A 104,373-nucleotide genomic window follows, 5' to 3' on the forward strand; every position below is an offset into this window, starting at 1 on the left:
CAAATTTTTTGAAAATGTGTATGATCCTTTCTCCGTGGATATGAATCTAATGGATACTGTTTCCCCAAAAACAGAGTAGTGATGGTGATGTTTTTGTTAAGTTTGTAGTCATCCAATTCCAAAATCGGCAATGAGTGGAGAGGACCTATACATTATATTTTCGGTTGCTAGTTACCCTTTCTTCCATGTGAGATTACTCTCACACGTCCCCTCACGTGTAGCGTGGTTAGCCTAACACTTGTTTTTTTTCGGGTGACGTAGCCTATCACGTGTGGGCCTAGCTTTGATACCATGTTAAGTTTGTGGTCATCCAACTCAAAATCAATTGACAATGAGTGGGGAGGACCTATACATTATATTCTTGGTTGCTAGTTACTCTTTCTCTCGTGTGGGATTATTCTCATAGAATTTATTTTTACATCCTATCTCCATGTAAGTCCTATGGCGATATTTTTGTTTCCACATAAGAGCACCTCCAATGGGGCACTCTAAAAAAAACTCTAAAGTCTAGTCGTCAAATGTCAAATAAAGATGTCCACCGGCCTTTGATGCAGTGGTTAGACACTCCTCTTTAGTCCATGAGGTCGTGGGATCGAGTCTCGGTGGAGCTGTTTGCCATCAGAATTTATCCTATGTAATTTAGGCTATCAATAATGTAATACTTTGTCAGGCTTTAGGCCTCTTTCATTGTTGGTTTAAATTTGGCAGTTATCGTGTTTATTCCATCTTCATGATGTATCAATGCCTTGTAACAACTAACGTAGATCGTAGTCGAATTTTCAAAAAAAAAGTGTCAAATAAAATTTTTATTTCCCAAGTGGCATAGAGACACTAATTTTTTGGTCTCCAATGAGGATCTCTAAAATCTCTCTACTTAATACACATGTCACTCTTAAATTGAATAAAGGAAAAATAGTTAAAAAGAAAATGTTTCTATTGGTTTAAACTTTAAAGTGCCACTTAGAGAGTCTCAAGGAGACACTCTAATTTTAGAGTCTCCCTTGAGTGTCTCTATAATAAATGCTCCCACATCATTATGGAGTGTCAAATAGAATGTTCCATTCCAGAAGTTTTTTAACAAAATCTCTATAAATTCTAAGTGACACTCTAAGAATTAGAGTTTGAGTGTCCTATTGGAGATGCTCTACAATAGGTCTTACCTCTGTGTATGGCTCACTTGAGGAATTTTAAGATTTTGTTGGGTGTGTCTTGAATTTGTGATACAAAATCTATAGAATATTCCAAGTTGTGGACTGTCTTTGGAGAGACTACACAAGACCCCAAATAGATCATACATATACATGTTCTAATAACCAAAAACAAAAATACTTCTACATGTTTTTCTTACCACTAATGGTTCACCAACAATTTTTCCCCAAAAGGAATAATATATCTAGTAGCTCTAAACTTGCTCAAGTTGACACAGGTCTATGTTTTGGAGAAAATCCATATAAGTTGTCCAATATTCAATATTTTGGATAGGAAATTTTGGGACGTCCCTAAAAAGAGAGGGAAAAAGAGTTACAAAGTTTGAGCGGAGAGAGAAAAATAGGAGAATGAGAGAAAAAAGACAGACGAATGATGGTGGTGGTGATGGTTGGGCAATATAGCAGTGACAAGAGATGAGAAATAAAAAGAAAATTTGTTTTCTTTGAAAGGTTGCGGACATCGACCCTCCACATGTGAGGAAAAGTAATGGCATGAGTTGGGAATATCAAGATTTCTTTTTTTTTTTTTTTTTTTGTTGCAAAAGGGCATATCAAGACTTTTTCTTTTTTGTTGAAACATAAGGGGATATCAAGACTTGGTAACAAAAGAATTTTTCAGGCAAGTCTAGAGTCTTGCATGCCCCTGGCAAAATGAGATTACAAAATTATTCAGCATTAACTTATGGGAAGTTTTATAAGGCCTCCCCAGTTTTGTTAAAAGGCCTCCCCATGAACCATTTTACTTGCTAAATTATCACTGAGGGGAGGCCTTTTAACAAAAATGAGGGGCCCCTATAAAATCTCCCTGAACTTATTAGCTAATTAGATTTTAGCAAGTTTATAAGCTCTAATTTTGCCACATGGAATATGGAGATGGTCCAAATATAATTCAAGTGGCATTTAAATTTGCACAGGGACGAGGTCTGGACAATATTTCCAGGTAATTTTTCTTTTAACCAATTTACAACTAGGAAATTATAACGCCAGGCTGTCTAATATATTCATATTAGCGTGGACATTAATGCGTTTAAACAATCCAGCCTGGCATTCAAAGATTCATAAAATTGCTTATTGTTGCATTTGACCCAATTATTAAGGTTAATTTCATTTTTGGCCTCCTAATGATTACCAGTTCACCATAATAGCACTCTAAGATGATAAACTTTTAAAATAGTCTATCTTTTTGTGCAAATTTCTCGTGACCGTAATTTCATTTCCAAATTTATCCTTGTATTTTTTTCTTTAGTATGATTTTCTTTTATTTTGTCATACAAAGGAGAGATATATTAGAGAGAGAGTGAATCATATTTCTGTCAGACTCCCGTTCCAATGAGAGAGTCGTCCTTCATCTTCACCTCTTCATCATCATCGTCATCTTCAACTCCACCACCATCTCTTCTTCATCTCCACCACCATCTCTTCTTCACCTCACCATCATCTCTTCGTCATCTCTACCACCATATTTTTTCTTTCTTAATTTTTCTCTAAATTGTTTTATTAAATTCCAAAACTTCTCTTCCATTTTCTTAACAATCTTTCTTCCTTTTTTTTCCAACTTAAAGTTTGCTTTTAAATGTTCCATTTAACTTAATCTCTATTCTCATCCTCCAAAATTCCACTTTTGCTTGAGAAAGGTTTGCAGCTTAAAGAAGGTGACGAATGATAAGGAGTTTTTGGCTTCAAAGTTGCAGGTCATGGTTTTTGCAACTGCATGGCTAACTTAACCTTACCTGCAACCAATAATGGAAGTAGAAGAACTCTTAATAGAAAACTTCAAATAGTCGAGAGAAGGCACAATTATCACGAAATGATCTTCCTTCTTGGATCCGTTTGTTTTAAAAAATTTTTTGCCCAAATCAGACAAATATTGTTTGCGGAAGAAAACCCCTAAAAACAATTTATTTGGTGTGGGTGCATTATTCATTTGGGAGTTCCCAACTCATACTTGAGTAAAAAAAAAAGAAAGAGAAATGGAGAGAAATGAAGAAGATATGGTAGTGGAGTCGTGGAGATGTAAGGTGATCTCTCTACTCTGAACAAGAGTGTGGCGGAAATTTTCTCTTTCTTCTAATATTTCTCTCTTCTCTTTATGATAAATAAATAAATAAATAAATCTAACAAAAACAAATAAAAGGGCAAACCTGGAATTGAAATACATTTTATCAAAAAATTTGATAAAAGGGGGTCATTTTGAAAGTTGATCATCTTCGAGAGGTCATTTTGGTGAGTTGATCATCTTCAGAGAGGCCATGATGGAATTACACCTGGTAATAATAATAAATTAAAAAACCGACGTGGTTATTTGTAAAATATTACTATAAAATTTCAGTTTCTTAAGGAATATTAAAGTAATTAAAAATTGAAAAAGAAACGGGAGTCTCTTGAAAAGGAAGCCTCTTTGCTGATTAAGCAAAAAAGAAAGAGATAAAAAGTAAGTTAGAGAGAGAGAGAGAAAAAAAGAAGAGAGGGAGAGAGAGAAAGAACTTGTTCACGAGTTCAACCTCTCTTTTTTTTTTTACCTCCACCAGGTTCCAGATATTTGGATGATTTATTTTGGTTCCTGTGTTGTTTAAGGGTTTACAGATCTGGTTACCCATTTTGTGAGATTCTCTTTGCTTAAGGGTTGGCGGATTTCTCCTTCTTCTTCTTCCATCAAGTTGTGTTGCTATTCAAAGCTTGTGGGAATTTTCTTGGATTCTGATGGGTTTTTTTCTTTAACCTGGTAATCCTTTTTTCTTGACTTCGAATTTTCTTTAATGGGGGGTTAGGAATTTTCTTGAAAGTTTACATGTTTGGGTTTTTTTTATTTCTTCCCATTATGTTTTGTTGATCTCCTATTTTGATATGAGTAGGATTAATTTTGTTGATTTTCAATTTTGCAATTTTCCTGGTTTATAATGTTTTGAGATCTATTCTTGTGTCGGTTTGATTTTTTTCCTTTCAGTTTCAAAAACAATGAGAAAACATTTGAAGTTGAAATTTTTATCATTTTTTCCTATGTCTGTTAACTCCCTTCTTGGGATACACTTTGTTGTAATTTTGGCTATTTTTTAAGTAGTTGTGAAAGTTTCAAAATTTCTAGTGTTTTGAAAAAAATAACATGCTTTCATTAACCCAATTATCATGTTAGAATTATTATTCAAAATCTAAACTGAAGAAGTTTGAGAGATACAAATGTGGAATTCTTAGGTAGGTATAAAAAACCTTGAAATTTTCGTTTTATATATGTTGGACCTAACAGGATTTTATAATCACAGCCATTTAATCCCGGGGTGGGTTGCGTGATACAACGGTAATCGGTGAATTCAGATTAGGGTATGGATTTGTGTGTTGGGTTGTTAATAGTCTAGTAGATATGAGGATGGATGATCTTCGATTTTGCTCTTGCAGTTCTTTACTACTATTAGTAGTAGTTAGATATTTAGCCTTGATTTAATCATTTGCAAAGAACTTGATAGCTTTTCAACTTTCTCATAATTTGAGTAAGTGGGGCGAGGAGAATTTTCTTTGAAACTGACCGTTATGTTGTTGTTTGTTGATTGGCCATTGAAAACAACTACTACGTGGATTTCATGTGCATTATGTAGTGTCTAAATTGTTGACTAATGTTAGTCAATTTTATCAAAGTAGAAAGCGGAATTGTTTGTGCCTGGATGATTATGTTGTCGATTCTTCTTAAATTTTCATGTGATAGATCGAAACATCAAAACAAGTTTATTCCCGAGTTACAGATTTTTACCTTATGTTCTTCCCTGTTTTGAATTTTACTCTTATCTTATTTTTCGAATTTTACTCTTATCTTGGTTAGTGTTAAAGATAAAGAAGTATTACATGGGATCAAAGAAGCGAGGCGGCTCCTTGTCACCTCCTCATTCAAGATGCAAACCAGTCACACGTTTCTGTTTGTTTCCTAAAGTGCGTTCGGCAAGCTTTGGTCCAGGGAACACTCCAATCTATCTCAATGTCTATGACTTAACACCGATGAATGGCTATCTTTATTGGACGGGACTTGGCATCTTCCACTCTGGTGTTGAAGGTGCAATAGCAATTTACATTAATTCTATCACTTGAATTCTGCTGATGTGTGTGTGTGTCTGGTTTTGGAGATGAGTTATATCTTTGTTCCGTTCTGGATAAACATGAATCCATCTGTTCTTTTCAATCCTCTGTGTCAACATGGAGACTTTTAACTTGTAAGTTTTCCCAAAGTGGGGATGAAGGGAATTATAGTTAACCTCTTCAGTGTTGTTATTTCGCTGCAAAATTTGATTAGACCCTCATTGTGTCTTTAATCTTGCATACTGATTCTTGTCGAACGTAAGTGGGTATTTCTCTTTTCGGGTGACTCCCGATCTGATTCGCCGAAGTCAGACTTATTTGCGTCTAAGTTTGACTTGTTTTGACCAGGGGGACAATAATCATTTCGGGAGATTTCGAACAATACGCTCTTAATTCATACTTATTTATGTCTTAGTCAAATGGACCCATAATTAGCCTGCATCAGCTATTTGGATGAGGCTGGTGCATTACTCAAATGGAAACACTGAAATCTAACTCGAACCATATCAGATCTCGAGTCAGGTTTAATATCTGAATTTGGAGAAAAATCACCACCTTGGTCCCTGTTTTTTTACATGTCCGAAATTTTGGTCAATAAATATCAATATTTCCTAATTGGTTTGTCCATCTTTTGCAGTTCATGGTGTAGAGTATGCTTTTGGAGCCCATGATTTTGCAACTAGTGGCGTCTTTGAAGTTGAGCCGAGGCAATGCCCCGGCTTCAAGTTTAGAAAATCTATATTCATGGGGACTACAACCATGGACCCTGTTCAGGTTAGAGAATTTATGGAGCGCCAATCTGCAAATTACAACGGTGATACATATCACTTGATTGTGAAAAACTGCAACCATTTCTGCAAGGATATATGTTACAAGCTCACTGGAAACACAATTCCTAAATGGGTAAATCGATTAGCAAAGATAGGTACATATGACATATTTTTAGTTTCTGAATTATAGTTAATTATATTTATCTGGCTGAATGTTCTGATTGGTAGGAGTTTTCTCATGTGAAAATTATTTCCGCAATATATTGGAGAGTCGTCATTATGAATAATCTGTATGACACTTGAAAACAGAAAAGTAGACAAACTTCTGTTTTCATGGTGGAATGGACAAGGATGACCGAATGGGCGCCCGTCTTAATACTTCCGTGAGCATATGGCGGGCTGAAGTAGTAGCCCATGTTACTCTTCTTATGTGTTGTGAAAAAAGATTTTGCTCCCTTAGGATTGACTAGTCCTCCCAATTTTAGATAAAACCTAAACGAATCTTTCCCTTGATCATTTGGGTACACGTGCTTCAATAGTAATTCATTTTGCCCCAGTTACTTTTGATTGTGTAACTTGTATCATTGTATGTGTTTTTATTGGATATTTCCATGACGCAATATTGCTTGCTTTACGTCATAATCGTGCGACAACCTAGGAACATAACTCTGCTTAAACTTTATAATGGATTTTGTGTTGCAGTCTTCAACACAACATTTCCTTTGAATCTCTTAGCATTTCTAACATTTCTCCTGAAATTCTATATATGTCATTTTGATTGAAATTGTGCCTTTCCTTATAGGGTCACTCTGCAACTGCATACTTCCTGAGGCTCTAAAGGTAGCTCCAGTTCGAGACGACTCAAACGACCAAAGCCTAGAAAGCGAGAAGAGGAGGCTAAGAAGTTCTTTCAGTTGCTTATCGTCAATCTCAATGCGACAGAAACAATTATCAACATCTTCAATGTTTCTAAATTCACCCTTGAAAGAATGTCAACCACCAAAAAGTTTGAGTAAATCAAGATCATCGAAAGAAATATAAGAAAGGGAAGAAAGAGGAAAATCCAACCCATTATCTTCATCAAGTAGTAGCTTTTGAAAGACTTCTTGTGGTCACTCCCACTGTTATCATAGTGTGATAATTAGGGTTTCTTTGGCTTTAGGAAGAGAGGAAGAAGAAATCTTTGTAGAGATGTTGTTTGTAAATCAGCATTCAAAAGAATGTTTTATTGGTTTCTCTTTTTCACTTTCACCTTTGCCTCCATATGAATGAAATTTGTTGTTCTATGTCACTATGATGTATCTGTGATTGTTCTCTAATTCACCCAAATGTTGACTAAAAGAAGTTATACTATGAACTTAATGAAACAATGCTTCTTCTCTTTATTGTTCCTGGTCTTTTTGGGGGTTGGAAGCTCTTACAAACCTAAGTTTGCACTATTTAGTAGATAATTTGTTTGGCCATGAACGTATTAATATATCTAATATCTATTCTACAACTTCTAACTTAACGTAATCTACCGTCTCTTTGTTTTATTTAATTTCTTTATTTTTTTTCAATTAGTTTCTTTATTTTCTCTTTCCTCCATGAAGTTTAGACATGCAATTTGTGGAATGCTACTTTCATTTTTGTTCACCTTTTTTCCTTTCTTTTTTATTCAGATATGAACAGTGTACTTTTCCCTTTCATTTACCCACAAAGAAAAACGAAAATTACAGAGAACATAATACATTTTCCATTTTTTTAAAGAATTTTTGTTTTCTTAGATCTTTATTGTACATATTCAGTCTCCCAATATGGCTTATGTTACAACTTCTTCTCATATATTTTGGGAACAATTCTTTTTCCGGGTATTAGGTGATCCTGGTCGCATGGCTATGATATTTCTTGCACTAACTATTCTTTTCAATTAATCTTCTTTTTGCACTATCGATTGTGGTGCTTTGAACTATGTCTGTTTTTCCTCACAAAGTTCCAGTTGAAATTGTTCTTCTGTTAGTTTTTTATTAAATCTCTGACGAAAGCTATTTTTTTGTTAAATATGTCGGTGGAGTAATTTTTTTTCTAACTCTTTGCATATCAACAATGTTTATGATAGTCTGAGCTTCAAAAATTTACTTTGACTTTTGTAAGATAGTTAAGTAAATCCTAACATCGTCTAGCGATTTTCTCATTTTCTCAATGAGTCTAACGCTTTGACGACCTGTTTGATTTGTCAGGCTGATGAGGTCGACGAACTATTTAGTTTACGCTAAAAGTTTCTTACTTCGTTTGACATTTGACACCAACGATTGGGGCATCCCAGTTTGCGTAATCTCAAACACTCATCTAAGGTTTTTTTTTATTTCATTTTCCTTAGACCAATTCACTACAAGAGCAAATACCCCATGCATTAAGACTCTCCCTATATGGGGTAATGCTCTTCTTATACCAAAACCATAAAGAATTACCTTTGATCATCAATTCTTGTTTTTTTTTTGTTGAACTATCATCAATTCTTGTTGTTTCAATAATATTTATTTCACATCTAGTTTCTTGATTGAGTGGTAGAATGCACTTGTGGATTATGAAAAGAATCAATAATTGAGCTCCACTAAAACAGAAATAAAAACATATCCGGTAGACAAAAATCATAGACTTAAAAATAGAAAGAGAAACCATGAAAGAAAGATCCAATTTAGTAGAAATCCAATATGATTAATATAATTACAACCTAAATAAGAGAACACAACTACTATAATTTACATATTAGTTGATTATTTACATAGTAAAATAGTAATAACCACTACTCAAATTCCATACAAATTCCCCCAATTAATTTCAGGTAAATAGAACAGATTTTCGATTCCTCCCCCCATGTAATCTCCAAGAAAATGTTGGCAATTTTCCACATCCATAGAAAAAGAGGGACTCGGACTACTACTCGACACTGCATCGAGACGCTCCCATTGCATTCCTAATTCTTTCTCCTTTTCAGAGAGCTCCTCTTTCAATTTGAGAACCTATAACAAATAATTATATGTTCATTAGATAAACAAAAGTCATGTTAAAGAAAAATATGAATTTCGATACTATTCTAGCCTAAGTTGTGCTAGAAGAAGTCCAAATTGAGCATATTTATACGGAAAACGAATATTTGGGTTGGAGACCGAAGTCTCAATTTCAAGCAAATTCCCAAATATGCAGGGAAAACGTAAACAAGAATTTAGTTTCTTGTCGGGTCGGAGCCCTCTCTCAGTGTACCTCAGCTTCGAGATGGCACTTCTCAAGGATGACATTTTCATGAGAAGCTTTGAGTTTTGAGTATTCATCTTCAAGCTTCTTGTTTTTCCACCTTGCTCTTCTATTTTGAAACCAAACTGCAACTTGTCTAGGATCTAAACCCAATTCTAAAGCAATTTTATCCTTTCTCTCCGATTCCAACTTGTGTTCATTCTCAAAGTTCATCTCAAGTAAATTCACTTGTTTTTCACTTAACTTTCTCTTTTTAAACATACCCATGTTGTGTTCATGATCACTATTACTACTTGCTTCACATCCTCTTCTATTCTTCCTTCTCCTTCGTTTCGGTTTTGATGTTACCTCTACAGAAACAAAAAATGTGTAAGAATTTGAAGTGGGTAGAGACCAAAACGCCAAAAAACAGTCAAATACTCGAATTTTTTCGAAATATTACATATTATACTAATGATAATAAAAAGAAGAGTCATACTAACTGAAATTACCTTCTTCACATGGAACAAGATTGGATAGGAAATTAGGATGGAGTTGAGAGATGAACAAGAGCTCATCATTTTGAACTACTTCATTTACACTAGTAATGGTATTGGTTATGGTCTGAATTTTGTCCTCCATTCTTGATTTCTTGGTATTTTTTTCTTTTGCTTGGAGAACGGGGAACAAGGGAATGCTCATTATATATAGATTTGAATTGGATTGGTTTTACCAGACTGTCCTTTATGAGCCGTGTTGGAGATATGACCTCATTGTTTTTTTTTTTTTTGAAAATCAATGTTTGGGGGAAACAAAAAATAATAATTAAGGATACAAATATTTTGGCTCAATATTTGAGTTTTCCTCCAAGTCTTTCACATTTCTCTTCAGGACAGTTTGGTTATCACAGGCTGCTATTGCAAGCGACTCTTTTAAAAAATTTTGATCTTCTTATTCTTCATTTTCTCCTCCCGACTCCCGCCACCATCACCAACCCGACTCTCCCTGTCTCGCTCTCTCCCACACACTCTCCCTCTCCCTCTCACTCACTCCCTCTCTCTCACTCACTCACTCACTCTCTCTCTCACTCACTCTCACTCTCTGCTCAATTTTTCTCTATTTGTGCTCAATCTTTCTCTCTCCCTTTCCCACTTTTCGTCTCTCTCTAGCTCTCTCTCTCTCTGTTGCGGCAAAGGGGATCACCCCTTTAGTCGAAACTCGCACTTATTTTGGGGGGAACCCCAAACCAAATCGTAGTTTGGTTTGCAGAAAACCTCCCAGACCAAAACGCTTTTGGTACCGGGGGAATCCCCAAATCAGTTCTTGTTTGGAGAAATGAATCCCCAAGCAAGAACACGAGTTTCGACGAAGAGGGTTATCTCCTTCGCGGAAATGCGGAAAAAAAGAATTGTGGTGGTGGTGGTGGTCGGAGGTGGTGGTCAGAGGTGCCAGTGGTCTGGGTAGTGGTGTCGTGGTGACGTTGGTGTTGGTAGTATGAGGAGAAAAAGAATATGTGAATTTTTTTAAAAGGTGGTCGACGAATGTAGTATGCGGGAAATGATAGCGTTCCCAGCTAGAATGCCCACTAAAATGCCTAAATTTCCTCATTTAGAAATAAAAGTGGTCCCCACCGTAGTCAAACTTTGAAAAAACCTTGTCTTTGAATGAATTCCACGTCAGTTGGACATTTTAGTGGGCACCGAGTTGGGCACTCTAGCATCTCCTTGTAGTCTGCTGGCCTAAAGTGGGACTTGAGGACGACAAAAAAGAAACAATTTTTTTTACCCAAAATTTTGAAACCTAAATTTCTTTTTTGCTTCTTCAAAACAAGTGGCATTTTTGGAAAGGCAACGACTTTGGGAAATAAAGAAAAATCTCGAGGGCATAAAGAATTGGCCAATAAAAATTGATTTAGAAAGCATATTCTTCTTTTAATCTAAAAATTGACTTGATTAAACATTGTCCTCTCTTCGTCATCTTCTCTCTCCCTCTTTCTCTCTCGTTTTTTTTTTCTCTCTCTCTCTCCCCCTCTCTTTCTTTCTTTCTCTCATTCTCTCTCTCTCTCTCCCTCTCTCTTTCGCTCTCACTGACTATCTCTTTGTTGTTCTCACCATATATTTGAAGGATTTATCCGTTCGGTCTGAAGGGGATGTCCTTCCGAAGGAGTGTCCTTCGACCAAGGTGGCAATGCGATCAATTTGTCAGTTAGGATAACGATGACCACACGTAAAGATCATCCAGTCCGGTCCAATTAGGGGTCGTAATGCTTTGCTAGAAGCCAACTACGATCGTCGGATCAAGGAGTTGATTCGAGGCTAACATAGACCGGATCCTACAACGGGTTACACATAAGAGTGGTAACTTGATCGGAGAGATTTGACTAGACGGGAACTGGCTAAAGTTGGATGGGATTCAACTGGAAAGGCCGAAAGGGTCCGAATGGAGATTCGGGACAAGATAGAGGAAGGCTCTTTGGGCCGGCCATGAGATGGCCGACCAGAGTAAGTGGGCCGGCCATATAAGGCCCATAGTGGGCTGCCCTGGCCGGCCACACTTAAGGGGATTATCAAAATACCCCAAAAAGGGTATTTTGGTAATTATCTTTTCTGTGACCCAGAAAATAGAAAACCTAATCTGAATGAGATTCTAATTAGGGTTTGTCTATATATTGGGTCAGTTGAGAACAGAAAAGGTGTGGATTTTTCTCTAAGGAAAAATATACAACTCTCTCTCTCTCTGAATATACAGCTATTGGAGAGAGAGAAATATAGAGAGAAAGTTCCCATTCTATCAATCTAGTCAAGAAGAAGAGTTCTTCTCAACCTTCTACTAAGTCCTAGCAGTCTGAAAGGAAGGGAGATCAAGTCTATTCACTCGGTGTCTCAAGTAGAGGAGCTACAGTTGGAGCTCTCGATCTTTGCATGCGATTGGAATGGTTCGAGGGAAAAACGCGTTAAGGTATTTATCCCTCTCTAGTTCATTGATTAGTTTATGCATATAGGTCCTGGGCAATCTAGTGTTAAACATGAGATGTTTGAGATTCCGCTTACAACACTAGGTAGTGTATAGGATACACCAAAACCCTACAATATTTCTCTCTCTTTCATTGTAGTTCACTCTCATCTCTCTCGTTGTACAATTATCTCTATGTAGATTAGTTTCTCTTTTTCTCTCTCACGATTTTTATCTCTCTTTCTCGCAGTCTCTATCTCACCCTCTCTCTCTTGCGGCATGTGTATAAATCTCTTTGTGGAGATCACAAAGTTTGTTCCCACGAAATATTTTGTAGCCACGAAACGTCTTGTGGCCACTAAATGGTCAGGGTCACAAAACATTTTGTGGCCACGAAATCCTCAAAGGGTTTCGCCAAAAACTCTCCTCGAAGTTCGGTTATTGCGAAGGGAACACTTCCCTTCGCCGGAACAGTGTTTGTGTGTGTGAGAGAGAAAAAAAATGAGAGGTTAATCAAGAAATAATGAGAGATTGAGAGAGATCGAGAGACATAGATAATGAGAATAATAAAGGGAGATAGATGAGAGTAATAAAGGGAGATAGATGAGAGTAATAAAGGGAGATAGTGAGAGAGTGATGGAGAGACTGAGGGAGAGGGTAAAATTAAGTGAGGGAGGAGAAGAGAAGAGAGAGAAGAGGAGGTAATGGTAGTGGTGGGAAGTTGTGGTGGTAATGATGATAGAGAAGATGAAGATTGTGGGACAATGTTTGATCAATTTAATTTTTGGGTAAAAAAATAATATTTCTCTGAGAATGTACATAAAAACATGGATTCCCCTAAGAATTTATTCCCCGGAGATTATTTTTTATGTCTCAAAGTCGCGGCCTTTGAAAACTATCCCAACACATATACTATAAGTCTATTTCTTTCAAGACAAAGATTGTGTTTGTAGACATAACGAGGTTTTATTGACATCAAATGAAATGGGCATGGGAGATGGATTGAAGGTGGGGCTTGGGCCATAAAGAAAAATCTTTAGAGCGTAAAGACTTAGTCAATCGAAAATGGCTTAGGGGCACAATTGTTTTTTGGTCCAAAACTTACTAAGTTGTTTCTTACCCATAATCTCCATCTCCATCTTGCCCTCACCTCAACACATAAATTCTGGCCAAATGGCCAATACAAATTCTGGTCACCTAATAATTTCGTCCACCATTTTCATCCTCATCTTTTTACTCTCTTTCCCTCCCTCTCTTTCTTCTTCTTTCTTCCTTCTTTTCCCTTTCTTTCTCTCTCTAAAAACCATCTTCTTCAACTTAGATTTTATGAGGTGAACAAGATGAAAGAGAAATCCCCTTCGTCATGGCTACAGCAGGGCAACAAATTCTAATCTCGATGTAGGGAGCCCCTTTGTCTTCCACGAATAGGACATTCAAATTCTAATCCCACCCTTTTGAAAAATTAATAAAACTTCGGTTGACTGCAGCTAGAGGTGGTCTGTTAATGCCTCCCTGGTCGAACGTGACATTCAAATTTTAACATCTAGAATGTCACATAGGGCACTCCATTAACATAGATTGATCTTTCCTAGATGGACCTTTAGACACATTCTAATGAAAAGGATTTGTTCAAAATTATTAACCTAACTTGGTTTTCTCCTTCTATATCCCAATGGGAAATGGTAAGAAAAGGAAAGTGTGATAAATAGGAGCTGCTGACTGAAGACATATAAAACAGAGTAGGCGCACATGGGATGCCAACCTGCTACTATTACACGTATCGCCAACCCAAAGTCTCCCGGATGAAGGACCACTTTTTCCATGACGTGTCAAGTATTTGTTAAGAAGATAATAAGATCATTGTCAATTTTGCTGACAATTGAGAATTTGTTTAGTGGCATTACCAAATTAACTTTTGCAATTGAGATAGGGTAAAAGGAATCCACCTGAAATTGGAATGAATTCTAAAATTAAAAATATTATTCAAAATCTTATCGGATTTGATGCAGATTTTAATTTTTCTTTCTTATTTTCTCCTTTGGTCCTCTGGATTCTAATATTATTGGTCAATTTACTGTAAATGTACAAGCTTATCTCTTCTACATTTATTTTTGGGATGTTTTATCTCTTTAGGCATTTTATGTCCTAAGTTTGAAATAATTTTCTCTTTATCGAACATAAACTCAAATGGATATCCGTTTTTGAATATCCATTGACATATTTATGTGCACCCTTAAAACTTTGAATTTTGTACAAAGAAATTACTAACAATAACAAGTGTATAAACAAACTCCCCCACTTATTGATACTCCCCCTATCCCTTCTACAATTTCTCTCTCACATATTGATTCTGTCACGGTGTCACCAGTGTTGGATGGTTTTGGGCCTTTAGCACCTGAGAAGTTGGCTCTAGAGGTAAGACTTCCCCCACACTTATTAACACACATCCTGCCCCTTCCACAATTAATGAGGATTATCCTAACAAGTAAGATATCGACAAAGCTATAAACTATTCACGCTAATCATCACGAAATGAGAGAATCATGGCCAACCCAAACATTTAAAAATTGACTCTACATGTCCACCAACATTTGGTGTAGCTGTAGGGCATCCCTCTCAAACCCATGAGGTTTTGAGATCGAGTCTCGGTGGAAGCAGTTTATCCCCAAGATTTATCCCATGTAATTTAGACACTAAATAAAGTAGTTGTTGTCGGGCTTTAGGCCTCTTTGTTGTCGGGTTTCAAGTCTCTTTAATCATTTGTGTAATTTAGGTGGTTGTCGTGCTTATCACATCTTGATGATGTATCAATGTCTTGTAACGACTAACATAGATCGTAGTCAATTTTTCAAAAAAAAAAAATTGGGACTCTACACATGTCAAAAAAATTCATAATGGTTATTATGGGAAGGTTTAAACTTTTTTCCTCTGAGGTCTAAACACTTAATCGTTGAAATACAACTTAAATCACTTTAGAAATTTTTTTGTAGTATAACTATTATTTCAAAAATGACATACAAAATTCAATAAATGAAGAACTTCATTTTGTTGGAACTCAAAGAGGCTATTTGGTTGTTTTGGGTCCAAACCACCCCCAAAGAGAATCGCCCTCCAACCTAAGGGTGATTTAACATATCACAAGTATCTCCAATTAAAAAAACAAAATAAAATGTATTGTTAAACCCCAACAATCCCCGCACTTGTTTCCCACTTCCCAACTTAGAAACGATGTATTTTCAACAAAAACAAAAGAACTTAGAATCGATGTCTTTCTCAATAAACACTTTGTTTTATATTTTTTTATTGATAATTAATTTTAAATGTCAAATTACATTAAACTAATGTAATATTTTTTACTTTATTATCGTGTCAAAGTGTCATCCCATTTCCCACTATCCAATATAATAGGTTTGCACTTCTTTTTGTCGAAATAAAAAATGGGTTTACCTATGAGGATCTCATTTCCCCACAAAAATAAGCATAATTAAAGTTAGGTTACATATATATCTTTTTTTTGAATTGTTAAACGTGTGCCTCGAAACCTTGACCTCTAGGTGTAAGATTATACCTCTTACCACTCCAATCAAGGGTTGTTGGTCGGTTACATATATATCTTTACATCTAAGAATGCATAAAAACCTTGTTGTGAGGGTAAATCTTTAATTATATATTACTATTCAATTATCTTCTTTACCTAAAATCGATAGATTGTCAAGTAAAGGTGAATTTGGTTTTCCAAGTTAGAAAAACAAGTGAAAATAAAGAAAGAAGGACCCTATAAAACAGCTAAGTGGTTGGATTGAGAAATGAAAGATTCTATATTTAAAGTGAACTAATATTAGTATATAAAGATAAGGTGTCTTTTACATGTACGGACAGATTAAATAGAAAGCATTGGTCCATGCCCCTCCCTCATTGGGTGATCCATCAAAGGAATGACCCACCAATTTTGTGCTCATCTAATACAGATAGTGTGCCTAGGGGACTAGGGTTAGTAATATGAATGGATATCATTAGCCTTTTTTGTTTGTGGGAACCATTTCATTCATTTTGTGATATGACATTCATACATCATACATTAGACGATAGAATAATAACTTCTTAAGTTAAAGAAGGTAGTTGTCAACAACAAAAAAAAAAAGTTAAAGAAGGTAATGGAATACAAATTTCCTACGTAGTAATCTCTGTTTGTGTCTTTGTGTATGTTGCTTTCAGTTCTAGGGCGCAGGGACTAGGTCGACACAAATGGGGGTTATAAAGGGAACGATAATAATATCAGCTAGAGGCGGATGTGGAGTGGGAATTGGGCCGATCGGGTAGATTTATTCTTTTGGCTTGGTTGGGCTCTGGTATATTTTGTCCATTAAAATTATCAAGCGGACTCGCCAGATAATCTATGAAAAAAAAAAAATGGGTGTCCAAACCCCGTCCAAGCTTGCTTGCTCTTTAGGATTTCCGGATTATCTATGTCTTGGACAAAACTAGCTAATAGGTAATGTGCAGCACTTGTACTCTCATTCAAGAGACACATTAGCCTACAATATACAAAATGAACGACAAGAACAAACAAGACGCCGTGTAAGAGAGCTAGCCGAGACGACAAGGTATCAATTGCCCTTGTGTCTTCTTTGTATACAGAATCTCCCCTCTAATGGCACCTACCCTCTCCCCTACAAATATGCAAAATTGTCCCTTCACCTATTTCCAAAAAGAAGCATCATCATGTTAATCAAACATGCTTCACAAGGTGGCCGTGCCGTGCCACTAGTTTGGTTGCTCAGATGATTCAGTCATTCGAAATGGAATATAACAACCACCTTCATACACCACGGAGTGGTCGTTTAGCTGATAAATGACACTTAAAACATGGGTATGTCGGCCCTTTAGTCCAGAAAACACGAAATTCGCAAAAACTAAACAAAATAATAGAACAATAGGGCAACTTGTGACAGCCATTTTCTATTCTTTTACTAATGTTTCTGACTGAACAAACACCACTCACAGACAAACAATGTTGGAAACTTAAAATTTCGACAGACAACAAGTATAACTGAAGCAGAGGCTAATGACACAACAAAGACGTGGAAATATTTGACACTAACACTCCGAGAGCATTTCCAGTGAAGAAAAAAAAAAAGAAAAACATGCTCATTTCTAGGGTTACAAAAAAAAGAAAGAAATGAATGCTTTTCTGAACAAATATTTCGAATTCCGGATGAATGAATGGTACAAACTTATAGTATACAAATCTTCGTTAGCTTTGGCATAAGAAACCTGCATGACACCATACAGATGCTTCAGTTTTACATATGACACCGATATCTTTCCTACGAGTCTACGGGATTTAGTATTTTTCGGCCAAACGTATATCGATAGACTATGCCTTAAACAACACTACAATCAAGCAGTTATTGTTCGATATTTCATTAAATAAGATACCCAAAAACCAGTCCTCAAACTATAATAACTTGTTATTAATATTGTATGAAATATAAGGAGTCAAATTTAAACTATCATGGGTTATTAGTACAAGATACATATCATTAAAAGCATACCCATGGTAAACCAAATTCTATCGAGTCAAATTCTTTAAGTAAACCAAGCAACCCAACTTGAGTATATGAGTAATTTGGGAGCAAGGTAGTCAACTTATCAATCATGCTTCTGATGTAAAACACTGGGTACTTTATTATTACCATTAAGAGCAGCATGATAGACTCTCTTCTCGGCCAGTCCAATATCCGTTAGCTCTAAATTACCCTGAAAACCAGCAAAATCACAAATTCGTGTAAAATTGACGGAGCTCATATCAGGAACAAAACGAGAATTATTAGAGATTAAGAGCTCTGCTCCAAACTTCCACGAAAAGCAACTCTTGTTTGTTTATGTATGAACACTATTTATCTACATGCAGAAAGGATATCTTAGTTTTTAGTAAACAAACACAGTTACATAACTCAAATCAGTGACAGGTAAACCACATAATCTGGGCTTAGGATCATCATAGGACGAGTGGAAGACATAAATCAGTTACTTCAATTTGAGAATCATTGAAGCTTTTGGTACAGAGAGAACCTTTCATGTGATAATAAAGGGCGAAAGATTGGACAAGGCTCTCATGCATTTCATTTACTTGATATCCACAAACCTGAAGGAAGAGAACAAATACCTCAGCAGCCAGTAACTTTCGGACGTTATTAGCATAAAGTTTTGGTTCTTCCTTTTCTTGCTCTGAAGGATAATAGACAGGCAAGCGAACAACCTCAATATGGTTGACAAACTGACAGAAGAGCAATATTACATGGCGTACCTACAGATACATGTAAGGATGGAAATAAAGGAATTAGAGATACCTAGCTAAGCAAACAAACTAGTTAATCTCATCAAACGTTTTGTGCCTGAGTTAAAAGTATTGAGTAATTTGAAGCATTTATTAATAACAGAATCCTGAAGAACTGAATACTACCAAGTTAAATTGTTTCTGCTCACAAATGGTTGAAGTGTTCTAGGTTAAGTACGATAGAATTTAAGAGTTGCTTATCAAATCTATAAAGACAAGAATTGACTTGGGATACTCACCCCAGAAATGGAATCCCATGCTGGACTAAATCTCCGATAAGGATATCTTAATATTACTGGAAGGACTGGTACTCTTGCTAAGAATGCACCTGTCTTGAATGGAAGGAGGTAATCTCCATTTGTAGTAGTGCCCTCTGATGAATTTAAAATAAGATAACCATAAGATTTTCATAAAGTATTTCCATAAAATTATCAAGAAACCAGAAAAATATGTAATTAAGCACAGATCCAATGAGATATTCATCCTTAATATTAAAACAATTGTGTCGCTGCGCACCCAAGAACATGGGCTCGCTTTAACTTTCACAGAATAGCTACATTTCATACACTAACCAAAATATGATTAGAGCAGAACAAATGTTAAACTGGAACTCCAAAGAGTATGATAACTACATGACTCACATGCTATTCTGCATATTATTCGGAAGTCCGCACTTCCAAAGAAGAGATTGTCAAGAAATTAAGGAAAAAAGCAAAGAAATGGTTCCATTGTTCAGTTGTCAACAATTTATCTGTCTGAAACCTAGAGATTTTCAAATAATGGCCTGGCAGAAACTTAAGGTCAATCACCAGAAGTTCTAACTTCTAAGGATATTACAATATTAGGTGAACAGATCTGCTAAAAACTCAGAGCAATGGGTTTAAATATATTATGCAGATCAACCATAATTAACATATTTATTTTTTTCACCTCCAAGTTGCTAGTTATGCAAGTGAGAATCTAATGCGCAAGTAATTGAAGTCTTCCAGTACAAATGCAATGACTGATATACAGAGAAAGAAGCAAACTCGTACTGGTAGTCTGGTAGATGACCTTACTAAACTACTGATAGCCTTGGTGACATTTCACTCCGGAATTAACTCCGTAATAGGTTAAAACTCTCCAAATTGCTGAGTAGGATAAAAGCATCGCATTAATAGGCCATTAAGATGATAGAACGGTAACCTGGAAAAATCAACATTGGTGGAGCATCTTTATTCTGATGGGCTTCTAGAATTCTTTCTGTCACAACCCCTGCAGATAAGAGAGGCGGTTAAGCATATGATAGTTGGCTCCATGTGACGGACAAATAAGATACACTTCCATGTCTCATATATATAGAAAACACACAAACATTAATAACAAATGAATTACTAGGGTGTCTAATGGTTACAGGAAAGGGATGCTGAAGTAATCTAATTGCATCACATTCTTCATCTATTGTATTCCATATCTAGTATAATTCAGAACTTCTATTTTTGTTTTAGTAAGTTATTCATCTATCGTTCCCATTAAAGATTGTGATTAAGTATGCAATAGAGTGAGAGTCATGTACATATACTTGTGGATTTGGGATAAATTTGAAGACTCCCAATGCCCAAGCTGAGGGTGCCTTAGCATTTGATCCTAATCGCATAAGTTTGATGAGGTGTCGTCTCCTCAGGATAAATTTACAGGTTTACAAACAAAATATATGAAAGACATAAAAATATGCCAAGTTTTACTAGCTATGGACAAGATACTATTACTTGCCTATGATAAGGTACAAACATCCCATAATACAAATTCTGGATTTAAAAAACATGTACCTGAAACACCCTTGAAATCAGCTGATTTTGACTCCCGCTGTACATAAACACAGCCCAGGCATTTGCTGTGAAAAACATAAGCATTTGAAATACATATTATCAGAATCTAATTTAAAAAGGCAAGCTTTAGATAAAAAGCTATACTCAAATATCCATATTGCATCTTATAAGGACCTCTAGGCGTCTAATAGGGGTTTTACTCGATTGGGAGGATTAGATTTCAATCTTGTAATGTCCCCTAAAATTCTCAGTTATTGTGAACGAACCTGATGAGACCAACGAGAGGAAGTTTAGCTACCGATCTCTTCAGCAATTGAGTTCCAATAGACAAAAGAAGTCAGTAAACATGTCAGTCACTGAACGAAAAGTAAGCAAAGAAAAACAGAAATCACATCAAGTTTCTTTCCATAGAAAATTGTTACATGTGCTTTTAGAATGTAGTTGGCTAACCCACCTTGGCAACAAAGCTCGGAAAGGATGCGGACATGTGATACAAGATATCCAAATAAGAAACATGGTTTGATATGATTGCTCCAGGTCTTTCCGATTCTTCAGACTGTTCTCCGCTGTCACTCTGACGAATAGAACCGTGCAAAAGAAGTCAGGTAAGATGACAGAAAAGTTCTTATTTCTTAACAAATAAATTTAAATCTTTGTCTTTCTTTTACTCTTTTAAGCAACAAAAATATTTGTACTATTAAGCATAATAATTCCACATGAGTATAATATTCATGCATTTGAGAAAACAACCAACTCCATCTTTTTGTTCCTCTTTAGTTTTTGGAATTGGATAGAATTATCAGTTGGTTGATTAATTGATAAATTTTAATCCAATATACTAGACTCCAGTCGCTTTTCTCATTAATTTGGCAATTACTTATTATGAGATATATATATGTGTATAGAATTGTTCATCTGATATCCTAAATGTTGCAGCTAGTCCTCAACTACTCTCTCCTAGTCACTACTCCTGGATCGAGCGACTAGTACCCAACTCCAACAGCCTCGATGTTATACTCCCTATTCTAACCTTCTTACGCTTTCTACAATAACAAAATAACAAATGGAGTTCTACATTTTCCTATCTAGGGTTTCTCCAACTGTTTAGCTCAAATTATTTCCTACTTCAAAATTCTAATGCTTGTTCTATTCCAATACAACAAATTTCCAAGACTCTATTTTAGTTCCTACAAATTCAACGACCTAACATAGACTCAGAAAAAGTGAAATGAGTTAAGAATTGATCATCAATTTTATACCTGATTCACCAATTTATCCACAGCATCTGAGTTTCGATAAGTTTCATTGATCCAATAAAACCCTAAGGTGAACAAAATTGCCCTAGAAAGAAACCTTCCACAAGCAACAATAACATTTCTTCTCCACCCAACCAAGTGAGCATAATCTTCTTGTTCATCTTCTTTATTCGGAACCGATAAAAAAGTACAGAATCGGCAAATAAAGTAATAGAGAATCAATATAGTAAAAGTAATAATTAATCGAATCGGTAATAAGATAATCAAACCAAATCCAATCATAAATTTTTCTTTCAATGGTAATTCTCCTCTTCCCATTGTTCCATAAACATCATTACGAACATAAGCAGCACACTTCTTCTCGAGTTCTGGTAAATTCTCAGTAACAGTAGAAGAATTAGTTGTTGTTGTTGTTGAAGAATCTGATTTTAGTAATGGTTGTTCATCTTTCTCTATTAGTCTGGTGGTTTGATTTTCTTCTACTGGTTTCATATTTTGATTCTTTGAAAAATTGAATCCTCCTTTCAGTTCTGAATCCATCAAAACCCTAATTTGAAACCTACCCTTTTATTGTATTGGACACCATTACTAGAAGAAGGGTGAAAAAAAAGGAGCTATTTTCGCCTCTACTGGATCATGGATTTAAGGAGAGAATCTTACAGATTTGATGAAGTTCAGGAAGTTGCAAGGGCAACAAAAGATCCTGTACTTCTCGTTGTGGAATATATCGTACCCCTAATACAGAGATCAAGAGACGTGGTTAATTTTAATCCGTTGATTGCTTAACCTCTTCCTAAGGGTCTATAGGCACCAGCGGTTCCACAAAGGGTACTGCTAAAAGCACCATCCAAACTGCTATTGGCACCCGACCAAAGCACAAACTGGGAGATGTCCCATGCCATGGTCCGGGTGCCAAGAGCACTTTGGGAGGTGCGTTTAGCCCCTCCCTTCTACAAACCCTACTCTCTAACCTACTTGACTTTGACCTAAGTCAATTGTTCAGACCGAGGAAAACCATGGGGGGGCGTTAATAGGCGTGCTCCACCTTCTCTTTTGGTGGACTAAGCAAGTCTTGAGGGCTCTCGAACTGGACCTAATTCGCTTGGACTTTGAGGCCCATGAGGAATGCCAAGAAGGGGGGTCTGTGCAAAAACATGTGTCGTCTTTAGAGGCACTGAAACATAAACGACAGAAGAAGATTACACCTTGTAGTTAGAGACCTTAATCAACGTGTTGCTTTTCATGCACAAAAAATTATTATTTGAGCCGAAATGTTATAATAACCAGAATATCTTTAGGAAATGACTAAAAATGTCTTGTTTATTATGTGAATTTTATTAATAAAATTTCAGTATTTCTCTATTTTGTGAATTTCTTCAATATGCCGAGTAGGTTGTTTTTTTTTTGTTAAAAGGCCAAGTGGGTTGTTAAAAGCAAAATAGTCAACAGTTGGTAGCCCAAGTGGTTCCAAGGTGTTGACATTGTAAGGATTTACACCCTTCTACTAGTGTTTATAGCGGAAATATGACATCTAATGTCTACACTAGTATTCCCAGGATCACATGCAAAACTAGTAATTAATCTAATGGAGATAGTGGATTACCTTAATCGCTTTTCCCTCAAACTAGTTGAATTGATTGAAGAAGACCAAGAGCTTCAAGTGTAGCTCCTCTACTTGGGACACGAGCAATCAATTTGATCTCCCACCTTGTTGTATAGCTAGCACACCAATGGTGGTTGGATAATAAGAAGACCTTCTTCTTGCTTGACTAGATAGATAGTTAATGGGAATTAGCTCACTTTCTCCTCTCTACTTGATGTGGTAGAGTAAGAAAGCTTAGAGAGAAATTCCACACCTTATTCTCTGCCCTAAGAGTGTTTATATAGAACCCTAATAAGAATCCACCTCCTTTTAGGTTTCCCAAAACACCCTTTAGAATAAGATTTAGGGAAATAGTCGAAAATAGCAACTATTGGTATTTTCTCAATTCCCTAAGGAGATGACGTCCAAACCCAGCCAAAATTGGCAGATTTAATGTTCATAACATAAGGAAACGTCCCTCCAAAAATCAGCCCAATCCGAGCCCTAAAAGTGCCCGAATCGGCCTAGGCCCAAAAACCCTGCTTTTGGCCTTTTTGTACTATCTTTGCCTAATTCCTTTTTAGGCCTATGAGATATGTTTATGGGACACTCCCATGATTATATCTCACTCCCACTAGTCATATCCTAGATCAATTTGTCACTCTTATGTGTAACCCGTTGTAGGATCCGATCGAAGTTAGCCGCGAATTACTTCGTAATTCGACGATCGTAGTTGGTCTCTAGCTACAACTCTACGATCCCTAAATCAATCGGACTTGATGATCTTCCACATCAATTGTCCTATCCGACAAATTGTTCGCATTGTCACCTTGGTCGAAGGACATCTCCTTCAACTCCTTCAGACTCCCACTTGGACTTAGAACAAGTGCAATGCCTCGATTCCCGTGTCAATTTAGTATCCCATCTGATACGTCACGTCATTCAGACTTTCTTGATATCCGAGTACAACTGTAAAAGACAAACGATTAACTTTTAATCCGTTTGAGCGCGGCCACGCATTTTCAGTTGCTACTCATCAAGTGGCCTTGAGACACTTTGTACCTAATGTGATTAGGGTGACACAATCCATTCTTGCGCTCCCACTTAACTTCATGTCTATCTTGTCCTTCCCAGTATCCGTCTTTATAACCTCCTTTTACGGCGCGGCGTTTAACGGAACCAAAGTCGGGCATTCCTTACATAAGATGAGTGGAGCACTCATGTTTTGAGGAATCTCTCCAATTGTCTTTATGAGAAGTATTGACGTTCATCACGAATGATGTACTTCTCATTTGAGGGTTATCCAGTGTATAAACCTTTTACACACTCACGTAGTCGAATAGAATATACTATTCCTATAGCCCATGAAACTGCGCTATCCCATCGACTCCCGTGCTAGTCTTCGTGAGTCATTGTTGTCCATGCAATGACCTGGACCAGGGATTCGATAATAAATATTCCAAGTTCACTTAATAGGGTTTCATTCATCAGATCACGTATCTGACAAACCTATTCGGAATGTTTTATCATCAATGGACTGTCGTTTAAATACTAAACCAAATTTAGACGACTTGTGAAATAACTCTATTATTTCTGATAACGAGAGTTGTAAATCTGAGCCTCTTCCGTAAAACTCTTTTTACCCACTCAGTTTTACTCGTCGAGGTTTAAAATTATACCTCATGCCTTAGACTGTGTATGAATCTCATACTATGTCTTAGGTGACAGTTCAGTTTGACTACCGTGGTAGTCGGTTTTAAACTTTGCTAATTATCAATTAATTTGAAGACGGTTATCTTCAACCTTGATAATTTCTAATAACTTTTACTAGAGTTAAGGCTTTTAATTCTTTATGTAGTATTTGCAACAGTTCCCGGCTTAAACACTTTTAGCCTACTTTCCTTCCATGTCTGGAAGTTTGCTACGATGACATGTTCAACTTTGTACTACTTCATCCTTTAGCCTTCTAGGATGTACTAAGTAGTGTTTCGGTTTTCCAATCCGAATTCGGATGTTTAAATGCTAATCATGTCCAACATGATTGACTTTATGTTTTCGAACATAAATGTCTCTCTCATGCGTGCTAGCTCATCGGTGTCTTTTCAGACTCCGATTTTTGCAACGCCCTCTGTCATGAGTTTTTGGGTCGAAATTCTTTTAGACTTTCCGAGTCTTAGATTTTCTGTTTCGGATCTCAAGCATCTCAGCGTACTGAGTCTCTCTAATCCTATCATCCTTTTGATCTATGCTTATAGATCTTCAGATGCCCAAAATGGCATTTTATCCTTTTGTGTGTGGTCCTTTATTGAGTCAGTTCGTTACTGTTATACAACACCTTATGTCGTACTCAATCTTTTGTATGTACTCTGCATACGGACCCGGAAGGTTTGTTTACTCCCACTAACCTTCTTGAAACTCGTGATTCAAGATTTTCTTCATTCTCCAGGAATCAAATTTCTCTGATTGCCTTTTGAATCGAAGATTCTAACTCTTGCGTGCTTTTAATCCGTCGATAGATTTCTGAAGCATGCTTGTGGACATAACTTGATTGAAAGAATCTTATTCTTCTTGTCTAGTTTCGGGAAACATGAATGTTTCCATCCTTCTCAGTTTTCTACTTTGGAAAACCAATTTAGGTCTTCTGTTGACTTAAATTATCAAGCTTCATGTCTTGACGAGATATGGATTCCACGATGATTTTGGCTTCTAGCCAAAATCTAGAGTCAGTTTCCGTTTCTGCGCAGGTCTTTTATCTCTTCAGAAAAAACCTTTATTTTCTGTGTCTTTGAGATTTGACCTTTTAGGGCTTTTGAACAACAATTTGGAATTTTCTCAACTACTTTGAGATATTCCTTTAGAGACACTTTCACTTGTTTTGAGAGTTCTCCGGCGAATGACATTCGCTTTTGTGCGGTGGGTTTATAAGATCATGTCTTTAACCTTTCCTTTTCCGAGGAGCCGCAGTTTGTTGCTCTTGGTCGACTTTAATCGTCTTGTACAAGTTTCATGATTGTTCTTCATGACCCTCCATGATTTTTCTCATGATCGAATTAAATCGACTTGTACTTTTCTCCCACTTATTCTTGTAATAATTAGTGTTTTCTCCCAGACTACTAGGTGTGCTAATTATTAGAAGAATACTATCATGAGCAACAAACACTTTGTTCTCTTGATTGGTTATGGAAGAAGCCCAAATTTCTTTCAAAAAGAAATTGCGTCAGATATTAGCTAGTTTTGTAATGCTTTTACAAGCTTAGCTGTTAGACGGACTTTGGTAAGTGTGAAAACAATCGTTTATAGAATATGTCCCAAAATATTCGGAAGACTGGCTTAAACCCATCTTTGATCGAATTATGCATAGCAATGTTCGATTACTCCCACTGAATCCACCATCCCTCAGATGTGTTCCATGGAGCGAGTTGGGAAACGTTTTCTCAACTCCTTTGATGGTTATTTAGTATTTGACTCAAGTTTTTATCACTCCAATATAATCGGATGACTTAAACTCTCTTGTCAAAATGATTCTTTTACTTCGGTTTGTACTTTGTTTGAACCTTTCAAACATTCCGACTTATACTTTATGATTTGTACGTTTCCATACTTCATGAAGTTGTCAGAGTACGTATTTGAAGTTTCTCTTGTTAGCTTCTGCAAGTAAACTTATAGGTCTGCATAACACTGTATGAGTCCTGATAGATTACCAGTCTCTATGCCTTTTGAAAAGGGTGACTTTGTCAATTCAGTCCTTAAGACCCAATTGACAATGCTGAAGTTTAATGAGTTTGAATCTCTTGATTTTAGCCATTATCAATGTTAACCTTCAGTTAATTTTACCACTGGTTTAAAACATCATATGTTTCTAGAAGAACAAAATAATCACTATTAAGTTCTAAGCTAGATCAGTGTCTAAAAGAAGACTTTGATCCCTTTCAGCATCCCTAGCATTACTGCTTCTGCTCCCTCTTGGATCTTTACTTCTTTTAGTCAAGTATGTAATTCCCTTCAGCTCCCACTGAGCCGCTCATCTGGTCTTAAATACCTGATGAAGGAATTTTACGATACTTGTTTTTAACTTTGTTAGCAAGGATACGGAACCGGAATTCATAATTCCATTCCTTTTGTCCTCCAGGTGCTAAAGGTAGTTTCCTTTTAAATGGTCTAGCCATTGTTCAGAAACATTCACAGTAATGAGAAATACTCTTGACCATGTACTCGGTAGCTGCTTTTCTTTGATCAAATGTTTGTCTCACTTGACTGATCCTTTTGCCCTTTTGAATCTGTTTCTTAGATTCTTTGTACCAAATCTCAAGAACCTTTCTTAGACTGGATATTCCCGTATGTTCTGCTCAGTTTGTTTGTAACAACCTGAGTGACTCATCTAAGGTCTTATCTATCTTTGTTCAATCAATATTGAATTGGGTGATAGATGTATTCTGTTGTCTTCCGTTAGGATGACTTTCAGATTGCCTTGGAGGTCTCGTACCTCTCCATTTATGACTTCTGTGGGAAATTCTTCCTCAGTTTGTCTTAATGGTTATGCTAGCATTCATTATTCTTCCAAAGAGAATGTTATACGATTGCTTGCAAATGGCTTTTGACCTTCTCTTGTATGAGTCAACATTGGGATTGGGTATTCTAGTGACCTTCCTTTTGAATCTGAGAATTATTCTCGGATTCATTCTTCCATTCTAGGAAGTGGATCAACACCTCCCTTAGGTGTGATTCAATGTTGAAATCGTTTGTGTCATCTTAAAACTACATAAAGAAATGGCAAAGTTTTAAAACTCGTTATCGTTTTTGAAAAACATTAGTTTTCCCACATTATTCAATAAAAATCGTCCCCGATTGAATAAGTGATTCCAAGACCCCAGTTCTTCGAAGTAAAGCGGACGAAGGCCCTACCCTTTGACTCCGTCGTTCCGGGTAAGTGAATTCCTTCACTGATCATACCTTATGACTCTTGGTTAATAGATTTCATTAATGAATGACTAATCTATCCTTTTGCCTCGAGTATCCAAGACTCTCTTGCTGATCTCGTTGAGTAGAACCATTTAGACGTGTAGGCCTCTTCTATAGACCTACCCGCATTGTCCCAAGGTAGAGGAGGTACTCTGCGAAGGCCGACCCACCTTCCTCGAACAAGGGCGCAACGAGTGTCTTAATCTGGATAGGCGATTACTCAAGATTACTTTTGGGGACTTTTACGCTAGTCTGGCGTTTGTTATAGTGAACTATTTAGCCTAACTAACATCCACGACATAAAGCGTAAATAAGTAAGTAAATGCGCGCGAGAAAGTAAATCAAGCAGACATGGATCCTAGTATGGCCCCTAACCTAGAAGATCTAATCTCCTTTGGTTTTCTTCTTGTTTCGCCTTTTGGTTCGTCTAGATCTCCATCCTTGAACCTCCATTGATTTCTCCCACTCGCCTTTGGATTCCATCCTTGAGTTTTCTTCAATGGACTCATTGACCCTAAACTCTAATTACAAGACTCTAACGATTCGCAGATCGTATAAACTTGAAATTAAAATTAATTACAAAGCATGCACCCATCCGTGCTTAAAACAAGAATAAAGATATAAATCTATGGCCATACTAGTTTCCCGCATTCACATCACATGCAATCATATAATATATCAAGGCTAAGAATTATATATGCATGATTATCTTGGGAGATACTTTTGTTGACATCACATGTCACATTACGGACCTTAAGTCTAAATTCGAAGAATTCAACTAGTGGTGCGTTCCGGTTTTATCTTTTATGATTTCTAAAATCATCTTTAAGAAAAACTCCGTTTCGGGTTTTGAAAGCCCGGGTCAATTTCGGAAAAACATTGGTTCGATTCTTAATGATTTCATAAATCAATTTAAAGAGAAATCCATTTTGGCCTTCTGGATGGCCCGGATTGATTTTGGAATTATTTGGTTGGAATCGGAAGAAATTTTGGCAAAAACTCCCACTCGAATGATGGTTCCTTTTTGTGGTCCGAAAAGCCTCGAAAAAGCCCGGGACAAGTCCTAGACAAGTCCCGGCCCAAGCCCAGAAAAGGGCTCGGACAAGGTCCGGACATAGCACGGCCCATAGGCCGGCATGTCCTGGCCGAAACCTATCAAGGCCTGGTCTCGTCCTGGCCGGAGCCAGGACGCTAGTCCATGTACCAGACGCGTCCTAGACGTGTCTGGTGCTGGACCGGACCAGCACTAGGTGTCTCGGACTAGTCCGAGACACCCAGAACCTCCCAGACGCGTCTCCAAGACGCGTCTGGTCGAGTGCTCTGGACGCGTCCTAGACGCGTCCAGGAAGCTCCCTCCGCAGCTGCTGGTCGCGTCTCCAAGACGCGTCCCAACAGCTGCTCTGGACGCGTCTTCAAGACGCGTCCAGAAGCTTCTGTCGCAGCTGCTGGTCGCGTCCTAGACGCGTCTCAGCAGCTGCTCTGGATGCGTCCAGAGGACGCATCCAGGAGCTCCCGGTCCGGCCAGGAAGCTTCCTGGCCGGACACTAGGGTTTTTCAAAACCCTAGTTTCCAAAAATTTTTTTTTTTTTCTTTTGCAACTCTAAGTTGCTATTTTCCAAATTTAAAACTTTTCTTAAAATTTTGAAATCTTTTAGAACACTTCTAAAATTTTTACAAAACTTGTAGAAACTTTTAAAATTTCCAAATTTTGTTTTGAGAGTTTCCCAAAACTCAAAACACTTCTTTTTAGAACACTTCTAAAATTCCAAAAATCTTTGTTTTTCAAAAGTTTCCAAAACTTGAAAACAACTCTTAATCAAACCAATTTTGGATCAAAGTCTAGGTTTTTGAAAACTTTTTCAAAGAACAATTTTGAAATCTATTTGAAAAATTCTTGAATCCCATTCAAAATCAATCAATTTCTTATGTTTAAAACTCTTTTAAACATAACTATCAACTTAATCAAGCATGGATTAGTCCGAAATTCAATCTAATTGAGTTTTAAAACACTTTTAATCATCAATTTGATTCTTAATTTGAAATTCATTGAATCCCATTCAATATTATCAAATTGTGAGTTTAAATAGTTTTAAAACACTTTTAAAATATTTTTATAAACTCAATTTATCAAACTATCAATTATATCTAATATGAACTAGTTCGATTCTTAGCAAAAACTAGTTAATAGCAAGAGGCTCTGACGCCACTGTAAGGATTTACACCCTTCTACTAGTGTTTATAGCGGAAATATGACATCTAATGTCTACACTAGTATTCCCAGGATCACATGCAAAACTAGTAATTAATCTAATGGAGATAGTGGATTACCTTAATCGCTTTTCCCTCAAACTAGTTGAATTGATTGAAGAAGACCAAGAGCTTCAAGTGTAGCTCCTCTACTTGGGACACGAGCAATCAATTTGATCTCCCACCTTGTTGTATAGCTAGCACACCAATGGTGGTTGGATAATAAGAAGACCTTCTTCTTGCTTGACTAGATAGATAGTTAATGGGAATTAGCTCACTTTCTCCTCTCTACTTGATGTGGTAGAGTAAGAAAGCTTAGAGAGAAATTCCACACCTTATTCTCTGCCCTAAGAGTGTTTATATAGAACCCTAATAAGAATCCACCTCCTTTTAGGTTTCCCAAAACACCCTTTAGAATAAGATTTAGGGAAATAGTCGAAAATAGCAACTATTGGTATTTTCTCAATTCCCTAAGGAGATGACGTCCAAACCCAGCCAAAATTGGCAGATTTAATGTTCATAACATAAGGAAACGTCCCTCCAAAAATCAGCCCAATCCGAGCCCTAAAAGTGCCCGAATCGGCCTAGGCCCAAAAACCCTGCTTTTGGCCTTTTTGTACTATCTTTGCCTAATTCCTTTTTAGGCCTATGAGATATGTTTATGGGACACTCCCATGATTATATCTCACTCCCACTAGTCATATCCTAGATCAATTTGTCACTCTTATGTGTAACCCGTTGTAGGATCCGATCGAAGTTAGCCGCGAATTACTTCGTAATTCGACGATCGTAGTTGGTCTCTAGCTACAACTCTACGATCCCTAAATCAATCGGACTTGATGATCTTCCACATCAATTGTCCTATCCGACAAATTGTTCGCATTGTCACCTTGGTCGAAGGACATCTCCTTCAACTCCTTCAGACATAAACTCCAGAAAGCCCTGGAGGTCCCAGGTTCGAATCCCAGAGAAGGCGGAATCTTTGGTTATTTGAATTGGGATTATTAGGGTGTAAATAATGTTGTTGGCCTTTAGGGCATGTTCTAGTTGGGCTATAGGCCCGGTCCTGTTAGTGTTTGAGTGGGCGGTTATCGAGCTTATCACATCTATGATGTATCAAGTGCCAAATGTAACGACATACGTAGATCATAGTCGACTTCCAAAAAAAAAAAAAAAGCAAAAAAATAAATCTTGTCCTTTTAACAAAAGAATTCTAGAAATTTAGCCTCCAACCTAATTCCCTTTTAATAAAAACACTGAATTTGTAGAGAAATAATTAAAACTCTAAAATGACTCTCATCGTTTGGGCCATGAGAAATGATTTAAAATCAAAACTAGACTTGTTTTAGATTAATAAGATCATAAACAAATTAGACTCATTCTATGTAGATCAATGAAGATAATGAGGAGAACCATACCCATTTTAGATGTTATTCAAAAGTAGTGGTTAAAAATTGCCTAGTGAAGATGATGAGAAGAACTGATGATCAGTTTAGATATCTTCTTTAATGATGTTGGTGGTTTTGGATTAGAAACGGAGAGGGAGTACGATTGAAGAAAGAGAAAGAATTAATTCAATTATTGTTCTTTTATTTGTTAGTAAAGAATGATTTGCTTCGACCAAGATGACAATGCACTCAATCTGTCGGATAAGACAAATGGTGAATAAGATCATCAAGTCCAGTCAAATTAGGGATCGTAATGCTTAGTTAGATGTAAACTATGATCGTCGAATCAATGATCAGTCTGATGATTCGCGGCTAACCACGACAGGATCCTACAACAGGTTACACCATATATAGTGTCAATTTGATCGGAAAGATATGACTAGAAGGAACAAGGTAAAAGATTAGGTTAGATCTGATAAGTCCAAAAAATCCAGGATGATGGCTAGACAAAGATAGAAAGAATCGGGCCAAAATAGAAAGCTTTTAAACTCAATATATATTAAAATTTAAGCTATTAATAACGTGCCTCTAGTCATATATTTTCGATCAAATATGAACTTCTTCGTAGAGCTGCCTTTAAAGTCGATATAATATTAAAACTTAAGCTATTTTTTTTTTTCGGAAAGAAAAAAAAAAAGAAAAAAACTTAAGCGCAATCCACCCAAATGTGAACTTCCCTATAAGAGTGCCTTGAAACTCAATACACATTAAATTTATTAATTTGAGTCCAACCTTCACTTGACTTAACCCCTCAGAGTAAGATAGAAAGAACCAAGCCAAAATACGACGCCTTTAAACTCAATATATATTAAAATTGAAGCTATTAATAATGCGCCTTCATGGCCCAATTGTAAACTTCCCCGTAGAACTGCCTTTAAACTCAATATATAATAAAATTTAAGTTATTAATTTAAGTCCAATGTATAATGATGATTAATATCATACATGAGTAATCGACGTAGAAGACCTGTCATTTTTTAAAGGAGATGCAAAGAATTTACTCTTAGAGTGATCGATACCGCCGAGCACAACTTCGAGTCTTCGAATGAAACGAGAACTATTGAGACACTTATGGAGTTATGTCAAATGAAGGTTGGACTCAAATTGTTATATTTAATTTGTTTTGAGTTTAAAGGCAATCTTATAGGGAAATTCACATTTGGGTACAACACAATAACCGTATTATGGTGTTTGCATTGTATATTGCAACAAGCAACTATAACAAAATGTAAAATATATAAACATCTAATAGAACAAAAATATGAAAAATTTTAGAGAGGGAGAAAGAAACCTGCTACTGTGTAGTACTGTCTTCTCCCCTTTTGGGTTTTTACTTTATCTCGTTGTTCTTTTTTGCTTTTGGAGTTGTTGTGTGACAGACTATCCCTAATAATGACTTCTACGGAAAAAAAAACCATATGTTTTTGGAGAGTTTTATTTCTCTTGTAGAAGGTGGGTAAGAAGTTTTTTTCTTTTTGAAGAAAGTAGGGGAAAAAAATTACGTGACATATACTCCTTCCCACTAATTTTTACATCAAACCCAAATACAAAGTTAAATTCTAGAAAAAAAAACTTCCTTTTCCCTTAGAAAAAGATCTACAAAAAAAGTCTATCAAATTTGGACGTAATTTGTCTTGTTTACAAGTAGGCCCAGCCCAGCACCCATAAAAATGATACACAGCTGGAACGCACGTGCATATCTCCCTAATCATTATCCGAATGTCATAAACACACACACCAGGCGCAAATTAGAAAAATAAACTGTGTTAAAATTTTCTTAGTCAAAGTTCAAACCTCCCGGAAGAAGATCCGAATTCGAAATCTCAAATTTCTAATCTTACCGGATTCTCAATTCTCCGGTGGGAACAATCGGAGCAAGATAACGCAAAAGGGTATATTTTTTTTTTAATTTATTTATTTATTAGAGGTACTTTCTCTGAGGAAAATCCAGATCTTCAATCTATTCTAGTTTAGGAATCTGTTTGATTCTTAAAGAAAGTTTGGATCTTTGAAGAAATTCAGTCAAATTGACGCGAAATTCAATTGATAATGAAAAGTTGTGGAGTTATCGAGTTAGGGTTTTAAGTGACGGAGGGGTAGTGAGTGAAACTGTGGGTTTGTGGTTAGAGAGATAGAGAGATATGGGGAAAGGAGGAGGTTGTGTACCAAGCAAGAAGAAGAGATTACCACCTTTGAACACTTCTAATGATAACCCTCCTCAAAGAGAAGGTGGGTTGGTACCAATTGATCAAAGTAGTCAAAGTGCTGTTTCATTTGAAGAAACAAATTCAGAATCAATAAGAAAATTGAAAATCTTCATAGTATTTCATTCAATGTATGGTCATGTTGAGAAAATGGCAAAAAGAATGAAGAAAGGAGTTGATGGAATTGATGGGGTTGAAGGAATTTTATATCGTGTATCAGAAACAATGTCGCCCGAGGTTTTAGAACAGATGAAAGTTCCACCCATTGATGAGGAAATTCCGGTGATATCAGCCGAGGAATTGGTTATGGCTGATGGGTTATTATTTGGGTTTCCAACTAGATATGGTAGTATGTCTGCACAAATGAAAGCTTTTTTCGATTCTACAGGGCAATTGTGGCAAGAACAAAAGCTTACAGGGAAACCGGCCGGATTCTTTGTTAGTACTGGTACACAAGGTGGTGGGCAAGAAACTACTGCGTAAGTCAAATAACTCCAATATCTGTTTCATTTCTAGGGAGAGAAAGTTTTTATCTTGATATGAATTCTATTGCTATAGTGATATATTGGTTCATGTTTTAGTTTGTTTCTGCATTTTTAGTACCTGCATTCGAAAGATTCGACTTACCTATGCCTTTGACATGATTAAACTTCAGTTTACATGCTTACAAATTCAATCCTTTTAGATAAGAACACAAATAATGATAGTAATCAGTACTGACTAGAAAAGTTATAGTTATCGACGGGGGATATAACTCTTGTTCTCTAAATTCTAAAATCTCGATTTTGGAACGGAAGAATTGTAATTGCTATCCTCTGCCTTTGCTGCTGGTGGATCTGGTGCAATGGTTCGTGCGAAACTTATTTTTTAATCGCTTGCACTAACTTATAGGGGTTTTTGAACAGAATGTCGATTCATTTTAAAGTCAACTATGGCGATCCTGTTCGCCGATAAACTTCACTAAACATTAAGTCTATCATATGACCTGGTTATATCGAATATTACCTTACAGAAGTTACCTACCTTTCGCGATAAGGCGCCTGAGTTACTAGTGAGTAGTGACGGATAAATATCCCATGACGAAGTTGTGTTTTATTATATAGATTACCAAGCATGGCAAATTACTCTTCTAGATTCCAACCTGAACAGTGGTTGCTTAGGCAGGCTTGAGTCATGAACTTCTCCTGGTTAGGATCAACCTTTTGATACAACATGACATTTATGAACATGTTTACTGGATTGGAAAGCTCAAAAAGGAAAGCCATAAGCCGGTAAGCTTTCTGGGTTCAAAAACTTCAACCAGAAAAGAAAACGATTAACTATATTCTTTTTAATTATATTGGCAGGAAATTGATCGAGCTTGTCCCACAAAAGAAAATGATCGCGGTCGCCATATTCTTGACTTTGATACATCTAGAATTCACTTGGTACTTTGCCTCATGAAAACATGACATATTATACTTCAAAGGAACTAAGTCTGTCATTTAAGAATACCGTGCTTTCGATGTCATTTCTTAGTAGAGAGAAAAAGAGAGAAGTGTTACCTGTACAACTGCATTATATGCAACAGATGTACAACAACTGATTAAATATGTCTTTACTCAGATGGTTAGTAGGTTGGGATGGTGCGCTTTAAGACAACAAAACCGTTATAAACCTGTTGCATATAATTTGATTCTACACACTCTCTCTCTCTCTCTCTCTCTCTCTCTGATATGTATGATTGTATGAAAAAGAAATGGATATATTTGTTTCAGAAGTGCATCTCTGGTGTGGTTGATGATCCTGCCATTATATTCTTAAGCTAACTTTTTCATCATCTCTTTTTCCATTTTTGTGTCATAGTTGGACAGCGATAACGCAGTTAGTGCATCACGGAATGCTATTTGTACCTATCGGATACACCTTTGGAGCAGGAATGTTCAAAATGGATTCTATCAGAGGGGGTTCTCCATATGGTGCAGGAGTTTTTGCCGGCGATGGAACGAGAGAGCCTACCGAGACAGAGCTAGCTCTAGCAGAGCATCAAGGGAAGTACATGGCTGCTGTTGTCAAGAGGCTTGCTCCACCTTGATTTCATTGGTTAATGTAAAAACCCTCTCTCTCTCCACCTTGATTACCTTTGTCCTTAATATTTATTCGACGAGATATACATCTCTATTTGTGATTGATTGGTTTAGGTTTTGAGTGTTGTTAGTATTTTAAAGAGTGAACCGTTGTTATTGTTCTTTATTTATACTAGTTTGTGCATCCATTATTTGTTCACAAATGTTGTAAGATTGGTTTGGATTCTATTGTTTTATAGATTTGTTAATAATAATCAACAGTGTGATGTGTTCTTTTGATTTCTCTCTCAATCTCATTCTCAATCCCAATCTTCTTCATGGTGTCGTGAGAAAGTATGAAATTATTTACCCTTCTGTTCTAAGGTACTTGCAGATGCAAGTAATGTTTCACTTCAAACCCAAACGAACTATGCCACTAGGGCTAACTGCATAACATGAAGCGTCTAATGACCCTGCCTGCACTGGGAGAAGTAGGTTATATCTTCTCTAATCTTGTACATGCTTCACATAACATAGTTGTGGTCTTATCAGTATGTTTCTTTTTTTGACATGGACTCCAAGAGTCACTACATTCATCATCATAAATCCGAACAAGCCTTATGACTTTCATCTTCAATTCATCACAACAAGCTTTATAACTTTCATCACAAATCTCCAATGGTGGTTGCTTTTATAATAATGTGTCTAAGAATAAAAAATTGTCGCGGTTTTTTTTTTTTTTTTTGGAAGTCGACTACGATCTACGTATGTCGTTACATTTGACACTTGATACATCATAGATGTGATAAGCTTGATAATCGCCCATTCAAACACTAACAGAACCGGGCCTATAGCCCAACAAGACATGGCCTAAAGCCCAACAACATTATTTACACCCTAATAACCCTAATTCAAATAACCAAAGATTCCACCTTCTCTGGGATTCGAACTTGGGACCTCCAGGGATTTCTGGAGTTTATGTCAACACCTTGGAACCACTTGGGCTACCAACTGTTGACAATTGTCGCGGTTTTTGAGCATCCAAAATATTCTTTGACATAAAAACTTGGTCAGTTAAGCTTGACTTACCAGCAAAACATCATTTTTGAGTTTGGAACCAACTTGTTTGATAGGAGTATATGCTTCACCCCTCCACCGCGTTAACTTCTGACAACTACCATCATTTCCAACCACCAACACCAGTCTTCTTTTTTCTGTTCTTTTCTCTTTCTCTTCTAGAGAACCCCCTTGAAGATCTCAGATGCTAGAGTTGTTAGAAAGAGACGCGAGAGAATAGAGATAAGAAAATAAAATGAAGAGATAAAAGGGAGAAAAAATATTGGTGCTGGGTGGTGGTGGTTGTAACGATAGTGGTTGTGTTGTGATGACGGAGGAGAGGACAAAGGTGGAAAATTAAGAGTCCAATATCAAATATGTTGTGTTTGAGATTGAAAATAAAATTTCCCTCTTAACTAATTTTAACTAACGAAAGTCTTTATGATCAGGAGAATATTTTGGATGCCCTATCACCCAAAAAGTTCACCTCATTCAATCGTCACATGACAGGTTTACCAACGGTCCACCAACCTTTGGTGCGGTGGTTGGACACCTCTTTTAAGTCTTAAGCCCATGAAATCGTGGGATCGAGTCTCGGTGAAAGCAGTTTGCCATCAAAATTTATCCTATGTAATTTACGCAATAAATAAAATAAATAATGTACTAATAATTTGTCGAGTTTTAAGCCTCTTTCATGTTGTTGGGCTTTAGGCTTCCTTCATTCATGGTTTAAATTAGACAATTATCGTATTTATCAGATCTTCATGATCTATCAATGCAAAAAAAATGTCAAAAAAAAGGCCAAAAAAAGGTCTATCAGCGGGCTGGCTGCGGGTTGAGTTGACAACAACCCTTTATCAACCCACCTACAACTCCATCAACAATTGAGTTACGTAATTGGCAGTTTTGGCACACCTTTCAACCTCTCTATCTCTCTACAATTCCTGTAAAAATACAAACTAGATGGAAGCTCCCTCCGTTTCAATTCCAGAAAACCCTAAACCCATCATAGTGAGACATCAGAACAAAATGAAAGAAAGAGATTTTCTTACCCATCTCGAATCTTATTTAGCAAAAAGAGATGGTGTTGACAAACTCCTCAAAATCTCAAGGTATGCTTCTAAAATTATCTTAGCTTCTTCAATTCTTCCCCAAACCCTACCTTTAAATCGTCGTTTGAAAACCTTCGAATCAAGCGTTGGTGTTAGTCGTAAAGCTTTTCGGTTAGGTAAATTCGTTCAAGATTTGAATGCTTTAAGAAAATCAGATTTTGATTCGAATCATGAAAAAATTCTCTCAATTTTAGCTTATGGAGGTGAGGGTATTTACTTTTTTGTTGAACAATTTGTTTGGTTGGCTAAATCGGGTTTGATTGATTCTAGTTATTCATCTGGGTTACAAAAAATTAGTGCTTGGGCTGAATTTATAGGGTATTTTGGTAGTATTGCTTTGAAAATTAGGGATTTGAAAATGATTACTGAGGCAGAGGATCGTTTGAAATCTAGTGTTGAAATTGCTATGTTGAGGGGAAATGGGTATTTAGAGGAGATGAAGGAAATGCATAAGATGAGAGAGAAAAAGTTGATGAAGAAACTTTCAATTGTTCAAGATTTTGCTGATGGGTTAATGGCGTTTTCGGATATTAGAGATGGAAAAGGGTTTTATTCAAGTCCACTTCTGTTAGCATTAGCTGGATTTCTTTCAGCTCTTATTAGTACTCATAAGAACTGGTTGTCTTGCTGAAAATTTGAGTTTTTGAATTCAGACTTTTCGAGGTATGATCTATATCTTGCCTTGTAGATTGTAACTTTTTTTTTTTTAATAAATTATGTTAGATTCAATGTTAGAATGAGAATTTGGATGGTCTGTGATTAATAGCAGCAAATAAAAATGGTAGAGAGAGAGAGAGAGAGAGAGAGAGAGAGAGAGAGAGAGAGAGAGAGAGAGAGAGAGAGAGAGAGAACTCCTCTTATAGTAGCTTGGAGATGAACCCATGAAGATTGTAAAAATTCTTGTTGGGTTTCACCTTGTCTTTTGTTTTATTTTTAAGTGGAAATAAAATCCCATAATTTCGATACATTGTATGTTCTGTTCAGTAAGATCTAGTTCCATGATTTACTCGCAAATTTCTATTGTAGCGTGTTTATATTCCTACATAGAATTGAACTATTCTCACACTTCCCTCACGTGTAACGTTCTTTTGAGTTTAACTTTTACCTTTTTGTTGGGTGGTATGGAGCAAGTGTGGCCTTTCGGCCTATCATGTGTGGGTCTTGATACCATGTTAAGTTTGTCGGCATCCAACTCTAAACCAATTGGGCATGAGTGGTGATAATCTAGATTCTGTATTCTTGGTTATGGGAGTACACTTTGTTCATGTTGCACTAGTCTCACAACTACAAAATGATTGGAGCATACTTTTTCCAACAATAGCAAAGATAATTCAGCTCTCCATGAACTTGGTCGGTGGAGTTTGGTTTCAAATTTTGTCACGTTGGAAGCTCAAGAACTCATATTAAGACTAGTAACTATTCTAAAACGGCGAGTTCTCTATTACGAAGAAGAAGATTAGGTACAGAAATGAAATGGAGAAGACTCAGAAAACATAATGAGTTGAGAAAGAAACGAATCAGAAACCAGTCATTGATGCAAAAAAAGATTGAAGAGACTTAGCATCTAGATTTCCATTGTTTGGCAACTTCTAACACTGATTTATGAGAAGACCCATTTTCATCCAGATTTCTTAATACACTGTTCTTCAGTTCCTTAGCTCTAACCCTCCATATATTTTCATCTTCCTTCGTCATTATCATTCTCACCATCTTCTCTATTTCTGTCCTTCCTATCAATTCCTTCGTTGGCCAAAATTCCGGCCGGATGGCCATTCTAATCTCCTCTGTTAGAATTGAAGCATTTAGCCTCTGCTCAGCAAACAACGGCCACGTGATCAACGGGACACCATTGACAACGCTTTCTAAGGTCGTATTCCATCCACAATGCGATAAACAAGCACCGATAGATTCATGTTGTAATATCTCTAGCTGCGGACACCAAGAGGGAACAACTAAACCAACACCAAGAATTCTATTCAAGAAACCTTCTGGTAAGTAATCTGATGGCTCACCTCCTCCACTTCCAGAGGTAAAATAAGTTCCTGATCTTTCTTTAATGGTGGGAGCTCTAACCACCCATATGAAGCGTTGTTGACTTAGTTCTAAACCCCAAGCTAACTCAGTTATCTGCTTAGCTGATAGTGTTCCACCACTTCCAAATGATACATAGATCACAGACTTACTTGGTTGCATGTTTAACCAATCCAAACACTTATCTTCTAAATATGATGGCTCTATCGATCTCGTCAATGGCCCAACCGGATAAACTGGAGGAGTCGGTATTCTTTTCAATATCAGATTCTCGGTTAGAGCTTTGATCGAAACTGGTTCAAGTTCTTCACAAGTGTTGATTAGGATTCCATGGGCTAAAGGGTATCTTGATGCTTGATGCAACATCGCTATGTACTGATCATTCGTTCTGTCCATCATTGGATCGATCAAGTTATCGATCTGAATTGGCTTACACCCAGGAACTTGAACTGGTTCTTTCAAATCTATATACTCTCCTTCGATCTCTTTATCAAGGGTAGGCAAATACATGTTTAAAGCAGTGAAAGTAGCAGTAGTTGTGATAAAAACATATTTAAGCATTCCTAGTTCATCAGCAAGATCAAAGGCATCAGTTCCAAAGATATCTACAATAAGAACAGTGGGTGGATTTTCCATGGTCATGATTGTGGATTTCAGTACTGGAAGTGATTGAGTAACAGTGAGAGAAATAGGAGTTTCAATTCCTAATGAATTAGAAGGGATTAATTCTGATATATCAATAGATGGTAGTTGAATAATTTGAAGACCTTCAGTGAGTTTAGTAGATTGAAGGAGTTCAGATTGAGCAGTAGAGTCAGAACTTGTTGTGATGAAGATGGTAACTTGAAAGTCATCTTGTAGAGAGATGATTCTCTTACCCAAAGCTATAATAGGGATGGTGTGACCAATACCAGGACTAGTTAAAATTGCTACATGATGGGTCTTTTGGTTCTGCATCATTGGAGGACAGAAATTTTGCAGAGAGAGAGAGAGAGAGAATAGCCTGTGTATAAGAGTATTCCAAGTTGTAGACTTGCACCAACTTCAAGAGATGCTTCCAAAGATAATGTGTACTTGCTCTTAATAACCATCCTTAGTTAACTCCAATAATATGCAGTTTTTCGAAGACTTGCCCTTGGCTACTTCTGATGACAATCTTATTTTATTCATTAGGTAACTGTGATAATCTTTTTAAACCCTAGAATAAGGGCAATATAATCAACCTGACTCCAATCATGCATTTACTTTTTGTAATTTTTCATTTTAAAATGAAAACGTGTACGGCAACGATACTCACAGTGGATTCATGCTTCCTGAGAGTGAAGTCTCTGCTTGTGGTAACTGGTAACTCATAAAGTTATCGGACGGTGATTGGTAGAGAGTTTCGGAATTTGATAAGGCGGATGTCCAATTGAAACTAGGGTATAATATATGTGAGAGCTCAATCAACTTAATGAATAGTATTAACAAGGGCCATGTGAGTGTACATATTTAACATATAGTATATAGAACTGTCTTGAACTTTGATCCTGACTCAGTTTCAATACAGGGGAAAAAAAGTAAGATTAATTCTCATTTCCCTCAAGTGCTCTAAAATATGACTTCTTGAAGTTTGATCATGACCCAGTTTCTAACATACGAAAAAGATGTTTGTTTTGTTTCAGTTTTTAGTACGACAAATTATGGTGCAAAAAAAAGCCTTATTAGATGTTAATTATTTTACTCAAGATTTTGCTTTTTTGTCCCCCACTACTGAGAAATGAGATGTTAGCTTTACCCCTTTGGCAATGTATGAATAGAGAAATTTTTAGGTAATTTGGTATTGGTTAAGATATTAAACACCAGAGTTTTAATGTCAAAACCGTGGTTGAGAACGTGATTAAACTCACGAGTTAATTTCCGTGGCTAGTGAAGTGTGGTAAAAGATAAGATTTTGAACTTCACTTTCTATTAATTGGTGACTTAAAGCTTTTTAGCATTGTTCTTTTCCAAGATCATTTCGTTGTGGCATACACGACATCTCACAAACATGTGTGTAGACAAACACGGAGCGATTTACATTATCACTCGTTAAGACGGACTAAAGAAAAAAGTAGAAACAAGTAAGACGACTAATATAAGACATAGCTTTTTTGTTTTTGTTGCAAATATAAGACATAGCTAGGATGCAAAAAATAAAAGAAGCTTTATTACTTATTAGGGCAATTTTGCTTCCATACATACAAAGATACCTTTCACTATTCTCCTTTCCATTGTTTGGCAACTTCTAAGAGAGAATTATGAGAAGATCCACCTTCATCCAAAGCTCTCAAAACTTTGTTCTTTAATTCTTTAGCCTTCAACCTCCATGGATTCTCTTCATCTTCTTTTGTCATTATCAATCTAACCATTTTCTCTATCTCTGTCCTTCCTATAACCTCCTTAGTTGCCCAAACGGCCGGTCGAATTCCCACCCCTATATCTTCTACTATCATAGAAGCATTTAACTTTTGCTCAGCATATAATGGCCATGTTATCATTGGTAAGCCATGAACAATACACTCTAGTGTTGAATTCCATCCACAATGAGATAAACACGCTCCAATTGCGTCATGTTTAAGTATCTCTAGTTGATTGCACCAAGAAGGAACTATAAAACCAACATCCTTAGTTCTATCCAAGAAACCTTCTGGCAAGTAATCTCTTGGATCTTCTCCTCCACTTCCAGAGGTGAAAAAAGCAGCATTTTGTTTATCAGAAGGAGCACGAAGTACCCAAATAAAACGTTCCTTACTCTGTTCTAATCCCCAAGCTAGCTCAGTAATCTGCATATATGATAGTGTTCCTCCACTTCCGAACGTGACAAAGAGTACTGAAGTACTTGGTTGCTTGTCTAACCAAACCAAGCTCTCATCTTCTGAACTTGATGACTCGGGCAATCTTATGAGCGGTCCAATAGGGTAAATGGGTGGAATACTCACGGCTCGTTTAAGTATAGGATTCTCTTTAAGGGATTGTACGGAATCTGGTTCTATTTCTTCACAAGTATTGATCAAGATACCATCTGTCCTTGAGTAAACAGAAGCATGATTTAGTATTGTATGGTAATTATCTCTAGTTCGGTCTAGCATTGGATCAAATATGTTTTCGATCTCTAGTCGTTTAATACCCGGAATTTGAATTGGTTCTTGAAGATCAGTATACTGTCCTTCAATCTCTTTATCTAGTACTGGTAGGTACATGATTAAGGCAGTAGAAGTGGCTGTTGTTGTGGAAAAAAAATACTTGAGCATCCCAAGTTCATCTGCAAGATCGCAAATATCTGTGCCAAAGAGGTCTAGAATTAGTGCAGTGGGTGGCTCTTTCATGTCCGAGATTGCAGAACGAAGAAACGGAATTGAAGCTTTAATGGTGGCACTAATACGAGTTTCAACTCCTGCGTCAATGGGTAAAAGAGGTGACATATCTATTGGAGGAATCTCGATAATTCGAAGGCCATTAGTGAGAGTAGGTGAATTTAGGAGTTGAGATTGGGCAGTAGAGGAATTGGTAGTTGTAATGAAGAGAGTTACTTGAAAGTCCTTTAGGGATATGATTTTTCTAGCAAGGGCTAGAGCAGGGATTATGTGACCCATACCAGGACTAGGTAGTATTGAAACATGATGCATCTTTTTGTTCTCCATTAATGGATGACCTGAAGGAGGAAGAAGTAGAAGAGGAAGAAGGGAGAATGAAAGGCAGAAAAAGAAGATAGGAAAGATCAAATACTCAAATACATTCAAATGGCCCTATATATCAAGTAAGCATGTGGAGGGAATGTGGGACAATATTGTCTGAAGGAAATGGCCCTATATATCAAGTAAGCAATGATGTAGTAAGCAATGATGTCTTTAGAGGCCCTGGATATTATATTGTTAGTAATAAAAATGTTTCAATGTGGAAGAATGCTTTTATATGCTTGGCTACTAAATTGTCATTTTTCTATGTGGGACAATTCTCACATTCCCTCCACATGTAGCCTTTAGACTAACATTTGTTTTTATTTTTATTTTTTAGAAGACGTGGAGTACGTGTGGTTTTTAAAATTCCATGTGTGGACCTCGCTATGATACTTGTAAAGTTTGTGGTCATTCAACTCAAAATCAATTGACTATAAGTAAAGATGACCTAGACATTATATTCTTGATTACTAGATAGCACTTCTTCCATGTAGAACTATCCTCACAAACAATGAGCACATAAATCATATACGTTAAGTTATTTTTCTTTTGTATAACTATTCTCCTAAAACTTAATTGATTCATTGAGTTCTAACCAAACTCACTTGTTTCATGGCCTTTAAACTACTCTTAGCTAGTGTTGCTAGATCTAAGAGTCTATCAATTGAATTTGAGTGACCAACCATCCTAATTGTTATCGTTATTGTTTTGGTTCTTCAATCCTCACGTTGCATCTTCTTAATATAATTAATGTCGTTGGTTGTAAATGACTCTTGAATTCTATGTCAAAAATAGAAACTATATATCGAACTTTATTATTCACTTCACTTATCGTAACATAAAAAGTGCATAAAGAAATATATGAACAAGAATCCTTCACGATTGTTCTAGAAGGGATACCTCTTAAGGTATTAGTATGAGAAACAAACAACTACCACTAGAAGCCACTAGCCAAATATGATCATAATTATTTCCTTGTTAGGGTAAGGATAAATGTGTATCTTCTTAGACATTCGACAAGTTGGCATTGGAGTTGCTCTTGGAGTAGTAAAAAAAAAAAGAACAAAAAACCTCTTTTCATTGAATTTGTATCAATTTCTTTATAATGTATAGATAACTTGCTATTTTCTCTCTCTCAACTACTGTCACAATCCTCTGTCTATAAACGGTCTAGATTTCGACAAAAAAAAAAAAAAAGTTCATGGTCTAGAGTTCCTATTGATGTAACCAATGACATCAACAAATTTGTTTTTATATTATTGTCTCCACTCTCTACCATTTTGAAACGTGGGACTTTATAGTCTTCAAATTGATATCCTAATGCTTATCACAATAACTAATTTTTGGCTTTTATTTCTATTTTTGAGAATAATAATCTAAATTATACACTACACAGGACCAGTGTCCTGACCTGGACCAGGAGCCACATAAATAGACACAATTGCCTTGTGGCAGTTGGCTTACCCATCTAGGATGAATTGTTGTTACACCTCAATAGGACTATCTATCAAGGTTTTTTTTTTTTGTTGAGAATCTATCTAGGTTTGTTGAATCTAAAATTTAAAATGAGATGTAATTCATATGGCATAGCACTTGCTTGCATGTAAGAAGTTTGTAAAGAGTTGGATATCAAGTTTTACTAAAATTGTTGAAGTACTTACATGGAGTGTTACCGGGGAGATTTTAACGAAACAATTTTAAGTAGTGTTAAATTAAAATTGGGGTGAACGAAAAGCTAGAATATTCAGAGGTTTAACAATTTTTATGTTTCATGTAAATACTTCAACAATTTCAGAAGTTAAATTAAAATTGGGGTGAATGACACTAAAAAATTTAACAATTTCAGAAAATAAAACTAAAAATTTTAAACATTTTAGCATCGTTTCTTCTAGATACATATCCACAAAAATATGTTACGCATCATTTATCGTTTCAAATAGCATTCATGTAATGTGAGGAAGAAGGATGAATGAAATATACTCTAAATTAACTAACTCTTCTTTTACCACAAAAGAGAAAAACACACGTCCAAAGCTCCCCTAAACATGCTTTATAAATTTCTACCAGCCATTGCCTTTCAAATTACACAAAGTTTTCTTCTACTCCTTTATCTAGAAATATAGTTGTGATGCTCTGAACTCTATAATAGACACTACCACACCCCCATAATTCACGGATGATTTCTACTAGCAATTACTTTTCTAAGTTACACAATGATTTTTAGTATGCAGGTTCCTACCTAGAATCATCTGCAGTGACAGGGTTAGCAGATGGATTGCAAAGGTTATGACGTGGTGCCACTTAAGTGTTATTTCTTTTCGCTTTGGTTTCGATTTAGATTCAAAGTTATACTTTTATACACTCAAAACCATATAATGTATATATATGTGTGTATATGTGTATCACGTAAGTTGTATAAGGATGTAAGGTTGTGTGCAGGATGAGTTAACTGTTAACCTAGTTCCGATGGTTCGGCTTGGAACCAGAGTTATTAGTTGAGTTACGTTTTATTTTTAGCTTCTGGTGTGTTTGTGTATGCGGATGTATAATTTGCATGACAAGTTTCATAAATGCGACCGGTCCGATTTACAAAGAAGATTGCCAGATTTTAATCTCGTCAGGGAATTGTCGAGGCGCGCTCGTACTTATTTATGGGGTACAGATCGTCATATTTGTTGTCTAAACAAAGTTAGAAGTAAGAAAACATTACATCAGTATGAAATCAAGCCTAAAAGGAGTGAATTCCGTCCAGAATGCTGAAAATCCCTAGTTGAAAATCGGTATCCTAGGTGATATCCATTATCATCAACTTCCTAAATGAACATTTACAGATCAACCCATGAAATAAATTCGATCTAAAAATCTTCTGATCTTCAGTAATCAAGAGAATTTAGTATGAGTATGAGAACTCCTATACCAGCATCAGTGCCATTACAATGGTTCTAAATTCAAACCATAACATTTCTCATAACCAGGAGTAAACTTTTCTGTTCTTTTCACTCTGTTTACATCTTCAACCATTGAGATTTCACACCTAACTCCTATTCTTCGCACTCCCTAGTGTGAGTTCAAGATCTTCAACGCCCATTTCATGAATTCTTTCTCCTTCCCATGCCTTCACTCTTCCACTCTCAAACTCAAACTCGGGTCCTCCCACAACATTCTGAGAAAAGCTTTGTTGAAGAACAGGATTCATGAGATTAAATGAAGGAGATGATGGAGCTGCAGTTGGAATAGTCGTTTGGAAACTAACCCATCTACCCGAATCAACCGTGGAAGCGTCTGATTCGTCACATTCGGGTATAGTTGCAGGAGTAAAATGGTGACGCCGAGTTGGACTTGATGGAGCTGAAGCAGCAAACAGAGGGTGACGAAACGAAGCCATAGAACCGTTTGAAAGTGCTTCCCAATCACGTTTTAAATTTGGAGTTCTTGAAGAATTTGGCGAGGAAAGTGGTGGAGTCACTGGAGCACTATTTGAGATTCTGAGAGGTGGGAGAGATGAAGGAACTGAAGTTAGGTTTTGAAGAAAAGGGAGAAGGTAAGAAGGGTTTGAATTGAAACGAGATGGACTAGGGAAGGAGGAAGAAGTAGGACTAGCATTGTAAGAAGGAATAGGACTTGGAAAAGATGAAGATTGTGGACTTGGTTGGTAAGATGAACATGGGCTTATGTTTGTTGAAGTTCCTCCATTTTCATTCTGTAATGGTGGCTTGAATCCCTGTCAAATAGTTGCAAAAAATGTTACCAGGAGAATCAATATAAACATTAAATAGTTCAATTATTGTGTTTTCATTTTTTGCTCGCTGCACTAGATCATTTTTAGGCCATGTTTGATGTCCGAGAACAAATGCGATCACCAAGATCTGCAGTCCCTTAATGTGATTTCTATTAATTGCAATATCTTTAGACCGTGTTTGGTGCACATGAATGGTATGTGATTACTAGGAACGACATTCCATAATGGTGTATGATGCACGAAAATACATTAGGTATCACGTTCGGAGGGGGAATGTTATTCATCTTTAAGGGGGAATCCCAAACCTATGGGGTGAAGGGGGGTTGGGGTTTGCTATTCGCTTTCCTTTGGAATGTCAACTAAAATTATCTCTACCAATCCTATACCTGACGAAAGGAAACAATACAATTAGGTGTTGCGGTTGCGGAATCACATTAAGAGACTGTTATTCGCATTCCTTTCCAGCACGCCAAACATGGTGTTGGGATGTGATAGAAATTGATTTTGTCCATAGATTATTTGATTGATGACTCCAACGGCTGTATCTGGGATTCCCCTTTAGGAGAACCCCATTTCTGGTTCATTCCCGCATCGGAAACACTATATTGGAATATGATTGATCATAATCACATTCCATTCCCGTACTAGGGTTTCAAAAGATGGGTATATTAGCATTTGCATTTTCAGATATTAAGAGGTGATTGAAATTCACAAAAACAACTAGAACAGAAAATCTTAACCTAACTACAAAATTTCCTAATCTGAGATCTAATAGAAAAATCTATAGCAAAGATCAAGATCAAAATATGAAGGGTCTCAAATAAAATTTCAAGATCTGATTTAACATTTCTTAAAAAGAGAGAGAGAGAGAGAGAAACAATGGGAATAATAGTAAAGAGTGGATAGAGAGAGAGAGACCTTGCGATAAGTAGTGCCGTCTTCTTCGACGATCCAACCAGCTTCATCACATAAAGCTTTTAAAACTTCATTATTATCGCAGTGTTTTGGAAGTTTATAGTTACCGTAAGTTCTTAATCCGCCATAGATCTTAGAAGCTATAGCTCTTCTTCTTCTCTCTCTTCTCTTGTTATTTTCTCTCTCCTTCCAAGTTGGTAACCTCCCTGATGAAGTGCCACCACCACCACCACCACCACCACCACCACCACCACCGGACGGCATTTCTTCTGTTAGTACCACCACCACCACTGTTGTTGGTCTACTTCTTCTTCAAAGTGTTAGTATTTAATTTCTCTCTCTACAACGCCTAATAATGGTGGGGAGGGGAGGGGGTTCTTTACTTTCTTATCTCTCTAGAATGAGCAGTTGCATTAGACGACTATTTTCACGTGGACTACGCTCTCTCTCTCTCTCTCTCTCTTTATTGGAACTGTGAAGACTAAAAAGACGAATCTTTTCCCTCTCTCTCTCTTAATATTTCTCAATGATTCTTTTTCCATTGGTGTTTCCGGGAAATTAAGAAAAAAAGTGGAAAACATAAAAAGATTTCACCAAAACCACCCAACAAGTCGCCGATCAGAGATAACCAGCGACTTCATATCTCATCTTCTCTATCGTCTATGTGTTTCCTCTCTCCTCTCTTTAAGTTCGATAACGGGGCCATTCCCTTCATCAGAACCCTTCATCTGAATCTGGATTCCAGATCATGGCGAAGAAGTCTGGTTCTATTCGTCTGATTTTTCAAACGAAGGCTCCGACGAAGGAGAATCTCTTATACGGAACTATAGAAGAGAGAACGAGGGAGAGGAAAGCCAGAGAGAAGAAACAGAGAACAGAAAAGAGAGAGAGACATGAGCAGGGTCGTGTGGTGGGGCGTGGGGGGGGGGGGGGTGCGGTGCGCCCGATCAGAGATAATCGGCGACTTCATAGCTCATCTTCTCTATCGTCTATGTGTTTTATCTCTCCTCTCTTTAAGTTCGGTAACGGGGCCATTCCCTTCATCTGAATCTGGATTCTAGACCATGGCGAAGTAGTCTGGTTCTATCCGTCTGATTATTCAAACGAGGGCTCCGACGAAGGGGAATCTCTTATACGAAACTATAGAAGAGAGAACAAAGAGGGAGAGGAAAGCCAGAGAGAGAAGAAACAGAGAACAGAAAAGAGAGAGAGACATGAGCAGGACCGTGTGGTGGGGGGGGGGGGGTGTGGTGCGCCCGATCAGAGATAATCGGCGACTTCGTAGCTCATCTTCTCTATCTTCTATGTTTTTTTTCTTTCTCCTCTCTTCAAGTTCGGCAACGGGACCATTCCCTTCACCAAAACCCTTCATCTGAATCTGGATTCCATACCATGATGAAGAAGTCTGTTCTATCCGTGTGGTTTTCCAAACGAGGGCTTCGACGAAAGGAAATCTCTTAACCGGAACTATAAAAGAGAGAACAAAGAGGGAGAAGAAAGCCAGAGAGAGAAGAAACAGAGAAGAGAAAAGACAGAGAGGGGAAAGCAAAGAGAAAGAGACATGAGCAGGGTCGTGTGGTGGGGGGTGCCGGCCCCCCACCACACAAGGCCCATTTTTACTCTTTAAAGGGGGTAGAGTTTTGGGTTAAGTGAAATGTCACAAGGTAAACATTGGATGCTACTAGCTCCTTTAATTTGGTTTGATGTTTCACTACACACACGGGAGGTCTCGAGTTGGCGACAATTTACATGTTCTTTTAAGAGCATAAGTGGTGTGCTTTCGGCTTTTTTTTTAAGAGCACGACACTTTGGTGCTTTTTGTCTTTCTTTTTTTCCCTTCTTTAAGATCAAATACTTATGTCTATTCAATTTTAGTTTGATTTTATCATTTTAATACCCATTTACTTCGCATACTTTTTGCACATCAAATAAGTATTAAAGATTAAGTTCAACAAAAAAAAAGTATCAAAGACTTCAAATCACAAATTCCTTTTCATCACTCTCTAACGCATATCTCTCCCCGAAAAATTGTCTTTCTCTTGCTTATGAACGTCACCTCTCTTTAAAACTTGCTATAAGTCAAAATTTAATGGACAGTTGCACATTGAGAACATGGTAGTTTAATCTTTCTAGAATCTTACCAGACACTAACATTTGATCATCTCAAATAAAGTTTTGACATCATGAAAAAACAGAAATAAGCCTAAATGTTTAATTTCTTATTTTTATAGTTCAATTATCATGTCTTAAATTCCAGAATAATGTTTATGAAAAAAAAAATTCGTCAAACCAGAGAAGTTTTACGTGAAAAGTGTTACGTCAATTATATATTAACATAGAGAGAAAGTCCCGGGCTGAGAGATTTTAAGTAGTTATTTTCTCCACCATTTTTGGTTTATCCCCTTTAAATTTACGGTTATCATTTTTTAGGCAGTTTCTTGGTCTGGTTGTTTACCGGAGGAGGGATCCCTCCTCCGGATTTTCCTCTTATTAGTTTGTTTATTGTTTAGATCTACAGTAAGAATATTTGAACCTTATATCTTTCTGCTTTTTGTGAGATTAAGCCTCATTTCATCTTTATCATTTCTATCTTCTTCTTCAATATACAATTATCTTTTCATAGAAGCAACAAACAATAAATTCGAGGCCGTGACTTTGGAGGATCATACTAATACTACGGTTGAAGCCGATGTGCCAGAGGTTATGGATTCAGGAGTAAATAAAAATGGAGTGTCAAAATTTCTGTGCACTAAAGGATCAATATTGGTGTGGCTATGAATAGGCAGGCTATCAAGAGTTATTGCTGGTCCTTGAAAGTTGAGAGGATTGTATATTTGTATTTTCTCTATTATTAGCATTTTCTTTTTGTTGTGTCTGAGTCTAGTCAACTTCTTTCTCTTCATGAGACACTTTACATTTACAGGTATGTAACTCTCATGAAGTCTTCAGAAGAGAGAAATAACAATTATCATCCATGTAATATTGTGATTTTATCATTTATGAATGAAAATGGTTCACTTGGTTTCAAAAAAAAATTATATATTAACATCATATATTGAGTTTGGATGCGTGAATGATTCAATCTTTCTTTTGTAGTTATATCATTTCAAAACAAAAAAAATTCAGTAAAAAAAATCTTTTAAATCTCGTGTTTTTCATACAAAAGGGTCTCGTTTCAAATATGACATTGGGCCCCTAAATTGTCAGGCACGACCTTGGACATGAGAGGGATGCACAGAGAGAGATGAGGGAGTCATTGTGGGCGGAGTTGATCGTGGTGGGAAAGAAGACAGAGGAAGAAAAAAGAAAACATCAAGAGTGGGTAAGGTTTGGAGGGAACAAAAAAAAATTCATTTCCATTGGAACTTTCTTCCCAGGAAAATTTGCTTATTTCCCCAAAACATCCCACCTTCTTCACTCACATGGTCGATGTAGACTAGTAGTGGAGCCTGGCCCAAGACCCTCCACCCACAGGGCCCTCCACTCACAGGGTCATTGTAGACTAGTAGTGGAGCCTAGCACAAGACCCCGGGCCAGTTGCCTTCTAGATGGGCCAGCCTAGCCCGTGACCTTCGATGGTCTGGAGTTGGGTGAGTTTACATTCTGTCAGACCACTTAGGCCGGGCTAGTTCAAAAACCCATTAATTTGTTTTTCAAATTCTTTTTACTTCACCTGTTCAGAGAAGGAGGTTTTCCTTCCCTACGAAACTAAGAGGGTGTTTGATTTTTGCACTTATTAAGTGATTTTCACTTAATAAGTGCGGGCCGGCAATTTTAGACCGTTTGTTTTTTCACTTAATAAGTGAATATCACTTGTAAGTGGGGTCAAAGTAAGTGCAAAAAAGTAAGCTCCAACTTGGAGCTTATTTTTTTGCACCTACTTTCTAAGTGCTACAAAAGACATTTCTATCCCTGCCGAATGTAATAATTACCAATGTAATTATAACTAAAAAGAAAATCTTAAACAATTGATAAGTAAAAAAAAACTTTTTATGACTTTATCAATGACCCTTTTCCTTCTTCACTCATCCTTCACCTAAGCTTTTCTCTTAAAAAATTTTCACATCTCTTCCTTCATTAATCACGGAACCACCCAAACTTCATGATGCAACGTAAGTTATTTCTCCGTCATAATTTTTAATTACTTGAGGTTAATATTTTTGACATAAAGCATTCATAAATCGTAATTCTCTTGTATCCAAACTCGCGAGGATAATGAATCAGTATGAAATGCTAATATGTGAATACTTTAAGGTCAAAATAGACAATTTCTCATTTTTATGACGTTTAAAATTAATATAAAAACAAAAATCAAGCACCTAGAAGTGATAGAAAACAAACGCCATATCACTTACAAGTGATATCACTTACTAAGTGATTATCACTTAGTAAGTGGTAGCACTTAGAAGTGCTAAAAAATCAAACACCCTCTAAGTGGAGAACAAGACGACGGGAGGAGAGAGCGGAGAAGATACGAATAAGCGAGGCGGCATCGGCCACTGTTTCCTTAGGTTAGAACACTCTGAACACTTAAGGTTCCACTTTCTAATTTTGTTTTTGATCCCTACAAAAGTTTATGTTTAGATCCCAAATACCAAATTGTTGTTTAAAAAGAAAAACTAGAAAGTAATTTTTGGGAGCTCTTGCAAAGATCTGGGTTGGCTCTGTAAATACAAGAAGCCTGGATGATAAAGGGAGTAAGAAGAAAGGAAATATGTAACAATACAAGCACTACCTACCTATACTGTGTCTTTATCATGGAGCATTAAATATATGAAAGAAAGAAACCAGAAGTCCTTGCCCAATCAATATCTCATAAACACAGTAATAAATCCAACAGAAAGCACAGGTAAAAGTTGGCCTACTACCCGATTTACAGCATTTGATTCAAAATCATGGGGATCGAAACTTCCAAAGTTACATGCAGCGAGGAAAGGATGTCTGACCTACATGTCCACCACTCATTGCTCTTCTGACGTTCGACTCAAACATCTTTGGGTTGTCCCTCAATACTTCAGCTGCATCATGATTGAGAGGATCCTCGTAGTTGGGTTCCTGAGAGTTGATGTAGCCACCAGAGACAGAGAAACAAGTTAAAATCATTAAAGATGTTCTTAACATGGATATACCTAAGCATTTAAAACGACAATACTACTTTGCCTTAACCAAATACCCGACTTGGGCCAAAAACTTGCGTTGCTAGCAACTACACAATTCATTTTTCCCATCTATATTACCCACATCTCAAGGAGGCAGTATATTGGGAATGAACATCGACCCAATTCCAACGGTTCTTGTGCCGAGTGAGATGTTCAATAAAAAGGTGAGAAAATAAACTGTCTAATTGCTAGCCACATAATATTCTAGGTCCAAGTCCGATATTTTGTGCACATTAGCTTTGTTGTTATACTACAAAGAGTTGATGCATGTAGTTTGAGCTAGAGATTAAAGTATGCATCTGCAAGCTCTTCTATGAATTTAGTCCCATAGAAACGAAGAGAAATTGCAAGAAAACGAGAATGACAGAGAATAACTAACACAATCAAATGACAAGTAATACCGTGAAAAGATGATGCAATCCATAAATGACAGTGTTAATATTAAGAACGGGTTTCCAATCTTCACGTAAAATGTTGAGGCAGACATTTCCCTCCAAGTCGATATTAGGATGGTAAACCTGTAGCCAGAAGGATCAGTAAGGATCATTGCCCAAAATAATCTTTTAAGAGCACTATGGGGAGCCACAATATTTACCTTTGTCTTGCACTTGACTTTTGGTGCCTCATGTGGGTAGATTGGGGAAACTTGGAAAGTAAACATGAATTTACCTCCTCTGCGATAAAAAACGAGAATCTCATTCTAAGTATACCATTTCAAACTATTAAGAAACTAATACATATTGCAGAAGGGATTAAAACAGATCATAAACAGATTCCATATTTGCAGAAAGTGAGTGCTGGCGAAACAGTATTTACCGATAATATCCTTCATCAGGTCGAATGGTGACTTCAAAGTTCATCAGATCATCCTTGCCATTTGGGAATGCAATAGTAGTTGTTTTTGGTAGGGTCAGCTCACTGATATCTGAAAGCCAGATAAAAGAAACACGCGCACAAAATATCAGCTCAACCAGACATCACAAGTACAAAATAAAATAATTGTGTAGATGTTAAGAAAAAAAATACTTTGATGAATATAAATTGTATATGAACATATCAGTCTCGATATATCTTCAGTTGTCCAAACTCCTACTCTTTGGGTTACCTAATGTATGGATAACACGATGCCCTTAGTTTGGGACTTGGGTGAAAATTAAACCATGTATTTGAAAGTAAAGGTTCAACTCAAGGAATCTAACTAAGTAACTAACAACTACCAAATACTCGATTTTATCGTGACCACTAGAGCGGGTTAAAAAGCTCATAATAGTAACTAGTGAGTGTGTAAATGTGGGAGCAAACACGAGCATATATGAGAGAGAGAGAGAGAGACCTTTATGAAGACGTAACTCCCCTGCACTTTGCTTCTTAACAGGTGCCCTTCCATTGTTATTCTCAGCATTTTCTCTCTGTTTTTCCTTCACTTTGAAAAGTCTGATCATTATTCCTACAACACAAAAGCAGAGAATATATATTAGTTGGAAGTATAAAAGTTTGGACAACTCTTTATCCATCCAATAGATCTATACCGATATGATAAAAGATGGTTTCTAAGTTCTAACCAACAAAAATTCGAGAGTCCTGTACAAGTTGCTTTTCAAGACAATAAAAGTTACATATTACCCACCAAAAATAAAAGAAGAAGATGATGACAATTTGCAAATAGCACTTCTTCCATTAATGTATTCCGATAATCCAATAATTCATGTAATCTTAATCAAATAACATGAATTATCATAAAGAACCGTATAATTAGCCCGGACATTAGTGTTCAAAAGACTAGCGAACACAACTCTTTATCCATCCAAATTTGACGATGGCGAACCGAATTCAGTAGGAACTTCAGTCTATGACAACAAGAACAATACCCAACATGGTAGTGCTCATTGGGTTGCAAGTAGATCATCACAAAATAGGGCCCAAAATTAGAGCTGAGTAACAACAAGCAGAAAAATCATCTCACAGATTATATAACCCATAATCATCTCATCTAGTTAACCACAAGAAATCATCCAATCATTCAACAATCAATTTGAAAACCCTAAACCTAACAAGAATTATTAACACCGAACCCCCTATTAATCAAGAATTTGAAAACCCCCCTAATCTGACAGACACAATTCAAACTTTTTCAGATAGGGGTTTTGATCAACAAACATTGTAATTTATATAAGAAAACCCTAAACCTAACAAAAAGATCTGATAGGAAGAAGAAAAAGAAAAGATCTTGCTAGGGTGAATCGTTGTTTTACTTACTGCAATTTGAAAACTAGGGTTTCGGGAACACTAGAATAGTCGGAATAAATAGAATATAGAAAAAAGAAGAGATGATAAAAGAAGCTAACCTGTTTGTGGAAAAACCAAAGAAGCAAAGTGGGGATCTCTTCGAATTCAGAGAATAAAAAGAGAAGAAGAAGAAAGCAGGAAAAGAAACAAGGTGAGAATTTTACAGGGAACAACAACTTCTTAATGTTTCTCTTCGTTTAAAAAGACCTTTTCTTTCTTATTTCGTATCGGTTTAAGTATAGTAGTAGTGTGGCTGCCCATAAAATAGTTCACTCCTCTATCATTATGAGGGTAGAACCCGTGTCCGCCAGACACATACAATTCTATCAAATGCGTAATCTTAATCTTTGGAGATAAGTGTCAACCACCTTTTGGTTTAGTGGTTGGACACCCATTCCGCAATACGTAAGTTCCAAGTTCGATCCAGTAGAGGTGCAAATCCAAGATTTATTAAGGTTAGAAATAAAGAAAGTAAAGATAGATTGGATGGGCATTAGGCCCCTTAGGTTAGCATTTAGGGCTCAAATGAGGTAGATATTGCTTATTTAATTTATGCATCTTGATATATCTTTGTATTGTCTCTTCATGGTGTATCAATGCCTTGTAATGATGACTCTCGTAGTTAATTTCCACTTAAAAGAAAAAAAATCCTTGGAGATAAGCTTGCGAGGTGTGTTTTAGCCATTGAGGATTTTAGGATAATTTGAAGAGGTATTATCTTAACTCTTTGAGATAAGTTTGGAAAGTGTAATCTTAGCAATTAAGAGCGTTTAGAAATAAGTTTGACAGATATAATCTCAACCCTTAGAGATAAATTTGGGAGATGTAATATTAGTCATTGGAGAGAAGAATATATTCTAAGAAAAATAGTCTCCTCTACTATTATATAGATTCTAGTTGCATTCATTTCTTACTTGATTATCGAGTAGTGTAATGGTAATTCAAGTATTATGGATTAAAGTGTGTTCTCGCTACAACTGAATAATGGTGGGAAATAGACATGGCGGGTAGTCCAAGGTCACTTGCTCTTCCGGTCCGAGCCGAACAGAATTTTTTTTCAATTTGTCTGTTCGAACATCCGGACAAATCGGGCAGGCACTTGACAAAGTTTGGTTGTGTGTAGCTCGTCCGAACCCACCTCAATTATCGGGCATTCTAGGTATTGGACCGATCGGACTCGGACACAATGCTTATTTATTTTTTTGTTTGGGTGTCCAAAAAATAAAAGACACTCACTTCAGATTTCACCCAAGCAAAGCCCTTAAACGCAACCCAAACAAGAGTGTTCTATCCCTCAACTCTTTAAAAGAAATACCAATCACTTTTTTCTTTATCATCAGTGATGTGGGATTAAAATGTGGAGACCAAAACTTATTTTGTAATGATAACATAATCCGACATTGTAAACTCTTTGAGATGAAAGAGATAGATAGCTTTATAAATAAGAAATGTACTCTTTTCATGCACATAAGTGTAAGTGTGTAGCCTAAATGCTAACTATATTAATTGATTATAACTATCTATATACGATTAAAATGTCGAAGTAAGTCGAAAATACCAATCGATCGGCCTTATGGACCGGACTCGAACAGATGGTCGGTTAAAGTCTTTTGTTCGTGCCCGTCCGACTAAACTTGGCGGTATGGACGGGTAGTGTATGTTTCGTACACCGGGTGCCCATAGACAAAATCAAGCTCGGGCAATTTGTGGGCGTATCCAGCTTCACGGGTCTTTTTCCCACCCCTACAACTTATTGGCATAACCCCTCTTTGCCACAAAAAAATAAGTAGGTTAAATCTTATTAGAAATGGTAAATATCTAGAAACCCGGCATAAACATGGTTGTCACTTGCAATAATCTTCTCTTTTTTTGGATGACTTCCAATATAGAAAGGAATCTCAAATCTACTTTCGTGGGGTGGTTAAATAACCTATATAAATCTTGTGTCATTAGTCTTTAGGGTAATTGGTAATTGAACTTACTCCCTCGTCACTAATTGATGATTGAGTTTACCCCCTCAATGGTAAATAATTAAGCTTACTCCCTTATAAGTATTTTTATTTTTGACAAAAATATGGAGGTTGTGTTTGTCGTACATGAAATGATTGTAAATACCAAGAGCAATTATTCTTCGATACGATTCATAATAGTTATTCCACCTTACTTTATAATTTGATTTAGTCGGTAATATGATTAGTAAAGATTGATTTTATTCGTGTATTATTTAATTGAGCTTAGTCCCTTATATTTATTATTTTTGACAAAAATATAAAGGTTGTGTTTGCCGTACATGAAATGATTGCAAACATCAAGAATAATTACTCTTTGATATGATTCATAATAGTTATTTCACCTTACTTTATAGTTTGATTTAGTCGGGAATATGATTAGTAAAGATTGATTTTGTTCGAATATTATTTAATTTATGATTTTGTTATCACATGTCAAACACGTCCTTAGTAGTTTTGACAAAAATTCTAAATTCAAAGGTATAAGTTCAATTACCAATTACTGAAGAAGGTAAACTCAATTACTAATTAGTGTTGACTAGGGTGTAAGCTCAAATAACCCTACTTTTTATCCGTTTCGTAGTTGTGTTGTATTTGCATCTTGTGCTCTTGGTAATTCTTTTTAGACAAAAACTCCAAACTGACTCATCACGTAATAGAAGTGGTTATTTTCTTACAACGATGTTAAACGACCTAAAAAATAGGTCAACCACATAACGAAAACTACGTCGTCAGCTCCCATTGGACGGGTCGTTTTTCTTTAAAACACAATCCGTCCGATGGGGGTCAACCACGCGCGATTTTGAGCTTGCAATCAGCCTATTTTCTTGGCCCATTTAGCATTTTTTATTTTCTTAACATATAGTATCTATCTTTTTTTTTTTTTTGTTGAACCTATAGTATCTATCTAGTAAGGATACAAAGTTAGACTCATCCTAATTCTCATATGAAAAGTAAAGAGGTAAAGTAGACTAGGGTTGGTTACACTTCTCTTCTTTAGCTAAAATTTGGTAACGGATGCTTTGCGCGTCAAAAATGTGAAGAATTGAAGATAACGACGTTACTTCCCGCGTTTTTCATTCCATCTTTCTCTCTCTCATCTTTCTCATGCGTGCAAGCCACTGTCACTTTTCTTCAGATAATCATCACCATTAATTTTCCTTTTTAACCATTCACAAACAAAACCCTCTTCTTTATTTCTTCTTATTTACAACATTGCTTCATCAATTTCTCTCATTTAGAGTTCTCATTTTAGTAACTAAACACTTCATTTACAGGATTTGGGATCTGAGTTTTCAGGTAAATTAGCTATTCAAGTATTTGTATTTCTTTGATCTAGTATGATATTCTAGGTTTTCAGCTAGAAAAATTTGTGAGTTTTTGTTTATTACTGGTAATGAGCAAATCTTGTTTTAAAATTTCATGATTTAGTGTCATAGTTAGTAACCAAATGGTGTAAAGGAGTTCATCTCAACTATGAAAAAATTTCAGCACTTTCTCATGATATTTTGGTGTCTGAATTTGCAGAAGTGGAAGAGGAATTGGGCAAAAAGACATTTTGTTTAGTCAATTTAGGGTTAATCAGTTATACTAACATATGCAATTGTAAACTATCAACTTGGTTTCAGTTGAAGCTTTAGGTAATACCAGATATGGTATTTGATTTCTTCACCCAAATTTCGAAACCTTTCCTTTTTCGTTTTGATATCGGTTACTTAACCCCTCATCTTTGCTTGTGGTGTATGAGTTATCTAGGTTATTAGCTAGAAACAAGTTAAAGGTTTTAATAATTTTGATCGCTCTTTCATTGAATGTGATTTTGCAGAAATGGGGGGACAATTGAGCAAAAAGACTAGTGAATCTTCTCCTGTTATACAAATACATAAGGAAATGGAATATCGGGCGGGTCTAAGTTCATATGAAGCGGCTTGCAAACTCGATCCAGATTTACAATCTTTTGATGCGGCATTACAGCATCGGACGAGTCAAGTCATCAATACTCTAGCAGTTGGTGTAGAGGTTCGAGCTTTATCTCTAGACTCATTACGAGAAGTTACTGGTTGTTTATTAGAAATGAACGAAGAAGTCGTTAAAATTATCTTAGATTGTAAACAAGATATTTGGAATAATCAAGAACTCTTTGAACTAGTCGAAGAGTACTTCGAAAACAGCTTACAAACCCTAGATTTCTGCACTGCTCTTGAAAAATGCTTAAAGAAAGCTCGCGACAGTCAATTGTTCGTCCATGTAGCACTCCAACAATTCGAAGCAGAAGATGGGGTTGGAAAAAATAAGTATTTGAGAACAATAGAAGAGTTAAAGAATTTTAAGGCGGCTGGAGAACCATTTACCGAAGAATTCTTTTCGATCTTGAAATCTGTTTATAAGCATCAAGTTACTATGTTAGAAAAGTTGCATGGTCAAAAGAGCAAACTTGATAAGAAGCTAAAATCAGTCAAGGCATGGAGGAAAGTCTCCAGTATTATCTTTGCTTCGACATTTGCTGCCGTTTTGATATGTTCGGTTGTGGCGGCAGCTATGGCTGCACCGCCAGTTGCAGCGGCTTTAGCAGCTGCAACTTCAATTCCACTAGGATCAATGGGAAAATGGTTTGATTCTCTTTGGAAGAAATACGAAGATGCACTAAAAGGTCAAAAAGAAGTAATAAGTTCAATGCAAGTAGGCACTTATGTTGCAATAAAAGACTTGGATAATATACGGGTTCTTGTTGATCGATTAGAAGAAGAAATCAAATCTCTATTACAAAATGCTGATTTCGCACTACGAGAAGAAGAAGCAGTGAAAATTGGGATGGAAGAGATCAAGAAAAAGCTTGGGGTGTTTATGAAGAGTATAGAGGATTTGGGCGAGAATGCCGATAGATGCAGTAGAGATATAAGACGAGCGAGAACAGTAGTCTTACAGAGGATTATCAAACATCCAAACAACTGAAGTTGCTTCTGGTATCATTTACTAATCACTGTTTTATCGGATACTAACTTCTCTCATAATCGGGCTTTATTTTACGTTGAGAAACATTGCTTACTTCGTCTCTAGGATATCATACTAATGAAGTTATTCAGTATTTTTTCAGTTTCAGTAGTATTTTCTGCTTCGTACGTTCATAGATTTTAGGATATCTTTATGGTCCATTAAGATGCAAGCTAGCACAACAGGAAGGAACCAAGAGAACTAATCGACTTAAAGATCCCTTGGAATTGTTGTAGTTGTCAAAACCTGAATATAAGTTGGCGATATCCGTGGTTTTTGTGTTCTTTTTATTGTTTTAATCTAACTCGTCTGAATATGACTCGGCCCTAGGATGTTTCGTGAAAGAAATTGAAATGCTATTATGTTTATTTTAAACTTGATTCGTTTAAAATACTAATTACTGGAAACTCGAAACAACCACAACATGAGAGACATCTCTTAACTATTCAGGCTAGGGTTCTACTGGGTGCTATAACATATGCCCTCTCTATTGGGGAGACTATGATTCAAATTTTACTCTTTCAAGAAGAAGAGAGATGTGAAGGACAAGGGTTCTTCAAGCTAACATTAGCTTCTTAATCATAACTTGAGGCTAATCGAGTTAGTTACAAAAGTTAGTTAGCTGTTCAGTTGATATGACAACTCTCTCTCGCTCTCTCTATTCAAAAGTTTTACAGAAGGCAGCAGATAACTCTTTCAAACAACTTGATTGTCCCTGATTTTAGAGAGGCATACCAAGATCTTGTCGCTCCTCTTCAGTATGGTGAGGAAACCCGACACATAGTGGACTCGTCAGTGGTCGATAGGCTCATGATCGGGAAATATCATGTATGAACACTTCTAGATCAGTAGAGCTGTCATATGTTTCTAGAACCGGGCATCTGAAATCTCAGGGTTTCTCAGTGTTCATCATCTCAATACTAAAAGATGAATGCATCAATTTTCCTAATGGGGGAACCTCCTTTTCGGCCACTTTCTTTTTTCATACCTGCTAGAGTGCTAGCTGATTAACCATCAAGGAGCTGAAAGTCAGCCCTTCTTGCTCTTCAGGCTTTGCCTCCCAAGTAGAGGGTGGGGGAGCTCTGCGAGACTGCGACCCCTATTCGCATTTCTTCCAGAGCATCTTCATTTCATTATGCCTTTCTTCCAGAGCATCTTCATTTCATTATGCCTTTCTTCCTGCCTTTTCTTTTTCGTCGTCTCTTCTTTTTCTTTTCTTCGTGTCTTCTCTATGACCTCCAAGTCACCGCCAACAGTGATGAACGGGGTAACTTGAGGGGTTGGTGTGCCAAATAGATTTCTTACAATAAACCAAAAATGTTCCTTTCTTATCTCAGTCCCCCTCTGCCTTTTCATCCGGTCGACGTAGCCAGACCCGAGGGCTCAAATGTGTTGGGGGTTGCTGAAGTGACGTACCCCCTCATGTAGGGCCAAAGTGATGATGGCTTTTCGGGATTGAATTTTTCGAGCTACTATTACATTGCGCCGCCAGTGAGGAGATCGAGAAGTACCTCTAGAATCACTCTTACGCTCAAGTCAGTTCAGTGTTATAGGTTGAAGGTCAAAATATGGAAGGGTAAAGATCAAAGCCCTTTTCAGGATATGCACGAAAAAAGATCTGCTTAGCCAAAAACTGCAAATTACCATTGTTTCTGCATAATTCTATTTCGAGTCTAACGCAGTTTCTTGCAGCAAAGGCATGATAACATCATGTTGATGATTTGCAAGAAATTTTTGTACCTAACTTAATCTGCACTCGACCCATACCTATAAATTATTAGCTATAATGTTAAGCATAGGCTGCCCTAATCAGCTTGTTAGGGACTAATTTCTGTCGAATTAGGTGGTTTACCTAAGCTAAAACATATTGGTGCTTTTCATAGTTAATTAGAAAGTTATCGTCATTGTCCAAATATAAATCCACTGATATTGAAGTGATAACTTATTTTTTTGACGGTAGAGAAATCAGTTTAGTAGAGCAAAAACTTTCCACCTCACTTAAATTAATATCATTAAATCTTTCTCTTTCTTTGTATGGGTGTGAATTTTTCATCAAGTGGAAACTACAAAATACCTTAATCCTAGAGGGAGAACATTGTAAAAATAAAGCAGGATATTGTTTAGGATTGATTCCTTTTTCATGTGTAAGAGGAATAGAAACCCTTTTCCCATACGTATACAAAAGAATATCATTAAATTCCACTTGTAATTGAGACTGACCAACATATCCTATCTTGTTTTATGTACTTGCTTAATCTTAATCTAAAGTACAATATTTTATAATGATAAGCAGCGATAGACTGACACCAATGTCAATATGTCATCTCTCATTAGGCATGGATTCCAAAGGTTTTAGCTTACTCAACTAGCTAAACATAATAATACTTCTGTGGACATAAATCAATTCATTATTTCATTTGGAATAGAAATCTTTTCGAAAGAAAAAAGAATCATTCAGCTCTAATTCTTTTATTATAAGCCGGTGGAAGAAACAATGGTGGGGACATCTATATCTATATAATAAAAGAGGAGGGTATCTTTTTAGAATATACCCTCCTCACTTAGTGGCTAGGATTTATCCTTACAAAGTGTCTTGGACGGTTCAGATTAAGTTTAATAGATGCTTTTCTTTTCAACCTTCCCCATCCCAAACACTCATTCCCGCCCAAACACACTCTCTCTCATCTTCACGGTCTCTCACTCCCTCATCTTTCTGGCAGAGAAATTGTGGGGTTCAACCTCTCCTTCTCTCAACTTCTTGGTTGGTATCTCTTCTGGAAGAAGGTATCTCTTTATCTCTCCCTCTCTCTCTATATAGATTTTTCAGTCTCAATCTAGGGTTTTTGTTTTGGTGGCTCAGTTTACAGACCATTCAAATGAAAGGGGAAGCAATATTTTGCCATATGCTTTTCTTCTCCAAAGTTTTCTCTCAATCATGATGTAACTACTTCTTTGTACCAACTTATTTCACTGAAATCACCTTGGTTTGTAGTAGGAGTTTGGGTTTTTTTTTGGTAATTAGGTTTCTTCAAAACTAATTAAGTTTCTTTGGTTAACATCATTCATGGGTTCTAAATTTTGCTGTAGTAGGAGTTTGGGTTTTTTTTGGTAATTAGGTTTCTTCAAAACTAATTAGGTTTCTTTGGTTAACATCATTCATGGGTTCTAAATTTTGCTGTAATTTGGTTTCAATCATGAATTATCTATCTCTTTGGGTTCAATCATGATGTATCTATCTCTTTGTACCAACTTACTTCACTGAAATCACCTTGGTTTGTAGTAGGAGTTTGGGGTTTTTTTTTTGTAATCACCTTGGTTTGTAGTAAGAGTTTGGGGGGTTTTTTTTTTGTTGTAATTAGGTTTCTTCAAAACTAATTAGGTTTCTTTGGTTAGCATCATTTTGGATTTTCATAGTTTGGTGATATTGCTCTCTAGAGTTCTAAATTTTGCTGTAAAATTTCGGTTAGGTTTGAACTTCCCTTTTGTTGTAATTCGGGTTCAAACTTTTCTTGAATAAAAAATAACTTTGTTGTGCTTTCATTTTCAGGTGAATCAAGGTTAGGTTTGAACTTTCATTTGATCCATTCTATGTTAAGGTGAGCTTTCATTTGATGCATTCCTCATTTAGTTTAAATTAAATCTCAGTTCAAGTACCTCCTTCTATTTAGAGTTCAAATACCTCCTTTTATTTAGAGTTCAAGTACCTCCTTGAGCTATTCCAAAACTCAGATTATGTATCATAGTTTGGCTCCTACTACTTATACGTTTCCTTTATTTACATCTTTCTTCTTAGTAATACTGTTTTATCTTCGGATTGCATTGTGATTAAAATTTGCAGAAGTGGGTGTAACCATTAAAGCTTCCTCATTGATTCATCTTCTTTGAGTGTAACCATTAAAGCATTCTACTTTAAACCTTAGCACAACGCGACTCTTTTTTTTACTTTTGTTGTCAATTTACAATGTTCTCCAAAAAAGAAAAATGCACATCCTTGGCCTTTAAAAACCGAAATCTACTATAGATCCTCACTTGAAAGTGGGAGAAAAAATGCGGCCGAAAAGTTGACGATTTCAGAGTCAAATCATAACGGCATCGAAAGCAAAGTTCGCCCTCATTATTTGAATCTGATTTTGTTTCTTAAATAACACTTGAAAATCATTGAGTAGTTTTTAGAGTCAAATCATGTTACTTGAATTTAGTTTGTAAGAATACATTATTTGAATCTGATTTTGTACGATTCATAACAAAATCCAGCAAACTCTCTAGACTTTTTGTAAAGCATTTGAGTAGTTTTTAGATTCATATAAACTGTATGTGACATTGAATTAGAAGAAAATGTGACATCTCTATGAGAAGAAAAAAAAATGCTTCGCTAAATGTTTAGAAGAAAAAAATGCTTAATGAGCATCTCTGTGAGAAGATGAATCAATAAGGATATTAGTATCTCATCAATCCTCTCATAAGAAAAACTTCATATTCTTGAATACTTTGTCTATTAAAGTTCGCTCCAACTTCGTCGTTTATTGCAATTGTCGCAGGTATCTCTCTTTCTTGATGTAGGTATTTCAAGGTAGTAGTTCCAGGTAATTTTGGCTAATTTTTTTTTTGAAGTTGTTTGTGTTAAGTTGAATTGTTTTGTTAGTTTTCATAATTGTTTGTGTTAAATTAAATTCTTAAGGTTAAATATGAGTTTCACAGTATATAGTTTTTAGGTTATATTTTGATCATATTTAGGTTATATTTTGATCATTGTTCTTATTTGATTTTATTTGGCAGCTCCTCTCTCTAGAACTTATTGTTCGAATACCCAAACCCCATTCATAACAGTGTTCTTATCGTTATTTGGATCCAACTTTGGAAGAACAGTAGTTGAGTTTCTAGGTCAAGTTCCATTATTAAAATTGCCCAAGTTGTCAAATTCAAACATTATAATAAGTAGTATCGCCATGGCTTCTATTAGTAACTTCTATTAGAATAAGTAGTATCGCCAATGCTCTATTAGAAAATACTGTTCCATTATAATAAGTAGTATCGCCAGTGCTCTAGATGTGATTATGTATTGTTTATCCATTTCTTTCAGTAATTTCTATTAGAACTTCCAATACCGGAACCATATCTTCGAGCTTTAACATCGACATATACGTACTTCTTGACGCTTATATCATCAGTTGACGGAAGGTATTTGATGATTTTGATGTTCTGATGTAGAAACGCAGCGGAATTAAAGATATGAAATAACTAAATAAGAACAATGAAATTAAAGATCAAATAACACTAAATAATAAACTTTATTAAAACTTCAATGGGGTTTTTCTCTCAAATCTGAAAATAATAGACAAACTAGATATCCCTCTTATAGGGTTTTGGACTTTCCTAGATAGACTTGAATTAGAATTCCTAAATAATTAAATACTGCAACTTGCCTAAATAACTGGACTAACTCTGGACCTTTCCAATTATTGGAAATATTAAAATAGCATAATTCCTAAACCAAAATTAATTAATAAACATACTAAAATAAGAACTTTCTAAGTCTTCTCTCCTTGGCCGGTTGGACCATGACCGGGTCCGGTCATGGAATTAGTCTCCATGCCGGGTGCCCCTGCATCAGCATCCTCTTCCCTCAAGAGGTTCGTCCCGAACCGTTTGTGAAGAGAATGTAATTCCTCCGATCCATCTTCAATTGGTAATAATGTCACAATCTTCTTCTTCCATGGAAATTCATAAACATTCGAACGACCACGGTAAGTGGCATCAACATCAGATTTCCATGGTCGTCCTAATATGATGTGGCATAAATCCATATCTGTAACATCACAATTAACTGTAGACACATAAGAAGAACCAATAGAAAGATTAATAGAACACATATGATCAACTCTTGTAGTAGTACCGGACTGAATCCAAGCTGTTTTATATGGTGTTGATTTAATCACTGTAGGAATACCCAAGAAATTGACTAGTTTAGTAGAAATCAAATTCTCTACACAACCATTGTCAATCACAATAGTACAAACTTTATTCAGTACTGTTCCCCATGTAACGAACAAATTCTTTCGTTGAGATAAATTCCTCTTGAAAGGTGTGAAAAGAACTCGTCGAGTGAGTAACATAACCCTATCACCATTGTCGGGAATAGTGTTAATTCGTTCAAATTGATCCTCATCTGTATCCGAATCAGCTTTCTTTTCTACCAAATTAGCTTTACCGCGAGAGGGGCAAACATTAGAATAGTGGCCTGTTTCAAAACAACGATAACACTTAAATGGTGGAGGCTTTTTATAAGGATTTTATGTTAGTGATTTAGTACCGTCTTCCGCCTGCTTTGATTGATCTAATTCATCTGGTAGAGTTCTGACTGTTTGATTTCTCGTACTATGTCCTCGAAAAATTGAACGTGAATCAGATTCAAAAGACCGAGCTACACTAATACATTCAGAAACCGAATTAAAAGCTCTCAAATTAACCAAATCTTTAATATCATTACAAAGTCCGTCCTTGAATTTTTCTACTTTCATTGACTCTGAATCTGGGAGATTAAGTCTAGTAATAAGTCTTTGGAATTCCGAAGCATATTCCTCAACGGAACGTCTTCCTTGGCGGCAACGTAAATAATCAACACATAGTTGGTTCTCATAATCCGGAGGGAGAAAACGGGAGAACATTAATGGTTTCAATTCTAACCATGAAGAAATAGGTGGAAGGTTTAATAAACGACGATTCTCAGATTCCTGTTTCCACCAAGTAAGAGCAGTTTTAGATAAATAACCAGTTACACAACGTACCTGTTCAGGGCCTTCAACTTGCATAACATCAAAAAATATCTCGAGTCTAGAGACGTAATCCAAGAAATCTTCAATATTAATCGAACCATCATATGAAGGTACCTCCATTCGAATACGGTATGATGAACTAGGATTTGGAGATTCGATGTCGGTGGGTGGAATGTAGTGATCACGTTCGGTTTGGTTGCTTTGTACTCCCAAAGTTTGTCGTTGTTGTATGTTGGTTGGACGGGTGAGAGTGGTAGTAAGGTCACGGTTTAGAGAATTGGTGGAGAGGTGGTCTCGGTTTCGGTTGACCGGGTGGTTTTGATGACGTTGGTTGGTAGTGTTGTCGGGTTGGAAAGGGAGGTTGTGGTGTGGTTCGGTTTCAAGGGGGCGACGGTGTTGTGAAGGTGGTGTGACCGGATCAAAAGGTGTGGTGGTTGATCATGTTTCGGTATGAGGGTTGTATTGGTAGTGATGTTGATGGTACGGTGGGTTGGTTTCGATTGGGTTTGTTGGGAATGATGGGTATCGGTTATACGGGTAAAGGGTACGTGGGTCTTGATGGGTCGTAACGGTTCCTAAAGGGCCAATTGGTTGGGTTAGGTTGGTGATGTTTCGGTTGTTGGTTTGTGGAGTGGTGAGGGTATTGTGATCGGCCGAGAGGTGGCTCTCGGGTGGTGGTCGGTGTGGTGTTGTCGTCGGCTCGGGGAAGGAGAATGATGGTGGTGTTGAAGAGTGGGTATAGGGGGGGTAGCTAGGTGTTGGAAAAAATGTGTTTGGTGAATAGGAGGTGGTGAAGGGTGGTGTTATAATCGGTGGAGGGTGGCTAATGGTGTGGCCGAAGAGTGGTGTCGTCGGTTCGGAGGAGAAACCTAGAGGGGGAAACCGAGTGGTTGTGGTGGTGGTGGTGCCCGTTAGTGGTGAGGGTTGATGTGTGATAGTGGTAGGAGGTGGAGTTTGGTTTTTACACATACCTTCAAGTTGTTTGGAGATGATGGTGATTGAGTCATTGAGTTGATCGAATCTTTTATCGATTTTGTCGAATTTTTCTGTTGTTTCCTTCTTGTACTCATTGAACCCTTCTTCCAATTTTCTTCCTGCAGATAGCCCTTCTTTAATGTTGTCCCATTCAGAAGAGAAAGTTGGTGATTTCTCCTTAGTTGGTGTAGTAGTAGTAGTATTAACCATGATGATAAAAGTGATGAAGAAAAAAAAAATTTATGGCTCTAGATACCACTTGATGTAGAAACGCAGCGGAATTAAAGATATGAAATAACTAAATAAGAACAATGAAATTAAAGATCAAATAACTCTAAATAATAAACTTTATTAAAACTTCAATGGGGTTTTTCTCTCAAATCTGAAAATAATAGACAAACTAGATATCCCTCTTATAGGGTTTTGGACTTTCCTAGATAGACTTGAATTAGAATTCCTAAATAATTAAATACTGCAACTTGCCTAAATAACTGGACTAACTCTGGACCTTTCCAATTATTGGAAATATTAAAATAGCATAATTCCTAAACCAAAATTAATTAATAAACATACTAAAATAAGAACTTTCTAAGTCTTCTCTCCTTGGCTGGTTGGACCATGACCGGGTCCGGTCATGGAATTAGTCTCCATGCCGGGTGCCCCTGCATCATGTTCCTTTGCAGAGTGAGCCATAGCTTTAACGTATCCTCTATTATGGGTTCTGCATTTCGAACATGTTTTCGCTTATGTTATGGAACAGAGCATTTTTTTGTCGAACTTCCAAATTTTAATCCAATTGAAAAGAATTTCAAGATTTTTCTTTAGAACAATCTCTCGGATAGATGAAGAATCTTGGTTTTCGATCTTTTTCTGTTTGTATCAACAATTTAGTCTAATTATTTGTCTCTTAATCTTTAACGTTGTCACTTCTCTCTCTCTCTCTCTCTCTACAGTTAGCTGATTCTTTTTCGTTTTTCTCTTTACAGTTTGGTGAATTTTTGTGTGTTAGGCGATCTCTCTCGCACAACCGGTAACTGTTCGACCCTCTCTCACACACGCACACAAAACCTCTTTCGCTCTCTCGAAATTGAATATTTGTTGCCTTATTGATGATGAATTTCACTAATTTGACTATGGATTTGATCTATGAATTTAATTCATGGGCACCTTCATGTTTGGCATTTAACAACTGTATTTTATTCTGGGAGAGAGTTGAATTTGAGTTTACATTGTTTTATTTGTCTTTTGTTTTTTTGCGGTTTGAGTTTCTGTCAATGTTGCTTTGAAACTTATAGTGAAAAACAGTGTGATTAACGAACTCCATTTAATCCTAAAATTGTTGCATAGTTGATTTGAAACTTTGCCTATAAATTAATGTCTGTGTATAAAGTTTTTTGTGGATTAAGAAGTTACATTAACATATAGAAGATCTTATTATTAATTAACATATAGAAGATCTTATTATTCTTTTGACAATAGATCTCTTAACATGGCTGAGAGACAAAGGAAGAGAAATTACTATGGTCTTTTTAAAGACTCGGAGCCAAATCTCTCAATATACGGACAGGTACAATATATGTTTTAGTATAATTGATTTTCACAATTTTGTTTGTTTGTTGGTACTAACAAATATATATTTTTTCTCTTAAATAGGTTGACTCCCACTTGGATGAAACGGTAATAGAGGTTTATAACAGTTGTAATTAACCAATCTCAATATCTTTAGGTACAATGCTACTATATATATATCACAATCTTATGAGAATTTTGTACAGATTCGATTGTTAACTACAAGGGGAGTGCAGGTCAAAATCCACAATACGGAGGTTTGGTATCTGAGCCATTTAATTTTTATTATATAGATTTTTATTTTCTATACTTAATATGGACATTTCATTATTTGAATAGCCGAGAAACATCACAGAAAATGCAACTTATATAGACAAAGGGAAGTCTGCGACGATAGCATCTGAGGTAAACTTTCAAGCATTTAAATTGATTCAGTTGTGAGCACAATATCAATTTTAATTATCATACTAAACGTGGAGGTTTCTTCCCTTAAATAGCCAACTATCTCCGTCGAGACGATCAACCTTTTACAAAAGAACAAAGAAAATATTGCACCTCAAGAATCATATGTAAAAGAAAAGACTAAAAACATAGACAAAGGAAAGGCTATAGCAATATCATCTGAGGTATATATATGGGTTAATGTTAATGGTTTCTTAGGTTGTTTTTGCTTCTATGAAGAGTTTCACTGATGTTTATTCTTTACTACGAAAGGTTTCCTTAAACATTGACACAAATGTCATATCAAAACGTACACTTGCTCAACGATTACGAAGGGAAAGGGAGAAATTGCAATGCATTCACAAAAAGTCTACAACGATAACACCTGAGGTAGACGATAAACATTTAAGTTGATTCAGTTGTGAGCACAACATACATTTTTGTCATCATACTAAATGTGGAGGTTTCTTTCCCTAAATAGCCAACTAACTCTGTCGAGACGAGAAACCTTTTAGAGAAAAACAAAAAAAATATTGCATCTTAAGAATCATATGTAAAAGAAAAAACTAAAAACTTAGACAAATGAAAGGCTATAACAATATCATCTGAGGTACATGTGTGACCATATGGGTTATATGTTTCACTTATTTACTTTTGTTAATGTTCATGGTTTCTTCCGTCGTTTTTGCCTCTATGAAGAATAATTAAATGTTTAATCTTTACCAATTTAGGTTTCCTTAAACATTGACACAAATGTCATATCAAAATATGCACTTGCCCAACGATTACGAAGGGAAAGGGAGAAATTGCAGCGGATTCACGGAATACAATTTACACCAATACACTTTCCCTTTATGACATCCACTGGAATAGATCTTCCACAAAGTGAGACGTATTCGGCAAACGACCCTCACCTGTGCATTCAAACTCAGGTACCCGCTGCTCAACTCGCTTTACCAAAGGCTACTACCCAAAGTAGACTTCCACATCTTGATTGTTTGGACATACATTCTGATCTTCAACCAAGGAACTTAGATTTCGACTTTGAAAGTGTCATAACAAGATCACTCACCCGTTCTGCTGTACATGATGTTCTTAATGAAGTGGATACAAGTTGCCAACATTCAATTTTTGAGCAAGGGGCATCTTCAACTACACATAACATTGTACGACCAGGTCCTACTGAAGTCAGTAATTTAAAAATGCTTCCAGTTGTGCATGTACATGAAGAACGTCATTTCTTGGGTCAAATGGATGTTTTGTGTCCCTTTTGCAAAGCGTTGCATTGGAAAGATGAAAAATTAACAAAATCGTCTAACATAAGACCTTTAATTGGGACATGTTGTTTGCAAGGAAAAATAAAATTACCTTTACTTATCGAACCTCCTGAAGCACTCAAAAACTTATACGACGGCAATGATGCATACTCAAAACACTTTAGAAAATTCATTAGAGAGTATAACGCATCAAACGCATTTACAAGTCTGGGGTCAACAATGGAGCCAAGGGTGTTAAATGGTAGGGGGCCAAAGTCATTCACTATACACGGTGAGCTACGACATCGTACAGGTTCTTTAATACCTGAGTTAGAAATGGAGGCTTCCTACGCCCAACTTTACATATTTAACCCAAATACTGCAATCGATTGTCGCAAACGTCGAGATCGACGTCTTGAAGTAGATGTTCTCAAAGTAATCCAAGATGTTTTGCTTCAAAATAACAAGTTTGTAAGAATATATCTTCGGGCCTATGAAATTTTAATGCAATCAAATGCATCCAAGGAAAACTTACCAGCCTACTTGCATTATAATTCGTCAACAGATAGACGTCGTTATAATTTGCCATCAACAGATGAAATTGCTGTCATCTTGCCAGGGGATGGTACTGAAAAAAGTGGAATGAGAGATATTGTTATCCACCTAAAAGGGGGCAATGGGTTGATGAAAATAAATGAATGTCATCCAGCTTATCTTCCATTACATTATGTTTTATTGTTCCCATATGGCGAGCTTGGATGGAATCCTACGTTAACTCAGTGGGATGTCATAAACAATAAATCATCAACAAGTCGATTAACTCAAATGCAGTGGTATAGTTACAGATGTTTCAATAGACCAACCGAGTATACAACAATTTTGAAGGGGGGGAAATTATTTCAAGAGTTTTTAGTAGATGCTTGGGCTGCGACAGAGCAAAATCGATTGACATATTATCGGCTAAACCAAGCCCAACTTCGTGCAGAACTTTACAAGGGTCTCACTGATATTGAGGAATCTGGATTGGAACCACATCAAGTTGGTCAACGTTTTATATTACCTTCTTCATTTACTGGTAGTCCAAGAATGATGTTTGAACTTTATCAGGATTCATTAGCCATCACACGTTATAACAAGCATCCTGATTTGTTCATCACAATGACTGCGAATCCTCATTGGCCAGAAATCACGTCAGCTCTGCTGCCTAATCAGACTTCCCTTGATAGGCCTGATTTAGTTGCACGTGTGTTCGAGTTAAAAAGAAGACATTTGATGAAGTTGATTAAAAAAATGGAATCTTAGGTCAAACAGTTGGCCATGTTTTTACCATTGAATTCCAAAAACGTGGGTTGCCTCATATGCATGCATTAATTTTCTTTCAACAATCCGACAAGGTACGTACTGTTGATCAAATTGATAGGTTGGTTTCAGCAGAATTTCCAGATCCTAAAGAAGATCCTCTACTTTTTGAAACTGTGAAGAGTTGTATGGTGCATGGGCCATGTGGTACTCGGGACAAACATGCTATTTGCATGGAAGACGGAAGGTGTACTAAAAGGTTTCCACGAGTGTTTACGGAGTCGACAACAGTAGACGTGGATGGTTATCCAATCTATCGTCGTCGCGATACTGATAAAGTGTATACCGTGAAAGGGCATCCTGTCGATAATAGAGATATTGTACCTTACAATGCTTACCTTTCCAAGTTGTTCAACTGTCATATTAACGTTGAAGTTTGTGCGGGTTTGCGTTGCGTAAAATATATCCATAAGTACATCTTTAAAGGATATGATCGTGCTACTTTTGTGTTGGGAAAAGTAGATGAGATTCAACAATATCTGGATGCACGATACATCGGACCACCAGAAGCAGCTTGGCGCATATTTGGCCACACTTTGCATGAGGAGAACCCAACAGTTGTGCGATTGGCAGTTCATTTACCAGGTATGCACCGTGTTCTTTTTAACCCTGATGATTCGAGGGAAACAATTTTAACAAGAGCAGAACAACAAACGTCAACTTTATTGGCCTTCTTTAAATGTTGTGTTTTAAATGAAGATGCACGTGCATTCACTTATCAAGAATTTCCAGAACACTTTGTCTGGAATAAACCACAACATTTATGGACTTCTAGAAAAAAAGGATTTGCAATCGGTAGAATGTATTTTGCGAGTCCAAATTGTGGTGAAAGGTTTTATTTGAGATTGTTGTTGACTATTATAAGAGGTCCTCAATCATTTGAATGTTTGCGTACAGTAAATGGTGTTTTATGTGAAACATTTAAATTAGCATGTATTGCTCGAGGCCTTTTAGAAGATAATGGCGAATGGGTACAATGTTTAAAGGAAGCTATAAAAATGAAAACTGGGCATCAATTAAGAAAATTGTTCGTTGTTATTCTCTTGCATTGTTTCCCTTCAAATCCGGATCATTTGTGGAATCAGTTTTCACTTAATATTTGTGATGACCTGGCGCACAAGTTGCGTACAGTATTTGGAATCACGACACCGTCCGAGAATCAAGTCACAGACTATGGTTTATATCTTATAAATAAACTACTTCAACAGTCTGGCAAAGATTTAACTCATTTCAAACCTATGCCTCTTTCAACTGAAAATTGGAATGATCAACCTGGGAATAGATTATTACTAGAGCACAGAATGATTCAACATGAATGTCAGACAGTAGATGTACAAGTTAACGTCGATCGTTTAAATGCTGAACAATCTTCTGCTTATAGGGTCATTTTAAATTCGGTCACCAACAATAAGGGAACCGTGTTTTTTTTAAGTGGAGGTGCTGGTACTGGAAAAACATTTTTATACAACACGATTGCAACCAAATGTCGTAGTATGGGTCATATTGTTATAACTGTTGCTTCATCTGGAATTGCTTCGTTGTTATTAGTGGGAGGTCGAACTGCACATTCAACATTTTGTATTCCCTTAGATATTTTAGATAATTCGATATGTGGGTTCCATAAGCAGTCTATCCATGCTGAGTTATTTAGGGAAACTAAGCTAATTATATGGGATGAAGTACCTATGCAACATAGATTTTGTGTGGAAGCAGTTGATCGAACACTTCAGGATATTTGTGATAACAAAAACCCATTTGGTGGTATTACTGTTGTTCTAGGCGGTGATTTTAGGCAAATCTTGCCTGTAATACCAAAAGGAGTTCGTGAACAAATAGTCGGCGCTTCACTAAAACGTTCACCACTTTGGTTGATTATTGTTGTCCTGACATTGAGTCTTAACATGAGGTTAGCTGATTCAGAGCCAGGAAATGTTGATTTTGCAAAATTCTTGGTTGAGGTACTCCCTTACTTCTTCCAACAAACAATTCATCATTTTAATAAATTATGTGTTATTACAAACCTTCAAATGGTTGACATAGTTATATTTTTTTTAGATTGGAACAAACCCGTGTGAAGTTGTTCAACTACCACTTATTCACAGGTGTAAGAATCTACCTGAGTTATTGTGTTCAACCTATCCTGGATTGAATATATTAGGTACATCATCTCCAAAGTACTTGACAGAGAGAGCTATTTTATCTCCCCGTAATGATGATGTAGACTTTATTAATTTGGAGGCGTTAAAAATATTTCCAGGAGAGGCTATTGTCTATTTAGCCGCTGCTAAATTAGTTGAAGAGGGGGAAGACAATAGGTTTGGAGGAGGTAATTATCCCAATGAGTATTTAAACTCTCTCGATCCTCCAGGATTACCTCCCTTCAAGCTTCAACTAAAAGTTGGTTGTCCAATAATGTTATTAAGAAATCTTGCTCCAAAAGATGGTCTTTGCAACGGAACTAGGTTGATTGTGGTTCGATGTGCTCCACGCATAATTGAAGCTCAAATTATTACCGGAGATAAATCTGGAGATTTAGTTTTCTTGCCTCGAATATCTCTTACAACATCTTCTGTAGACGTTCCTGTTCGAATGACAAGAAGACAATTTCCAATTCGATTGGCTTATGCAATGACAATTAACAAATCTCAAGGACAATCTGTTAAGTTTGTTGGAGTTGATCTGCGGAGTCCAGTTTTTAGCCATGGCCAACTATACGTAGCATTGTCAAGATGCACTGCTTCAAATAGATTACATGTTTTATTACCGGAAACCTCAGAAAACTCAACTACGAATATTGTGTACCCTGAGGTTTTATTATAGCTATAGGTAATCTTTCATGATATTTACTTCTTTTTTTCATTGTACCCAAATTCAACAAGTATTAACTATTTAACTTTCTTTTTCACTAATAGAGTTGGGATCAACAAGTACAAGACTTTGAGAGGCGAAATAAAAGATATATATGGGGAGAATGGAAGCATCGAAACACAGTAAGTGTATATTGCTTATAATTTTAAAGACCTTAAAATCTATCATTATGTCATCCTAACTATTGCAATGATATAACTTTTCAGATTGTTGTGCATGCTTCTCACTGGTCGTCACGGGTGCGTGTAGATACAATTACTTTCTTAAGAGTAATTCGAAGAGCTTACATGCCTATTTTGATTGAAAACTACTTTGGCTAAAGTCTTCCAACTCTATGTATTTTGTGATACTTTTTGTATAGAATAGATGATATCTGCAAATGAATGCACATTTCATATAGAAACTACAACACAATCATACTTTTGTAGAAAGGAACAAACTTTGATGATTGTTTTTGTAGTTTAAATATTTTTTGTTACCATCAACAACTATGTATGTGAAGTTTTATTATGTGAAAGGAAACTATTTTATTTTAATCTATTTATGACTCTAATCTAACTATTATGACAATCTATGATAATACATTTACATCATTAAGGTTTAGGATACATTGCAGCAGACACTTATTGCGCATCAAGCATAATTGAAACAAACATGTTTGCGTCAGGTTATTCCTAAATTTATATAGATTCCACTTTTGTTATTTTTTGTGAGTTAGCTATCGTGACCTTTGTATTCGTTCATGCTGTAGACATTGACGTCATTATGCGATTTGGAAGAAGTCAACCTTTAACTTCTCCGTGTTCCAAATCACACCAAAGGAACATTTTTAAGAGGTCGGTACTTTTCTTAGTCTAAAATTTGGTAATTTTACTAATTAGATATATTCTGAATTTATTTTATTATGTCCATAACTATTCAAATGGATATTGCTCAATCGTTCCTTTTAATTGGCAACAATGGTGTACCGTAAAGACGACATCTAATCAGGTTCTGAGCTCATTCTTTTATCTGTAAGTATTTTTACAAATGTCATTGATTTTTCTGTCATATTTAAATGTTTATGTAATTTTACTACTTCTGTTTACGTGTTGTACCAAATGAGTATTATTGTAGTGAGCATCCTTAGACTGGATCATCTATATTCCTACAAATTCGTATGTTATTGTGTCTTTATTAAAAGTATTAGTTTTTAGGACTATTTTCTCGCTACTTACATGGAACAAGTAGATGACAGTAACACTTGATTCTTTACCGGCTAAGATAGGTTATAGTTGTGTCAGAGTCGTACATCAACTCACTTTCTGGGTAATGATATGGTTACATGCTCTCATTGCAATATCATTACTTTACGTGTTGTTAAGATCTTTCACTATGATGGTTCTACATTGACAGTGTGATGTTATATGTTACTAATTTCTGTGATGTTATTCAGGTACCTTAAACGCGATATTTGGATGAACATGAGATATTTTTCTGAAGAAGACCTGCGACCTCTTTTAATAGTAAGTCCTTATTAGATTTACCTATCAGTGTAGTAAACTGTGAACTGATATGACGAATAAATACCGAAACATTCATTAAGCTGTAACTTATAATCATCCACAATGTACTTGGTCTATAATGCATATGAAAGAACTGTCTGTGCCCCACGGGCACGGGTTACACCCTCGTTTGGATATAGATCATTTGGATATAGATCCCAATCAACACTGAGATGTGATGCTCTAGCTGTTAACAAATAGAAATATGAAAGACCCAAGAATGAGGAAAAGCTATTTTAACATTATCATTAATTGTTGATTAGTAATCAAATGCATTTAAAATGGGATTAATTAAGACATAAATGTGTAGATAAACCATGTGGTACACGTCTTGGTTGTGATTACTGGTGTCCTAACTCACTAACACATCCAAATCAACAATCAATTGCCCCACATTTTAAAATAAGAGTTGTCTCAACACATTTTGATGGAGACCATCAAGATGGGCCTCACGGCCGAACTAGTTAGAGGGCCTCATGGCCGAGTCCATTAGGGTTAGAGTTTAGGAGTTTCCATGTTTTAGTATTTCCTACTAAGTCTAGGTTTAGAAGTTTCTATATTTGAGTATCTTTGATATTTAGGAATCCTAATTTGAGTCTATCTAGAAGTTTCTAAGTTCCTATAAAAGGAAGTCAGGTCTGTCCTTGTTATTCAGATCAGAGAATATTATCAACCAAGTTTATTATTATTCAAGTTATTAATCAAGTTTATTGTTTATCGCTATTTTATCAGTTTTATTTCGTTAGTTTAGTTTATTAACAATGGTGGATTCCATTACTTTTACGCTTCCGCAACAATCTACATCACATTTTAAAGGAAGAATTTTGTTCTCCGTGTTTACAATTGCAACCCCAAAAAATAGCAACACGCCCTTGCATACACTGATACACCCATTGCGCGTATTGTTAATGATGATGAAATCAAATTTTACGTCCAAGAAGGAGGGAGCAAATAAGTTTTGTGCTGTTTTGGCCATCAAAATACAAGAGAGGTGGTGAGAAGACAAGAAATACGAAAAGAAAAATTAAAAATTGAATTAACCAACGGTCTCCATTAAACTTGAATCAACTCATAGTTCTATTGGTCTAAATTTTAGTAATAATTTCAAATTGACCCCTCATCACTATGGCCACTGGGGGCAGTCATTAGTTTGGCTTCTCCTTTGGTTACCCCCATTAGGTATGTCTAAACATGAGTTCTTATTTAGTCATACTCCTCCTATTGTGTCTGTCCCACAGGTTGATCATTTACTTGGTCAACAAGAGTAGCCCAACTCAATACACATCTTGACTTGGACTTTATGTGTATGTGGCGACATGTCCTCGTTTTTTTTTTTCCTCATACACATCTCCTACCTAGACTATCTGTTGAGTGTTGGCCAACTTTCCTTTTCAACTTGGATTTGTCTGCCATGCTAACTAAAATAACAGTATCTTTTCAACAACAAAAATAAAATAAAATAAAATAACAGTATTTTAATGCTATTTATCACCATTACATTTTTTTATCAACAAATTTTACTTTTGAATAAGATAACGGTTAAAGTTATCCATCCTATATTTATTTCATGTAACAATGGGGAGTTAATTGTTAAACAATGACGTCAAAAGATTAAAACGTATTATCGTATTTTATCAGTCTCAGTTTTATGTGTAGCATGTAAATCATACACGGTGTAATGTCATTATCGTTCACTGATTACCCTAGTAAATAAATACAAACTTCTATTACAGTATTTGTAAGCAACTTTTTTTTTTTTGTTGAAGGGTATTTGTAAGCACCTTGATATTTACAAAATCTAATTGACCTGTAAATTAAAGAAGTGCATTAACTATAAAATTTACTTTATTTTGTGGAGAGGTACACTAAAATCCTAAAGTCAATGCATTTTATCCATTTTTAATCCCAACTATAAATTTATCTTTACTACAATTGCATCTTAATCTGATTTTAACCCAAGCCATAATGTAGTCTATGTTCATCTCTACACTCACTCATGAGTCATGACCCAATCCAAATATATGTTCAACATAATCTTTTTAGGGTTTACTCAAGTTTGGCTCCTAACGATGACTGACCTACAAAATGACGCCATAAAAATGTCCAACTTCCACAATGGCCCTAAACCATTTTCCATTAGTTAAGAGTTAACTTTTTTTTTTCGTTTACTTTATCTTTTAGACTAATCATCTCCTCTCAAAAACCACATTTGACCCGCGATCTACCTAACCAACATTATTTTTTCTGACAAATCATCTTTCTTCACACCGTTCTATAAAATTTAAACAGCCAAATCATGTTCAACGATGAAAACGAAGAGTGTATTTCATCTTTAGTAGTGATGATTTGTTGGTAGAAAATGTTTGGAACGCTGAAAACAAATTACTTGTCCGAAAAATGATCGTCGAAAAGAACAGTAACCGAAAAATATGTCAGGTTGCAAAAGAAAAAGGAAATGAAAATAACTTATTTGGAGAGCAAGGGCAAAAGAGAACATAAGAACAAAAATTAACTCCATGAACGAAAGAACATTTTATGAAGTCATTTTGAAAGTTAGTCGTCTTGAAAATGTTTAATAAGGTCATTTTGATGAGTTAATCATCTTTATTGGGCCTAAACGGAATTAGCTTAACATTTTCGGTCCCAACTATACATTTATCACTTTTTTTTTTTGTTGTTGAAGTCATTAACTATAGTTTTTTTTTTTTGTTGAAGTCACTAACTATAATTAATCTATCCGATTATAAATAAAGGACAAACATAATCCATTCTATGTTTATCATTTATAACGTTTTTTTAGGTGTCCCGATATTTTCGGAAGTTACTATTTTCCGCGTTTTTATTCTCATCCCAATTTGGTATTTAAATATAACTCAAAACACCTCATTAGCTCTATCCATTAGCCCTAAAAATTTGGAGTTTGAAAAGAAGAAGAAGAAGAAGTTTTCTCTTTCTAAAAAATTTCAGCAATGGCACTTCGAAAAGCCCTAACTCATCGTCTTCTCCCAATCGCCAAAATGTCATCCCCAATCGGAAACCTAGAACTGAGAAATTGTCAATTTTCTTCTCCTTATTTAGAAACTTTAGTTCCTCCTGATCCAACCAAGATCACATTCAATCGTGATTTCTTTTCTGTTCCAGATTCTCGAGAGAAAGGATTTCTTAGGAGATTTCTTCACAAACGAAGTTTGTTTGTATCGGAGATATCGCCGGAGGTAAGTTCCATACCGATCGGAGAGAAACTAATTGAAAAACTGAAAGGAATGAATATAAACAGTGATCGTCTTCGATTAGATGAACTGAATCATCCTCTGATGATGAAGAAATCAGAGGAGAATTTGAATGAAATATCAATTGATGATGCGAAGAAACTATTGAAATTATCTCAATTGGAAATGGTGAAAACTAGATTGAGACAAATAGCTAAGAAATCAATTTCTTATACAGAGTTGATTGAGATTTGTGTTGAAATTACTAGTCCTTCTCAAGGATTAGATTTTGCGAAGACATTGGATGAATCTGGATCTGTCATTGTTTTGGGAAACATTGTTTTCCTCCAACCAGAACTGGTAACTATTTCCATTGAACTCTTATCTTCTTCTTGTTCTTCACTTTTATCATTCAGAGTTGCTTTTCATTGCTAGAGCTAGCCCTAGGCAAGTCAGATATGAAATAGGAGTCCAAATAAGAATTGGTTCGAGTCAGATTTCAGAGCCCTTATTTTTGTCTAATGTCTTGTCATGTCAATGGGTTATAATTTTATTTAAGTCAAGCGATTCAGATTCAGATAGGTCAAATTTTGACGATTCATGTTCTAATCACTTGATTTATTTACAGGTAGCAAAAGCAATAGAAAATATTATACCTCTACATATTTCTGAACGAAATGACGCTAGAAAAAAGGAGCTCGAGAAAATGGAGAAAGAGAAAGAAGTAATTGATGAAAGAGCAGAGATGTTAGTGAAAAGAGAGTTATGGGTTGGTCTAGGATTACTAGTACTCCAAACTGCTGGATTTATGAGGCTCACATTTTGGGAACTATCATGGGACATTATGGAACCCATTTGTTTTTTCGTCACGTCAATTTACTGCGTCGCTGGTTATGCATTTTTTATGAAAACATCGACAGATCCGTCTTTTGAAGGATTTTTTCAGTCTCGATTTAGGTCAAAGCAGAAGCAATTGATGAAGCAAACCAAGTTCGACATCAAGAGGTTTGAGGAGCTCAAAAGAGCTTATTACCCAGATGTTGGTACATCACTGACAAAGCCAAGTCTTTCATCATCGTCGATGCTTGATTATCCTGATCGAACGTTAATGTATTCTATTCATAATTAATATACTTGTACATGATAGATATTTTTAATCTCTGAAGAACATTGGAGTTGGAGGGAGAAAGGAGAAACAACAATTTTGCTTTAACATGTTTCAGATGATAAGAGACTAGTGATAATGTAACAAAACTACACTATTCACATAACAAGATTATATTTTGATTAAGCCAATCGATTTTGATTACATTACAAGATAGAGCATGTAACATAATTTATGTCACAATTATGAGGGGAGTACTGACTTTTTATTTTGTCTGACTTTTTATTTTGTTGAAGTAGAGGGCGTACCGACTTGTATTTGTAGTTTTTCTAAAAAAATTATACTTATACACTCTTTTTTGGTCGTCTCACTTTTCTACGACGGTACGTGAAAGTCTGAGACCTTTATAGGTCAAACGGATCAATCTGAATGGCCCTGAGGGGCCCCTGACTCTACCAGTCCGAATCGCAATCCAACAACTCTGCATCTTTTTTGCTCTACGCTATACAATAAGGGGTTAAGTGGGATATAATATCAGATTGGATAGACATGTCCGACAGACGTGTCAATTCGTCATAAATATTTCTTTTAAGTTGAATTGTTAAAGTGTCAAATTTTATGAATTGAACTTTATATTTAACTCATTAAAGATCATTACACCAACATCTAAAAAGTGAATCAAATATGTAAGAAAACATCTTTATTCGTATTTAAAAAAAATGTGATAGCTTAATCGAAGGCAAAAAAATCGACAAAACAAAAAAGAACCAGTGAGGAGGGAACACAAAGGTAATTTGCCGATGGAAAAATAACACTAATAGTTTGTATAATTGTTTTTCGAATTTTATCCATAGATTGGAAAGTTCATCGAAGAAGACGGAATGAATAAAGAAAAATTCTTATGATATGATATGAATGGGTTGGGTTGTTCGAATGATGAACAAGTATCTATTCATTGGCTCATAGAAAAGTCTTAATAAAAAGAGAGTAAACTCAAATTTACAAGAGTTATGGAGTCAAACTAAGGTCCCTAATTTGCAAACCAGACAATCAACCATCTAGACGGAGTTATGTTTGTTATGGAAGAGCAACTCGTTCCTTTATTATTTTTAAATTCTAACCATAGCCAGAGCATAATCTCTTTAAAAACTGAATGTGAGTGGACTATTAGACTCAACATTCATTGCTCCGAATCATGTTTATTGTGTGTTGGTCAATGGTACTCGGATTGGGTTCTTTTAGCTAGCAGCTACCAGGTAGGAGTGTTAAATTTGTCTTACCACCAGGTGAAGGGCGTACCCTTGTGTATAAATAGAAGGGAAAGGGAAGCTTCCCACCTACCTATGGCGAAGTCATTTGGGCATTTGGCCCGTAAGCATCTCGTATTGGAAAACGATATCACCAGATGAGTTGTTAGAGTTTGTCTCCCGTAATTTAGGCGTGCTACAAAGTTTTTGACCTTTTTTTTTTTTTTATTTTAATTAGAGTTGATTGACTTTCTATCTTGGCCGGCTTTCTTATCTTCTTGGGAATGAGATAATTAGTTATTCGAGCCAACACTTTACTCGGATGCTTCTAAGTAAAACTTGAAATAAAACTTCAGTAATTATTTACATTAAAATATTTGTAAAGACTAAAATTAAGGCTTCAAGTTCAATTTCTAGAGGTGAAATCCGTAATTTATTGAATTTAAGTTATTAAAGGTATAAATAATATAGTCAGATAGACTTTAGACTGTTTATTTCGATAGGTTTTAGACAAGTAGTTTAGTTGGACTTTAGGTCCGTCTGTTTCAAGGTTTAACTCAGTTATGTATTGTGCTTGATGTATCAAATATTATTGTAATGACTTTCATAGTCACAAAAAAAAAAAACTTTCTTATGTTAATAATTTTATGAATTTTTGGGCTTATAATCCAAAAAACGGACCCTAATAGGACTTTTAGTCCTCTCTAATCCTATAAAGGGTTTCAAAACCAAAAAAATAATACAAATGGATATCTAGTCCATTTGGTGTCATCTAGAGAGAAAACACAAATCCCTAGAATACCAAATAATTTATAATACCTAAACTAACCTTCCATATATATAAGATCTAATTTAAGCTCAAATCAACCAATATTCGTTTCCCTATTTTATCTCCATGTTTCTCTCTCCAATTACCGACTCTAAAGGAAGAAAGAAATCTTTATCTTCCTTAAATTTGTAACTGAAACCTTCTCGTCCTATCTTTTTCTCTCTCTACATCTTCATCTTCTGAAACTACCCTCCATTAAAACAAAAAACTTTGTAATCGAAACCTGTTTCATTATCATTAGAGCTATTCAAAATCATCATCTTAATTGTTAATCAGGTAAACAATTTTCTTATTTGATGATTCTGTTTCAGATCAAGAAAGTTATTATTGTCTTTCTCTCTCTAAAGTTTGTATTAATGATCACGATCTTCATGAGATTAATACTTCATTTTCTAAATCTTACAAATCGAGTTTACTTATTGTTTGCAATCAATCGTCATATCAGTTATCAATAGATTTGGAGCTTATGCAAAGTATGATATTCAAATTTTCTTCAGATCTGATTTTTTTCCGTACAGATTGATGAAACGTGATTCTTTCGCACGGTTACTCATAACAGAATTAACATTATATATACTTTAGAATAAATTACCATAATGTAACGTAAATTATATAAACTTTTCCGTGCTATGTTTATCAAATTGAGAACATGATATATGTTCTGGTTCTGCAAATTTTTCACGAATAACATTAACATTATATTATTTTGTGTAAATCATACGTAATTTATGGAACATTATGTATGATTTAATATCAAAACAGTTCTCGTTTCATTATTAGAACATCTTTGATTTACATATGTAAATCCTGTGTACTTTTCTGTAAAGTACATGTAATTTATTCAAATGTTCATATAATTTACTGCAAATAATATACTTGTATATATAATTTAATTGAATTAATCTATCTCACTTTGTTATCACAGATGGAGTTCCAGGCAGAATCATCAAATCAAAATAAGGAAATCAAACTGAAATTAGATGGTTGGGATAAGATATTTACAGAACTAGGACAGTTATTTCCTGGTGGTACAAAAGCTTTTCGATATGCTCTTAGGCAATATAGCATCAACACCGGGCATGATTTCAAATTCATAAAGAATGATTCTAAGCGTGTTACTGTTGTGTGTCCTGTTGAAGATTGCAAATGGATAGTGCATGGATGGGCACCATTGAAATGCGATTCTATGTTCATATTTAAAGACATGGAAAGGAAACATGATTTCATTATTTGTGATAAATGTCTCATTATTTTTCATAAAGTTTGCATAATTTATTGAAAATTATACTCCATAATATCGTATTTACAGTTTAGGTATATAACGTTTAAAATTATACTTTATCATTAGTATATCAGAATTTGTTGTACATCATTAAATCCCATTGTAAAACATACTTATTGTATATCAGTATACAATATAAATTCCTTCATATAAATGACCACTATCAGAAATTACCAGGTTTGATCAATTAAAAACTTTTAAATTTTTGCTGTTATCATTGGTTATTTATCAAAAATTACCGAATCCTGTGGTAAATCACGGATACGTGTGAATAAATTATACATACTTTACAGTAGTTTAAGTTATACCAGACAGAAATTGACATAATTTATCAAACAGATCTCTAAATATTGATTTATGACGAAGCTTTGAACATCAGAAACTATGTCACAACAGAAAAAACCATAAAAATCAACCCAAAATCTCACCATAACGTTGAAACAAACTTCTTTATGATGAAAAATAACCGTACAAAAAAAAAACTTGTGAATAAATTATACATACTTTACAGTAGTTTTGGTTAGGAGTTTTGTTTCTGATTGATTCGGATAATAGGAAAGAGAAAATTGATTTGGTTTCTAAATCTGTAAAGAAGAGAGAGAAAATTGATTTGGAAATATCTGTGGTGATGACGTTTCGTTTTGGTTAGGATTTTTGTTTCTGATTGATTCGGATAATAGGAAAGAGAAAATTTGCTTTCCAAATCTGTTTAGAGGAGAGAGAAATTATGATTTGTTTCTATCCATTTTTTTTCTAATAAATCTCCATATTTTTTGCTAATAAATCTCCACAATTTTTGCTAATAAATCTCCACGTCAAATTTGAACGTGGGACATTGACGGTAATGTGTTTAGAAAGTGAGGGTTTTTATGTCGATAATGTAAAAGGACTAAATATCCATATTTTGAGAAGATTGGATCATAAACCTTTTTTGAACATTATTTTGGTCTATATACCCACCGACCCTAATTTTATCATCATTTTTCTAATTTTCAAATATATATGATTTAGACGGAAGGATTTCGATCCGGAGATTATTTTCAGCATTTTCTATTTGAAAATATGGATTGTAAATATTACAAACTTAAAATTAGTTTTAGCAAATCTTGCAAACTCAAACTTGATAAATATAGATAGACAGAGAGGGATTAAGAAGTTTAAAATAACAAATGATAGCGATTTGAGATTGAACAATCGTAACAGAGACACAAACGATAAAAATCGATCAAACACAAATTGTAATAATTCGAACATAACAAAATCATATTTGAAAAAGAATAACATAGTTGTGCACATAAACCACAGAATTCTGTGGCATGTGGGGAATCGCAGGGAACTTGGTAGCATTTCAGCAGTAAATCTTTTGAACTATCTGAACTTTTACACATCAAAAGCTATACAATTTAATTCTAAAATTTGCTCCAAAAAGCTAATCCAATGACAATAAGAATCACAAAGATTCCACAAAAATACACCACCAGATATCTTATCTGCTGTGATTGATAGGAAAAAATGGGTCCGACCAACGTACTACTCGTCTGATTGTTTTCTTCCAAATCTGTTCTTTACAAACCCTAAAATGGGCAATGGTCGGAAATTGAAATACGTAGCAGATGCAAGGTATGCACAACTTGAAACGACATATACCTTAAACCAGTTAGACGAGAAGAACGTTAAGAATATAAATATACTCGTCATAGCAATTATCGCTCCAAAATTTAGCAAACAACTCAATGTCGAAAGATCGCCTTCTGTTCCTTCATTAGGAAAATTACCTTGAGCTACAAAATCAGTTAGTAGATTATCTTTTACTCGAAACACCTCTGTTAACCAACTAGCAACTTCATCTTCAGAGGTTGGGATATCATTGAGGAGTATGCGTCGAACATGAACGTGGACTTCAGAAGGATCCACACCAAAGACATTGTCCATAAAGAACGGGCATCTATACTTATATGCAATAGTTATGTCATAAACTGCAAAAAAGTGGAAAAGATCAAAAACTTTTATCGAGTTATGAGCCGATGAAACAAAATTATTAAGATTATGGATATCCAACTCAATAGCATTTGGCAACGAGGGAAAGATGCGCTAGATATTATTTGCTTGGTCTAGTGACTTCCCTTTGTCCATGTAGGGCGGTGTCACACGCCTCCCTATTATGTGTGAGGTTCTTTGAGCCTAACACGTTTATTATTTGGGAACAGTGGGTCATTTGTGACTTTTAGGCATATCACTTTGTTTGAGCCAAACACATGTGCTTCAGTTGGGTGATATGGCATTGAGCCGATCATGTGTATGATAGCTCTAACACCAAACAAGGTCGTGGAATTCACAACTCAAAACCAATTGACAATGGAGAAAATCCCTAGCTATTATATTGATGACGATGAGACTTTCCTTCCTCCTTGTGGATTTATTGTCACAAACATAAGGATCAAGTTTAAAGAAGTAGGATAACCTGCATCTAGGGAATTCCTTAGAGTTTCCAAGCAAGCATAGAAACCCTTCGCTTTTGGGAGAAGCACATTCTTCAGGATAGGCAACCCATTCTCAGCCGCATATTTTTGACTCCTAATGCACTTCTGCTCCCTTTGGATAAAAAGTAAAGCGAGAAGGTGTTAGTTAAGAAGAAATGCGATAGAACAGACATCAGAATATATAAATATCAAACTTATCTGCAACAAAAGACGCTGAGTAAAGGAGAAACACAACGAAGAGGAATTACGTATAATCAGTGCCTTCAGGAAAAAGAGCAAGCCAGAGAGGATCTTGGGGATCAGTAAGAGTAGAAAGCATTCCACGCATTGATGGTTCATCAACTTCCCATTTCCTCTCGACTGAAATAAACTCCAAAATGTGAAATGCCCATCCGAATACAGGTAGCTTCATTAGACTGCTCTTAAGGACGTATCTTATATATCCTAAGCGTCCTTTCCTCAATGCGAGGTCCCAAAGATACATCCAATCAACCTCAGTTCTATGGTTTGCTATAACCAAAACCCGTTCTCTTGGAGGAACAACATCTCCGGAAAAAATTACTTTAGTCTTGTTTATTTTCTCGAAAAGAAAGGGCCACAAAGCTAACCACATACCAAAAATCATGGACGAATATTTCCTACAATAGTGTCTGCTGAAAAATAGTAGTGTCAAAGCAGCCAAAGGAGCACAGTAAACTAATATCATAAATGCTGTTGAAAGTATCACAATCAAACACAATATACCCCTTAAAACCCTAAGCGGAGTTAAAGGTCGGTGCTTCTTCCCATCATTTGAGTTAAGAGATCCGAGAACTTCCATCTAATACGTAGAAATTGTCAAAATCCGCTCCCCTTGAGAGCAACTGCACACATGTCAGACAGTTAGCGTAACTGGTCGAATTAGGGGTCTGCTTCCAGCTATCAATACGTTAAGAATACATTTTCTAGGGCCTACTTCTCCCTAATGTTATATTACCGATTACTCAATTCTAGTATTCGTATTTCTTATGGTGCATAATAGTAAGCTTGATCTTCGACTGAGCACAGAGGATTAGACAATTCTGCACTTGGAGACAACAATACTAATGGTGAATTGGCAAAAATACTCAATTCTAGGTTTTGTTTAAAAACAGAAATCCTTTAACATATCATTCCACATGAGAATAGTGAAGAGTCTATCCTAATTCCTAAGGTAGAATATGAATTTATCTACTCCAAGGAGTTGGGTAGTTGATATTCAACTCCTAATCTCATTACTCCCCATGTCCCTGAATTACAGAACAGTGAAGGTATGTGGAAGTCAAATCACCACCCAATTCCAGGAGTACAAGATCTGGACCCCATGAAACATAAAGAAACCACCAACCCACAAAAAAAAAAAACAGACTTTGTTGAATGAATTGTTCAGAAAGGGAATCAAAATGTTTGCAGTTTGCTATAACAAATAAAATTAACCCTGAAAAAAACAATCAAGAAATCAATTGGGAGTCTATAACTTAAGTATTTAGATGTTCAAAATACAAGACCCATCACAAATTATAACCAAAATCAAAGAGAAGAAATTACTCACCAGTTATGTTAATATCTTAGAATGAGCCTCCTTTCATTGTGAAATGGAATTGAAACCCTAATTGTAGTATCTGACTCCTACCCAGATTCAGAAATGAATTGAATTTTGGATTCTTCAATTGTACTTTCTATTTTAGTGGAGATTAAGCCAGCGAAGATTTTCGAAATAGATCTAAAACTACTGATTCTCCTGGTGGTTGTGAGTCTTCAGTGGCCCACTTGATTTAGAATTTGGATTAGTAGTAGTAAAAGATTTAAGATTTGGATTCATTAATTTCAGTTTAAATAGTGAGTGGGTTGTGGGTGGGGATTTTATTCAAGTTTGCTTCATATTCACGTAAAAAGGTGGAACCTTGATTTTGAATCTAATCCTGAAGGTGGGGTACCTAGGTTTCTACGACCACCAGCCCTGGTTGTTGTATCTAGACCTAAGTCAACCTAGATAATCTCCCCCACATAAAAGGAAACCACAACTTGAGCCACCAAAAGGCACACATAATCATAAAAAATTGTTTTTAATTTTAACAAGAAATAAGGTTTAAAACACTTAAATGACAATCCCAATTTCATTTGAATAGTATCCTTTAAGGGTTGAATCTTGTTTTAGTCCTCTAGATATAACATACTTATATCCAACAAATGTAAGTTTAGCCCCTATTCTTATCCAACATTCATATTGGTCCCCTTGTCCAAAGTTCGGTCGTATTATGTTAAGTAGGTTTTTCCATTTCTAGTTTTACCTTTTCCATTTATTCTTTCTTTTTATCCCTTTTTTGTTTCTCTTTATTCAATATCCATCTTTCCCAACTAATCTTTTGTTACATTATAATGTCTCTTAATGTTCTACGTGGAATCTCAAACGTCTATACATCTAACATTAGGTTGTCCGGATCTCATGCAAAAGCTAATAGTGAACTGGATAGAGATGTACCTTATCGACACCCAAGCAATCGACTGCTTTATGTCACTGTGACAGATCCTGACATTACGTTATTTGTAAACTACCTTAGTCAGTTTGTGCAACATCCTCATTCCACACACATGGATGCAACGACTTGAAATCTTCGATACTTGAAATGCACAGTGGATTATGGATTTCGCTTTTCTTCCTCCAGCACTCTGACTATTTCTTGGCTTCATGAATTCTGATTGGGTCAGTTGTCATATCACTCGTCGTCTTACCATCGGCTAGTTCACTATGCTTGGTGTGAGTCGTGTTTACTTGGGAATCCAAGCAACAATCAACTGTTTCTCGTGAAGGAGATGTCCTCCGATCAAGATTGCAATGCGAGCAATTTGTCGGATAGGGCAATCGGTGAAGAAGATCATCAAGTCGATTGATTTAGAGGGTCGTAGTGTTTAGCTAAAAACCAACTATGATCGTCGAATTACGAAGTAATTCGCGGTTAACTTCGATCGGATCCTACAACGGGTTACACATAAGAATGAATATTTAATTGGATGATATGACTAGTGGGAGTGAGATATATTATCATGGGAGAGTCCCATAAATATATCTCATAGGCCTAAAACAAGTTTAGGCAAAGATAGCAAAAAGGTCCGAAAAAGGAATTTGGGCCTAAACCGATTGGAGCACATTTAGGGCTCGGATTGGGCTGAGTTTTGGAGGGTCGGTTCGTCTAATAAGGAACATCAAATCTGTCAATTTTGGCTGGGTTTGGACGTCACCTCCTCAAGGAATTGAGAAAATATCAACTAGTTGTTATTTTCGACAGTTTCTTTAATCTTATTCTAAAGGGTCTTTTAGGAAATCAAATTAGAGGTGGTCTCTTATTAGGGTTCTATATAAAGACTCTTAGGACAGAGAATAAGGTGTGAAATTTCTCTTATAGATTTCTTACTCTACCACATCAAGTAGAGAAGAAAAAGTGAGTTAATTCCCAAAAGCTATCAACTAGTACTCATTCAAGAAGTGTTCTTCTTATTGAACTACCATTGGAGTTCTAGCTAGTTTTCAAGGTGGGAGATTAAGTAGTCCATTCGGTGTCCCAAGTAAAGGAGCAACAATTGGAGCTCTTGATCTTCTCAACGCGATTGGAAAGGTTCGAGAGAAAACTAGCGATTAAGGTAATCTTCTAGTTTTACTTAGTTAATCATTAGTTTATGCATGATGATCCAAGGACCATACTAATGTTAGACATGACATGTCTGAAATTCTGCTAAACGACATTAATAGACACCACAATATCCAATATCTCGATCTTCTTTCGAAGCATAATATCATGTTTTTTAGTTCCCTTACTATCGAACTCCGGTGGTTGAAATACTTATTTCAAGACTTACATGTCTCAATTCTAAAAACATTTCAGGTTTATTATGACACTATGCCAGCAATGCATATAGCCGCCTATATTGTTTTACACGAACACACTAAACATATCGAAATTGATCGTCATTTTGTTCATGAGAAGATTACATCTGGTCATGAGAAGATTACATCTGGTCCTATCAACACGATTCATATTTGCTCAGCTGGTCAGATAGCCGATATTTTCACAAAATCACTTGGTTTTGGCTCATTTCGTAGGTTGTTCTCCAAGTTGGGCATGACTCAGATCCGTTTCCATGTCTAACTTGCAGGGGGTATTGAAGTATTATGACAAGTGAAGATCAGAAGATATGTCCGTAGATATCTAACCCATTTAATTTAGAAACAAGTTATATCCCTAATATGTAAAATCTCTGTGTATATTGAATTTCCTTATACTTCGGAGGTCAAAGGTTCGAGGGACGCTGACCATTTTAAAAAAAATTATTTAAAATAAATAAAGGTCATGGCTAAATTTTTTTCTTTTTAAACATTATGAAATCGATTGTAATGAAAAAAGAACAAGAGAAGAGAGAAAAAACTAGAGAGGGAGAAAGAGTTACATTTGAGCGAGAGAAAGTATTGCTATGGTGGTGGCTAACCATAGGTTTTTTATTTTTTTAGTTGTGATATTGTGTGGAGGACGATTTTGATAATAGTCATTCTAATATTTTATTAAGGATAATTTGGTCTATAAATATTAAAACAAAGCATTCCCGGGAATGGGAATCACAAACCCACCCCCCTTCCTGGTTTGCTATTACCCCATTTTGAGGGAATTCTATTCCCCCGGGAATAAGATTCTCACTGCATTCCCGCGAGCCAAACAATATCAGGATTGTGATTCCCAGGAATCACATTCCATTCCCACGCGATTCCCGCGCGCCAAACATGGCCCTACTGTATTCTCTATAAATATTTAATCAATGAAACAACGAAGCCTTCCTTTTGATTGTTACAATTTTGTCTCCTCTTCTATTATGACCGTCCCTTTTTTTTGGATTTTATGTCCCTCTCATTATTTGGAAAAATTTGTTTATAAGTATTAAAAGCTAGCTCAACCTTAAAAGGATAACACAAATATGAAATTCTATTTTGTTTTTATGTTCTATTTTCAATCTTTTTTACCAGTAACAACAACCACTAATAAACATTCTTAAATTCTACCGTTTCTTTTCTATTTATTATCTATACAATAAAACAGAAAGAAAAAAAAACTGTTTGGATCAAATGTTGCATCTCTTTTTTATGTTCTATATATTCCCTATTCTTTACTTTATTACTCTTTGAACCTTTTTATTCCATACTCATTTCTTTGATTATATGCGTTGGACTTTCGAACTCTAATCAATAATTTAGTTCACGTAAAACAGATAAGAGGTCTGAACATGTACACCATTCATCCATTTATGGTAGTCTTAATGGCACAATACTATATAACAAATAGTGTCCAATTGTTTTTATTGTAGGTTTGTTTAAAAAAATCATTTCTTTCTCTTCTAAGCATAAAGGGATACAAATTCGGTTGGTTACAAAGGCAGATAGTATATATGGAGTCAACTCTGTGAAGAGGTACTAACCTCTTGATTGATCGACTCGGATGAAGCCGAGGGTGATGTAGCAATATCTCGGTTGAAGCCGAGAAGTGGGAAGGAGATGCTCTCGGTGTGAACCGAGAGGAGGAGAAGTAACTCTCGGCTGAACCCGAGAGCTATGATAATGGCTCTCGGGTGAAACCGAGAGCGAGAGAAAGAGTAAACTCGGTTGAATCCGAGAGGACTGTGTAGCAGCTTCGGGTGAGACCGAGAGATGGAGTGAGAGAGCTTCGATGATGTCGAGAAGAAGAAGATGTTGATCGTGAGAGAGATTAGGTAAAACCTTTGTTTATTCACAATAACATGATTATTACATTATGGTTTGATCTCTTTATATAGGTTTACATTGAAGAAGTTTTAGAAATAGAAAATAGAAATAGAAAAACTAATTACTACAACATTCCTAATTAAACTAGGACTAGGATTCCTAATTATAGTAGGAAACCTTTTCCTAATCAATGGACTAATCCACTCGGTTTAGCCGAGTGGAGTAGACTCTCTAACACTCCCCCTCAAGTTAGAGCGGGAATGGAAGTAACGCCTAACTTGCCAATAATGTTCTTGAACGGTTCTGCCCCAAGTGGCTTTGTGAAGATATCCGCTAACTGATTTTCTGTACTGGTGAAGCGTGTGGCAATGACGTTGTCTTTAATCTTTTCACGAACGATGTGGCAATCTATCTCAATGTGTTTTGTACGTTCGTGGAAGACGGGGTTATCAGCAATGTGGAGAGCGGCCCGATTGTCACAGTAAACTGTCATCGGGTCAGAGTGATTGATTCCAAAATCAAGTAGTAAATACTTGAGCCATTGTAATTCGCATGTGAGGATGGCTAAAGCTCGATATTCTGCTTCTGCCGAAGATTTTGCAACTGTGGGTTGCTTCTTTGATTTCCAGGAGAGGGGGCTGGATCCCAACATTGTGAAATACCCAGTAGTAGATCTACGGGTTGAAGGACAGCCAGCCCAATCCGAATCACAGTATCCTGTAATATGGAGAGAGCTGTCTGCGGATAAGAAGACTCCTTTATCAAGAGTACCCTTCAAGTATCGTAGAACGCGATGAGCTGCGTCTAAGTGTACTTGGCTAGGTGTTTGCATGAATTGACTGAGGTTGTTTACGGCAAAGGTAATATCCGGCCGTGTAACCGTTAAGTAAAGTAATCTGCCTATGAGACGGCGGTAAACTGACGGATCTGGTAAAGGTGTACCGTCAGTGGGACTGAGGCGGAGTTTTTGTTCCATTGGAAACTCAGAAGGACGTGCAGCGGTGAGTCCAGAATCTTTCAAAATATCAAGCGCATATTTTCTTTGACATAGAAAAATGCCTTGTGATGAGCGAGATACTTCGATACCAAGGAAGTACTGTAGACGGCCCATATCTTTTAGTGAAAAAGCTTTATTTAAGAATATTTTTAACTGGGAAATAGCATGATCATTATTTCCTGTAATAATTATGTCGTCAACATAGACAAGGACATAAATTTGAGTGGAGTGAGATCGAAAAGTGAAAAGAGAATAGTCACTTTTAGACTGAGAAAAGCCTCGTTCGATGAGAACGGAGGAAAACTTGGAAAACCATTGCCGGGATGCTTGTTTGAGACCATAAAGGGATTTATGGAGACGACATACCTTAGACTCCCCCTGAGATGAAAAACCGGGGGGTAATTTCATGTAAACCTCTTCATCGAGGTCGCCTTGAAGAAAGGCGTTATTGACATCCAATTGATGGAGATTCCAACCTTTAATGGCGGCAATTGAAAGAAGGACACGAACGGTTACTAATTTAGCAACCGGAGCAAAAGTGTCATGATAATCCAACCCCTCGATTTGGGTGTATCCTTTGGCTACTAAGCGGGCTTTATATCGTTCTATAGAACCATCGGATTTGAACTTAATTTTATACACCCATTTACAACCGATGGGCTTTTTACCGGGTGGTAAAACAGTGATTGTCCAGGTTTTATTTTCTTCCAAGGCTGAGATTTCCTTGGCCATTGCCTCTTTCCAATGAGGGGACTTCATTGCTTGAGTGAAAGAGGTTGGTTCGGTAGTTGATAAAACCGAAGAGAGAAATTGTTGATGAGAATTTGAAAACGAATTGATGGAAAAGTAGTTTTCAAGAGGATATTTAATATTGCTTGTATTGGAACACACGTAATCATCAAGGTGACTAGGTGGTCGGCGGGACCGGACTGGTCGGCCGGAATCGGCAACAGCGGTGTCGGAAGAAGGATACGGCAATGAGGATTCATTGCTCGTCGGTGGAGTATACTGTTCTGGAGGCACTCCAGAGACTGGATCCCCATCACGGTCTGCTGAAGGCACTCCTGATGGGGAAGATGGTCCTGTGTGAACAGGGCCTGTAGGCGGGTCATCGGGGGTGTCTGAAGGCACCCCCTGTCCCGAATTCAGACTCGCCGGAACAGCAACAGCAGGTTCATCGTTGAATCTGCTGCTGTCCGGCGGTGATATTGATCGAGGTTTATCGGTTGCCGGAAACTCGAATGTGTCGTCGTCGTCGATGGAGATGAAAGGTGTCGGGCGCGAGCTAGACGGTTTATCCGTCGGTTCGGTTGACATCGGAAAACGATTTTCAAAAAAAGTCACATCACGAGAAGTATATATACGTCGTGTGGAGATATCATAAATTCGATAACCCTTTTGTCCATTAGGATAACCAAGGAAGATGCCGGCGGAGGAACGAGCGTCCATCTTGGTGTTGACCAAAGGGATTCGGGCGTAACAAAGACAACCGAATACACGTAAGTGTGTAAGATTTGGAGGAGAACCCATGAGGACTTCATGAGGTGATTTTCCATCAAGGATAGGTGTAGGTAACTTGTTAATGAGATAGACGGCGGTTAGGACGCACTCTCCCCAAAAGTAAAGCGGGAGATGAGCTTGAAGGCGTAAAGAACGTGCCACTTCAAGAATGTGACGGTGTTTGCGCTCAACAACTCCGTTTTGTTGAGGTGTATAGGTACAACTACGTTGGTGGGAAATTCCTTTTTCAAGAAACCAATGTTGTAAAGAATTGTTCATAAATTCGGAACCGTTATCCGAACGAATTGTCTTAATATTGCAATTGAATTGCGTGTTAACGTAATTAGAAAAATTTATAATTAACGTATTTGAGTCCGATTTGGAACTCATGAGAAATATCCAAGTGCAACGAGAAAAATCGTCAACAAGGGTCAAAAAATAACGACACCCGGAGGTGGAGGGAACCGGAAAAGGACCCCATATATCGGCATGAACTAACTCAAATATATGAGTAGAAGAAGAAGTACTAAGTGGAAAGGGTAGCCTAGTTTGTTTAGAAAGTGGACAAACATCGCACGGTACTTTATTCGATAAAAACTTAAAATTTAAACATGGAAGTTTAGAATTAAAAAATTGAAAACGACTAAAGGATGGGTGTCCCAAACGGGAGTGCCATAAAAGAAAAGACTCTTGACTAGAACTATCTAAACTTGAAACCGAAAGGATGGGACGCTCCGTGCGAAGGAAGTAAAGATCATCATGAAGACTACCATGCCCAATCTCCGTCCTCGTTGATCGGTCCTGAAAAACACACAAATTGTGGTCAAATAGGACGGTACAACGAAGTGATTTAGATATTTGAGAAATAGATAAGAGATTAAATTGAAAAGATGGAATATGAAGCACATCTTGTAAATAAAATTTATTTGAGAAATAAATTGTACCAATATGATCAACCTTGATTCGGGAACCATCCGGTAATCGAACATAGAAATCCGGAGGTGCAAGAGAATAAGAAGAAAATCGAGAAAGATTTGAACAAATATGTTTAGCGGCTCCCGAATCAATGACCCAAGGAGGATGATAAGAGGAAGAATACGTACCCGTTAAGTTGACAAGAGGATCCTTGTTGGTGCCCTTAGAATTGGTAGATGTGGGCTGTTGAGATCGTTCCAATAGAGCAAGGACGTTTTGGTATTGTTCATTGGTTAAAGAAGTTGCTGTAGGCACCCCCATACTTTGATCTAAAACCGAGTTGGCCCTAGGGTCTTCTCGAGTGCGATTTCGATTGCGTTGGCCATAATTGGGTGGATAACCATGTATCTTATAACAAGAAGTGACGTCATGACCATGAATCTTGCAATTGTCACAAAAAGGTCTAGGTCTTTTTGTGCGTTGCCTCTCCGAACCGTTGTAACGGTTTTGATTATATTCATTGTTACCAACGGCAAGGGCAGCATTGTTGGAGTCGATATGCATAGGAGTAATGAGATTTTGTTGAACCTCTTCTTGTTTAATAAGGGAATGAATACGTAGGATTGATGGGAAGGGTTCAATCAATAGGATTTGACTCCTAATTGACGAGAATCGGTCATTAAGACCTTGGAGAAATTCCATAGCTCTATCTTGATTTGTTCGATCAATCAAGGATCTACCATGACCACATGTACAAGGCTCGGTAATTAGCAAAGAGTTGAGTTCATCTTGAAGAGCCTTGAGTTTGGTAAAGTATGTGGAAACATCAAAATTATCTTGTTTGAGACAAGAAATAGCTCTCTTCAATTGGAATATTTTGGGAGCATTGCTTTGGTGAAAGCGATCATATAGATTGTGCCATATATCAAAAGCCGATTCATCATATAAGATTGAATCACGAAGAGGTGGATCAACGGAATTGATGAGCCAACTAGAGACGAGATCGTTACATCGTCCCCATAATTCTAATTCTTTTGGATCGGTGGGTTTTTCAATGCTTCCATCAACGAAACCAAGTTTAGCTTTAGCCCTTAAGGCCTTAGTCATTCCTCGTGACCATGAGGAGTAATTGTCACCGGTTAGAAGCGGTGTGATGAGAATAGTAGTAGGAGAATCCGAGTGGTGAACATCAAACGGCCCACTATTGGTGCTAGGATTAGCTTGAGAGATTTCCGAAGATTCGGCGGTAGTCATCTTTCAAAAAAAAATTTGAATTCTTTAGGCTCTTATACCATGTGAAGAGGTACTAACCTCTTGATTGATCGACTCGGATGAAGCCGAGGGTGATGTAGCAATATCTCGGTTGAAGCCGAGAAGTGGGAAGGAGATGCTCTCGGTGTGAACCGAGAGGAGGAGAAGTAACTCTCGGCTGAACCCGAGAGCTATGATAATGGCTCTCGGGTGAAACCGAGAGCGAGAGAAAGAGTAAACTCGGTTGAATCCGAGAGGACTGTGTAGCAGCTTCGGGTGAGACCGAGAGATGGAGTGAGAGAGCTTCGATGATGTCGAGAAGAAGAAGATGTTGATCGTGAGAGAGATTAGGTAAAACCTTTGTTTATTCACAATAACATGATTATTACATTATGGTTTGATCTCTTTATATAGGTTTACATTGAAGAAGTTTTAGAAATAGAAAATAGAAATAGAAAAACTAATTACTACAACATTCCTAATTAAACTAGGACTAGGATTCCTAATTATAGTAGGAAACCTTTTCCTAATCAATGGACTAATCCACTCGGTTTAGCCGAGTGGAGTAGACTCTCTAACAAACTCTCATTGATGAATGCTAATATACCGCAAGACCCAGTTAATGAGTTAAAAATAAACAATATATGTAGGTATTATCACTATTTCTTTGTCATTTCAGAGGTGGGAGAAGCAAAGTTTCCATTATTTTTTATTTTTCAAACATCATTATTCAATCTCACAATGCAAGATGTTCTTAATTTATCCACATTAGACGGTTACAAACTCCCAATTAAGTGACTTAAGAGAAAGACCATGATAAGTAATTCGTGATTTCATCATTTTTAGTTTTTTCCTTTTTTTTACAATTTTCAATCTTATATTAAACACCGAGGGAGTACTTCTTTGGCGCTGATGTTGACACTTGAATGTAAGCTTGGAGTCGTAATACAAAGTCCATGAATTCTCAAAAAGAACGACAAATGTTCATAACTTTAACTTTTTTGTTTTATATTTTTTGTGAATTGTATAAGGTTGTTTTGTATGAGAAATTTGTTTTATTAATTGGTGACCCCATTACTTCAAATACGGAAAAGACTTATTTCATATGTGCATACATCCAACTAACATAACTGACATTTCTTAAAGTTTCTGAACAAAGATATCACAAATTCTCAATACTAAAGGGAGTTTGAGTCATTGATTTAGATTGAGGTCACATGCATGGAATTTAATATGATTTAACAAGTGATTGTTGTGATGGTGGTGGTGGAGGTGGTGAGATGTGTGGATGACAATGATAAGAAATGGTGGGGTTAGAGAGACCATGTAGCATCGCTTACTTAACCAATTTCACTGGTTTCGACTAAGATTTCAATGTATTCTTCACTGACAAACCTTTTGCATAGCCAATAAGACGCTACTGATGTTTGCCCACAACCTCTAATCGGTAGTAGTGTACCTTATCCAAAAGTCACAATCACAACCCTATCGTTGACTGAAACTCTACCATAAAGAGAGTGAGAGATGAGACTGCAGGAGACCTAATTACTGGCCGCCACCATTGATTGATAAAGTGAGGAAGAAGAAATTCAAGAGGGAGTGGAGAGAGCATGACAGATATTCATATTGGTGTTACATCAAGAGAGAGAAACAAACATAAATAGATAGAGACAAAATGTTAGAGATAGTTTATGGTGGTCGTCGGTGTTACGTGGGAAAATGAAGAAAAAACTAGTGAGTGCAACAAACTATTAATTTTGTCTTAGTTGGGCTTTTACGTAATGTGTTATAGTTGGTGGGCTTAAATCAGATTTTTGTAGACATCTGTAACCAATTGGTAGATATTCATTATTATTATTATTATTATTATTATTATTATTATTATTATTATTATTATTATTACCATCATCTTAGCATAAGAACATATTTTTATTAAAATAACATCTTCAAATCTGGCACAAGCTAATATAAATCTGACATTCATAAAACTGTGGGTATTACTATATTCACCACTTCATTATTAAAATAAAATTAGAGAAAGGCCAAATAAGCCACTTACATATTAGTAACTCTTTTATTTTAATTTTACATTATAACTGTGATAACCAGGATGTCCATGGCCATTGGTGAAGCTAGATATCGATATAGCAACAATCACACACCCCACATAGGATACTTCGGCTCACCTTACAGATATATTTGGAAAATAACTCTCCCGAACGTCTCTTGCATATTCTCTTTCACACTCAGAGCAGCCATCACCTTCCAACCTACTTTTAAATACACTCGTAGGAGTACATGTAATTGGTTGTGCCTCCACCATTATTCGCGTCTCTACAACAATTCTAGTACAAAAATTGTATTGTCAACGAGAACCTGTTTTTTAATGATTTTTTTAAAAGAGACAATCAATTTTTGACCTCGTGAAACCAGTTTAATTGGTAGGTGTGAAGGTTGAAAACAACAAAACTAAGTATTACAAGGAAATTAAAACGATACACTTTTCTACCATATGTGATATTACTCTAGCGAAAAATATATTTGCACTATATGTTCATAAGACTTGTAAACTAGCCGTAGTAAAGCGAAACACTGATTTCATATAACTCAAATGACATAGAGGAGATGAAACGTTACTTACGAGTAGAAGAGAACACGATCAAAGTTAAAGAAAAAACATAAAAAAAAGCTTTAGTAGCCATCATCTGAAACTAGCTCAGATTAATAGACACTTCTTCCAATTTATGAAAAAACAAGATAAATGCTGGAACCTATTTATAGTGATATATGATATTTGAGAAGAAGATGAAGAAAAGAAGAAACACTTGAAAGGAGTTAAGGGTTTAGATCCCTAGATTATTTTTTTTTGAGTTTATAAAACTTTCTTCTAAGAGTGTATTTGATATCTCCTATTTCTATGGAAATAAAAGAATTTACATAGAATTAGGTATTTCCACCGTCTGATACGAAGTATAATTTCATGGCTTTAATTCCCTAAGGAATCTATTTTCATGAAATATTCACTTTTAATTCCTTGCTCCACCCTAGGAATTAGTTTCCGTGGAAAGTCAAAAATAAAAATATTTTAATATATTTGGATACTTGAAACCTAACATTTATCTCCATATATATTCTAAATGACATTTTTGTCCTTTTTACCAAATGACATGTTTAGAAGGTTGTTAAAATGCCATTTTGACTTTATATAGCTAAAATTACATTTTTACGCTTTTATGATATCAAATTGACATCTTACCCTTATGTTGTCAAAATGACATTTTTACGTTTATGTAGTCTGAATCGCATTCTTACATTTATCTTGTAAAAATGACATGTCTACACTTTTACATTGAAATGACACAAGGTCAAAATAATTTTACAATACAGGAGTAAAAATATAATTTTGAAAACACAAGGGTAAAAATGTAATTTAGACAACATAAGGATGAAAATGTAATTTTGGTAACTTAAAGGAAAAATGTCATTTTGACTACATAAGGAGTAAATAAAAACTCTTAATTGAATATTATATTCGTAGAAGGTAGTTTGTCAACTAAATAACAGAATTCGTACTTCCACGGAATAATAAATGTACCAAACGAAAGAACTCTTATCGAAACGGAATAAATTTCGTGGAAGACTTTCCATGAAACTCTTTTATTTCCATGGAATTATTTCCCTGATATCAAACACAACCTAAATTCTTTTATAGGGTCTTCTAAAAATTTAGATTTTTTTTTAACTCCAAAATTGAAAGACTTGTAGCAACAAATGGAAATAAAAAAGTCAATTTCACTTGAAAAATTTATAAAAAAAAATTATTTCTCTCAAATTTTTCTTTGTTCCCCAAAATTGCAACCTTCTATAATTGAACAAACTAGCCTTGTTAATTGATATTAATATATTATCCTCTTGTCTCTCCATCTCAACTTTGTGTGGAAGTAATTCAGATTTTGATTTACAATCTTAAAAATTGATGTTATATTCATCTCTTCCTTAACTGCAAATCCATGATTTCTGTCTCTATCCGTTAAACTTATGGCATCGTCTGCCCTTTTGTTGATTTTATTTATTTTTTGGATTTTTCACATCTCCTTTCATCCTCATGAGAGTAGGTAAGAAGGTTTCAGATGATAATGCTTAGAATAGGAAAGAGAAGTGAAACAAGGGCACAAGTCCAATTTGCAAGAAAAATGTTAGCAGTCAAAATGCGTCTTTTGATCGCTTAGAAAATTAGTTAACTGAACAAAATTCGTTACGGGGAAGTGGCAAATCCAATTATCGATTAAAAAAAGAGTATATTTGTTTGGGAGATTTTATAAGCAATGTCCAAAGTTGTTAAAGACAATCTCGCTAAAGACAATCTCGCTAAAGACAATCTCACATATAATTAGAGGCAATGTGTTCACACAGACAATTCCCATCTTCCTCCTTGTCAAGCGAAAAGTTGCTGGACATCGACTTTAACTAAAAAAGAAAGACTTCTTCTCTTCTTTCTCTCTCTACTGTTTGAAGCAAAACCCTAGCAAACCTATATTAATTGATTACAAAAGTTACATACTGACACCAAGTAAAATCCTAAAAACTATATTGGTACTTCTCACATGAAAATCAATAAGCCAAGTTACAACATCGCCCAGGTTAGGGTTTATGGTTTTCTTGGTTCTTTCTTTGAAAAAAGTAGTTCTTTTTTGAGTTATAAGGTTAATCATCCTGCTGAAGCTAGTATTGTGCATATTCTTGAATTTTCTAGGGTTCATAAGAAACCATTCGTCTTTAATTATGGAGATTGGTCGCCCTTGTCCACGTATTTTTGTGTCTTGCAATTGTGTAAAACCATTTGAATTTACATTAGAAGAGGAAGGATGAAGAAGAAATAAATTTGTTTCTTTTTCAGTTAAGGTCGTCTGCCTAAAGTTGAAGGCCGCCCATTTTTTGTCGGAGAAGAAAGATGGACATTGCCTCTAACCACACTTGGGCAACTTATTTTGACCATGTCTTATGTGAAAAACACATTGCTTTTAACAACTTCGGGTCTCGCCTATAAAACTTCCCTTTTCGTTTACACATTTGAGTCGTGGGCGGTGGGTAAGTTAGAACAATCTATTCGTTTACACATTTGAAAGGAGGATGGTGACAAAGGAGAAACTAGGGAACTCATTTTCAGGGAGATACCATAATACGACCAACAACTTCTCAAATACTACATGAATGGATCGAAATAACAAATTTTCTTTATTCTAGGTTTTTCTTCGTACCTATTTCGTTTCATTCCATTGAATAATTATGTATCTAATGATCTTTACTATGTACGATTATGCAGTGTTGTGGATTAATTAAAAAAGTAGTTTGCGCTCGACAACGGTAGTGATTTTGTTACAAATTATTCTTGCAAATTGTAAAACAACAACAATCGATTGTAAGTTTTCAGTAAATTCTAATATATTTTTTATTCTATAGTTTGTTTTTAATTCAAAAAACAGTTTGCGCTCGACGACAATAGTATTTTTTTTTAACTATTTTATAATGATTTCTAAAGGATCGGCTTGAGCGGTTTCAAAATGTTGAAGCGAAATCACACCAAATAGATGATGTTCGAGTTGGTTCGTCGTGGAAAAGCGTTTTGGTTTGGTTCAACCAAGGCCTGTAAACGGTAGCTTCTCGGATAGGATATAGACATATCCGTATCCAAATCCGATAAGCTATCCGAATATCCGTATCTGATAATTATCTGACGGATATTATAAATCAATATCCGAATCCGATAATATTAACGGATATCGGAATTATCCGATATCCGAAACTTTAACAAAATTTCAAATTTTTTCTTTAAATTTTAACCATTAGATCTAAATAATAAATCTCAACCATACATTTTATATATTATTATGAATAAATTTAAATTTTTATTATTTTTTATATTAC

General features: G+C 36.1%; 13 protein-coding genes and 2 long non-coding RNA genes across 17 annotated transcripts; 9 read left to right on the forward strand and 6 right to left on the reverse strand.

Annotated features, from left to right (window-relative positions):
* Positions 1 to 3,525: 3,525 nt before the first annotated feature.
* LOC147551694 (deSI-like protein At4g17486) lies at positions 3,526 to 7,422 on the forward strand. The gene is made up of 4 exons (XM_086668775.1): positions 3,526 to 3,930; positions 5,017 to 5,244; positions 5,905 to 6,192; positions 6,840 to 7,422. Exons 2-4 carry the CDS (start codon positions 5,040 to 5,042, stop codon positions 7,076 to 7,078), a joined length of 732 nt encoding a protein of 243 aa, XP_086524901.1. The 5' UTR covers positions 3,526 to 3,930; positions 5,017 to 5,039; the 3' UTR covers positions 7,079 to 7,422.
* Positions 7,423 to 8,713: 1,291 nt separating this feature from the next.
* On the reverse strand, positions 8,714 to 10,034 carry LOC147551695 (homeobox-leucine zipper protein ATHB-40-like). Its single transcript, XM_086668776.1, has 3 exons — positions 9,763 to 10,034; positions 9,281 to 9,621; positions 8,714 to 9,039 (listed from the first exon to the last, which is right to left on the reverse strand). The coding sequence occupies exons 1-3, from the start codon at positions 9,950 to 9,952 to the stop codon at positions 8,827 to 8,829; spliced, it is 744 nt and encodes a 247-aa protein (XP_086524902.1). The 5' UTR covers positions 9,953 to 10,034; the 3' UTR covers positions 8,714 to 8,826.
* Positions 10,035 to 17,128: 7,094 nt separating this feature from the next.
* On the reverse strand, positions 17,129 to 22,341 carry LOC147551696 (lysophospholipid acyltransferase LPEAT1-like). 2 transcript variants are annotated; one of them, XM_086670085.1, is made up of 9 exons: positions 21,610 to 22,341; positions 20,805 to 20,924; positions 20,617 to 20,654; positions 20,351 to 20,415; positions 19,728 to 19,796; positions 18,782 to 18,915; positions 18,372 to 18,512; positions 17,899 to 17,962; positions 17,129 to 17,476 (listed from the first exon to the last, which is right to left on the reverse strand). In XM_086670085.1, the coding sequence occupies exons 1-9, from the start codon at positions 22,144 to 22,146 to the stop codon at positions 17,457 to 17,459; spliced, it is 1,188 nt and encodes a 395-aa protein (XP_086526211.1). In that variant the 5' UTR covers positions 22,147 to 22,341; the 3' UTR covers positions 17,129 to 17,456. The 2 variants fall into 2 exon arrangements, with proteins under 2 accessions (XP_086526211.1, XP_086526210.1); XM_086670084.1 differs by lacking the exon at positions 17,129 to 17,476 and having other exon boundaries at positions 17,656 to 17,962.
* Positions 22,342 to 33,534: 11,193 nt separating this feature from the next.
* On the forward strand, positions 33,535 to 36,391 carry LOC147551697 (Quinone reductase family protein). The gene is made up of 2 exons (XM_086669862.1): positions 33,535 to 34,525; positions 35,892 to 36,391. The coding sequence occupies exons 1-2, from the start codon at positions 33,984 to 33,986 to the stop codon at positions 36,118 to 36,120; spliced, it is 771 nt and encodes a 256-aa protein (XP_086525988.1). The 5' UTR covers positions 33,535 to 33,983; the 3' UTR covers positions 36,121 to 36,391.
* Positions 36,392 to 38,029: 1,638 nt separating this feature from the next.
* Positions 38,030 to 39,273, forward strand: LOC147551698 (peroxisomal membrane protein 11A-like). Its single transcript, XM_086667271.1, has one exon. It carries the CDS (start codon positions 38,111 to 38,113, stop codon positions 38,888 to 38,890), a length of 780 nt encoding a protein of 259 aa, XP_086523397.1. The 5' UTR covers positions 38,030 to 38,110; the 3' UTR covers positions 38,891 to 39,273.
* A 408-nt stretch (positions 39,274 to 39,681) lies between these two features.
* LOC147551699 (uncharacterized) lies at positions 39,682 to 44,420 on the reverse strand. The gene is made up of 2 exons (XM_086668590.1): positions 42,529 to 44,420; positions 39,682 to 41,332 (listed from the first exon to the last, which is right to left on the reverse strand). Exons 1-2 carry the CDS (start codon positions 43,950 to 43,952, stop codon positions 39,817 to 39,819), a joined length of 2,940 nt encoding a protein of 979 aa, XP_086524716.1. The 5' UTR covers positions 43,953 to 44,420; the 3' UTR covers positions 39,682 to 39,816.
* A 2,153-nt stretch (positions 44,421 to 46,573) lies between these two features.
* On the reverse strand, positions 46,574 to 49,145 carry LOC147551700 (protein BZR1 homolog 1-like). The gene is made up of 2 exons (XM_086667272.1): positions 48,646 to 49,145; positions 46,574 to 47,709 (listed from the first exon to the last, which is right to left on the reverse strand). The coding sequence occupies exons 1-2, from the start codon at positions 48,904 to 48,906 to the stop codon at positions 47,023 to 47,025; spliced, it is 948 nt and encodes a 315-aa protein (XP_086523398.1). The 5' UTR covers positions 48,907 to 49,145; the 3' UTR covers positions 46,574 to 47,022.
* Positions 49,146 to 53,389: 4,244 nt separating this feature from the next.
* Positions 53,390 to 56,370, reverse strand: LOC147551701 (putative NEDD8-conjugating enzyme Ubc12-like). The gene is made up of 6 exons (XM_086669651.1): positions 56,147 to 56,370; positions 55,135 to 55,248; positions 54,618 to 54,726; positions 54,397 to 54,475; positions 54,203 to 54,319; positions 53,390 to 53,697 (listed from the first exon to the last, which is right to left on the reverse strand). The coding sequence occupies exons 2-6, from the start codon at positions 55,241 to 55,243 to the stop codon at positions 53,560 to 53,562; spliced, it is 552 nt and encodes a 183-aa protein (XP_086525777.1). The 5' UTR covers positions 55,244 to 55,248; positions 56,147 to 56,370; the 3' UTR covers positions 53,390 to 53,559.
* A 2,672-nt stretch (positions 56,371 to 59,042) lies between these two features.
* LOC147551702 (UPF0496 protein At4g34320-like) lies at positions 59,043 to 61,189 on the forward strand. 2 transcript variants are annotated; one of them, XM_086671930.1, is made up of 3 exons: positions 59,043 to 59,395; positions 59,624 to 59,736; positions 59,922 to 61,189. In XM_086671930.1, the coding sequence occupies exon 3, from the start codon at positions 59,924 to 59,926 to the stop codon at positions 61,046 to 61,048; it is 1,125 nt and encodes a 374-aa protein (XP_086528056.1). In that variant the 5' UTR covers positions 59,043 to 59,395; positions 59,624 to 59,736; positions 59,922 to 59,923; the 3' UTR covers positions 61,049 to 61,189. The 2 variants fall into 2 exon arrangements, with proteins under 2 accessions (XP_086528056.1, XP_086528055.1); XM_086671929.1 differs by lacking the exon at positions 59,624 to 59,736.
* A 2,549-nt stretch (positions 61,190 to 63,738) lies between these two features.
* LOC147551703 (uncharacterized) lies at positions 63,739 to 66,291 on the forward strand. Its single transcript, XR_015238061.1, has 3 exons — positions 63,739 to 63,871; positions 64,635 to 64,683; positions 65,626 to 66,291. It is a non-coding gene; the product is annotated as an uncharacterized LOC147551703 (long non-coding RNA).
* A 4,170-nt stretch (positions 66,292 to 70,461) lies between these two features.
* LOC147551704 (uncharacterized) lies at positions 70,462 to 71,456 on the forward strand. Its single transcript, XR_015238060.1, has 5 exons — positions 70,462 to 70,512; positions 70,611 to 70,661; positions 70,744 to 70,809; positions 70,902 to 71,030; positions 71,119 to 71,456. It is a non-coding gene; the product is annotated as an uncharacterized LOC147551704 (long non-coding RNA).
* A 2,591-nt stretch (positions 71,457 to 74,047) lies between these two features.
* LOC147551705 (uncharacterized) lies at positions 74,048 to 75,360 on the forward strand. The gene is made up of 2 exons (XM_086668591.1): positions 74,048 to 75,265; positions 75,355 to 75,360. Exons 1-2 carry the CDS (start codon positions 74,048 to 74,050, stop codon positions 75,358 to 75,360), a joined length of 1,224 nt encoding a protein of 407 aa, XP_086524717.1.
* On the forward strand, positions 75,262 to 76,864 carry LOC147551706 (uncharacterized). Its single transcript, XM_086670425.1, has 4 exons — positions 75,262 to 75,418; positions 75,516 to 76,286; positions 76,373 to 76,450; positions 76,535 to 76,864. Exons 1-2 carry the CDS (start codon positions 75,362 to 75,364, stop codon positions 76,278 to 76,280), a joined length of 822 nt encoding a protein of 273 aa, XP_086526551.1. The 5' UTR covers positions 75,262 to 75,361; the 3' UTR covers positions 76,281 to 76,286; positions 76,373 to 76,450; positions 76,535 to 76,864.
* Positions 76,865 to 80,766: 3,902 nt separating this feature from the next.
* Positions 80,767 to 82,372, forward strand: LOC147551707 (calcium uniporter protein 3, mitochondrial-like). The gene is made up of 2 exons (XM_086669519.1): positions 80,767 to 81,441; positions 81,710 to 82,372. Exons 1-2 carry the CDS (start codon positions 80,842 to 80,844, stop codon positions 82,208 to 82,210), a joined length of 1,101 nt encoding a protein of 366 aa, XP_086525645.1. The 5' UTR covers positions 80,767 to 80,841; the 3' UTR covers positions 82,211 to 82,372.
* Positions 82,373 to 86,746: 4,374 nt separating this feature from the next.
* On the reverse strand, positions 86,747 to 90,023 carry LOC147551708 (putative 1-acyl-sn-glycerol-3-phosphate acyltransferase 4). Its single transcript, XM_086672093.1, has 4 exons — positions 89,595 to 90,023; positions 88,273 to 88,887; positions 88,006 to 88,136; positions 86,747 to 87,520 (listed from the first exon to the last, which is right to left on the reverse strand). Exons 2-4 carry the CDS (start codon positions 88,842 to 88,844, stop codon positions 87,075 to 87,077), a joined length of 1,149 nt encoding a protein of 382 aa, XP_086528219.1. The 5' UTR covers positions 88,845 to 88,887; positions 89,595 to 90,023; the 3' UTR covers positions 86,747 to 87,074.
* Between the last annotated feature and the right edge of the window lie 14,350 nt (positions 90,024 to 104,373).

The sequence above is a fragment of the Eschscholzia californica genome, unplaced genomic scaffold, assembly GCF_041429995.1.
Source record: "Eschscholzia californica isolate CP2 unplaced genomic scaffold, dmEscCali1.0.p SCAF_3, whole genome shotgun sequence".
In the NCBI taxonomy this organism is placed as follows: Eukaryota; Viridiplantae; Streptophyta; class Magnoliopsida; order Ranunculales; family Papaveraceae; genus Eschscholzia; species Eschscholzia californica.

Excerpts from the sequence above, each read along its gene's own strand:
- LOC147551694 (XM_086668775.1), top strand. The coding sequence starts at position 5,040 with ATGGGATCAAAGAAGCGAGGCGGCTCCTTGTCACCTCCTCATTCAAGA. Across the intron at positions 5,245-5,904 it reads CTTCCACTCTGGTGTTGAAG|TTCATGGTGTAGAGTATGCT; the intron begins GTGCAATAGCAA and ends CATCTTTTGCAG. Across the intron at positions 6,193-6,839 it reads AAATCGATTAGCAAAGATAG|GGTCACTCTGCAACTGCATA; the intron begins GTACATATGACA and ends CTTTCCTTATAG.
- LOC147551695 (XM_086668776.1), bottom strand. The coding sequence starts at position 9,952 with ATGAGCATTCCCTTGTTCCCCGTTCTCCAAGCAAAAGAAAAAAATACC. Across the intron at positions 9,622-9,762 it reads TCTTGTTCCATGTGAAGAAG|AGGTAACATCAAAACCGAAA; the intron begins GTAATTTCAGTT and ends TTGTTTCTGTAG. Across the intron at positions 9,040-9,280 it reads AGTGCCATCTCGAAGCTGAG|GTTCTCAAATTGAAAGAGGA; the intron begins GTACACTGAGAG and ends TATTTGTTATAG.
- LOC147551696 (XM_086670084.1), bottom strand. The coding sequence starts at position 22,146 with ATGGATTCAGAACTGAAAGGAGGATTCAATTTTTCAAAGAATCAAAAT. Across the intron at positions 20,416-20,616 it reads CCTCTCGTTGGTCTCATCAG|CAAATGCCTGGGCTGTGTTT; the intron begins GTTCGTTCACAA and ends TGTTTTTCACAG. Across the intron at positions 18,916-19,727 it reads ACCAATGTTGATTTTTCCAG|AGGGCACTACTACAAATGGA; the intron begins GTTACCGTTCTA and ends TAAATTCATCAG.
- LOC147551697 (XM_086669862.1), top strand. The coding sequence starts at position 33,984 with ATGGGGAAAGGAGGAGGTTGTGTACCAAGCAAGAAGAAGAGATTACCA. Across the intron at positions 34,526-35,891 it reads GGTGGGCAAGAAACTACTGC|TTGGACAGCGATAACGCAGT; the intron begins GTAAGTCAAATA and ends TTTGTGTCATAG.
- LOC147551698 (XM_086667271.1), top strand. The coding sequence starts at position 38,111 with ATGGAAGCTCCCTCCGTTTCAATTCCAGAAAACCCTAAACCCATCATA.
- LOC147551699 (XM_086668590.1), bottom strand. The coding sequence starts at position 43,952 with ATGGAGAACAAAAAGATGCATCATGTTTCAATACTACCTAGTCCTGGT. Across the intron at positions 41,333-42,528 it reads AAACAATGGAAAGGAGAATA|TTGGTGCAAGTCTACAACTT; the intron begins GTGAAAGGTATC and ends CATCTCTTGAAG.
- LOC147551700 (XM_086667272.1), bottom strand. The coding sequence starts at position 48,906 with ATGCCGTCCGGTGGTGGTGGTGGTGGTGGTGGTGGTGGTGGTGGTGGC. Across the intron at positions 47,710-48,645 it reads ACGGCACTACTTATCGCAAG|GGATTCAAGCCACCATTACA; the intron begins GTCTCTCTCTCT and ends ACTATTTGACAG.
- LOC147551701 (XM_086669651.1), bottom strand. The coding sequence starts at position 55,243 with ATGATCAGACTTTTCAAAGTGAAGGAAAAACAGAGAGAAAATGCTGAG. Across the intron at positions 54,476-54,617 it reads CCTGATGAAGGATATTATCG|AGGAGGTAAATTCATGTTTA; the intron begins GTAAATACTGTT and ends TTTTTATCGCAG. Across the intron at positions 54,320-54,396 it reads AAGTCAAGTGCAAGACAAAG|GTTTACCATCCTAATATCGA; the intron begins GTAAATATTGTG and ends TTCTGGCTACAG.
- LOC147551702 (XM_086671930.1), top strand. The coding sequence starts at position 59,924 with ATGGGGGGACAATTGAGCAAAAAGACTAGTGAATCTTCTCCTGTTATA.
- LOC147551705 (XM_086668591.1), top strand. The coding sequence starts at position 74,048 with ATGCACCGTGTTCTTTTTAACCCTGATGATTCGAGGGAAACAATTTTA.
- LOC147551706 (XM_086670425.1), top strand. The coding sequence starts at position 75,362 with ATGAGGTTAGCTGATTCAGAGCCAGGAAATGTTGATTTTGCAAAATTC. Across the intron at positions 75,419-75,515 it reads TTGCAAAATTCTTGGTTGAG|ATTGGAACAAACCCGTGTGA; the intron begins GTACTCCCTTAC and ends TATTTTTTTTAG.
- LOC147551707 (XM_086669519.1), top strand. The coding sequence starts at position 80,842 with ATGGCACTTCGAAAAGCCCTAACTCATCGTCTTCTCCCAATCGCCAAA. Across the intron at positions 81,442-81,709 it reads TTTTCCTCCAACCAGAACTG|GTAGCAAAAGCAATAGAAAA; the intron begins GTAACTATTTCC and ends ATTTATTTACAG.
- LOC147551708 (XM_086672093.1), bottom strand. The coding sequence starts at position 88,844 with ATGGAAGTTCTCGGATCTCTTAACTCAAATGATGGGAAGAAGCACCGA. Across the intron at positions 88,137-88,272 it reads CCTGAAGGCACTGATTATAC|GGAGCAGAAGTGCATTAGGA; the intron begins GTAATTCCTCTT and ends TTTTATCCAAAG. Across the intron at positions 87,521-88,005 it reads AAGGAATTCCCTAGATGCAG|TTTATGACATAACTATTGCA; the intron begins GTTATCCTACTT and ends ACTTTTTTGCAG.